This window comes from Macaca mulatta, chromosome 11, assembly GCF_049350105.2.
Source record: "Macaca mulatta isolate MMU2019108-1 chromosome 11, T2T-MMU8v2.0, whole genome shotgun sequence".
Lineage (NCBI taxonomy): Eukaryota > Metazoa > Chordata > Mammalia > Primates > Cercopithecidae > Macaca > Macaca mulatta.
The window spans coordinates 83,178,339-83,322,517 of NC_133416.1; the positions used below are offsets into that span (position 1 = coordinate 83,178,339).

The 144,179-nt window shown below is 40.3% G+C and overlaps 2 protein-coding genes across 11 annotated transcripts; both read right to left on the minus strand.

The window, feature by feature from the left end:
- Positions 1 to 21,955: 21,955 nt before the first annotated feature.
- On the minus strand, positions 21,956 to 30,805 carry PHLDA1 (pleckstrin homology like domain family A member 1). The gene is made up of 2 exons (XM_015152337.3): positions 27,044 to 30,805; positions 21,956 to 26,634 (listed from the first exon to the last, which is right to left on the minus strand). Exon 1 carries the CDS (start codon positions 28,312 to 28,314, stop codon positions 27,070 to 27,072), a length of 1,245 nt encoding a protein of 414 aa, XP_015007823.3. The 5' UTR covers positions 28,315 to 30,805; the 3' UTR covers positions 21,956 to 26,634; positions 27,044 to 27,069.
- Positions 30,806 to 39,168: 8,363 nt separating this feature from the next.
- NAP1L1 (nucleosome assembly protein 1 like 1) lies at positions 39,169 to 78,831 on the minus strand. 10 transcript variants are annotated; one of them, XM_077954736.1, is made up of 16 exons: positions 78,487 to 78,831; positions 67,839 to 67,875; positions 62,537 to 62,622; positions 60,976 to 61,078; positions 53,734 to 53,875; positions 53,395 to 53,475; positions 50,378 to 50,506; positions 49,349 to 49,420; positions 48,072 to 48,211; positions 47,503 to 47,648; positions 47,389 to 47,408; positions 44,784 to 44,906; positions 44,021 to 44,050; positions 43,465 to 43,515; positions 42,691 to 42,734; positions 39,169 to 41,983 (listed from the first exon to the last, which is right to left on the minus strand). In XM_077954736.1, exons 1-15 carry the CDS (start codon positions 78,551 to 78,553, stop codon positions 42,699 to 42,701), a joined length of 1,263 nt encoding a protein of 420 aa, XP_077810862.1. In that variant the 5' UTR covers positions 78,554 to 78,831; the 3' UTR covers positions 39,169 to 41,983; positions 42,691 to 42,698. The 10 variants fall into 10 exon arrangements, with proteins under 10 accessions (XP_077810862.1, XP_015007816.3, XP_077810863.1 ...); XM_015152330.3 differs by having other exon boundaries at positions 42,663 to 42,734; XM_077954737.1 differs by having other exon boundaries at positions 78,395 to 78,831.
- Positions 78,832 to 144,179: the final 65,348 nt, after the last annotated feature.

A 144,179-nucleotide genomic window follows, 5' to 3' on the forward strand; every position in this document is an offset into this window, starting at 1 on the left:
CTAACACCTGAGTTGTGAAGAACAATTAGTAAATTCATCAATCAGAATTTTGCTGAGCTCAGCTGGGCACGGTGGTTCACACCTGTAATCCCAGCACTTTGGGAGGCCAAGGCAGGTGGATCACAAGGTCAGGAATTCAAGACCAGCCTGGCCAATATGGTGAAATCCCGTCTCTACTAAAAATACAAAAATTAGCTGGGTGTGGTGGCGGGCACCTGTAGTCCCAGCTACTCAGGAGGTTGAGGCAGGAGAATCGCTTGAACTTGGGAGGCAGAGGTTGCAGAGAGCCAAGATCGCGCCACTGCACTCCAGCCTGGGTGACAGAGCAGGACTCCGTCTCAAAAAAAAAAAAAAAAAAAAAAAGAATTTTGCTGAGCTCATGTTCAGTGAATCTCATGTATCAATGGTGTCCTCCATACCATGTAAGAATCTTCAAGAGACCCAAAAAACTACAGACATACATTGAATAACAGACATTTTGGTCAATGACAGAAAGATGATAATACCATGTTTTTATTATACCTTTTTGTTTGTTTAGAGACACCAGTACATACCATTGTGTTCCAATTGCCTGTACTATTCAGTGCAGTCACATGCTGTACAGGTTTGCAGCCTGGGAGCAATAGGCTATACCATCTAGCCTAAGTGTGTAGTAGGCCATGCCATCTAGGTTTGTGTAAGTACATTCTGTGATGTTTGCATGATGAAATCTCCCAATGGAGCATTTCTCAGAACATATCTCCATCATTAAGTGATGCATAACTCTCTATATAAAGGCTCTATGCTTGACCTAGAAGCTTTAACTCTATTGTTGTTGAGGAGGTAGGACATATTCTTACAAAACCATGGAGGACTGAGTACTAACTGATTTGGTAAAGATTCTAAGTGCTATGGAATTGGAAGATAGAGGAGAGTAGCGGGCAAGTTATGACTGTAAGTAAATTCCTTAACCTCTCTGAGTTCAGATTCCTCATCCATAAGATGGGTATTACGATGCACACCTCACAGATTGTTGTGAAGATTACATGGGATTATGGAAGTGGCTGGCACATAGTAGGCCTGCAAATTTTAGCTGACTCTGAATCTGAAGCAAATGTCTGGAGAATCCAGCAGGGGAAAACATGAGTCTGTGAACATGGCATTTTTATTTGACAGCAAGGAGACTGGGCCAATAGGAGCAAAGGATTTGTGTTGGCCTGTACCATGAGGTCCAAGGGCAGCAGCAGTTGTACAGCCAGGTATAGCGATAGACTGTTGATCATGAAGGCAGGAGAACTTACTGCTGGTGTGTGACTTAATAAGGCAGAGGCTGCCAGCTTTTCTCCAAACGTCATGGTCTCGTCGTGTACCTGGGCATGGGTGGATCATGTGCTGAGACTTCCTTGCAGTTAAGCATGGTCATGTGATTGTGAACCAGGCAACAAACATGGGTAGAAATAATGTGTTCCAGCCAGGCACAGTGGCTCACGCCTGTAATCTCAGCAATTTGGGAGTCTGAGGTGGGCAGATCACCTGAGGTCAGGAGTTTGAGACCAGCCTGGCCAACATGGTGAGACACCCGTCTCTACTAAAAATACAAAATTAGCTGGTGTTGGTGGTGCATGCCAGTAATCCCAGCTACTCAGGAAGCTGAGGCAGAAGAATTGCTTGAACCCAGGAGACAGAGGTTGCAGTGAGCCAAGATCACGCCATTGTACTCCAGCCTGGGCAAAAAGAGTGAGCCTCCATCTCAAAAGAAAAAAAAAGAAAGAGAAAGAAAGAAAAGAAAAGAAATAATGTGTTCTGCTTCAGGACTAAGCCCATAATAGCCTCTTCTACAGGTTCTCCCTCCCACTTTTCCTCTTCCAGCTGACATAGAACTTCCAGCAGGACCTCGAATGTTAACATGTTACAGATACCAGAACCTCTGTCTACCTAAGGCCCTCAGTGACTTTGTGAATCAGAGTCTCACCTCCAACCTGGAAGCATCCTGGACTGTTACATGAACAGGAAATAAACTTCGTTGTGCTGCTACTTGTAGTAGTCTTATTATTACTGCGATGTAACATAACAATTCTAGCTGATGGAGCCAGGGATCTGCGTGACGGAAACAGTGCTTTAACAAAATGGCGTACCTGGGATTAAAGAAGGAATAATAAAATCACTGACATTTATCGAGTGCCTATTGAATGCTTTAAATAATAATAACTTACATAATTCTTACTATGTGCCAGCAACTGTTGCATGCACTTTACGAACATTAACTTATGTTCTCTGAATTCTATTAGGTGGGTACTATCGTTGTTCACATTTCACAGATGGATAAAGAGAGGTATAAAGTGTTGAAATAACTTGCCCAGGATCACATAGCTATATATAAAACCTTGTTTGGTTCTTCCAACCACTAACTCTATGAAGTAGAAGTTACCATCCCTATTCTGAAGATGAGAAAACCAAGACTAAGAAGTCTTGAGTACACTTAAGGACATACCGCAAAGAAGTTGCAGTCACTGTGCTTGGGTCCCAGGAACTCCAGAGCCTGCGTCCTCTCACCCTGCCACGCTCCCTCAGGGTCCGCAGGTCAGGAGTTCAACCTGGAGGCTTCTTGGGAACTACAGAGGCAGAGGGAAAATGTTATTTACCCTTTATTGGCAGAGCTAATTATTCAGTGGGTTAATCTACCTCCCCATCTTTCATTAGATTTATTGCCGCTTTCCAGCAGAATAAATAACAGGCTTGAATTTCACCAATCTGTGAGAACATCTTACGTTTCCTGGGGGGATTCAAGGCTTTTTTTCAGCGTTCTCCTATGAGAGTGGCTCAAACTGAGACAGGGGGCCTCCGAAGGCATAGAATTAATAGAGTGATGGGTTCATTAACAAATCTTTTAGAAGCTACTTTATAATAAATTGCCTTTTCTTCTATTTTAAAAAAAATCAGCAGCAATAACACAGAAAGACACTGCAGGCAGGCCCCCAACAGCTGTCCTTTGTTGAGGGTAGAAGAGCGGTTACTGGGTGCAGCTGGCAGGCTTGTCTTCTGTTCTGGCCTTGTCTCCACACCTGTGCCTCCTCCCTGGCAGCTGTCACTCTCCACCTGGTCCCCGCCTCTGGTCCCATCCAAATCAGGATGGATTTAAATAAGTAATTTTCAGCCACACTGTTTGATTATACAGTAACATGAATGCATTTTAATCCATTACTTCAACCGTATTTGTATTTTAAGGCTTTTATCTATGTCTGATTTGGGGGCAAAATCCATAATTCCCTATTAACTGAAATTTATGTAGTCCCCTGACAGGTAGAGAGCTAACTATCTGAAAAGCCTGTACTAGACCTGTCAAATCACATTGATTGATTGATTGATTGATTGATTGATTGATTTGCTGGTAATTTCATTCAGAGCAGAGATTGTATCTTACTCAAGTTTTATCATAGACCTTATCAAAGTTCCTGGCAAGGAAATATGCAATAAATGTTTATCAAAGGAAATTAATAAAAGAGTGAGTGATGATGAACTAGAATGACACAACAGTGGTTTTCTGCCCCTCAAATACTCTCTCACACACACATGCACACACACACAAGTACGTGCACATACAGGCATTACACACACATACATATCACACACAACACACACATGAACACACAAGTGCATACATACACACAGATACCATACACATCACACCATTGACATACAAGTGCATGCATATACAGCCACCACACATACACACATACACATCACAAATACACAAGTCAATATATACAGCCACCACACATACACACATACACATCACAAATACACAAGTCCATATATACAGGCACCACGCATACACATCACAAACACACAAGTGCATACATACAGGCATCACACACAAACACACATGCACACACATGTGAACACACATACGAGTACACACATACACACAGACACTACATTTACATACACATCACACAGACATCACACACATACCATAAATGTATGCTACACACAGACGCCATATACATCACATACACATATACAGAACACACATCACCAAGACTCACATATGCCCACACACAAGTGCACGCAAACACAGACATCACACACACATGCATATCACCCACACATATACACACATGCACACAACACACACACATGGTTTTCTAAGGACTGGCTCAGGAATAGCTGCAAGGGACCCCTGCTTGGAATAGGAGGTAACAAACGATGCTAGCCCTTGTCACAAAATTCCTTCAGAATAGGAATCCTCCACTCTCCTCCCCTTCACGGGCAGGAGTACCGCAGGGCTCCGTCCTACATCTCCCCGAACAACAGGTCAGTCCAACCCTCCTGTTGCTCAAGACACTCAGGTATATATTTTGTGCTTCTACAGCACGTAAATTCCTTCCAGTCAGTACGGAGTGTTTTGCTAGCCCTTACTCTGTCATTCTCAGTTAAATACTGTTACCTGCTCTCTTATCTTCACCTCTGGTAATGGAGTCTCTAACAAGATGTTGTGAAAAATCACTGTGTAATTAACAGAGGCATTATGATATCCTTGACCATAAATCTAGCGATGTATCAGGTAAATAAAAGTAGAATGGCAACAGCTGATATATTTTAAGCCTTTACTATGCCAGTACGCTACCCTCACTTCCTTGTTTAATCCTCCCAACAATGCATTAAGGTATGTGTTATTATTGTTGTTCTTTTCTATAGATGAGTCTTGGAGATATTAAATTGCCCACACTCACACAATGGGCAAGCTGGAACTAAAATTCATAAAACCTGACAACAAAGTAAATGTTCTTACTACCAGTATATCAGCTATTCTGAATATACCAGTTATTATCTAGTACAGAGGAGACAATATTGGCTTGGAGTCCAAAGACCATGCTTTAAATCCTGATTTTGCCACAGGCTATTTTGAGCAAGTTCCTTAACCTCTTTATTTCCTCATCTATAAAGTTCAGATAACAATAATTAATTTATAGGTTTATTGTAGGAATTACAAGAGGTAACACATGAGCTGGGTGTAGTGGCATGCACCTATAGTCAGCTTCTTGGGAGGCTGAGGGGGGGAAGATCACTTGAGCCCAGGAGTTCAAGTCAAGCCTGGGCAACCCAGCAACACCCTGTCTCTTAAAACAAAACAAAACAAAAAAAGAGATTCAAGCACTTTGGGAGGCTGAGGTGGGCAGATCACTTGAGGTTGGGAGTCCAAGTCCAGCCTGGTCAACATGGCAAAACCCCATCTCTACTAAAAATACAAAAAATTAGCCAGGCATTGTGGCATATTCCTATAATCCCAGCTGCTTGGGAGGCTGAGGCACAAGAATCACTTGAATCCGGGAGGCGGAGATTGCGGTGAGCCAAAATTGTGCCATTGCATTCCAGCCTGGGTAACAGAGTGAGGCGCTGTCTCAAAATAAAAAAAAAAAAAACCACACACACACACAAAAACAAGAGGTAACATACACAAAGCATCTTATTACCATAGTGTCTGACACCAGGAAGGGGGTAGTTACAGTTAAAGTCTCCTTCATTTTTCCCACCCCACTGTTTGTAGCTCTCATCCATTGACCAGATGTCAGAGAAAAATGTATTCAGTTTTCTGTGTCCCCAAAATACTGGATCACCTCAACCTGTTGGCCAAGTTGAACCATTTTAAAACAAAAGCAGTATTTCTATCTCACAGGAAACACAGGGCAGATAGTCTTCACCAGACACTGCAGGAAAGCAGGGATAGAGAGGTGGTATTTGTCCTGCACAGACCTACCCCTCCTTACTGGCTGGTGACACCTCATCTAGAGAATTTCATGCAGCCAGTCACTTTTCTTCTTCTCAGTTAGATTTGAGGCACTCTTCATGAGAATCATCAAAGCTACTAATTCCTCCAGTTATTGGCACATGATGTATTGAAAGCTAATGATTCTTGACTTCTTACAGATATGGTCGAGAACAGCAAATGTTTCCTTTCTGCTTATTAAGAGCGCAGAAATTTTGGATAAATGTAAAGCAGCATAAGAAAGTTGCATCTATACAGAAGCAGAGACAAGAATGATTGTATCATATGGTAAAATAATTAAAACAGTTGATACCTATACATGGGTTTCAATTACCTGAGTATTTACTTAAACGCAGGTTTTTCGTCTAGCTGATAGAGCTAACTGTCCCAATTCTTAATATTCATTTAGAATTTAGACACAGTCAGGATTAACACCTGCTGAAATATGATATTGTATCTTGGCTCAAGAAGAGATTGCTTGTGAAATATAATGACTGGATTTCAGGTAAGCAAATGCAAACAGAAATGTTGGTCTATTCAAACTTCCTTTCCCTGGCTTGAGATTTGTTAATTTAATTGATATAAAGCAATACTCTGTTGTATTAAAAATCATGTTTTTATAAAAAACAAAATAGTTTTATAATAGAAGTAGAGACCATAAAATGTGTTTATGCATAGTGTTTCAACCAATACCCAACATACAGTAAGCAGTCACTAGCCAGAAGCTATTTACAATACTTGCAGAAGTACTAGAAATGATAACAGTTGTATCTATCACTTATGTGCCAGGCACTAAATATATTTATTTATACACATTTATAATTTCAAAGGCCTATCCACAGATCAAGATTATCATTACCATTTTACAAATGAGAAAACAGGTTCAATAAAATATTAAGTCCACTAAGCAGTAGAACTGAGACGTGGAGTTTAGGACTAATTCCACAGCTTGCCCAGGCCTTGCTCTGCAACACCAGGCTATGCTGAACAGGATTAACTGGTCAATGAGCAAGGTTGTCTCAGGACCTTACCCACCGGAAACCCACCCTGTTTGGACATCAAAGGAGACCCAGTACCCTGGCCATCTTGGCCTCTCCATCCCCTTTCCTCACGTCCCTGCCACCTCTCTTCTTTTCCACCCTGGGAAAATCGGGCTGAGAGATGGAGAACACTGGGGCTGAGGAGAGGGGGCTTGGGAGGCTGGAGGTGGGTTCGGACATGGCTCTGGGTAAAAGCACATGTGTGTTTCTTGGTTAAAGTTAGAATGCTCTGGCAGAAGGGGTGCTGTGAGTTGCCAAAAGCCAGGAGGGTATTTTCCTCTCTGCTGAGTGGCTGATGCTCGTAGACAGATCGCTATTCTTTGAAGCTGGTCTGCTTTGTTTACAATTATGCCCTAGTCATTAGCCAACGGGGACTTTGGGAGTAGCTTGTTCTGGGAATACTTCCTGTCAGGTTTTTCCCAGCCTGTCTTTGGAATGCCTCTTCAATCCACTTCATGACTCCAGGGGTGGTCCAATGTGCCCAAAGGGACTCTGCCTTTGTGCTTAAAAGGATTCCCAGCACTCAACTTCAAAAATAGCTTGGGGCTTACTAAAACCTCATTGAAAGAGTCCCTGCTTTTGCTTAAAAACACAAGTCTGGCCTGGTCTCTACAAGTGACTCATAAAGAATTATTTTGCTACTTGCTTTTTAAATTATATGGCACTGTCGGGTACTAATCTGTATGCTTATTTTGGAAACCCTGAGAAATGGCTACTAGGGTTCCTCTGTCTGTGTGAGGAACCCTCAAGCTTCCAAGGAGAAACAGCAACGGGACTTTGGTCTTGACAGTCAGACACCCAGGAGACTGGGCTTAGCACTCCTGAGCTAAGAGGAGACTCAAGGCTGCCCTGCTTTCCTGAAAGAGCAGAGGAGGAGGAAAGAAAGAAGACACACTGGTTATCAGGAACCACCCTGAGGGAAAGGCAGCCAAGGACAGGGCCTGCAGGGGGATCCAAACTGATGGACACTTGTGAATAAATATCACACACGATGGAGCCTCAAATGGCACCTGGCCCAGGCCCAAGGAAGCCTTTCTAAATTCCTCAGGGGACGACACTGTAAACTGGAAAAGCCAGACTCACCTACGATGGAGGCCACAGCAGCAGCCACGGTTGATAGTAGCTTGTTACATTAAGGGTTAACACCAGGTATTCAATGAGCTGCCTAGACCCTGTGGGGAAGGAGACGAGGAGATAACACTGAGAGGGTGGGGACATCAAACGAAATACTATTGTCACTGTTGCCCAAGCCACAGTGATTTCCATGGTCAAGGGCTGGGATCTGGGACATTCCAATTTCTTACTATGCTATCAGTGAGGACTAGGTCAGCTCCTTTTCCCTTCCTGCCACCGGTGCTTACCCCTGCTGAGCTCCCCATGAGGCCTCCATCTTTTCTCAGCCGTGAGTCTGACTCTCCACTGAACTCCATTTTCATCTCCAAGTTCATTCCTTTGCTGGTGATGTGACATCACATGCTCCAACTGTACTTGCCACCAGAGAGATTGGAGCTGCCCCATTCCTGGAGTCTTAGTGCTCTTAAGCCCCAGGCATTCCATGAGAGAAGCCTCCTTCTGCAAAGTCCCATGAGCACCGCATGCTGGGTGGTCAGATGTGCACCAAGAGCTGATTGTGTGAAGTGGTGTGGGCGGGGGAGGCACAGACCCTGGGCAGGAATCAAAAATAAAGGTTCTATCCACATAACAGGCAGATTGTCCAGATGTCCCATGCAAGGGCCTCGAAGAGATGAGGTTGCAGGCAGACCAAGGAGAAGGTGGAGGAGGGGAGGGGAGGAAGTACTGAAACAGAGCTCTTAGAAAGATGCTCGCTGCTAGGCAACAACCATCACCTCCTCTAAAAGGCATGGACAGAACCAAGTAAAAGTGTGAGAGCTTTGCCATTACCCTTCCAGGTGATTTGCTTTTAGTGTCTTTGTAACACTTGGAGTTCGCATCTTACTCAAAATCTCTCCCGTGTCTGCTTCCCTGGCGAAGTCTGTCTTGCTTTTTGCATCTGTGCCCCCTCTATAACTCCTACATCCCTTAGGAACCTGGTCTTCCTGGGAAAGTGTCTTTCACACATACCCCCACCTCCACCTGCCATCTCACCCACTGCACACACTCAAAAATTCCCCAGCCCCCCAAACAGTGGGTAAGAGGAATCCCTTAGGACAAAAAGGTGCCTCACCTACCTGAAGAGCAACCTGGATTCTGCAGACTGAGGGAGGCAGCTCTGCTTCAGGGCTCTGCAGTCCCTGAAGTAAGATGAGATGCAAAGCTGGGAGGAGAAGGGTCAGGGTCAGCTGCCCCTTCCACACTCCCACGCTGAGCCTCAGCATCTCTCCTGCCTGAGTGGTAGCCCTATCTGAATGCCTAGGGCCTGGGTCCTTGAGGATTAGGCCCAAACCCAATAATCACCAAGGAGCTGCAGAAAGCCGACTTGGTGAGTCTCCTGGTGATATCATTGCAGCCAGAGAGCACACACAGGGTGCAGGCAGTCAGATGAGAGAGCCAGGACAGGAGGGGCTGCAGCACTTCCACAACACCACAAAGACCCTCACATGCTCATTTTGGCAGGGCACAGTGGCTCACACATGTAACCCCAACACTTTGGGTGGCTGAGGTGGAGGATCACTTGAGCCTGGGAGTTTGAGACCAGCCTGGGCAACATAGTGAGACCCCATCTTTACAAAATATAAAGTTAAAAACATTCTCTGGGCATGGTGGCATGCTCCTGTAGTTCCAGCTACTTGAGAGGCTAAGGTGAGAGAATCGTTTGAGCCCAGGAGTTTGAGGCTGCAGTGAGCTATGATCGCGTCACTGCACCACTCCAGCATGAGCAACTGAGTGAGATCTTGTCTAATAACAAAGCAAAACAAAAAGCTCATTTTTTAATTGTTTTGTTTTTTGTTTTAAATAGAGATGAGTTGCCCATGCTGGCCTTGAACTCTTGAGTGCGAGTGATCCTCCTGCCTTGGCCTCTCAAAGTGCTAGGATTACAGATGTGAGCCACCACATTCAGCCAGAAAGTTCTTTTTAAAAGGGGAGAAACAACAGCTCCAGAAGGGGCTTTGATAAATTATTTTATTTTAAAAAAAAATCAGATTAAAGCAAGGAACGTCAAGAGCTGGGTGAAAGCGAGCTGGATGAAGAGCTTGCGTGTCCATCCCCTTGCTGAGATGTGGTAAGCCTGCCCTCATCCCATCAGCTGGACACCTCTCCACTGAGCCTACCCATTCTCCACGATTCTTGCTTTTCCTCAGCTAAGGCCCTGGGTGCAGGCCTAGCACTCTGGGGGGCCTCTGGGACGATGACATGTTCTCATTAATTCCTCAGGAAGCAGTGTTTGCAGTTGGGAGACATGACTTCCATCCCGCTCCTTATAAAGTCATATGTTTTTCTTGAATAAATGCTAAATCAAACTAGTCTTTCTGTTTTTTTCCCCTCAATTCATAACCTCATCATTCCACAAATAAAATGATGCCTTCAAAGCCTACAGACTGCTTTGCAGGGTGGTCTGGGAGAGATGCTGCCTGAGCTGGCCTGTGGCTCCAAACTCATCGCTGGAAAATCACAGCTGCCCTCTCCCCGGCCACTCTCTTCTCATGAGGAAAGGTAAGGCCCGCTGCCCTTCGTCTCCCTCAGGCCTGCTTACATTAAAGGGTTGGGAGTCAGCCTCCTGCCGTGAAAGGAATAGGGGTTCTGGAGTATCTCAGATCCGTATCAAATCACAGCTTTGCCGCATAATTGCCCTCTGCTCTTGGGAACTTTCTCAACTTCTGTAAGCTTCTGTTTTCTTATCAGTAAAAGGGAGATAACAATACCTATCTCGAGGCACTGTTATGATAAAAGACCTGTCATAAAATAAATGCTTAGAAAATGGGAACTATTATTGTTCAAGTTTTATTGTATTTCCTCAAACGTTATTCTCTCCATTTACATAATTGTTTACCTAATTGAAGTAAAACACCGCTCATTACAGTGTGCAGGTAATAGAGGATTTGGCTTAAATAAATTTTCTGCCTAAATTAAGTCTTTTAGAACCACCGATTTTCACTTTCAGGTCATGCTGTAGAAAATAATTCTAGATCAAGTTAGAATACGTTCCGACCTTAGCAAGCAACCATGTACTTTCATTATTTAGCATCCTTCATTATTCTAAGTAGTTCTTATTATATAAGTGGGTTGAAGGCACACTGTGTGTCAAAAGAACCAAAACCAAAACAAAATCTTATAAAATAGCAGGTCTTATAGTTTCCTTCTTTTTCCTAAAGGAAGGAAGGGGAAAATCACAGGTAAAACCAGATGCTTTTGTAAATTGATGAAGATGTTTGCTGCATGTGACTCCGAGAGATTGAAATTAAAAGGGCAGGCTGGGTGCAGTGGCTCACGCCTGTAATCCCAGCACTTTGGGTGGCCGAGGCAGGTGGATCACAAGGTCAGTAGTTCAAGACCAGCCTGGCCAATATGGTAAAACCCCATCTCTACTAAAAATATAAAAAAAAAATTAGCCGGGCGTGGTGGCAAGCGCCTGTAATCCCAGTTACTTGGGAGGCTGAAGCAGAGAATTGCTTGAACCCGGGAGGCAGAGGTTGCAGTGAGCCGAGATTGCGCCATTGCACTCCAGCCTGGGTGACAGAACGAGACTCCGTCTCAAAACAAAACAAAACAAACAAACAAAAACAAAAAACAAAACAAAAACAAAAAACAAAACAAAAAAAAAGAAAGAAAAAGAAATTAAAAGGGCAGGGTGAGGTGTCTTATGTCTGTAATCCCAGCACTTTGGATAGCCGAAGCAAGATGATTACTTGAGTCCAAGAGTTTGAGACCAGCCTAGGCAACATAGACCTCATCTCTACAAAACATTTAAACAATTAGCTGGGCATGTTAGTACATGCCTGTTATCCCAGCTACTAGGGAGGCTGAGGCAGGAGAATCACTTGAGCCCAGGAAGTTAAGGTTGCAGTGAGCCATGTTCGTGCCACTGTACCCCAGTAAGAACCTGAAGAAAGAAGAAAGAAAGAGAGAGAGAGAGAGAGAGAGAGAAAGAAAAAGAAAGAAAGAAAGAAAGAAAGAAAGAAAGAAAGAAAGAAAGAAAGAAAGAAAGAAAGAAAGAAAGAAAGAAAGAAAGAAAGAGGGAGGGAGGGAGGGAGGGAGGGAGGGAGGGAGGGAGGGAGGGAGGGAGGGAAGGAAGGAAGGAAGGAAGGAAGGAAGGAAGGAAGGAAGGAAGGAAGGGTGGGTCATGAAATGCAGATGCTCTTTAGAGACAGTGGGGACAAGCATTTTCTAGATGTTTTGCCTGAATGGAGACAAGCAAAAGCTTCCCAGAAGGGAAAGAGGTCTTTAGTGCTGTCTCTAAACTCACTAGATGAACTGAAGAGACTGTTTTTTGATTTATGGGGAAAAGTTACTATTGTAAACCCATTCTTTTCTCATCTCTCCCAGTGCAAAGAGAGATTACAAAAACAAAACAAACAAACAAAAAAACAAACAAACAAAAAATCCTCTCTTATTTGGGTATAAAGTAGATACTAAGCATTAAGTACTAAAAAAGAAAGTGCTAGAATGGGTTAATAGCATATTTATTGCTCACCTATACTATACAAAGTGCTCTCACATCTCATTATTTATTTTAATCCTCACACTAGCTCTATGAGACAGGATTTATTATTCCTATTTTACAGGTAAGAAAACTAAGATTCAAAAATGTTAGGTGACTTGTGCAAAGTTACACAGCTTATGAGAGTCCGCGCTAAGATTCACATCCAGGTCCTTCAAATTCAAAGTCGTAGTCTTTCCAAAGAAAGGCAAATGAGTACAGAAATAACTAATTAGTAAACTATTACAATTGAAATGGGGCAAGTGAAGAATATCTTACTCTAAAGACAAAGAAACTAAAGTCCAGAGATGCAAAATCATGTGCTTAGGGTCACACAACTTGTTAACGGCAAAGCCAAGTTTAGAATCTAGGACTCTTTTTACTACTCTTTGTTGACCCTTGAGGAATCTCCGGGGACAGTGTAAAAGCATGCTTCTCTTGTTGAGCATGAATGAAAAGACTGGGTTTCTTCTCCTGTTTTCTTGACTTGGATCTTGTGATAGAGTCTGTGACTGGTGCTGGACGTGAGGTCTCTAAGGGAGCTAACTTCTGTAAAACCAGCAAGCACCACTGATGGTGTCTTTGGCTTTATTGTTCCAGTTTCCACTAAGAACCTTCGATCTTTCTTATATCTTTACCATGTCAATATGACTCTGACAGGAAGGCACTGAAAGCAACTACTATTTCTGTTTTGAAATTTAGTTTTGTTCTATTTAAATTGTTCAGATGTAATGAAGGACCAACTGAAAATCATTACAACCGTACCATATTAGAAAGGAACGTGTAAACCTTAGTAAGAATTATAAGAATACCTAAAACAGCCGGGCGTGGTAGCTCATGCCTGTAATCCCAGCACTTTTGGGAGGCCGAGGTGAGCGGATCACGAGGTCAGGAGATCGAGACCATCCTGGCTAACACGGTGAAACCCCATCTATACTAAAAATACAAAAAAATAAATAAATAACCAGGCGTGGTGGCGGGCACCTGGAGTCCCAGCTACTCGGGAGGCTGAGGCAGGAGAATGGCGTGAACCCGGGAGGCAGAGCTTGCAGTGAGCGGAGATCGCGCCACTGCACTCCATCCTTGGCAACTGAGCAAGACTCCATCTCAAAAAAAAATAAAATAAAAAAGATTACCTAAACGAGTCTAAATTAATGTCTTTAAGAGCACTCCCATCTCTGAGAGAGGTCTGCATCGTATTTTAGTGCTAGCACACAGCCACAGTTTGCATAGTTTTTAAGCAGAAAGGCAGTGGAATTAAATGCCCAGATAACAATTCTCATCCTGCCGTTCGTTTGGCAAGTTTCTTCAGTTCCCTAATCCTCAATTTCTTATCTATTAAGTAGAGGCTAATAAGAACTATAATAGAGGCTGCTAGTTTCCTTTCCAATAACCATTCTCCCCTCCTTCTTTGCTAACAGAACCCTAATTTTATTTGGGATGGCAATTTGTCCAGTACATTTCTTGCCCTCCCTTGCAACTCTGGATAGCAAATGAGGTGTTAAGTGGAAGTCGCCATATTGGGATTCCAAAATTTTTCTAGGCTGAATGTGGTGGCTCAAACCTGTAAAAAAAACCTCCCAGCACTATGGGAGGCCAAGTTGAGAGAATCACTTAAGTCCACGAGTTCAAGACAAGTCTGGGCAACATAGGGAGACCCTGTCTCTACAAATAATTTAAAAATTAGTTGAGTGTGGTGGTGAGTGCCTGTGATCCCAGCTACTCAGGAGGCTGAGGAAGGGGGATCACCTGAGCCCAGGAGGTTGAGGCTGCCGTGAGCTGCTGTTTCCCTAATTTTCTTTCTTCCTGTCTAGAACTCGAATATGGTAGTTGAAACTCCAGCAGCCTTCTTGAATCATGAGGCTAGAAGTCCTGTACCAAGGGCGGTAGAAGAGAAAAGAAAGAAGGAACCCGGATCTGTGACAAACTGAAGTCACTGTACCCGCCCTGGGCCACCCACATCTAGATTTCTTTTACATAAAAGAGAAGTAAATCTTTATCTTAATACACTTATTTTGATTTATCTGTAACAACAAGTTTTTTTTGTTTGTTTATTTGTTTGTTTGTTTTTGAGACAGAGTCTCACTCTCATTGCCCAGGCTAGAGTGCAATGGCGTGATCTCGGCTCACTGCAATCTCTGCCTCCCGGGTTCAAGCAATTCTCCTGCCTCAGCCGCCCGAGTAGCTGGGATTACGGGCACACGCCACCACACCCAGCTAATTTTTTGTATTTTTAGTAGAGAAGGGGTTTCACCGTGTTGGTCAGGCTGGTCTCGAACTCCTCACTTCAGGTGATCCGCCCGCCTTGGCCTCTCAAAGTGCTGGGATTACAGGCATGAGCCACTGCTCCTGGCCCTCCCTGTGGTCCTATTTTACACAGTCATTTGGTTCAGCTGAATATCATTTTTTAAAGCCACATTGAAATCAAAGTGTTTTCCCAGGCTCTTAGAGTGCCCGGGTCAAGAATGCTGACAATCTGCTGTCAGAGAGAGAGGCTGTCCACGTTACCCCCTATCAGCCCTCCCAGTCATCACTTGCATAAGAACCAGCAGGCAATCCGCTGCCTTGTGACAAGCACTGTGACTCCGGGAGGGAGCCAAGTGCTATGAATGAAACCCCGTAAAAGGTCACTTTATATGAGAGGAAATGTTGGCGTCACCCAGAGCACATACACAATTTTGAATTAAAAGCCGGATTGCTGGATGCAGAAGTACATCTACTTATTAGAGATCCCACTCTTTCTTCTCCCCATCCTTTCATTAAAAGTTATTACAAGTTCTGAAATCTTCTCCAAGTTAAATCCTTAAGTAAAAGAAGCACACAAGAAAACATTGTGTGGTTTGAAGTTCTTAATATCTTAGGTAGGTCAAAAACTGTTATTTATGGTTTAATTTGGAGCTATGTGAATTGCATTCACCTAGTTCCCCAGGAGAGCAGCAACAAATGTTATCACCCCATGTATTAGGATCTCACCAGTGCCCGTAGATCCACTACCCTCAACAAACCTTTTTCAGAAAATATTTCTCCCAACACCTTACACAGGCTACAAAAGCTAGGCAGCTACCTCCTCAAGTAACTGTATAAACATTCAAATCACTTCAACATTTTTCAACTCCACAGATAATTTCAGTACCTGAGGGTGACTAGCAACAGGAAACATTCCATGAATATTTTAGGAGTCATAAGATAAAATCAATTCCAAATGGCTTTTTAAAAAGAATATATTCTAATAATCACATTTTAAAATAAGTCTATTTCAAAATATACTTCTGGAGGAGAAGGAGGAAGAAGAGAAAAAAAAAAAAGAAAAAAGAAAATGTGTGTGTCTATATATATGTACCCACACACACATACACATACTCTGCTTTCTGTTGTGAATGTGCCTATTTCCTGAAGTTTCGTTAATCCATGTGGATTCTATTTGAAAAGGCTAAAACGTGATTAACTTTGGGTTTTGTGTTTTTTTTTTTTTTTCCCCGAGACAAGGTCTCACTCTGTTTTCTAGGCTGGAGTGTAGTGGTGCAATCAGAGCTCACTGCGTCCTCAAACTCCTGGACTCAAGCGGTCCTCCTGCCTCAGCCTCCCAGGTAGCTGGGACCATAGGTATGTGCCATCACATCGGACTATGTTTTTTATATTTTGTAGAGAAGGGTTCTCACTTTGTTGCCCAGGCAGGTCTTAAACTCCTGACCTCAAGTGATCCTCCTGCCTCTGTCTCCCAAAGGGCTGATATTACAGGCATGAGCCATTGAGCCTGGCCATGATTCCGTTTTTAAAACTATAGAATTAAACAGTTTACTTTCAATCTCATTTATACCAATTTTCAATCTCATTTCAATCTAATGTTTCTGGGGAAAAGATGTGATGAATCTTTTCATCTAAATGCTGAAAAGACTATAAATGATGTCCGAATGCTTTGAGGGATTATTTGCAAGAATAACACCACCTTGGATTTATGTAAACTGTCTTTCAGGCTTTACAAAGCAGTGGTACAGTATTGAAAGAGCATTAATTAAGAATCATGGAAACTGGAATTGGGTTCTAATCATGTCTTTAACTGCCTGTGTGACCTTGGGTGGCTAACTGACACCTCCTCACTTCATTTTTTTTCACTGTAAAATGGGGAAGAATGGATGCTACATCATCTAAACTTCCAAAATGCCATGATCAACTCTGATTTCAAACTCAGTATTTCTGCAGGTAGGAGACAGATGATTGCCTAACATTTTTTAGAACACAAACTCAAACCAGGGTCCACCAGCTGTTAAGACAGCCATGAAGCTCAGGTCTTCCAGCAGCTACCTGGCGCTACTTACAGGCATCAGGGATTTTGTTTGAACCTCTGGCAATAATTACAATTATTCCGTAGTGAGCCAGCACATCGTGGCAAGGATTACATGCTTTCTCACGCCTGCAAATGCAACCCATATACAAATGCAATCCACCTGAGGAGTCTCCTTTTCTGTTAGAAACTAAAAAAGTAAGTCACTGAATTGTTCTCCCACTGAGACCAGAGTCATCCCCTCCAGCGGTGGTGTTGAAATGTAGCAACAGGAAATTACAAAGGGACCTGGCACTATCACAGACCACTGCTTTGTCATAGGTGTTCGGGCAGGACAGGCCTCACCCTCAAAGCAGGGCGCTCAAAGCTCTAAGGAAGCCACTCTGCCCAGGGCTGCTTCAAACTCTTAGAGATCAGGTTCCGCACCAAAAAACTGACAAGCCCGCCTTCACATGCCATGAAAAGTTACCAGCAAGAAGAGTAAAAACAGTAATTATAATACACACACATACACACACACAGTGTATATATTTGGGAGTTCCTTGGAAGGATCATTAAAGGCAGGTGTTTACCAACTACAGCCAACCAACTGCAGCCAAGCTTTGTAGAAATGAACATTTCTTTAACAACTAAAAACCAAAAAAAAAAAAAAAAAAAAAAGAGAGAGAGAATATGCCTAAAATTGCTACAAGTTTGGCTTCTTTGGCTGTGATTAGTCACAAAGCTGGTCTGCAGTTTTGAGGTCGTGAGTCAGCCCTGACGGGGTAAGCCACACTACTGGTTAGAATTTGCTACGGCAAAGTTCAAAATACTTGCAAAATAAGTCAACTGTATGAACTATCAGCTTCTGGAGAAAGCCAGTTGAGGATAGTAACATAATTAAAACTGAAACTCCCCAAGGGTCATTTCCTGTTTCTTTCTCTCCCATACTTGAATACTCATTTATCAGTTGCTTTGGAAGCACAGGATGTCTGGTCTTAAAAGACGGCAGTATGTGTTTGCTCACTCCATTATAAACGACTTTGGCAGGCCTTAAGAGTATACAACATAACCGCATTGACTACTTTTTCAAGTTTTCATTTCCGGAGCCTAACTAAATATCAAATGCTTCAGGTGAATGGTCTGGCAAAAAGCAAGCCATTCTCACATCGACTGTATCTCCGAAGCAGCTAATTCTGACTCTGTGTCTAGGAGTAACAAAGTGGACCTCTTTATCCCCAGGTCCTTCAAGATAAAATCAGAATCTGAACAATCCTCAAACCAATTGGATTTGCCCACAGCAACAGTCTATCCCATATCATCTAAATTTCCAGTGTTCTGGCCCCCACTGCTGCCATCTTTGATAAACAGACCTACTTTGTAGGCAAGTAAGGCTAGAGCTCTGGAACACTCGCACCATGACATCTGATTATGGCCTTTCTATGTAGCTGGTGAGGGCTTCCCACCAGGTCTTTGAGAGAAAAGCAAGTAAGAATATTTTGCTGAATAGATTCATATGGTCAATGAGTTCATTATTCACGTTTTCCTCCGTCAATAAGTTGACATGATTCCTTCCACTTTACCATAAATATAAATTTGGGTCAAATTCTATAAAAAACTAGAAATTACTTGATACTATTTTTTTAGTTACAGTAACATCCTGTTTCCTTTTCTTTTTAAAATTTTTATTTCTCTTTTTTTGAATGGTTTGCATTTTTTAATAACCCTTTGTCAGAATCTTAAAAAAGAAAATTAGAGATGGAGTTCTTGCTATGCTGCCCACGCTGGTCTTGAACTCCTGGCCTCAAATGATCCTCTTGCCTTGGCCTCCCAAAGTGCTGGGATTACAGTCATGAGCCACCATGCCCAGCCCATCCTATTTCTTAAAACCAGATTATTTTGATTGAAATATACATATGTATATGAACATATAATATCTAATTCCTCTTAAAATGGAATCCAGATAATAATGTTTGCATTTTTCATGATGCTTTACTGTAAGTAAAGTGGCTAAGTGGTGCCTCTGGGACTTGAACTCATGCAGATTTTACTGCCACTTCATAGTATCTTCATAATAGCTTCTCTCAGGCAGGGCTATTATTCCCACTTACAAATGAGCAGACTAAGGCTCATAGAGATTTAATGAGCTGCTAATGTCAGAAGACTAAGAGTCAGAACTAGAATCCCAGTTCATGCTTTTTATTCAATATAATGTATGCATGATGATGTTTATTGCAGCTGTATTGTGAACAGCATAACAACAGAAAATCACCAGATGGCAACAGGCAAATAAGTGAAATAATACACCAACTAAATGGCATATTATGCTGTCATTAACATTATGACTTTAAACAATAATAATAAGGATGATAGTTACCACTTATTGAATGCTTACTTTGTGACAGGAACAGCCACAGTCCTTTATGTGAACTAACTAATTTTGGTTTCACAACTCCATGAGACAGGTACTATCATTTTCTGCATTACACATGCTGAAAACGGAGGCTAAAATAAATTAAATTACTTGCCCAAAGCAACTCAGCTAATAAGAATGAGATTATCTGATTCCAAAGCAGGGTTTCTCAACCTTGGTATGGTTGACATTTTGGGCGGGGTAATTCTTTGTTGTAGGTGGGGCTCTCCTGTGCATAGTAGGATATTTAGCAGCATCCTTGGCCTCTGCTCACCACTTGTGATAACCAAAAATCACTCCAAACGTTGCTAAATGTCTTCTGAGGGACAAAATTGCTCTAGGTTGAGAGCCACTACCCTAAAACCTATGCTTCACCATTATGCTGTTTATTCCCCTCCCGACACCACCAGCCTTCCTCTAGAACCTGGTGGTGGGAACATACATATATTCACATACAGAAACAGACATGGTCATAGACAGGATTCCCTGAGATACAGGTTCTGAGACTCTGAGATTTGATGGCGGGAGGTTGGGGGAGAGCGAGTGTTCCCACCCCAAGGAGTGTTTTTGGGAACCTCACCTGTGAGGAAGCAAGGGAAACAGAATTGAGCAGAGTGAGAGTTGGAATACAATGCACACTGGTTGTGATAGGCCTCTGGCAATTCCACAGGCAGCTCTGCAGCTGGGATGATCCTTTACAGTTGGCCTGACCTTCATCCACTCCCCATAGACCCATCACTGGATGTGGGCTACCCCCAAGGAGGGGGTATGTTCTAGGACAAGGTGGGTCCCCAGGGAAAGGACTTGCTGCGAACATGATAGTCACCAACACTTCCACATATGGTGACTGAATGCCCTCTCTGTCCTGAAGTGGCAACCTGGGCAGAGCACCACAGCTACATATATGACTTTTTTGATAGACTAATTTATAAGTAACTTAAAATACATGAGCATGTGGACCAAGACTGGAAAGTAATAAGCATATGAAAATTGTCATTAAAATGGTAGTGTTTGCAGGCATGGTGGCTGATGCCTGTAATCCTGGGACTTTGGGAGGTTGAGGTGGGAGGATGCTTGAGCCCAGGAGTTCCAGGCTGCAGTGAGCTATGATCACACCACTGAACTCCAGTCTGGGCAATAGAGCAAGATCATGTCTCTAAATAATAATAAAAATTGGCCAGGTGTGGTGGTTCACACTTGTAAAACCAGCATTTTGGGAGGCTGAGGCAGGCGGATCACCTGAGGTCAGGAGATCAAGATCAGCCTGGCCAATATGGTGAAACCCCGTCTCTTCTAAAAATATAAAACTTAGCCAGGCATAGTGGTGCATGCCTGTAATTCCAACTACTCAGGAGGCTGAGGCAGGAGAACAGCTTGAACCCGGGAGGCGGAGGTTGCAGTGAGTCGAGATTGTGCCACTGCATCTCAGAGTCTGGGCTACAGAGAGAAACTCCGTTTCCAAAGAAACAATAATAATAATAATAACAAAATTTTAAATAGTATTTCTATAATGTATTTTTCTCTTTTTTCAAAGTTGAATACAAGGATGTGGTCAACCATACTGTTCTTACCGTTGAAAAAGAAGTGCTGAGGCCAGGCATGGTGGCTCACGCCTGTAATCCCAGCACTTTGGGATGCCAAGGCAGCTGGATCACTTGTGGTCAGGAGTTCAAGACCAGATTGGGCGACATGGTGAAACCCTGTCTCTACTATAAATACAAAAATTAGCCATTGTGGTGGCACACGCCTGTAATCCCAGCTACTCAGGAGGCTGATGTGGGAGAATTGAACCCTGGAGGTGGAGACTGCAGTGAGCCAAGATGGCGCTACTGTACTCCAGCCTGGGCAACAAAGCAAGACTCTGTTTTAAATAAATAAATAAATAAGTGCTGAGATCTCAGAAAATACAATGCCTAGCTTCAGAATACCACATATTATATATTCATATGGCTATAATGATTCCCCACCTGTTTATCTGCCCTAATGCAAGGAGCTTCCTTTCACAGTGATGCCAGGCACTGCTCTAAGTACTTTTATGTATCCTAACTTATTAAATCTCCTCAACCACCCTAAAATAAGCACCTTTATAAACTTCATTTTACAGAAAAGGAAATTGAGTTTCCAAGAGTTTAAGTAATTCAAGATCTACACAGCTAATAATTGTGAAACTGGGACTTGAACCAGTGTACTATGACTCTCAAATCCTGGCTCTTACCAATCCTGGGCTACCACCTACTATATATATTTATTTTGCACAGTGTCCCTGAAGTCCCCTTAGCATGACAGTAATTTCTCTTCTCACATTTTTTCTTTAAAAATACAAACAATAAAACTAGAGTAGTAAAGCTGTCAGTGCAAGACTATGCTAAGGGATTAAAAAAAAAAAAAGACTTCAAGTTTCCTACTTTAAAGTCTTTTGAGATTTAAAGGCCTTTAGATGCCAGTGGAGATTGTAAGAATAAAGTTATGCTGTTTTTCTTTAAAGAATCAAGTCCTTCTGCTTTCAACACAAAATAGGAAGGTTTATGAATACCTGTTTGAAGGATGACTCAGAGACAAAGCTTTACCCTCCCAAGAGACATAAGAGAACTAGACTACCTCTGGGACTCAAGAGGGAATTGCTGTTGAGCTGATTCACTAGGGACTGTTTCTGGTCCTCTGGGAAACTATGGAAAATTCCACTAAGGTTCATTAGCATTCTGAAAGCTAATTTTTTCACCAACAGACCTGAGAGAATTTTCATATTCCAAATTCCCAGTGAATTTTTTAAAAATTGAATTCCCAACCTCAAAAATTGTCTTTTTTTCCCCCCAGAATGCCCAAGCAATTCAGAATCTCTGTTTCACAGGAACACACAGTGCATGTGCCAGTTGAATAAGGCCTTCAAAAGGTCCACAGGTCGGTTGTCTCAATAGATACTTTATTTGAAATGGAATGCATTTTGAAAATATGAAAAATAAATCACATCTCCCCAAAATCATCTAAGAGACATATTTACACAAGTTCTGACCATGCTAAAAAATTCACGAATGTGATGGTGTATAAAGCATCTGGTACATGATGACACTTGCTTTCCAGAAGCTGGCGTTTGTATACTATAAAACGTTAAGAAGAAGGCTGACCTCAGAATGTGACACAAAATAGTTTTATGTTTCTTCTCAATATACAGTGACCTGGAAGGACTACCTATTGTTAAAACCTGCTTCCCCACTGCTCAGCCTGCCATCGGCTGACCAGCTGCAGAGCAGTGGAGAGTAGGTCTCACCAGCTTTTGTGCAGATGCTTCTAACCCAAAGTCCTTCTGCTTCCTTCATTGGACAATATTGCCCTTTCTAAGAAAACCCTGTTAGATCCTGTACTCCATTTAGCAAATGCCCTGCCAGCAAACTCACAGATCACTTTTTTACCCAATCTTAGGTAAATCTGGATTATCTGCCCAACCATGCAAGTCAAAAAGCCACCCTTGAAAACTGTGTCAAGAATTGAGGAAACAGGTCTTAAGAACCTATCCAACACGTAATTCCATAACTAACACATCTTATGTTGTTTTAGGCAAATAGGTGTATCTCTTGAATCACTGATGGATTCAATACCAAGATCTATAATTTTCACATTTAAAATTTATTCTGTTGAGGACATTTTATTGCTAAAGCAAAAGCCAATTAGTTTGACACACAAAAAAAGAAAACAAATGCTCACAGTCCTATCTTCATAGGATTCTGTGCTATAAAACTGCTCCAGGTTCAAGTCTTAGACCACTCTTCTAAGCCTGCTACTGAATATAATATTAACACAGGAGCCAAGCTAACACCAGATGACTTTTCCCCTAGGGACAGAAAACAAGGGATGTGTTTGAACTCATACACTTGCAGCAAACTTTACTGTCAGATTTAAAATTAGGGCTTTCTCTTACAGAACTTCTTTAAGAGAAATACAGAGTATTTGGTATATGAGAGAAAAAAATAGTTAAAACAAGACTTTCAACTTAATCCAGACTTCCTAACAGTGTTTACATGTGAAGGAAACTCCTTTAAGTAATGTGTGTTTTTTATTTTTACCATCATTGGAGACAAAAACACAAAACCAAAAACATCTGAAGTGAAATTATAAAGATAGTTTGATTTCTACATGATTAGAGAATCCCAATGAGGAAAATGTTCATTTTAAAAGGGCCCCTTATAGACGTTTACTCTCTGACGTCAGCACTCCCCATAGAGCATACACAGATCTAAATGGATTTCCACTCAGAAAGTCTGTTTAAGAAATTTCGTCATGATGTTTAGCCTGTCCCAGAATTCATTGTTCTCAGGGAATGACATGAGAGCAAATAAAAGGAACACTCAGCGAGGCAAGAGACAGCATCTCCCAGATGCTGGGGAGTTACACATTTTGTCCTTCCTTCCTTCGTCCCAACAGACAGTTATTGAGCTCACTGTGTATGAGGCTTGGTGCCAACACAAGTTCAAGGATAAAAAGTTCAGTTTCCAGATGCAACATTACTCCTAATTTTCCAACTTTTTACATTTTATGTTTATTTAAGGAGTGGGTCTTCTATTGGATCTGCCCTTTCGGTCATCTTTTCTTTGGGTTGAAAAATGCATTTTTTACCTTTTTCCATGAAGTTGATTTGTCAGGCTTCAAAATACCTTAGGTGGTTTGTATCATTTTCTTACAGGTAGATAGAGCCACTGAGACATTAAATGATGTACATTTATATTTTGTTTTGGTTAGACTTATTGAGCGTGTTTGCTTTTTTGCTCTGGAAAAATTATTAATAATAATTTCAAAGGTGTCAAAACAATAAAAGCCATTCTACTTCTCTCTGATTTCTTAGATTTCACATTAAATGTTAAGAGGGGTTCAGAATAGAAAGTGATAAAGGTCAACATAAATATCACAAAAGACTAAGGAACAAGGGCTATGGAAACTCAAGAAACCGTTATTCTGGGGCCGGGCATGGTGGCTCATGCCTGTAATCCTAGCACTTTGGGAGGCCAAGGCAGGTGGATCACCTGAGGTCAGGAGTTCGAGACCAGCCTGACCAATATGGTGAAGCCCCGTCTCTACTAAAAATACAAAAATTAGCCGGACATAGTGGCATACGCCTGTAGTCCCAGCTACTCAGAAGGCTGAGACAGGAGAATTGCTTGAACCCAGGAGGCAGAGGTTGCAGTGAGCCGAGATCATGTCACCGCACTCTAGCCTGCACAACAGAGTGAGACTCCATCTCAAAAAAAAAAAAAAAAAGAAAAGAAAAGAAACCATGATTCTCGTGGCCCTATTAAGAACCATGGCCACCATGGGGGGAAAAAAAGGAAATCCAGCCACCAAGAGGGAGCCTGGGCATATTTTTTTAAGCAATGAAATTACCTAGCCCCATATGTAAGCTAACAACATACAAATGCCTTTTTTAAAACCTACACCAATCTTAATTTGTAAAGTATTTGGTATGGATTTTTTAATTTTTAGTACAAGAATTTAAAAGAAAAATCCTCCATTGGGAAAAAAATTGTGGTTCATTTGGAGTTATCATGATTTGCATGCATTAAAAGTATAGTACTATGAGGCACTCCTCAAAAAGTACAGCCGTACTTGTAAGGAAGCTGAACCAAACTTGATTTAAGAAATCTTTAGATCCGGCTCTCATTTCATATACATATATACACACATATACATACATACATATTCATATATGTACATATATGTGTACATACATGTTCTCATATATGTATATGTACATGCATATTCATATATGTATATACATATATACATATGAAATGAGTTTTTAAATGTTGGCAGCATATTTTCACAACTGCAACCTAAATAACCACTGGAAGTGGGGGTCCACTTAAGTTTTGTTTGCCATTTGCTTAATAGGGGAAAACTATTTAATTTTCCCTGCAACTTTTTGGATAAGAGTTATGATCTCAAAATGTCATTTAACTATTGCACTAAAAAGTACTTTGACCTTGGAACTCCTTTCTAGATGGAAGGAGAATAAAGACATCTGTAGCATGTAATTCTATTTTTATTTCTTGACTACATAACCTAGCAGTGGTCTGATACTGACCGTTTCAATTTAAATGCTGGAAAAATACTGACCAAGACTTTCTGTGAAAAAGATAATGGAAAACAGAAACCAGTTAGTAAAGCCATGCAGATAGGAAGTGATTTTCAGCCCCAAGAGGACTTTGTATCATCTATGGCTCCATTTAAACTTAAGTAGCATCTGCCCTGGTGGATTTTGAACATCCTTTTGATTTAACACAGAAGAAGGTTTGTTCTACCTTTAAAAGCACATCCTCTTTTTTCCCCCCACAGACTCCTCAACAAGTGGCTTCTAAGACAAGACTGGGGTTGTTTTCTTACTGAAAATCCTGTGTTTATCCAGTCTTTTCCTTTTCAATTTCTGATTTAGCTAACCTAACAACAAAACAGAATCCTCAGATTTCTCACAGAGCAATGAAAAGCAAAACAGTTGGTTTCTCTGATCAACATCATTTTCAGTATGAAAACAAAAAGTTATGACGCCTAGACCTTTGAAATATTTACAAATTGTACTTTAAACAACGAGATTTTTCAGTGTGCTTCTAAAACAAAGTAAAGGGATCAGAAAATGTGGTTCAAGTGTGCAAAGCTCTCGGAGAAAGGTCCTGCAGCCTGGACAGGAGCACAAATATTCTCTTATACAAGTTAAATATACTATTTTCCTCCACAACATTTTTGAAATGAAACAGCAAATGCATTTATACTCATAAATCAATCAAAAGACCTCTTCTCCTTGTTAAGCCCTTTACACACAGATGATAAGAGGTTTTCCTACAGTAGATGTGGCCCTACCACATATTCAAGATACAATCATCCTACCATCATCAGTTAGGTTATGTTTTAAATATTTTGAAATCAGGTATCCCTACTACTGATTTCCTTTTAGAAACTATCTTGAGCATTAGATATTCATAATTACACCATTTTGAACTTTTAGCTTTTTTAAACTTCTAGACAAACTATATGTCTAAGCAAAAACAAAAACAAAAATCCTCAAAAATAGTAGTATCGGAGTTTTAATTTCAATCACTTGGCATAACAATGAAAGTGTCATACCTTCTGAAAGTACTCCAGGAATAATGACTAGATTCTTAATGTTTTCCCCTCCACCGCCCTTTTTTATTTTCCAAGACTAGGACTTACTATGGAATAGGTTTTTGAAAATAAAGTTTCCTTTTTGGAAAATGGCCTACATTCAGAAATGTCTTAGAACAAGCATTTAAAAAAAAAAACTAATAAATAATCATAAATCAAAATACATTAGAATAAAATTACAGTACATCATCGCTCCTAGAAAATTCACCATACTAGACGATCCTTTCAAAGGTTCATAAATAAAAGTCTTCTTGAGTCGAAATCGTTTCCTGCATCGTGATGAAAAGTATGCAGAAAACTAAGACGAATCACAAGTTTTCAGTAGGGTGATGTCCAAACTACTTGATCTGGTGCGGCGCGGAGAGACTGTTTTGCTTTTGATCCAAGTGAAGACAATAGAAATGTGCTCGTCCCACTTCCTCAAGTCCTCAAAACCTGGAAAGAAATGACACCGAGTGAAGTAGGTGGCTAGGAACCCACCCAGACCAGTTCTGTTCGGGCCAGTTCGGCTGACAAAGCGGGCTCAGAAAGGCACCGCGGTGTTTCCCTCAAGTGCCCAAACACACAGTCAAGTGTGGCTGGGGGGCGCACCACCGGACAGGGACGGTCATGATAGGCGCGGGCGCGGTCTGCGAGGCCCCCTGCCTGGCCCGGGCCTCCCCAGCCTTCCCTCTCTGCCCAGGGCCTCCTGGCTCCAGTTTGTTTCTCTTCCTTCCATCGCCCCAGAAACTCGGAATGAGTTCTGATTTCTCCATACGGGAGCCGAACCTGTGAGCGAGCTTCCTACTCCTCCCAACACACTCCTGAGACCCACTCCTCTGGAGCGCGAGGGCCGGGACCTTACCTTGTCTGGCCCGGGAGCTGCCCCCTTCAGGCAGAGTTGGAGGTGCTGCGGAGAAGCCGGTGTCCGTGCGGCTGCGAGTGCGGCTGTGGGTGCGGGTGTGGTATTTGGTGCGGGTGCGGGTGCGGGTGCGGGTGAGGGTGTGGGTGCGAGTGCGGATGAGAGTGTGGATGTGGATGTGGATGTGGATGCGGATACGGGTGGAGCTGCTGGGGCTGAGGCTTGGGTTGGGGCTGAGGCTGGGGTTGTGACTGGGGCTGGGGTTGCGGCTGAGGCTGAGGCTGAGGCTGGGGTTGGGGTTGGGGTTGGGGCTGGAGCTGCGGCTGCGGCTGCGGCTGCGGCTGCGAGGGGGGCTGCTGCTGGACCAGGTGCTGCTGCTTCTGCCGCGTGGACTTGACCGCCAGGATGGCCTGACGATTCTTGTACTGCACCATCTGCAGCGTGATCTCGGCGTTCCAGCCCTGGTCTTGCGGGCACCGAAAGTCGATTTCCTTGCCCTCTGCCATCACCACAGTGAAGTACATGTACTTGCCCTTGCGCTCTACACAGTCCACGGTCTTCATGTTGGAGAAGTGCAGTTCCTTGAGCTTGACCGGCGGCTCGAGGCTGGCGACAGCGGGGCCACTGGGTAGGGACGGCTCGGCCGGCCCCTGCCCGGGCTGTTGTTGCTGCTGCTGCTGCTGCTGCTGCTGCTGTTGCTGCTGCTGGTGTTGCAGCTGCTTGGGGGGGATGAGCAGCAGCCCCTCCTCGGTGAGGATGCAGCACTTTTTCTTCCAGAGCTGCAACAACCCGTCGCTGCGCTTCTCCAGCACGCCCTCCTTCAGCGCTTTGCAGCCGCTGCTCTCCAGCATCCTCCCAGCATAAGAGGTGCCGCCGCTTGGCTCGGCCTCTCCGTTTCCAGCCACGCGGGCCGGGGGCAGCAGCAGCAGCCGCGCGCCGTCCTCGCCCCAGCGGCTCCCACGGCCGCCTGCCCGGAGCGCGCAGAGGAGGCTAACACGCAGGAGGCAGAGCGGCGGCGGCGGCTGTGGGTCCCGGCAGAGGGACAGCCGCGTCCTGATGCGCCACAAGGTCCCGGAGCCGCGAGCTGCCGGGCCTCTGCCGTCCTCTTGCGAGCGCTCACTGAAGGGCACTGGCCGGGCCCCCTCGCGGCGCTTTTGAATGGGCCATCTTCCCCACCCCCGAGTGACACCCAGCGGAAAAGGCGGCTCCTGGCGCCCGCACCACTGGGGAAAGCCCAGCTCCGAAAGGCGCTCGGCAGCGGGCGCACGCCTCATTAACTTGGGGCCTTTCCAAAGCCGGCTGCGTCCACGCCCCCCGCGTCCCTCGCTCCGCCTCTCGCCGCCCACTTGCTTCCGCGCTTGTTCCCCTGGAAGGCGACCCGGACCCGAGCCCCGGAAACTCCTCTCCTCCACCCAGGGCGATCGCCCAAGGAGTCCTGGCTGCCTGACGACTAATGCCGACGCTCACAGGGCTCTGCGAAGCCATCCCCCGCGTCCCGCCTCTCCCCGGCCCGCGGGGCTTTCTGCTAACAGCCTCAGAAAGTGAGGACTGGGGCGCGGAGGCGGGGGCAGCCTCCAGGCTGTGCTCTCTCTCCGTTCTTGGGAATTAGCCCTGGGGATTCGCGCTTGGCTCCGAGAGCCGGCAGAACCAGCGTCGTAGCCTGGGTGAGCCGGGAGGCCGGGGCCGAGGCTCGCGAGTCCCGCGAGTGTGCCTCCCCCGGACGCCTAGGTAAACAAGTGAGCGCACAGAGGCCGAGAGGACATCGTGTCTTCCCAGGCATATTCGCTCACGGTCACTAATTAGCTCTTCTTGGAAAGAGGGCGACTGTTAAAGCAATGGTGCGACCGTCGGGTTTGCCACGGGTGGAGAAAGGCGGACCCACGTCAGGTCGCATTTCGCCTGCCTTTTCTCTACCCCGACCGGAGGCGCTAACCCGTCTTCCGCTTTCTTCTTGACCCGTCCTTACGGTGTTCATCGTCTCTTAAACAGTAACTCTCTACAAACCGGGGTAATATCCGGTACTGAGATCCCACACTGCAAGGCACAGTTCTAAACGCCTGGTCGACCTCGCGGGTCCCTCTTTCCAAGCGCCTAGCCAGATGTTGGTTTTGGAATCTCATTTATCTGTGACCTGGGGAATGCAATACCCCCAGCTCCCTCCTAGTCCTTACATTTAAACAATGCCTATAGAAGTCGCTTCCTGGGAATTAAAGCATAACGGAGACCTAGCCTCCCGGTAGGGAAATTCATCCGTTTAGTAAACAGCCCCAACTATGTGCGGACCCTTACGAAGACTTAAACCAGGGCTGGACAAGTCAGAGTGGGCCAAGGTAAGAGGAAGGGCTGCTACTGTGCCCACATTGGAACAGATAGATTAGCTCATCTGCTAGTTGTGTGGCAAGAGCAAAGAATTCAAGAGGGGAAGAGAAAGTGAGAGGAGCTTAGACAGCTAAGCAAGAGTCGAATCCTTTGTGTGTCATGGTAAGAAATTCGAACTTAATACCAACCTAATCAGAAGAAAGGATAACTTTTATACACGAGGGCGTCCTGAATCTTCATCTAAGAAACATGGTCTGATCAAACGGGACAATCCAGCCAGCAATCCTGAATCCCACTAAATTATGCTTGGCCAGCTTTCTAACCTTCACATTGTTAACTGATTAGCCATCTTTCCAGGAGAAAGGCAATTATTAAAATTATGTGGATTTCTAGTAAAATTATGTCTCAAAGATTTACAATTATGTATACCAATAACAAAAAAACTACAAACATGCTTTCTGCCCCCTGCCTTTGTAGGACAAGTGAGCATTCCAGAGAATTTCTACATGACCAGCTGTTCATTCTTTTAAGAGGATGACATTCTTCAGCTCATCTGGAAAGGATACTTCCTTTAAGTCTGTTATTCACGGTCTCCAAGGGCAGGTGTAGTTGGAAAAGACATTTCATATGGAAAAACAAACTTGATAGGGTAAAAAAAAATGAGATGTAATCTGGAGGCCCAAATCATTTTCTAAGGAGAAACCCAAATGTATTTGGTGTTATCTAACCTTCTGCAGCTTATCAGTCTGAAACAAATGCGTTCTAGTCTTATTTGAAAATGTCTGAACAGCCACCACAATTTTCAAAATCACCCATTTAATTATAACTGGAGACTTTAAAGCCCAGAATTTCCAGTTACGTATTTCACAATGCTTTAGTAATTTTGTGAGCAGCTCAGTGGTTAAGTCTACAACGTCTGACTATGGGGCATTATTGAAAATAACAATAGTGTAAGGATCCAGTAGTGTAAGGATTGGTGACAGCTGTGCTCTTGTTATTTTAACAGTCATCACCAACAGTTGGTGACTTAACAAATTAAGAGCATAGTTGCCATATGCTAATATTTGGCAAATATGTCAAAATGGCCATATTTGCCAATTTTTTAAGACAATAAATTCACAGAAAATGCATTACAGAACTTAAAAAAATAAAAAAGCTTTGGGCCAGGCATGGTGGCACATACCTGTAATACACACTCTAGGAGGCTGAGGCAAGAGGATCCCTTGAGCCCAGGAGTTTGAAACCAACCTGGGCTACATGGCAAGGCCTCCCTCTGCAAAAGTAAACAAAAATTAGCCAGGTGTGGTGGCATGCGCCTGTAGTCCCAACTACTTGGGAGGCTGAGGTGGAGGACTGTTTGAGCCCAGAAGTTCAAGGTTGCAGGAACTAGGATCGCACCACTATAACAAGCCTGGGCGACAGCAAGACCCTGTTTAAAAAAAAAAAAAAAAATTCAGCTGTATATGCAATGAAAACCTACAAGTCACTTAAAAGTTACTAAAGTTTAGAAAACTAGCCAACAAAATCATTGCTTTGGTAAACAAATTCGAAATGGCTAATTCAAAGTACATTTTACAGTTGGCAATATCAAGTTGTCTATCAGCAACATTGGACAGTTCATTTTCTTCTCTTGGATAAAGTTTATCACTTGGCTTCAAGGACATCACTCAGTTTTCCTTTACATCTCTGGTATCTCCTCTACGAGGTTCTTTCTCTTCTCTCCAACCTTTTAATGTTGGGATGCCCCAAGTCTTAGTCTTTGGCTCTCTTCTTTATCTACACTCATTCCCTTGTTGATATCCAGTCTCATCACTTTTAATAACATTCATATGCCAGAGTCCCAAATTTATACCCCCAACTTATATCCAACTGCTTACTGCTGAAGAATAAACCACTGAAGTTAAAAAATAATAGACATACCAGGCAAGGGAACACTTACTAGTAAAGCCATTTACTGAGTAGTTCACTAGAGGCTTAAGTCTGAGGGGATTTTAGGTCATAGGAAAAAAAACAAAACAAAACTGAAAAACAACACTCCGGATAGGTCAGAGTCGTCTATAATTCATACACAGTAAGTTATAACAAATTCCTACATGGAACTGCTCCAGTTTATAGGTTAGAATTAACTACAGTGAAAAACAGCCCTCGGTTTTTATATATTCTAGGCCAGTGAGTGCTACTATAAGTTGAAAATTCTCCATTTACACTTCTCTACAGTACTGCCTGTGTAATCTAAGATAAAACATGTGAATGAGCTCCCAAACTATCTTCCTCACCCTAACCTATTCTATCTGCAGCCCCCTTTCTCAGTTGACAGCAATCCTCTGTACAGATGCTCAAACTAAAAACCCTAAATCAGTACTGCCCTTACACCAGGCCAGGAAAGGCCCTTACCAAGGCCCTGAGCTTTAGGATTGAGCGCTTTAGAGTCAAAATGACATGTCATCTAAAGGGCATACTCATTCTGCACTACACTCTAGGTACTCAGGACCCCAAATACCCTGCCCAGAATAGCCCCGGCTGTTCCAGGAAATGCATTACATCATCATTGCATGCACTGATGTGTTAGGGGGATGGCACGGTTTGAATATACTTGTTATGGCATCCAAGTAAATATGCAGGAGGCCCCTTGCCATACAGTTCAGAGCCGGAGTGGGAAGAAAAGTAAGGTGGGACATGGGCTGAGGGTCAGCTCTGTCCCCAAGTTATGTTCTGGCATAAATAAAACCTGGCTTCCCAGTTCTAATGAAAGTTTGTCAAGACAGGCACATTGGGCATATTTTCATTAAACAGAACTTTTAAATATTTAAACATATGGTATCTCCATCGTACTCTTGCCCCAGGCCTTCAAGGGCATAGAAGCATGCCTGCCTTCTGATTTTTTTCTTTCCCAATATTTAATCTACACATTTAGGCAGGAAATCCCATTGGTTATGCCTTCAACTACATCTGGATTCTGTCTACTTCCTTAATTACCACCCTGATCCAAATCATCATCATATCCCCCCGCTGGATTACTACAATGGCCTCCTAACTTGTCTCCCTGATTCTATCCTTATTATCTATTTTCAGCATAGCACCCAGGGTCATCACTTTCTTCAAGTCTTGGCTCAGCAGGCCTATCCTGATCACTCTCAAATGGTAGCCACCCAATTCCCCTTAATTTTTCCCATAGCATATATTCTAACATGCTACTCAATAATTTATTGTACCTATTGCTTATTTCTGTTCCCCTTCCTACTAGAATAGTACGCAAGCTATTCAAGAGGGCAAGGACCATTATTTCTGATGTGTCCCAATCACCTAGAAAAAGTACTGATACAAAGTAGATGCTCAACATAGGTAGAAATCTTGACTTGAGTCAGAAGTCCATACCCATCATTAAAAGAATATCAATTTTTTCAAATGCTTCTGACAGATTTTTCATGATGCATCCTAAAATTTGAAATGTAAGGACTTGAAATGTGCCCTACAAATATATCTCTGCTATAATTTTTAAATGGATAACTACATGCTAGGCCTCTCTGAATCTTAAATGCTTTCATAGTCCAGACATCATATAAAATAAATCCCACAAATCTTTTCCCAAGCAACATGCAATTTAATATTGTGAGAGGTGTTTATATAAACTAGCATCCTACTGTTTTCTAGTAAGAGTATTTAGAAGCACGAGAAACACAGTAATGGAACTGAGTTGGTAAGTTTCTTACTTGGCAGTTACATAGTCAAACACTTGATTAAAAGTCCATTAATCAATACTAGCTTAAAGACATGTAACAGAACTTGGAAAGTTATGAAGTGTTTAATTCATAATGATTACAAAATTCTGATATGTAAACTAATTTGCAATATACAGTAGAAACTCCTGACAATGATCATTATTAAAGATTTGGATAGTCCAAAAGTCATCTTTCAAAAAATAGTTAAAACCCAGTAAATTATGAACATGTCACATTGCCCTCATCAGTGTATAAAAGATAACCAAGGCTGGGCGTAGTGGCTCACGCCTGCAATCCCAGCACTTCAGGAGGCTGAGGCAGGCAGATTGCCTGAGGTCAGATGTTCGAGACAAGTCTGGCCAACATAGTGAAACCCCGTCTCTGCTAAAAACGCAAAAAAATGCGCCCGTAATCCCAGCTACTCGGGAGGCTGAGGCAAGGGAATTGCTTGAATCAGGGAGGTGAAGGTTACAGTGAGCCAAGATAGTGCCACTGCACTCCAGCCTGGGCAACAGAGTGAGACTCTGTCTCAAAATAAATAATCAAATAGTCCCACATTCAGAGTGCAGTTTAGACTTCTTGGCCTTATTTAATCTTTGAAGTACTATTCAGAAGAAATATTCTAGATTCTGGTTTTCAGAAGTCCTTGAGTTGAAAAGGTTAAACATTAACACGGAACTATCCAGACTTCTTAGGTGGGTGTCCAGAGCTGCCTTCCTTTTCGCCTTACTAGTTGATGAACGGATGCCTCCTAGTGATCAATCTGTGTAACAGCTTAAAGTGCTTTATAAGAGTGCTTTGTGCTGTTTTTTTTAACCGTAGTACAACCTCCTTGTGGATCCAAGCACCGTCCATCAGCTGTCTCCATCCTTTCTGTTCTACCAGCAGCCTAATTCAGTTCTCATTTCTCATCTAAGTTTTTGGGTGGCCCAACCACCTGATCCATACTCTCATACACATGGTCTTCAGTTTTACTCCTAAAATATGACAGAAAACTTCTATTCACCTCCCATTGTATATAACATTCCAATTCCTTACCCTTGCATGGCAAGTCCTCCACAGAATGGGTCCTGCTTGCCTTATTTCGACTCTCTTTCGGCTCAACCTTGAGTGAGTGCCATGCATATATCTACTTGTCCTCACTGCCTCCAATTTGCTTTCCCAAATCCTCTGTAAGCTTTCATTCTTCAAAGCCCAGTTCAACTCCTACCTCTTAGATTTCTTCTGGCTGAGTTAATTCCTTTCTAATCACTTCAAACTCTGATGAGTAGTTACCAGATTTTCACATCTTTTTTTTTTTTTTTTTTGAGACTGAGTCTCGCTCTGTCGCCCAGGCTGGAGTGCAGTGGTACCATCTTGGCTCACTGCAAGCTCTGCCTCCCGGGTTCACGCCATTCTCCGGCCTCAGCCAGAGTAGCTAGGACTACAGGCACCCACCACCACACCCAGCTAATTTTTTTGTATTTTTACAAAAATTACAAAACGGGGTTTCACCGTGTTAGCCAGGATGGTCTTGATCTCCTAACCTTGTGATCCACCCGCCTCGGCCTCCCAAAGCACATGTCTACTTCCCTAAGTATCTAAGATCCTGGATAAGTGTTTTCACCATTGTACCTAACGGAGAGCTGATTGACAGCACTTATGAGGGGAAATGACTAATGTTTTGTCTGGAAATGTTATTATTCGAAACGGGCAAGCAGGCTATCTTATTGAATATTATTAACAAGTAACCAGGGAGTCTGATGATTTGTAAACTTGTTATGGTAATATTAGCTTTGAAATGACAAACGAAAATATGGAACTGAATGAAGTGGAGCAGAGAGGAAGGAAATCCAATGAAGGAGGCTGAGACCCAGTATTACACTGTCACAAAACTGCAATCACTCAAAAGTGTTGATATTCTGGCTCTGGGTCTTTGGGGTGACAAGATACCCCAGTAACTAACAGTGGAAGCATTGCTCTGGCTGAATAGCAATCCTCGGTCCCCTCTTAAGAGCCCAAGAACACCTATCCCCTTTCCTAAGTGTGTTTCTACTCTGAAACCAGGTAAATGCACCCGTTGTTTGCAACTCAAATATCTAATTGATGGTCACTTGGGCAAATACTTCCATTTAAGGAACTAGATTCCAAGGATATTTCCCTCTTTTGCTATCATTTTTCCATTGCCACAGAACACACAGCCTGAGGTCATAGGCTGTTCAATTTGATCACTATTATCTCTGTAAGAAAAAATATATATATATATCCAGTAATGGGCAAATACCTTTCTTAGGTGATAGAGGACATATAGCAGTGAGTGTAGACAATTCTCCCAAAAAATATGAGAATAAAGAAAGAAGGTGGTAGTGGTGTTACCTTAGAAGAGGAACTCAGGCTTCAGAGAGGGTAGGTTTCATTACAGACAAGGTAATCTAAGAGTAAAAGTGATAAAAGAATTCTGTGGGGTAGCCAGACTCAGAAAGGTGGAGTAACACTTTTATAAAAGATAAAACCCAGGAAACGTTTATGGCAAGCTTGTACGTTGCCACTAAACCTACCAGAAAAAGCAAATCCCATTAGAAACCCCCATCACAATTTATAACTATCTGATTTAAGTAAATCACTGTTGAGTAACAATGAGCACCCCTTAAACAGGTCAGAAACCAGAAAACACATAATAGTTTTTATTTCTAATGAGATTTCATTTACTATTAAGGCATTGTCTCAACCTCATTTGTGCATGCATGGTTCTGAGAAAGGTTATCATGCAAAATGAAATAATAAGCCTTGGGCAAAGTAGGACTCCAATCATAATTAATCCTTTTGGGCCGTATTTAAAGAAAATTACTTTTCTCAGCCCTGTTCACTTATTTCTGAAATGCAGTCATTTGCCTTATGTTCCAGGATATCCTTGATCAAATAATCCTTTTCTAAATCAACTTATTTCAACATATGTGGCCAATGTGGCTGTCATCCTAACCTCTCCTGGCATTCACACCCAGCTCTCCTTTATTTACTACCCTACTTTTGGCACTGTGAGCATAAACCATAGGTTCTTCTTTTTACAGGAGAGGTTGGATGCCAGTAGCCTTTAGCCTCCTTCAGCCCATCTTGTACCTTGAACCTGGACAAGATGTATAGAGCCCCAGCAGTCACTTGATAATAAACCAACTTGCAACAAAAATAATGAAAGTCAGTCTGAGAACCATGAAGCTCCCATATCAGTCCCAGAGTCTATGTCTAAGCCTAGACTCAGAAAAACCTATATAAGCCACATTGTATTGGGGCTGTGTTATACATTATAATAAATACAAACTCTTCAGGGCAGGGGAGAGAAAAAGGAAAAAATATCTGAATGTTGTTTAAATGTAGATTAACTCGGGTCTCTAAAATATTTCATATTCTGAAAGCTCTAGCCTAAAGAACATGCTTATTTAACCACTAGTTGTGTGATAGAAATATCTACAAGGCAGTGCAGTGTTCATCCAAATGCTGGCTCCAACACAAATCAATTGTGTCCTTGTTAAAGTTACTTAACTTCTATCCTTACGCATAAAAAGGGAATATCCTCAATCAAGTATGATTAAGGCATTATTTTTATTATCTTAATGTTAAATGAACATTTAGTTCTCCCAAAATTGCTGATTAATACTGTCAACTGAAATCTCACTAGTTTAAACTATACATGGAATAGCAATGAAGTTTTTTTTCTCAAAACCTCTCAGTCTAGTTACATTATACCCAACTTTTGTAAACACGTGTACTTAATGGTCACCTTATACATACCACTTGAGGTTCCTTTACCAATCAAGCTTGACATTTTTGTCTGAGTGAGTTCACTATGTATTTATCTGGAAATCTCAATCGTCCAGCTATAATTCAAGTAAAATATTCCAAAATGATGGAAAAAAGTTTATGTTTTTTTCCCTAAAGGAGGCATACAATATGTAATTTATTACAATATATAATGTTTTGGAGGTTTTGTTATGCAGTACTAGGTAACTGCAACTATTGATATGCCTTCCCCTGAACAGCTGACTCTTGAATATCAAACTTGAACTAAAAGGGTCCACTTACACACAGGTTTACTTCTGTCTCTACCACCCCTCAGACAGCAAGACTCCCCTCCTCAGCTACTCATGAAGGCAATGAGGATTGAGACCTTTATAATCCAGTTCCACCTGAGAGTAAATACACACACACACACACACACACACACACACACACACACACACACACACACAGATACAGATTCTGTTGCCCAGGCTAGAGTGCAGTGGCACCATCTCAGCTCACTGCAACCTCCAACCTCCCAAGTTCAGTCAATTCTTGTGCCTCAACCTCCCAAGTATCTCAGACTACAGGCGCGCACCACCACCACGTACAGCTGAGTTTTGTATTTTTAGTAGAGACAGGGTTTCGTCATGTTGGTCAGGCTGGTCTCGAACTCCTAACCTCAAGTGACTGGCACGCCTCAGCCTCCCTAAGTGTTGGGATTACAGGCATGAGCCACCGCACCTGGCCATGATAACATATTTTCGATTCCTTAACATTTTCTCTAGCTAACTTTTTACAGTATATAATACACGTAACATACAAAGTGTGTGTTAAATGTCTTATTGGTAAGGTTTCCACAGTAGGCTATCAATCAAGTTTTTGGGGAAACAGTTTATACACAGATTCAATTGAGGGAAGCTGGGGCCCCTAGTCCCTGCATTATTAAAGGGCCAACTGTATACACAATCCAGCTTTGTTTCATTGGTTTTCTCAATCTGCACGAATGTAACAACTACAAAAGACCTTAGGAGACTGAACTACTGAGAACCAATCATTTGACTTGCTACACAGTCCCATACGGGATTATGGTTGGTACATTGAATAGGTCTAGATAAATCCTAACAGACCTACACATACAAAACTTTACTGTACACTTACCATGTTCCAAGCCCAGTGCTGGAAATTAGGAAACTCATTAATGAGCAAGTATTTCTAGAGTACATTTTGAACTGGTATGGAACAGTTCAGACTTATAGAAACAGAGTAGGTATGAATGAAAAGGAGATTCTATGCTGAACTAGTAAAACACATGCACAAAAAAGTCCAGTGGCAGAAGTAAAAGAAAAGGTAGCCAAGCAGAGCTGAAACAGTACAAATGCAGGTTAAATACGCTGGGCTGTTGATCTCCAAGTTGCTGTCGAACTTCTGGCACTCACATGTTTATCACACATTCCCAGTTCCTTCTTTTTGGCTTTAAATTTAAAACATGTAAGAAACTGGCTGGGCATGGTGGCTCACGCTTATAATCCCAGCACTTTGAGAGGCTGAGGTGGGAAGATCACAGGAGGTCAGGAGTTCGAGACCAGCCTGGCCAAAGTGGTGAAACCCCATCTCTACTAAAAATACAAAAATCAGCTGGGCTCAGTGGCGCACGCCTGTAATCCCAACTACTTGGGAGGCTTGAACCCGGGAGGCAGCGGCTGCAGTGAGCCGAGATCATGCCACTGCACTGCAGCCTGGGCAACAGAGCGAGACTCTTATCTCAAAAATAAAAATAAATAAAACATGTAAGAAACTAAAAAGCAATGCTTTTATTTTATGCAATATTTTATCCTGAGTTTCAAAATAATAAAACTCAATTTGTTCTAGGATCCACAAAACTTAAAACGCCCAATTTCCCATACAAAAATTAAACAACCAGACTGACTTATTTCCCGTCAGCAATCTATTATTTCTAAATACCCATTTATTCTTTTATTCAGACTGTTGAGGATGATGTGGTCAGGCCTCAATATACCCACTGTAAGTCAAAAATATCATGAGTCGAAGATGCGTTTAATATAAAGTCTTAAGTCAAACCATTTTAAGTCAGGGACTGTCTGTACTAAGATTTTAGTGAATAGCTTAATTTTTGTAAACTGGAAAACCTGACAATATGAGGTCAAAAGGAAGAAACACAAGATACAAAGCACACTGTATTTTTGAAAATGTAATACATCAATCAAAATTTCTTATGAATAAACACTTATCCTTGAGTAAAATAATATCATATACCAACAAGGATGTTTCCATTTATGTAAAGTAATGTAAGTGATCCTCAATCAGTCCAATAACTTTTTTATCCAGGTTATATTTTAATATCTGGAGTTTTAATCCAGCATACAAAAATCAGCAGTATACATCTATTAAGTTAATTGCAGTATTATTTCACCATCACCATTTACATTTACTTTTCAGGTATCAGAGACTTAGTGCTTTAAGTAGCAAATTACCTAAATTATCAACACTATTTCCAAAAACAAAATTGAGCTCATAATTACCAAGTGTATATGTACAGTGCAGAAGATTAAAAAAAAAACTGAATTGGCATATACTTCTCTTTTCTAAAGCTCCTATGAAGAACTTACGCTCTTCTGCACTATCAATCTATTCTGTACATTTAAAATAACATTTGTTTTGATTTAAAGTCAAAAATATAAAGGCTTAAATTTTTATAAGACTAACCCATGAAAAAGGACGCAAATTTTAAACCAATCCCTGAAACCAAAGCATTCAACTATTTGAATATTAGTTCAATGTTTCTACATAGCACGATAAGATTTTCACAGTTTATCAAAGTTTTGTCTTTATTTTTAATAATGGGAATGGCCTACAATTACAATAAACAGTTAATTCAGTTATCTTAGGGGCCTTACCATATCATTAACCTATTCACACAACAAAAATATTTCTATGAAAGTTAATATATCCTTTCATGTTTAAGTGTGCCAAAACAGAAATAGAGGTAGAATCCCATTTTTCTTAAGTACCACTCTATTAGCCAATTCCACACAAAGTATTTTTGCAACCTAAAATAGTGATGCTAATACTGCTTCAGTAAGCTAGATTTGCTAATTTAAGAATCCTAAGAAATTATATATGTGGCTTTCAGATATCCATGTTAAACTATCAACTAATCAATTTGTGGAATATGTGGAACACTTACCATATTTGAGTGACCATAAAGCAAACAACGCTAAAATTTTTTCTAATCAGTGTTCTTTGTTAAGTGACTATATGACACTTCACCATTTCTAACAGGAAAAAAAATGAGACTTACTTGGCAGTCTGCATGGGCTGCTGGAAACTAGTGTAAAGACAAATCTTCAAGTGTCTCAAAAATGTCTGTAGATAACTCAGAATAGTAACTCAGAATATAATCTATCGGGAACTATGGAATTCCATTTTAGTCTTCAAATAATAAACTCCACTTAGCAGGGATTGTGAGATTGCTCTTAAAATTATGGATTTACAGAACACAGTGGCCTCAGCACAAAATAGCTCACTCTAGACATCACTACTCTCCACTCTTCAAAAAAAAGTATATATATTCATTTAAAAAAAAAACACCCAAAATATCACCAGTACATTTTATAAAATTAAATCCAAATTTTATTAAGGATTTCAAGTTACATACTTCAAATTTCTAGAATGGAATGGAATCATTTTGGAACTGGAAAAATGGCATAAACACTGACATCCCTTAAGAAAATTCTTCTGCAAACCACATCCCCATTATGTAACAAGACTAGGTATTATCTACACCTTCACTTTGGCAATAGCTATTTCCTAAAGAATGAAAAAGATGATTTTGCTACTTCAGTTCATTAAAAATGGGATTCTATCTTTAAAGTTCAGAAAAAGCTGCATTTCGATGAACTATAGGTTAAAAAAAAAAAAAAAACAAAAAGCACATAGTGTCTAATCAAAGCAAAGGAAATAATTTTGAAAATAAAGAGAAAAAAGCTATTACAATTGGTTAAGGATTTCCAGTAGTGAGTTAAAATCTCAGGAGAGGAATGGATAGCACTACAAATAATGTGTTCACATTCCAAGACCTTAACACTAACATCTCAAAAAGGAAGTTTTCACTACCTCTAAAAATGAATTCAATGTAATTTTATTAAGAGCAGGAAATCTAGACCTTCCTCTAATGACAATCCAATAATCCACCCTCGCTGTCATCAAAAGTTCAACCCCCAAATTAACAGTAATTAGCCTGAGGTATTATAAATGTGGCTCTACAGTCTGAAATTTAATGGCATCTTTTGTCAAAAATAGTCTTATTTCCACTTTAAGTCTCATGACAATACTATAGTGCTATCCCTGTAGTATTTACTACAATACAGTCATCAAAAATATCTGAAAAAAAATCTTGGACCTTGTGAAATAGTGCATCCATCCACTTCTATAAAAATAGGAGCCACGCAAAGATCTAAAAGAGTGCTGACTGCCCAGATCCAGAACAGAGGTACTTAACCTTTGTTTTCCAGTTTAGTTATCAAAGCGTGGTGTGAACAAAATGCTGAGTGTCACACTGGCGTTACAAATAGGCCCAAAATTTTGAGCTTTTAACAAGATTGAGAAACATTATATGAGATTTAACTCAATATGCCTTAACACATCCATGAGGTAGTTAGGTAAACAGTACTACCCATTTTAATACACAGTAAACAGAAGCATGGGTTTAAGTGACATATTCATACTTTAAGCAGTAAGAATTAGAAGAAACCACAGAAGCTTGGGGCCTTCTCTCTAGCTCTAACCCAAAGAAAATGAATTTAAAAAAAAAAAATGCATCAAATCACTTAAGATTTTCTTTTTTCTCTTTTTACACTTGCTTATTAGTATAGTATCTCATGCCAAAGCTGTTACCCTTTTCTTCAATAATGTGGTAAAAACTGAGTATAACCCTTAATTCAAGGAAGGTCTCTGCTTCTACCTGAATTGGTACAAAATTAAGACATTATCTTGTAAGAACTAAAATTGTATTTGAAATTTTTATTTTAGGCTGCAAAAACAGAAACAAGCAAACAAACAACAAATAACTTGAAAATAGGCTTGTCAAATGATGTAAATTCATCCTTTCCAGGGAAGCAGAAGGTAGACCCTACCACAAAGAAAAGATGCTTAGTTAATAGAGGTTAAATTTAAAAGTACAGGTAAATTCAGGCTAACTTCTGAAAATCCCGTTTTATTCACCTCACTGTGGTACCAGTAACTACACTGAGCCAGGTTACTTTACAGTTAACTATGTCACCTAAAACACAATAATCCACTAACAATCTAATACAGTTATTGGGTGTGGTCATACTGGAAATTCTTAACCATATCGTTGTCTTGCCAATTTTTTTTTTAACGATACATTATCTTAGTATAAGTCACTGCATTTCTGTAACAAAGTAATGAAAGGCACAGCTAATCCAAGCGGACTTAACCCTATTCAACAACCAGCTGAAAAAATACTTTGGTTCTTCAAGGAAAAAATCATGAAAAAAAAAAAAAAAAAAAAGGTATTTCCTTTAACAGTTGTTAATTTTCATAGCTGTACTCCAAGAGCTACATAAAAATATTCCAGAAGAACCAAATTATGTAGCAATGAATGAACATGCGTGACAGAATTTGTGCATTCAACATATCTGGCAGAAAAACTAGCTAAAATGCTAGGTAGAACAAATTGGTCTTTAAAATATCAGTTTCCTGTCCTTTAAAAAAAAATTACCTAGTCTACCAAGAAAATACAAAAACATAAGGCTGTAAGTAAATAAGAGTTGTGTTTAGGCTATTACAGTGCAGGTTATCCTCAAGGCCACATACATCCTGCTTCACTGCTGCTTGCACTCTGCTGGGTTTTGATCCTTCTGTTAAAGGAAAACAAGAAGTCAATCTATCTTCTTCTACCTGCTTCAGTGAATTTCTCAATAGTAATTACTGCCTTAATTATAACAGTAGCTCACTGTTGTCAAAAGAAATGGTATAGGACAATGATGGTAAATTATTTTATTAGCAAGTCACTGAAATGCTAAAATCAAGCTCAAACTTTACACTGTAGAATTAATTCCATAAAATGACACACTAAACCATAATCTTAAAAAATAAAGTTACCAAGCAATTTATGTTAGTTATATTACCAATCAGCTTTGCTTTTGCTAATCCTAATATAACAAATTTTAAGGAATAATAGACAAGGACTCTCAGTGACTGAGTAAGAGTAGTTGGAAGGATCTAACAAACTGCACTGCTCCCCAGTTCCCGAACACTCCTACCACCAGATCTTTTAAAAACCTTTGTTTATTTTCTAATGCTTAAGAACTGTTATAATTTATCCCATTAAAATAGAATCCTAGGGTGCACTGTACCTGAAACTATAAAAAGTACAAAGTCCAAACAAAAAACAACGTTTCTTAGAAAAAGGTCCACTGAAATTATGTGTACTGTTCAAAATGCCAGTGGGACTGAAAAAAGAAAGTTATCCAGTCAGTAGGCTTTACTGATTAAAGACTTTAACGGAGAGAAACTTGATATTCAGAAACACCAACTCTTACTTTAGCTGTCTTAAATTTAATAGAAAGCAGCACTAATTTTGCTCACCTTTGGGTCATAGTCTGGATCATTTTCCTCATCTCCTTCTTCTTCCCCTTCCTATATTAAAGTTCAAAATGCATCCATGAAGTATGTACATAGTAGGTAAATTGGCTCATAATGTAGGGAAAATTTAATACAAGTTACTCTATGGGTCAACAGATTTTCATGATTACAGAGTTTGACGATAATACAATTTAATCTGAAAGCTTCTAATATGAAAAATTTCCCAACACAACTTGAGACATCCAGACAGCTTTTATTGAAAATAGTTACTGCAGCCAACGTTGGAAAAGTTTACTGCAGCTTTTGACTTCTTCAAAGAGCTGATAACCCTGCAGCAGAACAAAATTATTTGAAATAAAAAAATGTTGCTGAGTTTTGCAATTTATTTATTGAAACCTTATACATACATTGTTTGGCTGTAGAATTCTAAAATCATGTTTTCCAAAATGTTTTTATCCCAAATCACAGAATGATTATAGCAAAGGAATACATAAGTCATTCAATTTGCTTCTCAATGTGTTAACCACAGAGAATTATTTGCTCATTTGGTAAACATTACCTCATCCGCTTCTTCACCTTCTTCATCATACTGAAAAGGAAAAACAGCATATGTGTTGAGTGAATGTAACACACATTTCAGAGTAGCATTAGTAACATTCATCACTGTAAAACTAGTGTCTTAAAAGAGAAAACCTACTTTCCTATCAAGAGGCTGATTATAAATTAACACATAGTGGCTGCAATAATCACTCAGCTCACTGCCAATTTATAATAAAGAACAGAGTACAATCATGTGGATAAAATGGGTGATCAGACAAGTATTACTGTAAATATTACTCACCCACACTTAAGTGTGGAATGCACTGTACGAAAAGGACCTAAAGCCTACTCTAACAATGGCCGTTTAGCAATAAACATATCCAAAACATCTATATGCAGCCTAATCTTAACCTAATCATCACTCAATACTACCTTGAATAGAAATTCTATGCCTCCCAGTAAATGTTTTCTTGTGCACTAAGAAAAGTCCTAGTTCTGTGAAGTCAAGGCAAGGGCATAATACATCTATAGCACTAACCAAACATAAAAAAGTTTCACAAACTCAGAACAATCTTATTAGCAGAGAATCAAAAGCTAAATGAATCCAAAAATCCTAAGGAGACATACTGAAAACCCAGAAAAGCTATATCCAGAACATCAGTAATTAGCCTAATTTTGAATTATATTATGTCCTGTTTCTTAAAAACTAAACTCATCTATTACCAATTCTGACCACCATACCCTCACCCAATTATTTCTTTGCAGGATTCAAATTCACTTACATCATCATCATCATCTTCAATAGCTTCTCCAGTAAAATATAACACTGATCTCGGGATTATACGCTCACGTAAAAAGTGACCAATTTCGAAGTCTGCAGCAAGGATAGCTTCAGCATCATCATCCTATTTTTAAAGGAAAACAAAAGCAGAAAATTTAGGAATAACTGTGTTACTTAACGTGGCAATGTAAGACTCTTAGAGGCTGGGTGTTATGGCTCACACCGGTAGTCCCAACACTTCAGGAGGCCAAAGTAGGAGGATCACTTGAGCCCAGAAGTTCGAGAGCAGCCTAGGCAACACAGTGAGACCCCCACGTCTCTACAAAAAATAAACAATTAGCTGGGCAGGGTGGCACATGCCTGTAGTCTCAGCTACTTGAGAGGCTGAGGTGGGAGGATTGCTGGAGCCCAGCAGCTTGAGGCCGAAATGAGCTGTGATCGCACCACTGCACTCTAGCCTGGGCAACCGGGAAAAAAAACAAAAAACAAAACAAAACAAAAAAAACCTCTTCAGTTTAAATTACATGATGAAGGAAAGAAATGCTCAACTTTACTCTTTACTTTCCATGATTTTTCTCACACCATATTAACAAACAATTTGTCATTTTTAAATTTCCTTAATAACTTTTCCAAGTTTTTAACAAAAAGAAAAGCTAGCAGGCCAGTATGCATACTAAGAAATTGTGAAGAATAAAAAATTAGAACTGTTTACTTAGTTTTTGCTGGTTTAAACAGAAATACACAAAAGCAATTGTTACATATGTCTGCAATTTTCCTTTGCCCCTAGCACTTTGCTTTTTTAGAGACAGGGTCTCGCTATGTTGCCCAGGCTGGTCTCATGTGATCCTTCCACCTCCGCCACCAGAGCCGCTGGGACTACAGGTGCCTGAAGCTGTACCTGGCTTAGGATTTCTATTTAATGGCAAAGCACAGGGTAAAAGTGGGTCTGGCATTATTTACAATTAAAATAATTCTACTTCGGCAGGGCGTGGTGGCTAGCGCCTGTAATCCTAGCACTTTGGGAGGCCAAGGCAGGCGGATTACCTGAGGTCAGGAGTTCAAGACTAGCCTGGCCAACATAGTGAAACCCCATCTCTACTAAAAATACAAAAAATTAGCAGGTTCAGTGGTGCGCGCCTGTAATCCCAGCTACTTGGGAGGCTGAGACAGGAGAACTGCCTGAACCCAGGACACAGAGGTTCCGGTGAGTGGAGATTGCGCCACTGCACTCCAGCCTGGACAACAGAGCCATATTCCATCTCAATAATAGTAATAATAAAAAAATAATCTCACTTTAAGTTCTATGATACTAAACAATGAGCACGCCCTCTGTGAATTCCATGATGTTTGAGTCAACAACATAATCTAATAAATAAAAAAGTCCAAAAAGGGGGTGGGGAGGAATTCAAACCACAGGTGGAGGTTTTCTATCCTTAACTAGACTGTTTTGTCATCATCAATATTTAGTAACAAAAAAAAAAATAGAACTTGAATACAAACTCCAACACATCCACTGATACGAAAACAGTGTGATGCTCTATCTTACTAAAGTAGTTTTTCTCACCTGAAACTCAACACTGCTTTATGTTCTCTTTTTTTGTCCTATAAGCCAAGCCAGAAATACTTACTTTTGCCTTTTACAGATTTGTTCTAAGCCTTAGCCAAGAGTATTCCAATTCAAAAGTATTCAGTTAAGGTTAATTTCTAATTCCATATATGGACAAACTATTTAAACTATCTCAGTTAATTTAAATTCAAAAACATGCCCAAAAGAAAACCAAATTCAAAACATACCTGCCATACCTTGCGTGTATAGACTTTCTTTAAGGTTGTTCCTCAGTTCAGGCTATATGGCAGGAACATTTCATGGTTCTCTGCCATATGCCATATATATGAACATACATAGTCACAATATGAAATCATATTTACATTGGGGTAACAAATTCAGGAATGCATTCTAACCATAATGTAGTTAGGAATATAACAGTATAAATGACTTAATACATTCTGGTTTTACTAAGGAAGACAATAGTTTTGAAAAGTTAAATCTCAGCCGGGCGCGGTGACTCAAGCCTGTAGTCCCAGCACTTTGGGAGGCCGAGACGGGCGGATCACGAGGTTAGGAGATCGAGACCATCCTGGCTAACACGGTGAAACCCCATCCCTACTAAAAAATACAAAAAACTAGCCGGGCGAGGTGGCGGGCGCCTGTAGTCCCAGCTACTTGGGAGACTGAGGCAGGAGAATGGTGTAAACTCGGGAGGCGGAGCTTGCAGTGAGCTGAGATCCGGCCACTGCACTCCAGCCTGGGCGACAGAGCGAGACTCCGTCTCAAAAAAAAAAAAAAAAAAAAAGAAAAGTTAAATCTCTCACAGCTTTGTAAGTTTCAAAAGAAAAGAAAACCTTAAGCTTTTTATCTCAGTGTTTCTCAGTAGAGGCACTGATATCATTCTGAATGGAATTACTTTTCAGATCCAAAATGTCTGCCCCATGCATTGTAGGCCTCAGAACTCAATGTAACAACCATCCCACTCTCCACTTGAAATTCGGTGCTTTAATTTCAAATATAGTTAACAATTCAATAAATAAATAACAATTCAACTTACCAGATCTCCACTCTCAGGAACTGCAAAATTCAGAAAAGAAATTACAATGAATAAGAAGCTAAACAACGCTTATTATAAAATAACCACTAATACTCACACTAAAACATTATTTACCTTCAGGAGGGGCAAAAAAATTAAAGAAAGAGTCATTGGAAACTGTTTTAGTCACAGTACGAACTGTCCCACGTCCCTTGTGTTTCTGCTTCTTCTTAATGGTTTTCAAAGTGACATTCTTTCCTTTTTTCCAATCTATCTGGCACCTTGCAAAACAAAGAAGAAAAATCTATTACAATTGACAATCTTTCAACTGCTGAACTTCTAGAAGTAAATGTTCTATTTAGATTTCAAATTTTAGAAGGGTGAATTGCTTCAAATGTTTTCTATAGCAGTATAAAGGGAAAAATTTTATTTCTAATCAAATATTTAAAATAAACATATTTACAACTAGCATAAACACATAGTATAATTTAAAGAAGCATTCCTTTGCAGAAATATATGTGAGACAGTCGTGGGCCCAAGGAGAATTACAGGAAAATTGATAAGCACTTTTCAGAAAACATATTACCAAAATGTTCAGAGACAGACTATGTACATATATGAAACTGAAAATAACCGAGTATACAAATCAAGTATAACAAAAACAGAAAAAAACCATTTTGTTAAGGTAGTAAAATTAAACTCACCCTGTACAACCCATAATTTCTGGTCCATCAAAAGAAAAGGGATCAGAATCATCTGGTTCTGACCTCATCCTATATGTCTTTGTCAGCACTTCATTTGTAAAATATTCATTGGGTTCAAAGTGAAATTCTAAGACAAAACTCTGAGGAGAGGAAGCATAAAAATCAGTTAAATACCTACCTCATACATTTCAATACTTTAGTAAATACAGCTTAATCTGTGTTTTTTAATAAACATGTATAATATTCTAAATAGTAATTTTTTTTCTACTCTGAAATACAATCTTTTTCTTTTTGAGAAAGAGTCTTGCATTGTTGCCCAGGCCGGAGTGCAGTGGCACAATTTCAGCTCACTGCAACCTGTGCCTTCTAGATTCAAGTAATTCTTGTGCCCCATCCTCCCAATTATCTGGGATTACAGGTGTGTGCCACCACACCCAGTTAATTTTTGTATTTTTAGTACAGACAGGGTTTCACCAGGTTGGACAGGCTGGTCTTGAACTCCTGACCTCAAGTGATCCACCTGCCTTGGCCTCCCAAAGTGCTGGGATTACAGGCGTGAGCCACCGCGCCCAGCCCTGAAATATTTAAGAATGGGACAGACTGTCAGATAAGCCCCAAATTATGCTAAAATCAAAAAAACTATGTTAAAATCAAAATGAGGTACAAATTGAACTGAATAAAGCTTAGTTTCAATTTACAACTACTAAATAATTAACATGTTTACACAACAGGCTAGGCACACCTGAATAAAGTGACCATGTTGTCTCCCTTACTCCCCAACTACCGGAGGAATCAGGCTTTTAAATAGCATACTAAACGTGAACTTGACACAGAAAAAGCCCAACCTTAAGCATCTACAGCCTATATTCTTAGTAGTTTTGCCCATAGTTGACATTAACACTGGTGGTTTGGTGGACAGGTTGTTCGCTGATTTTTCCTTATTAAGGGGTGGGTGTCCTCTAACATCAGTTTCATGTAATTCCCAATTTCATTAATGCAGAAAAAGTACTTATTCACGTTCCCTTGGCATTATTTTTATCCACTTATCCAAGAATAAGGATTATCTGTGTTTCAAACACAGTTTATGTTCAGAAGGAGGAAAAGGAAAAAATACTGCCTCACAATTAGCAGCATCCAAATATTTATTCACTACAACCAAGAGCACCAACCTTACCCTTGAATGTTATCTTTTTAAAAGTTTCTATTTATCTACCTGTTAAGTTTCTATCTATCTGTAAGCATGTTACAAAATTATAAATATTTCAAAGTTCTCTTACCATAGGCTGGCCAGCATCTGAGAACTTCACTTTAATATCTTTCAAGTGTTTCAGAATAGGTTCATCATGTTCCTTCAAATTAAAAAATAATAATAAAAATGAGTAACATGGCATTTGAGGATTGTCTTCTATTACTACACAGACACTAGCTGACTGAGACATAATATATTTTAAAGTAGTTTTGTACAGCAATTACGAACCTTAAGACTTACTCTCCAGGTTATGGCTTATACACTAAAGCTAATTTATACTGTAGTTCTACTGCCACTGGTAGAGAAAAAGTGTCCAAGTAGACAACTAAATCATTATATAGGCTGAAAAATTCAAAATCAAGTCTAAATAAGGCATATCTGCTTTAAAAATGTTTCCTGATTATAACTGCTGCCTTTTCCAGCTGCTTGTCTCCTTCCTCCTGGTTGTTCCTTTTCCACTTTGCTAAAGTAGAATTGTAATTAAGTAGTAATTATGTGGAAATCATTTCTTTTTCTCCATGTAACTTCCAACGACGACAAGACAGGGCAACATGTACTACTACAATGTAGACGGTAGGGGTAGGGGCTCACTCAAGAAATGCTTGAAGCAAAGTTTCCCAAAGGTGACAACTATTATGGTTTGCCAGACAATGTAACCACTGTGAATGAGTTTAACATCTTTATAGCATTCTTTTAAAATGCAAATTTCTCCTGGAAGAGTTAAGGGAATTGTATAATTGCAGCTGTAAGAATAACTTTCCCATCATACTTCCATACTAAGTATGTAAAGACAGAAGGCACAGGGTAATGAGAAAACACCAGTCGATAATGAGCAATTATCAATGGGACCACTTCATCATCTCATTTTTTAAAATAAACTGTAATTTATTTGATGACATTAATCAAAGCTATAATTTCCCTTCTACAGATATTAACTGTTTAAAAAGTAAGCAATCATTCTAGAAAGATCAACACTGAAGAGAACAGTCATCACAGCCATTTAAACTTCAAAAGTTTACCCTTCAAAGTAAACTGGCACGTTTATGAATAAAATTACCTGAACCATATCACTGAGCAAGTCAACATTCTTAAAAACAGTTAACCAAAATTCAGGAATTCCTTTGGGGTCTTCTTTTTCTTCATCCTTTTTCTCATCTTCGATCTTGGCCTTTTCTTTCAACTCCTCCTTGATAAGTGACAGCAAACATTACGTAATACATAGATTAGACCTCTTGATTAAGTAACAAAGGTATAAAAACCAAAACGCACAGTCACCAGATATTACCTTCAAAGTTCTAGTCTATCTGTGTAAACACTGCCGTTGTCCGTAACAAACCTTAATTAATCCCTTCAAAATTACTGCTACCACACCCCTCCAAAGAGAGCCACTAAAGTGACCAAGATCTGTAGGAAAAACCATTTTAGTTTAAAAAAAAAAAAAAAAATTTTTTAACTAATTAAAAATGAAGACTTAAGCATAGTAAACAAGAAAAGCAACAGAAATACTAACTTGGTCCAATGCCTCACCCCATGGTGTTATTAATCAAAACATTATATTCTCTTTACCAAACAACATAAAATAGCAATGCTAGAGAGTTGGATCACTTAACACAGCACTGAATGTGTGTCACAGCTCTGCCATTATTCACTGTGGGCAGGTCACTTAGAAGCCTCCATGTCTTCACTTGAAAATGGCAACAATCCTCAGCCTATCATGAAGTTAAAAAAAAAAGTATATAATGAATCTACAAACTAAAAACTGTTAGCCAGGCATGGTGGCTCACACCTGTAATCCCAGCACTCTGGGAGGCTGAGGCATGTGGATCACTTAACATTAGGAGTTGGAGACCAGTCTAGCCAACATGGCCAAACCCCACCTCTACTAAAAGTACAAAAAATTAGTCAGGCATGGTGGCGCATGCCTGTCATCCAGTTACTGGGAGGAGGAGGCAGGAGAATTGCTTGAACCCAGGAGGTGATGTTGCTAAATGTAGACAATGATTAGAGAAGAATTTTCCAAATGAATTTGCAAAACTTACTGTAGAAAATTCACCCAAACAAGAAGCTGGAATTAGTCAGGGTCAAGGAACAGCAGGGGAAGAAGAGGAGAAAAAAAAACAGAAGAGAGGTGGAAGGGGTCAAATAAAACAAAAAACAAAGACCATACCACAAAAGATTACTATAGCCAAAATTCCCAGAGCAAAGAAATATGTGACAAGTGTGTGTAGCCTTGTAACTTTTGAAATTGATCTTAAAACACAAAAAGATTTATTGCTCAAAAATTCTCCTGTGGTGCCTCAGTAACAGGGGAGGATGAAATTATCATTCAAGGAGACTTTACAGATGACACAACTGATGTCATTCAGGAAAAATGGCCAGAAGTACATGATGACAGCATCGAAGATCTTGGAGAAGTGAATTTGAAAATTTGTCTGTAGTTAATGGCCTGAACTTAGAGTTGATATGGCCAAAGGGAGAGAGGCCTTTATAAACATATATATATATTTTCTACAGTAAAACTGTAGACTGCCCTCCCTCATCCTTGGCATTTTCACTGTTCTGTACAAGGCTGCTTGTTTTTATTGCCAAAGTCAAATAAACAGGGGAGACTATCATGTTCATGCATGAATACAATTTAGTCAAATAAAAAATTTTGGTCATTTGGTACTGACTTTTTTTTTTTTTGAGATGGAGTCTCGCACTGTTGCCTGGGCCGTAGTGCAGTGGCGTGATCTTGGCTCACTGCAACCTCTGCCTCCCGGGTTCAAGTGATTCTCCTGCCTCAGCCTCCTGAGTAGGTGGGATTACAGGCGCCTGCCTCCACGCCCAGCTAATAATTTGTATTTTTAGTAGAGACAGGGTTTCACCGTGTTCGCCAGGCTGGTCTCAAACTCCTGACCTCATGATTGGCCCCCTCGGCCTCCCAAAGTGCTGGGATTACAGGTATGAGCCACTGTGCCTAGCCTTTCTCTTTCTCTTTTTATTTTTTGAAAAAACCCAGCAGACTTTTTGTGGGGAGCATTTTTGTTGATTATTTTATTGACCTAAAGCTGAGTGATTTTTTAAAAGAAATTGAATTTGGCTCCCTCACCAATAATATGTCTCCTTTCTTCTTTGATGTGATAGTTTTGAGATGGGTGAGAATCTAATAGATTTGTGGCAGAATCTGCTTCGTTGTTATGAAGTCCACCCTATGGGCACAATAACATACTGTTGGTAGGAGGTGTTCGAGCTATTCTGGAGATTATTTGGTAAAGTATACTAAAAGCCCTAAAACCATGTATGTGCACTGTTTGAACCAATAAGCTACTTCTTTGACATTAGAAGACATTAGAGGAAACAATAAGCCTTGCAATAAAACTTATGGATGAAAGTATTCTTCACAATATGATTTATAATAAAAAATTGCAAATGTTATAAATGAACAATTGGAAAATGGTTAAGGAACTGATGGTGCACACTGTGTGGTATGTTTATGTTTAAAGATGTGGTTTGCATATATGTTTAAAGAATCATATTTTCTAAGATTATTTGGAAACATGTTTGGTAATGCCAAGTGGGGGCACACCAGATACATCTTAGACATTTATCATCATCATTCTGAGTGGAAGGCCATTCAGAGATGCTAGAGGTTCTTATTCTGGCCATAAATCACATGAGTAAAATTCTGCTAACCAATTAAAAATAATGTACACCCACGCTCAATATATAGTCCTGGAAATAGCAATTGAAATATGTCTTCTCACAAGAGAAAATGACAGTTTTAATGATGCATTAGATGAATTTAAACTTTAAGTCAGGTGCTGCAAATTGGATAGAAGACTTGTAGTTTTAATGCTGTGGACACTTTTAAGAAAGAATCCATGAAACCACTGCTTATTGCCATGCAAATTACAATCTTGAATGACTGTTTTTTAATATAAAGTATTAGAAAAATGTAAGATGTAAAATTAAAAAATGAAAAAAATACAACTAGTTATATAATATTGTACTCCATCATTAAATGCTAACATTTCTGACAAGTCCTAAGATTTTACCATCTATAAAACATACTAAAATAAAGTTGGTACTAACCGAAATCTCATCTTCTTCATCTGGTTTCCATTCACATTCTTCTTCCGTAGGTTCATAAATTGCATTAATAATCTCAAATCGCTAAAATGATTAAAAAAAAAAAAAAAAGGCTGTATAAAATCACTGGCATCCAAGGTAAAACCAGTGGTTTCTCACTAAGAAGTCTTATAAATTTAACAAATGCATACCACAACTTTAACTATTATTGATAGTTCCTCCAAGTGCCTCTAATAACAATTTCAATGAGAGTTCTAAAGACTAACCTCTTCCAAGTCTGCTTATATTTCCACACTTCATCTTCTAGAATGTTAAATTAAACAAAGTAGGAGAAAGCATTACCTTATCAAACAGAGGCTGATAGAGAACAGCATACTTCCTTTCAAGATCGTGAACTTCCTCATAGAATTTGGCTTCTATCTGTGCACATTTAACTTGCAGGTTTTTGAGAGCATTCACTCGTCTTTTAACTACCCTAGGCAGGCTGAAAGGTTAGAAATCAGTTACATAGCATCACACTAAAACGGAAGTCACACTTCTTTTGTCATACTGAAACTGAAGCATTGGAGTTAGTGAATGATAGGTTTTTTATCTGAAGCAAAAGGTAGAGTCAAAGTAAATAAAAATCAAATAGATATAAATATACTGACCCACTGGCTATATTTCAAAAGTAGAAATGTAACTAGGTAAATTGATAAAATGTACATCATATTGTCAACCCTAAATCTTTACCCAAGTTAAGTGCTGGACTTGTCATTGCTGAAGTCATGGACTAATCATTTTAATTCTGAGAATAATGATTACTTAGATTTTTCTTTTACATATATCTCACCTATACTAGTTATTAGGAAAAGGAGGGGAGCATATGTATATCAGGAAAAAGGACAAGATTCCACACACCATTATTTTATTTTAGTCTCCATATTTAATTAGGAATTAGTAATCACATTATTAAATAAGAGTGTAACATACTATAAAGAGCAGACATGTATTTTTAAAATAACAGCTTTAGGCCAGGTGCTATGGCTCACAACTGTAGTCCCAGCACCTTGGGAAGCCAAGGTGGGTGGACTGTTTGAGCCCAAAAGTTCAAGACCAGCCTGGGCAACACGGCAAAACCCTGTCTCTACAAAAAATACAAAAATTAGCTGGGTGTGGTGGTGCATGCCTGTGGTCCCAGCTACTTGGAAGGCTAAGATGAGAGGATCACCTGAGCCTGGGACGTCGAGGCCGAATTGAACAAGATTGCACCACCACTGCACTCCAGCCTGGCTGACAGAATGAGACCCTGTCTCAAAAATAAATAACAGCTTTGATGAGATAAAATACATACACCATACAATGCACTGTGAAGCACTATTTTAATTTTTATTTTAGGTCAATCTAAAATGTATGTGTATACCCTATATATATGTATACCCTAAAATATGGGTATATGTGAAGGTCTGCTGTACAGATTATTTTATCACCCAGGTATTAAGCCCAGTACCCAATACTTAATTTTCTGCTCCTCTCCCTCCTCCCACACTCCACCCTCAAGTAACCCCAGTGTCTGTTGTTTCCTTCTTTGTGTTCATGAGTTCTCATCATTTAGCTCCTACTTATAAGTAAGAATGTGTGGTATTTGGTTCTCTGTTCATGTGTGAGTTTGCTAAGGATAATAGCCTCTAGCTCCATCCATGTTCTCACAAAAGACATGATCTCGTTCTTTGTATGGCTGCATAGTATTATGTGATGTATACATTTTCTGTATCAGATCTGTCATTGATGAGCATTTAGGTTGATTCCATGTCTGCTACTGTGAATGGGGGCACTGATTTTTAACAGGTTATACACACTAGGTTTTGAGTCTCCTAAAGAATGATTAAACCTCTCTAATAATAAATGTTCACACTTAAAATGTACCTAACTTCAGGGAATCTATGCAACAGATACAAAATCCAGGTTAAAATTTCCTGCCACAAACTTTTGTGAATCAAATAATTCACTTAGTCACTAGTTTATTTAATATTATTAGAAATAAAAAACAACCCCTTGAAGATACCAACTTTCTATTTCTGCTAATTTTAAGTAAAAAGCACTACTCTGCCAAGGTGGTGAACCAGCATGGGCTTCTGGCTTTTCTTGCTCCCCCAAAAAGCTAATCCCAGAAACTTTAGAACAAGAATGAAGCAACTACTGAGGCACACACACACCATAAGCAATTTCAGGTAAGACTGGAGGTTGTGTTTAACTGGTACAGGGTGACCAACAACTTCGGGAGAGAATGGCCACAGTAGGTAGCCATGCGGACAGGCTGGAAGATAGCAATTCCGCAAGAAAACTTTTTAAGTTCTGCTCCTGCCTTGCAACAATCATTGTCTGTCATCTTCACCCTTCACAAGAGCCGAACGCCAGGGTTGATGAAAGCTGCACTGGTTCAAAGCCCTCAAACATGTATTTGCTCCAATCTAGGAATAATGAATTGACAACCAAAGAAGACTAGTCCCCCACCCCTACAAAGCACACCATAAAAATTGCCTGGACTGGCAGCAAACTTTCAGTCTAAGGCAACTAGTGCTGCACTACTTAGGCTCACCCTGTGCCCTTCTCCTTGTCACAAACCTTCATTTCTCCCCAAATATTCATTATTAGGGTAACTGGTATTGCCTAATGTGCCAGAGCTTGAAGAATAACTAGACACTTCAAGGGTACAATTTCTATGAAAGAGTGAAATGATTATCATCTGAAGCAGCATAATTAGAGAATTTAAACAAGAATGTAAATATACTTAGAGATGAGGAAGATTAACAACATGCAACAAGACCAAGAAATCTAAAACAGAGAGGGAATGTTAAGTATGAAAAATACAATAACTAAAATAGGCAACAAATAAGAGAAACAGGATAGATTAAACTGAAGATAAAGTCCATGATGTTGAAAAGTTCTACCAGAAGGCAGCATGAAAGACAGATGGAAAATAGAAAAGCTCTGAGATATGGATGACAAAAGTAGCAACAGCTGACAAACAGAGAAGGGGTACAAAATCTTAACATGAGAATGATACATTTCTCAGAATTAAAGCAATATAAAAATCCTTACTCTGCTTCCTAGACATGTTAATGAGATTTATGAATATCAAAGACAAGAAATTTCTAAAGGTATCCAATGAAAAAGAATAACCTACAAAGAAAAAGGAATCAGACTAACAACAGGCATTAAAAGAAACGCTGAAATAAAGAAAAAATAAATTGTAGTTTTTAAGAACTCTGAATTTACTACTTCATAGCCAAACTATTATTCAGATATAAAAGCAAGACAAAAATTGTATCAGGTATACCAGGCTTCAGGTTTGCCACAGATACTCACTATATATTACTAAAAGCAACTTTGGAGGAAATTAAAAAAAAAATCCAGCAGATTCTATGTAAGGTATGGGTGCAGTCAAATATCTTGGTAAATTTCTTGCCTTGAAGGGAAAAATAGAGGGCCAGAGAAAGCATGTTTATAAACAATATAAATATTGGTAAATTTAAGATATCAATAGGGGTAAATAAACTTAGATACTAGGTTATAAGCCACTACCATAGTAACAAAAATCAATGCATTAACTTTGGAACCAGCAGAAGACGACTTGATTTATCCAATGGGAAGCCGATAAGAAGAAAGACCCAAAGTAAAATAAATTTAAAAAGACAAAGATGGCAGCAATAAATCCAAAAACAATATAACTTTTAAGAAATGCAAAGTCAGCCTTACTAATAATAAAGAAGCAAACATTGAGGCCGAGTGTGGTGGCTCATGCCTGTAATCCCAGCACTCTGGGAAGCCCAGGTGGCTGAATCGCTTTAACTCAGAAGTTTGAGACCAGCTTGGCAACATGGTGAAACCCCATCTCTACAAAAATAAAAAAATTAGCCAGGCATGGTGGTGCGTGCCTATAGTCTCAGCTACTTGGGAGGCTGAGGCAGAAGAATCGCTTGAGCCCAAGGCTAAGGCTGCAGTGAGCCGTCATTGTGCTATGGCACTCCAGCCTGGAGACAAAGCGAGACACTATATCCAAAAAATAAAAGAAGCAAACATTGATCTACAGGAAGAAACAAAGATGAAAAGATGAAAAAGACATACTAGGTTAAAAGTCTAAAAAAAAAAAAAAAAAAAAAAAAGAGGCTGTGGGTGATGGCTTATGCCTGTATTCCCAGGACTTTGGAACACCAAACTGAACCCAAGAGTTCGAGACCAGTCTGGGCAACACAGGGAGACCCCATCTCTACAAAAATAATAGCCAGGCACGATGGTATGTACCTGTGGGTCCCAGCTACTTGTGAGGTTGGGGTGGGAGGATCACAGTGAGCCATGAGTGTGCCACTGCACTCCAGTGTGGATCACTGAGTGAGGCCTTGTCATAAAAGCTGGGGGTCGTTATCGTAATATCAGACAAATAAAAATTATGGCCCCCCCAAAAAAATTATAAAATACAAAGGAAGACACATATCAGTAAAATGAAACAAGAGAAGAAATGTTTATCACAAATATTATACACCTAATATGGCTTCAAAATATTTCAATCTACAAATGACAGAAAAAACTGTCAAGTCAAACAGACAACCAATAAGCAGAAATAAAGAGAAGCTGTGAACAATACAATAAGCTTGAGCTATTAATTTCAGCATACAGATCTTCACAGTCAACATTTACAAAAGTAAGAGTATTAAGGCCATAAAAAACACAAATTAAAAAATAAAATCAAATGAATTAAGCATTCAATTTAAAAAACTGGAAAGAGAGAGTACCATAAAGCAAACCTAAAAAAGAAATAACATTAATGCCAGAAATCAGACAGCCACAATAACGAAAGACAGTCTGGAAAAAAGGAAAATCAAAAGCCAAATTAATATTCTAAAAAATTAATAAGATCAAGACAACTAGCAGAATTAAGATGCAAAATACAGAATATGAAAACCAGATTTTTAAAACTATTGTCAACTATGTACTAATCAATTTTAAACCTAAATGTGTACATGTTTAAAATATGAAACTCCAAAACTGATGAGAGAACTTGAATAAATTAGTATGTCAAACCAAAAAAAAAAAAAAATTCTCCAAAACTCCCCAGGACCTCTACCTCCCAAACTCCAAAGGTACAAACTAAATTTTTAGAAGAGTTCTACCCTAAGAACAGCTAATTCCTATCTTATACAAGTTGTTTCAGGAAATAGTAAAAATAAAAAAAAGCAGCCATTCATTAGAGTAGGCAATTGAAATTTGACTCCAAAAACCAGTTAAGTATTACCACTTCCTGAAAGTTTCTTTATGCACATACCTACATGCATGCACACAACACAAGCTCATTTCACTAACAAGTAAGAACTGTAAAATTCAATTACTCAACAATGTATCAATAACACATCATGATTCAATTTACTACAGGAATGCAAGGCTAGTTTGATATCCAAAATAAGTATTTCCAAAACATGTATTTACTATATACTTAATATATTGAAGGAAAAAGTTCAATAGAGCATCTTAATTGATAGAAAAAAACAAAGGTCAGATTAAAAAACAGTAAATAGGCCTGAATTTAATAGAGATTTTATATTCATTCCCAGTATGAACAGAAATAAGACAAAGATGTCCTTTTTTAATACTAATGTTTAACACAGTAGTGAAAGTCCTGGTAATGTTGTAAAGAAAAATACGTGGTATAACGTAATGTGGAAGAACAGAGCTAAAACTGCCATTATTTGCAGATAAAAATCTTGTGTTAAACTAAGGGGGCAAAACAGAACACATTACTACAATAAATTTAGCAAAGTTACCAGATACAAGGGCAACTTAAAAAAAAACAACAGCAATCCTCTGTAAATCAAGAACAGCCAAACAGAAAATACAATAAAAAAAATGCTATTCACGCCACACAAAATACACAGAAATTAACTTAACCAACAGACTCTATGAAGATAACTTTGAAACTAAAGACACAGAATGTGACCTGAATAATTAGAAGTATGTGGATGAGACAATATTAAAAGATATAATTCTGTAAATCTATAAATGCAATACAATTCCTATCAGAGTTTTAATATTTTTTTTTGCTTGTTGACAACCCTGATAAACATAACTGTCAAAAATGTGGATGATTGTGTTTGGGGGAAAAGTGTGAAAGGATGCAACCTGCCCTGCCAAATATTAAGACAACTATAAAGTCATAGTAATTAAGTGTTACAATGACAAGAGACAAAGACCAATAAAACAGAAGAGTGCTGCTCAAAGACAAACACAGGTGTTTACAACTTGATATGCAATGAAGGTAGGTGGTACAGCTAAATGGGGGAAGAATGGATTGATGAGTGAATAGTGAAAAAAAAAACTAGCTCATGTCACTGGAGGAAGACCCAAAATAAACAAATAAATAAACCTTGCTCATTAAAAAATGAGGCAGAAAAAAAAGGAACTGGAAGTTTACATACACCAAATAGAAAGGTAGACTCCAGAGGGATTTAAGACCTAAATGTAAAAGGTAAAACTATTCAATAGGAAACGTAGCAGAATCCAGGAGGGACTTCTTAAACAGTTTCAAAAGCACAAGCCCTAGGGCAAAATATTTTACTAAAATAAAACTTAACTGTTTACCAGAGGACTCCATGGCTAAATTAGTAGAAATGACACATTATTTAGAATGTCTAAAAACTGATAAGGGAATAATATTTGGAATACAAAGACTTTTGCAAAGCATTAAAAAAAAAAATTGCAATCCCAACATGGATTCAAAAAGGTTCAAGCATTATGAAGAAAAGCTAAAAACTCATTTGAAATCATAAAACACAAATAAGACAAAATGAGTCTGTACCTCTTAGACTGATTTAAAAATATAAACAAAAACCCTACAAAGCTGGATGGTGCCAATTGTTGGCAGACATGAAGATGAATCCATCTTCTTGCACTGGGTACAGTATTTCTGGAAATCATGCTAGAAGCATAATGCTTAAAGGCTTGCATACTCTATGTAAGTGGCACTCCCACTGCTGAGTACACATCTCAAAGAAATTCTCACACAGTTCCTTTACAGGCTATGTAATTGAATTTGTGTTGATAAAGGAGTCCATTGTAGGAAAAGCAGATAATAAATAAAACACAGCGAACACACACCACACAGAACTAGGCAACATTCAGAAGCTACTAGCTATAATTAACATATAGATAGTAACCTGAATGGATCTTAAAATCACAAAAAAGTTTTTTTAATGTGTAAGCTGCATAAGATATTCATGCTATTAGTAATGATTTATGTCACCAGTGAAATAAGAAATCTGTATTTCTTCTAATTCTGTGCATTTCTAACATACCTCTAAACAAATCTCTGAAATGCTTAAGATCAGTATACTTCCTATAAACTTGAACCACAATGAACTTTAAAAGACCAATGTAAACAGGTGGTACTAAGCACAATTTTAAACTTCCAATAATCCTATACTGGATACTAACAGACAACAGGTTTCCACTACTGCATACCTAAATCCTAGATGGTCTTAAAAACAGATACGCCTGCAACGTTGATTGATTATAGAAAGATAAATAAGGACCATGGAAAAGGAGAACTTGTACCTTTCAATGTATCCTGTTGGTGTTTCTACCAGACCATCAAGTCTTTCTTGAAGGGCTGCAAGAATCTGAGGATTTTGCATCATCTGAACAGTTAGCTGACGTGCTTTAAAAAAAAAAAAAAGGGCATCGAAAGAAGGATTTTATGAAAATGTATTATGCTTTTTTAATAGGACAATCCAATCTCATGAAGTTTTCCTAACTGGCCCATAAATTGCTGGTGTATCTAATGAGTAAAGACGGGCAGGGCAAGCTAAAGAGAATATACTCTAGGAAAACCCAATGTTCAGGAATAATTCAGATTCCTAATCTATCCCTAGTCAAGGCATTTCAAGGTCATTGCCACAACTACTATGAACAATATCCTTCCTCTTCCTGGTATCTTGTGTTTCACCCACCTTGCATTTTAGGAAGCTTAAAGCTTCATTCAGATGCCTATCTATGACTCTTGACAGTCCTTTGAATGCAGACAACACATATCAGAAAAACTGCAAATATATTGACAGTTTTAAGCCCAGGAGAAAGGTGAAGTGAGTGATCTGAATGTTTATGTTTGATGCTTGTGTAATGTATTTCTATGTGTATGAATAAAGTTAATAGTTGAGACAGTCAACAGTTGCAACTGAAGCCAAACAAAATGTGGTTATAAATGGCTTTTTAAAAACATAATCCAAATATACACTAGATTTTTACAAAACAAATTACGCTACTAATCTTCTCTTCATCATCAATACAGTTATTACACAAAGTGCCATAAACTTAATTTTCCCAATTATGTTTTTGGAGGTCAATTTACTTCTGATAATAATTCAATTATTGGATGATGTACAGCCAGGATAACCAATATAGATTTTTAAATATCAATATTGGTCAATGAGGATACAGTTCTATATCTGTTAAGAAAATGTTACAAAATGAAAGCTGAAGCTATTAATACAAGTTCTGAAGTCTTTTCACAATTAACTTCCATCTGGCTTAAAAATGAAAAGCTGAGTCATCAGGTACCTTAATATTCTTGGCCCAGATCTACAGGACATACCATAAGCAGTACAAGCCCCCACCACCACTCCTTTTAAAAAGTATCTGCTAAAATAAATTGTGAATATTACCTACATTTAATAAATGGCTTTTCTGCTTGAAGGAGTGGATTTTTAAGAAGACACACACTACATGTTCTCTACAAAATTAAACACTAAACATACTGTTATAAGCACCACATCACAACCTGTAACATTTTTAAATTCAGACAGAACTCATGGGCAGCTGTTTGACACAGGTACACCAAGTCGCTCCAACAGTGCAGGATGCAAACAATGACTTTTGAGTCACTGTATCTATACCTAACCTCTCCTTTCTCTCTCTCGAACAAATACACACACATACACACACACACACACACACACACACACACACACACACACACACACAAAGTTTCTAGAGGTATGGACCAGTAGATAAAATGGGACAATGAGAAGGGTCCAAAAAAACAGACTGGTACTTATAACTACCCTCTAGTGGACATGTGCCAGCAATCATTGGCTCCTGAAGTAATTTAAAGTAATACCTTTGATTTTTGTTTCTTCACCAGTTTCCTCTTCTTCTACTTCTTCAACATCATCCAAATCTTGATCAAGTTCAGACTGTTCTTTGCTATAATATCATAGTATCACACCAAGGTTCAAATGTACCAATTACCAAAAAAAATTACAGAAAAACTTAAAATTCATTTTCAAAATTAGTATCTCTTTCAAAGACATGAAATAGGAAATTCAAAAGGTAATTCCATTTTCTAACTTCAGATGTAAACAAGTACAAACTGGAAGTGTTTAAACTTTCATTAAAAGCATCTGGTCAAATGTGAAGTTTATACTTTTCAAGCTTTATGAAATTGGTTTTGTAGGTTTTTGTGGAATGTGATGTCAACAAGTATGTGCATTCAACCCAGTATCTACTGATTTTACTTTTTCTTTTTAGTAACAACATCCTCATTTTATATGAGATGGCAACACACCAACCTAAAAGTCTACATTTCCTAGCCTACCTTCAGCTAGACTATTTTGGCAGCAAGATAGAAAAACAGAAGTGCTGCATTTCTTTGAGGAAGTATCCTTAACAGGAAAGCAGACAGCTGGGAAGCCTTTATCTTAATCCCTTCTCCCCCTCCCACTTAGAGTATTAATGTGGTGGCTCGAGCTCCAGCAGCCACACTGGACTAGGAGGCATCCTAGGGAATGAAAGCCACCAGCTAAAGAAAAAGGAGTAAGGAAAAACAGAAGAATCCTGGATCCCTTATGGATGTGGAGCAACTATACCAGCCTATACTATCTTTGGACTTTCCTTTTCTTTACTTCATAGTGGAGGTTAAGAAAGAATAAAGTGAAGACTTCAGAGTCTAGCTCTTGTTTAGAACAAAGCCAAGATGACAGCACCATTCAAAGAGAAAGTTAAAAAGCAGTTAGATAGCATCCTTCTCATTTCATCTTAAAAAAAAAAAAAAAATCACCAAAAATCAAATTTTTGAAAATGAGATTACATCTAGCATTAGAAAGGAAAATAAGGATTCCAAAGTCAATATAAAAGGTCATCGTACAATTCCTGTGTGAATTTTTTTTTAACATTTGGATTAGAAATACAGTTGCTTTTGTGTTTAAACAGCATTTGAAAAATTAATTTTCCATAGGGACAAATGATGACTTAATTTTCATACAACTACAGAAAAAAATCAACTGTACTCTGCCAGCATAATTTAAGTTCCTGTCAACTGAGGGAAAGAATTCAGTCTTCAGAAATGATACATATTATTTCTGAAAGCTTTTTTTTTCTTTTTTGAGACAGAGTCTCTCTCCACCCAGGCTGGATGGAGCGCAGTGGCACAATCTCGGCTCACCACAACCTCTGTCCCCCAAACTCAAGCAATTCTTGCGCCTCAACTTCCTGAATAGCTGGGACTACAGGAGTGCGCCACTGCACATGGCTAATTTTTGTATTTTTAGTAGAGACACGGTTACACCACGTTGGCTGGGCTGGCCTCAGGTGATCCTCCCACGTCGACCTTCCAAAATCCTGGGATTACAGGCATGAGCTACCACGCCCAGCCTATTTCTGGAAGAACTTTGATTTAGTATAAACTTTAAGTGTTTCATAAGTATACACACTTAAGGGCCACTGGTTACAGATAATTGGAGCAACTCCTCCTCTAGTGTCTTTAATCATTTATTGAACATCTATATGCAAAGGCTTTAAAACAGCTGTCCACAAACTATGTCCATGTGGCCAAACCCAGCCCACCCTACTATTGTAGATAAAATTTTATTGGAACACAGATGTACTACATGTATGTATTATCTGCTTTCACACTACATCAGCAGAGTTGAGTACAGTCATCCCTCAGATTCTATGGTAGACTGATTCCAGGAAACTTCCCTACCAAAATCCTGGGATGTTCAAGTCCCTTATATAAAATGGCACAGTAACTGCAACTAACCTATGCACATCCTCCTGCATACTTTAAATCACCTCTAGATTACTTGTAATAATACTACATACAATGTAAACATTATGTAAATAGTTGTATTATGCTGGGCCAGACAAAGTGGCTCATGCCTACAATCCCAACATTCTGGGAGCCAAAGCAAGAGGATCACTGGAGGCCAGGAGTTCAAGACCAGCCTGAACAACACAGTGAGAATTCTCTATTAAAAAAAAAACAAACAACAGTTGTTATGTTCTACTGTTTATTTGCATTTATTATTGTGCTATTATATTTTATTGTTTTTTACCCTAATATTTTCTATCTGCAGTTGGTTGAATTCATAGATGCAAACTGAAACCACAGACACAGAGGGCCAACTGCAGTTAAGAGAATCATGTGGCCCAAAATGCTGAAAATGTTTACCACCAAGTCTTTGACAGAGGAAGGTTTACTGACTCTGGTTTTCAAGAACAAGAATCCCTTCTGACTTCCACCCTCCCAGGACTAACAAGCATCCAAAATTAAATAATAAGGAAGAGGGAAATCAAGCTGTCACAACCAATTTGCTCTTTTTAAAGTTTAAAATGAGAATTTCGAAGTTAAGATGGCAGATACCACAAACTCATCTGATCTTAATCCCTAAAATCTACACTAAAATTATGATAAAGGGTTTTTTTGTTTTGTTTTGTTAGCAGACTAACACTGAAATCAAAGAAACAAGGGCAGCAACATTTTGGAAGCTGGAAACCAGACAGGTGATAATTTCATTGAGAGAACTGAAATCTAAGATTAGCAGTGGGGAAAGCTGAGAAGCAGCCCAATCACAGTCTTCAAAAGGATAAGAACTGGTGGTACCAGGTACATTTCTAGAACTAGGGCAAGAGGTGGGGCAGGAGAGAAGGTGGCTAAAACAAGAAAGTAAAAACTGATAAGCAGTTAAATCATTACATCTTCTCTTCTACACTAGCAGACATATTCAGTTTTCTCTCGGAAAGGGTAAAATTCAGAACTTGGACTGGAAGACAACAGACACAGTTAACAGTATCAAAGATATAGGACTATGTACACATTAGAATGCTAAATGTAGAGCCTCCTCTACATTTCAAGAAACACCAGAGGCCAGATCTTTACCCAGACACTGTTCAATGATTAATCTGACTAGCCCAGAGGAAAAAAAAAAAACAAAAACAAAAAAAAAAACATTCTAACACTGGGGTTTCTAACAAATGCCCACTCTGGTGACCCTACACTGAAATCCCAAATTAACGAGCCTCCCCTTTCAACACTCAAATTTTCCAATCAATTTTCTTTTTTAATCATCTCTGAATTGTCCCTGCACCCCACCCAACCCAATCTTAATGAGCAGCCAACCAAGTATTGATTTATATTTTAGGAAAGCGTCTTAGATTGAGACCAAATGAGGGAAAGAAAATGTAAGAGCAAATGGACTATAAAGATGGAAGAAATATCCAGACAAACGAGATTATCATCAGTGAAACAAGGACAGGATGCTATTTTAAAAAACAAAACAACAACAACAAAAAAACAGGAAGAATAAAGCAGGTCTTGGAAACTAAAACAACAGAAATCTTAAAACTCAACACGAGCTGAAAGTCTTCAGTTCTGCCCAGAAAGAAGAGCAAAGAGACAAAGATGGAAAATAGGACAAAAGATCATGAGAAGACCAATCCAACACACAACACCTAATAGTAGCTCCAGAATGAGAAAAAATAAATAAAGCAATCACAAAGTTAAATCAAGAATATCACTGAAACTAAAAGCCCCTGAATTGCTGCACTGAAAGGGTCCACCACTGAACATGTAATGTTAAAAGAAAAAAAACAATAATGTGAAAATTTCAGAACTCTGAAGCCATAGTAGCTTCCAGAAAGAAATGTATATAAACTGTAACTGTATCTATTTCTTAATTATCATACACAAATAGTTAATTACAATGACTCTGAACTTCAACACAGCAACACTGGAAGCAAGGTGACAATGGAGCAATGCCTTCAAAATTCTGAAGAAAAATGATTCCCACCTTACTATCCTACACCCAAACTATCCGGCATAAAGGTAGAATAGTCATTTTGTGTCATGACATGTCTTAAAATAATTTACCTCCCTTGTACTATTCCAAGAAGGTACTAACACACCAAGAAAGCAATGGGAGATTTGGCAAACAACAAACCCAAGAGGAGAAACAAGGTGAAAACTCAGGAAGATAGTAAAATAGATCCAATGACAGCTATGTCACCAAGGTTAAGCAATCCAAATTAGAAGTGTGACACAGGAGACGATCATTTTGAGAACTACTATCACTAAAAATGCTGTTTCCACTCTTCTGGTTTGTTTAATGCTGAAGACAGAATGCATAAGAATGGCCCAAATTCTTATTTGTACTTCTATGTGTTGATCTTGTACTGAAGTTTCCAGCCCTCCCACTATCATTCGCTGATGCCTACAACAGCTATGGAAAATCATTTAGCAACCCCTCACTCCCAAGTGCTCTATTTTAACACGGGCTACTGTAAAATTACACACAACAAATCCTGTGCACCTCATCCCATTCTTCCTGACCCTGTTTCTGTAAAACATCCATCCACATTAGAATTCTGCCACATGCCAAACTGATTAAACCTATGCTTCCCAGGACACATGACCTTGCCCGATACTTCTCCATAAGTCTTTATAAAGCCTCAGAACACTTGAGGCCAGACTATGACCCAGATAGTCTTTTTTTCCTTGTTATCCTATCTTAGAGCCTTCAATTAACAGTGGCAAAGTGGCAATGTTGCTTTACACAGCTAATTTGGTGATCACTATTCAGATTTTCAAAATTAAACACTGGTTGAGAATTTATAGGTGGTAAAGCTCTAAAGGAAAGCAAAGAAAGGAATTAGCAAAAGCCTGGATAGCACTTATATGTCTGCAAGGGAAAGGTGCAAATGAGAAGGGGCACACAAGGCTTCTGATAGTAATGTTCTATTTTTAACTTGTCTTAATATTCCTTAAGCTCTACATATAAATACATTTTATACATATTTTGGGTGTTTGGTACATTACAATGCAAGCAGTAAAATCTTTGGGAAATATATACAATAAAAATGAATTCTGCAAGTATTTATAATCCATTATCATGCTCTGCACTTTCTTAAAAACAGTGACAAATGGTTCAGTATATATGATGGTTTTGAATATATGATCATAAATATACTAATGATCATATATTCTATATTTTATCTTGAATACACTGCACTACCCTTTTGTAAAAGTAGGTAGTAAGCATTAGTAACTACATTTTCATGATATATAATTCATGCTACTTGCTGTTAGTAACAGAGTACAAAGTGATGCCAAATCTCGGAAAAAGAACCAACTTTCTGCCACTTACTTGTCAATGTCTGCCATGTTGTAAGAACTCCAAATATCTATGGAGAGAAACATTAATGTTAAAAAAAAAAGTATATGATTTATTTAAAAAGAAAAAAAAAAGAAACCAAAACCCTTTAAATCAATACCATGCTGAAAACTATCCCAAGAAATGTCTATTTCCTTTAAAATACCATCGGTGTTAAGAAGAAAAACTCACGGAACATGCAAATTCTTCCTTACTAGTACCAAAAGTAATTTTTCAAAGGATATTATTTAAAACAAGAAAAGTTACCACTAAGCTTTTAGAATCTGTTGTATATAGACTATGATAATAGCACCATTGGTTTAAAAAAAAAAAAAAACTAACATTTGCTAGACTCATAAGAAAGGAACAGTACAAAGGATCTTCATTCAAATTCTTTCAACAACCAAGAAAGGTCAATTTCTGCTTAAATTTTTAGACTACTTAGCATCTTAAACAAATCCATTTTGTATTTAGCAATATTCATTTTTATGTAATTCATGTTTAAGAAAACCAAAACCTGACGGCTGCTGTACTCACTATGCCCCCTAGATCTCTTTTTAAAGAAGATTTAATCCTTGGATCAAATAGCCATTTAGACTATTTCAAAAGCTGTGGGTCCCAATCTTAATGTCAGGTAAGCCTTCCCTATCTCTTCAAACGTACATGTACCTCATGTTAGATAACTGATAACCACCAACCTCCAGCTTCCCCTAGATATGCTGGGGACATTGTCAAGACTTGTGGTTACCAGACCTGAGTAAGTTTACTGTTAAGACTGACCAGAGGGCATCCTAAGTTCCTTCTCACTAAAAGATTAGTATGAACCTGGAGAATACTGCTTTTAGAAAAATCTTAAAAGTAGATGTGCTATATTCAGGCAGCAAACAATGGTAGAATGCCACAGGTAATCTACAAATTACAAAAAAAACTAAACCAAGTTTTGATAGAATCCACATTAAAATCAAGTTTATCTTCTTAGCCAGGCACAGTGGCACGAGCCTGTAGTCCCAGCAGCCCAAGAGGCAAGATCATTTGAGCACAGGAGTTCAAGGCCTGCCTGGGAAACACAGCAAGACCCTATCTCTAAAAAAGTGATAATAAATAAATAGAATCAAGCTATCTGGTAAAAAAAAAATCTTAGTACATATTTAATCCACAAAATCCTGCATGTGTTTACTTTCACAGCAACGTATTATGCCTATGAACAAAGAGTTGCAAATGGAAAAGATCCTGATTTTAGCACTTAAGTGCTAATATTTGGGGGAAACAGTATTACTGACCTAGTACTTATCCTTTAGAGTAATTATAAAGAAAATTTTTCTTCCTAATGTATTTAACTTTGTAAATATTTTGTATTTGTTGTAAATAATTCCTAATAGTACTGATGAATTTTTCTAGTGATGCTGGGTAATGATTCAGCATTTACAAAGTGTTTAGCAATTATGAATACTAATCAAAAATAAGAAAAACATTGAATCTCTGACATCAAAGAAATGCAAGTAGGATTCCAGTTTGTCTATCACATCATCAGTAATTTCCTTTTAATACCAAGAAACTTGTGGTGCACATGTATCCTTATTTCTGGCTATTGTTCTTTCTGGAGAGCAATCTGACAATAGGAATATCAAAAGTCTTGAACATGTCCATCTCAGCCAGGCACCGTGGCTCACACCTGCAATCCCAGTACTTTGGGAGACCAAGGTAGAAGGACCGCTTGAGGACAGGAGTTCAAGCCAAGCCTTGGCAACACAATGAGACGCTATCTCTTAAAAAATAAAAATTAAAAAAACAAAGTATGTCCATCTCCAGATTTATTCACTTATGAGATCTACCATGAAAAAATTACAAAGAATCTAATGCCTTTGCTTTCCATGTTCACCTAGAAGGTTCTTCCACAGCTCTGAACAAGTCTTGCACATCCTTTGGCTCTCAGTTCAAAGTTTCACTCCCCAGAGATGCTTTCTCCAACCTGCAGATTCTGGTTAAGTAAGATTTCTTGGTTGTACACACACTCCTGTAAAGCTTTCTTTCCACCATAAGATGTCTCAGTTTGTAATTATAAATTAGGGTGACCTATGGTCTGTCTCTTCCAACTGACAAGATTCATGATTACAAGAATTAAATCTGATCTTGCCAATCACAGTGTTGTCTTCTTTGGGGTAGCACACAAAGCTTATTATAAACTTAGTAGTATAATGGAATGTGCATAAATGGAATGCTTTGTAGTCACAAATGAAACATATCTGAGTTGATATGAAGGAACACCAAAGCAAGGTAGAGAATGTATGCCAAAATCCCATTTGGATATGGGGGGGGGGGAAATATATATATATATATATATATATATATATATATATATATATATATATATATAAAATCTCCACTCATATATGCACATGCTTTAATATAAATAAAACCTTTTTAAAAACATACACCAAAAACCCAACCAGAGTAACCTAACGAGAAAGAAGGGACTGGGGGTAATGAGAACTAATTTCCCATTCACTATTACGGTCATGTGTGGATTATATGTTCTGAGAAATGTGTCTTTAAGTGATTTTATTGTTGTTCAAACATCAGAGTATACTTACACAAACCGAGATGGTATAGCCTACTACACACCTAGGCTATGATACAGACTATTGCTCCCAGGCTACAAACCTATACAGCATGTGACTGTACTGAACACAGTAGGCAACTTTAATGTAATGGCTAAGTATTTATGTGGTGCATGACTGCATTTGGTTTTCCAATACACAGATTTATATAATAATTTCCAATACACAAATGTATTCTGAAATTTTCTGGGTTTAATATATAGTGTCTAGTAAACCCAGCAATTGTCAAAAATAGAAACAAAACCCAAAACTTCCAAATTTAATTTTTATAACATTCTAATGTGCTCACAGAAGAATGGCTACACTGTTAACCTCAATGTCCATTTGCAGCATTATATTTATAGTTTAAATTCTTAAAATGAAACTTTATCTTTAGTAAAGAGGATCCAAGACAGAACATTTAAAGAACATTAACAGGAGGCATTTACTCCTCCAGAGAAGGCTGCTCTAACCTGCCCATTCTGGCTACATTGTATTTCTTGGTTGTAAGATAGACCTAATTTTCTAGTCAGTTGTAGTCAGATCATTTGGGCTGACATCAACTTTGTAGCAATCCACAAACTAAGGCAAACAACTTCTGGCTCTATTTCATCACCTATATAAAGTAGAAAAATATCTGAGGGAGTAGGACCCAAAAATCTGCAGTCTAAACAAAAAACTCAGCTTCTGAGAGGTGGTTCTCAGTTAGACCACACTGACAAACACAAGTTTAGGTTAATACCTGTGTTAATTTTTTTCTGTAGTTGACATTAAATAAAATCAGTGAGAATCTTAGTTGTTAGACATTAAATTGCATTCCAAGATCTCTGTGAAAAACTTTCATTCCTGAAAGCAACAAACTAGATTATGCAGATCAATTCTACCAATGAAAAATACGGCTGGACGCAGTGGCTCATACCTGTAATCCTAGCACTTTGAAAGGCCAAGGCAGGCAAATTGCCTGAGCTTAAGAGTTCAAGACCAGCCTGGGCAACATGGTGAAACCCAGCCTCTACTAAAACACAAAAAATTAGCCAGGCATGATTGCGCACACCTGTAGTCCCAGCTACTTGGGAGGCTGAGGCAGGAGAATTGCTTAAACCCAGGAGGAGGAGGCTTCAGTGAGCCGAGATCACACCACTGCACCCCAGCCTGGGTGAGAGCGAGACCCTGTCTCAAATAAAAAAAAAAAAAAAAAAGAAAGAAAGAAAAATAATTAAAAGTAGAGACTTTTTTAACAAAAACATTTTGTTAAAAATCTTAAAAGCACCGAAATACTAACAAGATAGTAAGGAATTACCAGTCCAAAACTGAAGGCAAAACAGGAAGCAGAAGGAAGGCACTTGCACACTAAGGTCAACTGCCAATTATCAGCAATGTGAACTTTGGTTTTAACCCGTTAAAATTCTGGGCCTGTCCAAGATGGGTATCTTTATGGCAACTCTCCCAAATTAAGCAGGAACCCCAAAATGCTATATCCTCAAGAATAAATTCATTCTAATGGACAAACAGCGCCAATTTACCTCATCTGTATTGCCCTCCAAACCCCAACCTATGTACTTAAAATGACCTGTCCCTGGTATATTTAGACACCTGCACATCCAAATATAAATGAAAGCTTCCTTCTAGACCTTAAAAAATTCATACAAGTAATTTTCACAGCCAACAGGAGAAACAAAACAGAAATCAATCCTACACAAAGACTTAAATACTGTCATACAGACTACAAACAAATATATACCTATAGGCATAGTAAGCCTGGCTATCTTTGATCTAAGTTTGAAAATACACTGTCTGCAAGGAAGTCATCTATTAAAGGTGATATAACAAATTTGTAAAACTAGAACTTCCAGAAATAAAAATAACTGGAATCAAACTAAATGGGCTGGCTTAAGAGTAAGATAAACAGCTGAAGAATTAAGTGACCTGAAATGAAGCTTAGAAGAAAACTTTCAAAATATGGTAGAGCCACAGAATCTGAAGGACTGAAAATACTGAAAAGAAAAGACATTTTAGGATCCAAAAAAGCCTAAAAGACTTCATACAAGTTCCAAGAGCAGAAGGATGGAATATTTGAAGACGTTAATATGCAAGAATTTTCCATTTCTTTAAGTGATGAAAGACACTAATCCACAGATTCAGGTAGCCCTACAAATCAAAACCATAAAATAAAGAACCCATATATATATATATACACACATATATATATATATATATATGGGGTTTTTTTTTATATATATATATATGGGTTTATTTATCCAGCTCAGGATATATCAGTAAAAAGGCAAGATAGCAAAAACAAATTCATCTCAAAAGCACACACAGAAAACGGAGATTAACTTCAAAGCCACAAAAAGACTGACAGCTGTCTTCTCTTCAATAAGACACCAAAAGACAACAGAATCCTCTATATGTTGAAAATAACTAAGGCTCTTAGAATACTATCCCCAACCAAAACATCTTTTAAGAACGAAGGTGAGGCCATGTGCAGTAGCTCACATCTATAGTCTCAGCACTTTGGAAGGCTGGGTCAGGAGGATCGCTTGAGGCCAGGAGTTCAAGGCCAGCCTGGGCAATATAGATCATCTCTACAAAAAATTAAAATGCCTGTTGTAGTCCTAGCTACTTGGAAGACTGAGGCAGGAAGATCACTTGAACCCAGGAGTTTGAGGTTACAGTGAGCTATGATCATGCTGCTGCACTTCAACATATCTCCTTAAAAAAAAAAAGTAAAAGACAGTTTCAGAATAAAACACTAACCAAGGTAGCATGTATTGTCAGGAAAAAATAGACTTCAAGGAAAAACATTAAGAGATAAAAAGGTCACTTTATAATAAAAGGTTCATACATATATGGTGTATATAAGATCTCAAAAGACATAACTGACCCTAAAAACATGCTTGAAGGCATTTTTTCTTTTTTTCTTTTTTTTTTTTTTTGGAGACAAGGCCTTGCTCTGTTGCCTAGGCGTGATACAGCTCACTGCAGCCTTGACCTCACAGGCTCAAGTGATCCTCTCACTCTCTCACCTCAGCCTCCTGAGTAGCTGGGACTACAGGTATGCATGCACCACCACACTCAGCTAATGTTTAAAAATTTTTTTTGTAAAGACAGAGTGTCTCACTATGTTGCCTAGACTGGTCTGGAAATCCTGTGCTCCCGCCTTGGCCTCCCAAAGTGCTGTGATTACAGGTGTGAGCCACCACGCCTGGCCTCCCGAAAGCAAATCTTCCTTCCTAAACTGAACCAAAAACAAAGAAAATCTTCCACCGAAGCGGGGAGGCAACTGACTGAACTAGATACATAGAGCTGACATAAGGCTAAGAAACCATTACCCAACTGCAGTCACATAACATTTTAGTCAACCCAGGACTGCATATACAACGGTGGTCCCATAAGATTATAATGGAGCTGATTCATATAAAAGTATGGCACTTACAATTATGTACAGTACATAATACTTGATAAGGGCAATAAATGACTTATTGGTTTATGTATTTACTATGCTTTTGGTGGTTAGAGTACACTCTAACTTATTTTTTAAAAAGTTAAAACTGTCTATGGTATTCAACACAGCAACATGCTACACAGGTTTGTAGCCTAGGAACAACAAACAGGCTATACCATATAGCCTAGGTGTGTAGTAGGCTGTACCATCTAGGTTTGTGTAAATACATTCTATGACATTCATAAAAGGATGAAACGGCCTAATGATGCATTTCTCCAGAACATATCCCCATTATTAACCATGCATGACTGTATATGTAAACAAATTCTATGTTAGAAGACTTAATGACCATAACTGCTATACAGCTTTTCCCTAGAGCACAGCGAGATACACGGTGGAGTGCTTTTGAATTCCATGCTGCTATGGTTTGAGTATCTGTCCCCTCTAAAACTCATATTGAAATTTAATCCCCTATGTGGCAGCACTGAGAGGTGGGGTCTTTAAGAAGTGATTGGATCATGAGGGTTCCACCCTCACAAATGAATTAATCCATTAGTGGATTAAGGTATTTCTTTATAAATTACACAGTTTCCCATCAGGGGAACTGGAGATCCGAGCTACCCAGTTAGCACACTCAGCCCCCTCCCCATGTGATACCCTGCACTGCCTTGGGAACCTTCAGAGTCCCCACAAGTAAGGTGCTCACCACATGGGGCCCCTCGATCTTGGATTTCTCAGCCTCTATAACTTCAAGAAATAAATTCTTTATTCATGCTGATTTACAGTAGAACAGTGTAAGTCAATATTCTTTCAAAACCAGGACAAAAATTATCTCATCATAAGTTATCACTGCTCACGTACATAACCATGGACGGGTTATTTAACCACTCCATACCTATTTCCTTGTTAAAATGTTGATGCTACCTATCTCTAAGTGCATTAAATGAGCTAATAATACACACAGAATTTAAAACAATGCCTGAATAATCAATCAGTAAGTGTTGCCTACCACATTATTTTTACCCCTGTTATGCCCTTCTGTACCCTTTTCAGGAAGTAATTCCAAGACCAAAATTATAACTCTAGACAGGTGTGGTGGCTCACACCTGTAAACTCAGCACTTTGGGAAGCCAAGACAAGATCACTTGACTTGAGGCATTTAAGACCAGTCAGGGCAACACAGCAAAAGCCTGTCTCCACAAGGAAAAAATATATATAACCCTGTTTCCCAATAAAAATCAAAATGTACAAAACTTCTGAATAAGTAAAAATGTATACAAATATGCAGGAAGTAAAAGGCAGAGTTGGTAACCAAAGGTATAGAAGCCAATTTCTATGGCAAGCCCAGTAATGTACTCTAATGTTCTGCAGTCATTGAGCTAAACAACTTACATATGGATAGGTGCAAAGTAACAAGTCTCCTTCTAACCCCTATACTGCCCAAAAACTTATTTAGATGAAACCAGTTTGAAACGGAATTTAAAATCATCAATTATAACAGGTTCCTTCGTGCAAACGTTGTATTACCCTATGCCCCCTTTACCTTTTTCTTCCTTCACAGCTCTCATCACAATTTGACATTTCACATCTAAGCAACCAATTTGCCTCTTTTGCTCATGAGATACATGTCCATACAGGTGCCAGATAGTTACCCAAAGAATAAACTGAGAACACAAGTAATTACAGGTTTGATTAAACTTGAAGATCTGAATACACTGATCATTAATATTTTGATATTGATGAGGTTTCACTCTAATCCTTCGTTTCAAATTTACAACCAAGAAGTAAACAAATAAAATACTGTATTTTGACATCTTCAGACCTTTTAAGTCCAACAGATACTGCTTCTGTAGCCCCTTCTACAAAAAGACCCTTAGTTTTTAACATATTTTCAGCAACTTAGAATCAACTCAGTTACCAGGAGCCAACAGGAGCAAGCTGAATAAAAAGAGATGGCACTTTGGATTACACTCGTCATGGTACAGGTATTCTTTTCAAAAATCTCATTAAAGGCCAAGTGCAGTAATTTACCATATTCGGTATTAGCTTTATAATTCTGCAAATCAATGGGCCTAATATGAAAATAGGTACTTTCTAGCAGATAAAATTTAGAAAAATATTCAAATCGGTGTACTGAAAACTTTTAAATTTCTATTTATTAATATAATGTTGACTTGGAAGGAGAATCTATGAAAGTCAGGTTTTATGATAGAAGATGTCCAAGTCCACCTACTAGGGTTTAGTTCCACATATTCTCCAAAGGATAGTATTCTTAGAACTAAACTATAGATTTAGGCCATTTATTTAAACTTGGGCAATTCGAACAAGCTTGAAACACAAGAGTGCCTTGAAAATAACTGTAAATGTCATTTATTTCCCTTTGATTTTTAAATGGTAACCCATACGTAAAAGGTTTTTCCCTTATTCAATCACAGGTCATGTGTATTACTTCCAAAGTAAATATTAATTTAAGTGAGTTAATTCCATTAACTCCAAAGTGAGTATTAATTTAAGCTGACCAAAAAAAGAGGACCCAGATACCCGTTTCCAAAGATGTTTTGAATCCACCTATTTTCAAAAGGCCAAATTTCATTTTACAGCTCTTCTGAAACCAGGGAAGCAGTGTGAATTTTTAATTGCAGCAGTGAGATACCTTAAAATGTTAGCAGTGATATTTTTAAAATGTAGTTGTTTCAGAACTGATCAGTGACCGTCTAAAATAGGGGCTCCTTGAGGACATCCTGTGCCTGGTTCATCCTTTTTGTACTCTCAAAGTCTAGCCTTCCAAGATAGGACCTCAGTCCCAGCCTCCCTACACCGCCATCCCCGAGATCTTTAGGGGAGTGGGGTTCATTGACAAGGTTGCAGGCTACAAACTTGGCTAAGTTTATACTAACACCTCATTCCATCCTACCTCCTATCTTAAAAAGGAAACAGTTTAAGTATCTTATTCTAGTGATTTAAATAAACGAACTAATTTATAAGAAAGCCAAGAACAATTAAAGTCACAAAGGGCCAAACTTTTTATTTTCATCTAAGAACCGTTTGCAGGGGTGGTCCGATCTTTTGGCTTCCCTGTGCCACATTAGAGCTGTCTTGGGCCACACGTAAAATACATTAACTAGTTGATGAGCTTTTTCAAAATAATAATAATAAAGCTTATGAATTTGTGTTGGGCCACATTTAAAGCCGTCCTGGGCCGCGGGTTGGACAAGCTTGGTTTAGGGGTTTAGATCGATTAGGGTCAATACTCCCCAAATAAAAAATCCTGATCAAGACACCCATCTAACTGTACCTGGGAAACACAACAACAACCTTTTGCTAATAACAGTTAACATAAGCGCTATATACGCGTTAACTTTTTAAAATACTAGCAGTGGAGGCCCTTCCTCATCAGCTAACATCCACAATCTCCGGTACCAATAAAAAGATTAAGACCAAAGAGAAGCAGGGAAGAGTTTGAAACCCAGGGACAGGGCTTACTAGCTTACTCTCCCTTTTCACGTTCCACGGTCTCTACAACTTTCAAAGTAAGGATAGCCCGAGGGCAAGGGTCTCCAACCAGGCCCAGCTGGTGGCCACGAAGCCCATTACCACGTGTGGAGGGAAGCCGCCGGGGGGTTTCCCCTCCCCGCGCGGCCGCCCCCAATGGGCGGAGAGCCAGGGAGCGTCGCAGTCTCCCCCGCCCCCTCCCCGCCTCGGGGCCTCGTCCCTCCACAGCCCCTCCCTCCCGTCGGAATTCGCAGCCTCCGCCGTTCTTTCATCTCCCAGCGGCCTCCCTCCTGGTATTATTTTTGGGGGAAAAGCAGGGGGGTGTCGAAAAGGCGGCCGGCTCTGCACTTGGCCCGGCCCGTACGCCGGGGGCCTCCCGGTCCCCGCGGCGCAGTCGACTCTCAGGGCACCCGGGCGTCACCGCGGCCTCGCTCCGGTACACGCGGAGAAGACGGTGGAGCTCAGAGAACCTCACGCCGCCAGGCCGCGCCAACCCCTAAGTCGCCTCAGCCGTCCCAGATAAAAGCGCTGGTCGGCCCTAGGGCCCCTCTCAGACTCCGGGGTCCAGACTCCGCGGTCCTGTCCGACCTCACAGGACGACCCCGGAGGCCCTGGGCGGCCAGCGGCCCCGACTCCCCGCTCCCAGTCCCTCTATCCCTCCGGCCCTCCCATCTGCGCAGGCCGCCCAGCGAAAACTACGTTCCCCCTTCCCTTCCAGGCCCCCATCCGTTACCGGCGGCTAGTATGGGGAGCCAGGCGGCCGGAGCTGCGCAGGCAGTGACTCAGGGCGGCAGCGGCGGCGGGAGGAGCAGGAGGCGGCGCCGCGAGCAGATGGCGCTAAAAAAGACCCAAGAGCCCGCCGCTCGCGCTCATATACAATTAGCGTCAGCACGTAGGGCCCTCTCGCCGCCCTCCCCCCGGCCTTGTAGTCTCCCAGCAACGCGAGCGAGAGGCGGGTCCAGGCCGGGTTGCCTAGCAACTGAACCGTCCTTCTTCCCCGGCGACCTCCATACCGCAGCCGAGGACTCCTGCAGACCCTAGGACTCCTGCAGCCCCGAGGCCCAGCGCCGCGCTTGGGCTCCTCTGGTTCCCGCCGGTGTCTAACCTTCTCTGTTAAGCACCCCACCATCTCTTTTCTCCCCGCTGAGCCGGAAAGGAAATCTCAACCCCATCAGTTGTGGGGAAGGCCTGGCCCGCGTGCCCGGCGCCCGGCCCGCTCCGCCCCCTTCGGCGTTGTGCTGGGAATGCTGAGGGCGGGCGCTAGTCGCCTGGTCCCTCTCTCGCCGCAGCCTAGACGGCGGGCGCTCCCTGTCAGGGCCTAATTCCTGCAACTCGCCGGCCCCCGGTAACTATTTTCCCTCCCCGTCTAAGAAAAACAGTTTTTTCCTCTAGACCACTTCGGCGGCCTCTTCTGCCTGTTTTGCTTCGAACTATGCCAGCGGGTCTCCGTGCCTTTAGGGGGTGCTCGTCATCCTTAGCTCCCCATCCCCCCGCCACATACTTGTACCTGATGTACAGTCCCTTCAGTTCTTTTGACGGATGAAAATGGCATATTTGTGCATTCTCTGGATGCGTTGTAATGAGGACATTCAGTATGTCTGTTGTTTCATCTTTCTGAAAAAGTAAATCGCATTAAATCCTCAGGCTTGTAAAACCTCATAACTAATTTTCAAGTGATGATGAATTGACTAACATTAACTCAAAAAGTTGTTCTCAGAATATGGTCTGAGGGTCCCCAGACCCTTTCAAAAGGAAGGTCAAAACTATTTCCATATTAATGTCAAGACTGTCTTTTGCATTCTCATTCTCTCACAAGTGTACAGTGGGGTTTTCCGGAGGCTATGTGACATGTGATAAGGAAACAGACTGAAAATAGAAGCAGATAGGAGAATCCAGTCATCTGCGGTTAAACCAGACGTTAAAGAGATTTGCAAAAACTCGATTTGGGGGCAAGAGGGAGTAGTTATTTTTCTTTTTTCTTTTTTTTTTTTTTTTTTTTTTTTTTTTTGAGAGGGAGTCTCGCTCTGTCGCCCAGGCTGGAGTGCAGTAGCACGATCACGGCTCGCTGCAAGCTCCGCCTCCTGGGTTCAAGCCATTCTCCTGCCTCAGCCTCCCAAGTAGCTGGGACTACAGGCACCCGCCACCACGCCTGGCTAATTTTTCGTATTTTTAGTAGAAACAGGGTTTCACCGTGTTAGCCACGATGGTCTCGCCTGACCTCGTGATCCGCCCGGCTCAGCCTCCCAAAGTGCTGAGATTACAGGTGTGAGCCACCTCACCGGGCCTATTTTTCATATAAAAAATTATTTTTGTTAATATTTGATTGCTTTATTGTTTTTAAATGAAATACTCTTAAAATTTCTCACTTTTAATTTCTGACATAAGTATCAGTATCAATAATGCACATAAAAGTTCTTTGGGGTCCTCAACTTTTAAAGGAGTGTAAAGGAATCCTAAGACTACAAAGTTTGAGAACCTGTTCTCTAAATCTTACATTTCTTGAAACTTCAAACTGCCTAGAATCCCCTGTTGTAATCCACACATTTAACAGCTGTATCTTCCATTTGAGGGGATACGATGTTTTCCTTGGCGCTCCAGAACCTCATTGAAATTAATTGCCTTTCCCACTCTACACTGCAGATGCCTCTGTTTATTCATTCATTTTAGTTTTTCATATACAATTCCTTTGTTGTTCTCAGAGCCTGTTCCTATACACCCTTCTCAACACTGATGTAATGCTAACAAGGAGCGTAATAGCATCAATAATGGATCTTCAGGAAGAACCCACTATACATAAACAATGTAGATCAGTGCTCAGTTTGAACATAAATTTGACACGTTAATTTCAATGAGAACTTCAGGAATGTTGCATTTTAATCAAAGCTTTGCACAATGCAAGGTAATTAGCATATTAAAATGAACTAAATAACTTTCACTTTCCATAAATCTTTATGGTAGCAGAATTTCTGAGACAAAATTGAGAAGTTAGCTTTTGTGATGGTTTTTATCCTACACCAGAGAACCTCACCAATTTTTGGCACTTCACCCATGAAGGCTCTTGATTTTTTAGGTTTCACCGCCACTCCCTGCCAACCCCTATAACTTAGGTGTTATCATTACCAGTGGATATGCTCTTTCCCCCTTTTCTCCAGCTTCCTCTTCTTTTTTCAGTGTATCCTAGCCAATCTAAGAAACTAAAACAATAAAATATTTCTAATAATGCGTGCCTTTTTTATATAGTCTTTTGAATTAAAGTCCAGGGAAGGGCAGACATTTATGCATTCATTCAACAAATATTTATGTCAGGCACAACTTTGGACTGTAGAAATACAGCATTTAGTAAGAAAGACAAGGTTCTTGATTTTATTGAAGTTATGGTCTAGTGAGGTGAGGCAAATGATTAGCAATAAAATAATTTTACTAATAAAATATTTTATTAGTAATAAAACAATTTCACTTATCAATAATAAATAATTGATAAGTAAAAGCTATAAAGAAAATATAATGAGAAAAGGGATAGAAAGTGACTGACTTGAAGATACCTTTGAGCTTTTTTATTTTTTTTTAGACGGAGTCTCTTTCTGTTGCCCAGGCTGGAGTGCAGTGGCACCGATCTCGGCTCACTGCAACCTCTGCCTCCGGGTTTCAAGCGATTGTCCTGCCTCAGCCTCCTGATTAGCTGTGACTACAGGCATGCACAACCACGCCCAGCTATTTTTTTTGTATTTTTAGTAGAAATGGGGTTTCACCATGTTGGTCAGGCTAGTTTCGAGCTCCTGACCTCAAATGATCCGCCTGCCTCAGCCTCCCAAAGTGCTGAGATTACAGGTGTGAGCCACTGCACCTGGCCACCTTTGAGCTTTTTACATTGGCCCCTCTTATACCCCCAAATCACACAATGTAGTTAACTCATCTAATTTAATTGCAATAAATGGTGACCCTGGTCACTGATCTGGGGCAATGCCAAATTTTCTGTTATGGTTCCTTTTCTCATGCTCTCTTTGGCAGCGTATATACTAAAATAAAGTTTCTTTTTTCTCTATCTCCCATGATTTTCATTTGGTAGATTTTTATAGCATTGTAGCCTAGAGGCTTAGAGGTGTGGCTCTGGAGTCAAACAGCCTGTTTTGTCCCTATTTTTCTACCACTTAATAGCTGTGTAACGTTGGCTAAGTCACTTAGCCATCCCAGGTTTCACTTTCCACATCTGTAAAATGAGGAAAATAAGCATGTATTTCTCACAAGGTTGTTGTGAAACTTAAAAAAAAAGAAAAAAAAATTTTTTTTTTTAATCAGGAGTGGTCTTGGTGTATTACCCAGGCTGGTCTTGAACTCCTGAACTCAAGAGATCCTCCCACTTCAGCCTCCCAAAGTGCTGGGATTACAGGCCTGAGCCACCTTGCCCAGTTGTGAAACTTTTGGAGACAGAGTCTCACTGTGTCATCCAGGCTGAGGTGCAGTGGCACAATCTTGGTTTACTGCAACCTCTGCCTCCCATATTCAAGCAATTCTTGTGCCTCAGCCTCCCAAGTAGCTGAGACTGCAGGTGTGTGCCACCACATTCTGCTAATTTTTTGTATTTTAGTAGAGATGGGGTTTCACAATGCCCAGGCTGGTCTCAAACTCCTGAGCTTAGACAATCCACCTGCCTCGGCCTCCCAAAGTGCTAGGATTACAGGTGTGAGCTGCTGTGCCTGGCTTAGCTGTGAAACTTTAAATAACACATTTAAGTTGCTTAACATAATGCCTGACATATATAGTGAATGCTCAATAAAAGGTAACCATTTTCAACCTCTTACCAAAGTTTTGTTTTTATTTTTGTTTTATTTAAAGGTTTAAGGAAGTACCCCAAAGTCTTCTGATAGTATCTGACACTTTTTGTGAAATATTTTATTAAAAGCTATCTAGTCACAACTTTTAAAAGACATTTTCCTGAGCTGCAATAATCCACACCAATTACAATAAAAATATTATAGTCAACGTTTCTCAATATTGGATAAGAACTATAGAGATCAACAAGAAAGTTGATGACAAAGATGGTATTTCACCTGTGCTTGTGTCTGTATTTCAGCCCCTATGTAGTAGGAAAAAAGCATAGGCCTTAACATCAGACAGGTATAGGCTCCCTCCAACACTTTGTGACCTTGTGAAAGTACTTACCCACTCTGATCTTCAAGCTTCCCTATCTGAAAAATGCATTAATAATTATAATAAAACCTGTCTCTTTATTAGCATAAAATAAAGAAATGTCTGTAAGTTCCCAGAGAAATGACTTGCCCTTTAAGTACTCAATATTTATTTTCTTCCCTCTCAATTAATCTGTAGGTAAAACATCCAAAGGAACTAATAATAATTATCATCTAAAAACTGCACAAGATACATTTAAATAACAGTTACCTTGGTTAGATCTGGATTTTTTTATTTTTTCCTACTTTTCCCCAAATTAATTTATAGCTGCAATGTAATCAAATTCCAAGTGGAAAATTAGGAACAAGATGCCTTAAATTTTTCTCTCTACATCCAAAAAAAAAAAAAAAAAAAAAAAAAAAAAAAAAAAAGGATTAATAGTTTTTTTGTTTAAAAAAATCTTTTTTTTTCTTTGAGACATAGTTTTGCTCTTGCTGCCCAGGCTGGAGTGCAATGGCACGATCTCGGCTCACTGCAACCTCCACCTCCGGGGTTCAAGCAATTCTCCTGCCTCAGCCTCCCAAATAGCTGGGATTACAGGCATGCGCCACCACGCCTGGCTAATTTTGTATTTTTAGTAGAGACGGGATTTCTCCACGTTGGTCAGGCTAGTCTCAAACTCCTGACCTCAGGTGATCCTCCCTCCTTTGCCTCCCAAAGTGCTGGGATTACAGGAGTGAGCCACGGCACCTGTATTTTGTTTTTTGGTTTTTTTTTTTTTTTTGGAGACAAGGTCTCACTCTGTCACGCAGGCTGGCGTGCAGTGGTGCAACTACAGCTTAACCTCCCTGGCTCAAGTAATCCTCCCACTTCAGCCTCCCACGTAGCTGGGACTACAGATGTACACTACCATGCCTGACTATTTTTTTTTTATTTTGGGGCTCTCACTATGTTGCCCAGGCAGTCCTCCCACCTTAGCCTCCCAAAATGTTGGGATTACAGGCATGAGCCACTGTGCCTGCCTTGTTTAAGAATATTTTTATTTTGCTGTCATTACTTAACTGAACTTTTTATTGAAATGATTATAGATTCACATGAAGTTTTGAGAAATAACTACAGAGAGATCCATGAAAACTTTCCCCAGTTTACCACAATGGTAACAATCCACAATCTTATTCAGATTTTCCCAGTTTCACTTGTATCCATTTGTGTGTTTATGGATTTAGTTCTATACAATATTACCATTTGTGGGTTTGTGTATCTATCACCAAGAAGATACAGATCAGCTATATCACCCCAAGGATCCTTTATGTTGCCCTTTTATTCATTCATTTATTTTTAAATTTTAGTTCTTTTTTTTCCTGGACAGGATTATTGCAGTGTATGTTGACCTTTTGTGACGGTCAGGGTTTTTTGTTTTTTTGTTTTTTTATATGCCACACAATGTTCTGCATTCCTAGATTTTATTTTGTTTCTCACACATAGACCACTTAGGTAGAAAATATGCCATTGTTAGGCTGGGCGCAGTGGCTCATGCCTGTAATCCCAGCACTTTGGGAGGCCGAGGCAGGGGGCGGGGATCACCTGTGGTCGGGAGTTCGAGACCAGCCTGACCAACATGGAGAAACCCTGTCTCTACTAAAAATACAGAAGTAGCTGGGCGTGGTGGCACATGCCTGTAATCCCAGCTACTTGAGAAGCTGAGGCAGGAGAATTGATTGAACCTGGGAGGCGGAGATTGCAGTAAGTCAAGATCGCGCCATTGCACGCCAGCCTGGGCAACAACAGCAAAACTCCATCTCAAAAAAAAAAAAAAAATATGCCATTGTTTTGTGCGGGCCTTCAATATTTCTGCCCTAAACCATTTGCAATAGCCTCACAGTTGGTCTCCCTAATACCAATCTGTTATTCCACTTCAATCTACCAAAGTTACTGCTCTAAAATGTAAGTCTAATCAAGTCAGAGAAGGTTCTCTGACTCGTCAAGACAAAGCTGGCTGCAAACCCTTCTGTTTGTGGACAACACTTGTATGTGGGTATTTATGTAGATATGTATTCATTCATTCCTGAGCCCATGTTTCCTTCTCCCACAACATGCACTACTCTAGACTGTTAACTGCTGCAGGGCAGTGTTATTGTTTTTTACATACCCTTGGTTTAAACAGTGACTGGCTGTGAAGGGCTTTCAGTAAATATTTATTTGCTTGAAAAAATGAAATGAAAGGAAAGATTCAAGGAAGAAAGGAAGGGAAGGATGGAGAAAGGAAATAAAGAACCTATTGAAAACAATCAGGAAGTCACAATATTTTATGTAAATAATCCTTTTTTGAAGTCAATTACATCAATTCTACATTTATCATAGAGTCTATAGTAGACAAATTTGACTAATCTGCACAAGAAGATTTTGGATATGGTTTGGACATTGTCTGGGTTTTCATTTGAATATTATTTGGGTATTTGTTAGGATATTATTTTCCCTCATCCATTTGCTGGTAAAAAGAAAGTAAAGAAATGTTGATATATTTTAGATCATAATGAATAAATAAAACAAATTACATGGTATAATTTGGAGACGATCAGAGTCCATTACTGGGACAATTGAGAGTGAAATGTCCTATACGCACAACATGGAGTATTATGTAGCAGAACATTGAATGTAATATGGCAATATTGAATCTTTAAAATGTAGCGGTTGCAAAATAAAGCCACAATGAGATACTCTTACACACCTATTACAATTGCTTAAATTTTAAAAAATATAACAGTACAAAATGCTGACAAAGACATAAAACAACAGGAACTCTTAACTCTGCTGGTGGGAATGCAAAATGGTTCAATCGTTTCAGAAGACTGGCAGTTTCTTTAGTGGCTTACGCCTGTAATCCTAGCACTGTGGGAGGCTGAGGTGGGAGGCTGAGGTGGGAGTTTCGCTTGAGCTTAGGAGTTTCAGACCAGCCTGGGCAACACAGCAACATCTTGTCTCTACAAAAAATTTAAAAATTAGCCGGGCATGGTGGTGCATGCCGGTAGTCCCAGCTACTCAGGAGACTGAGATGGGATGTTCACTTGAGCCGGGGGGAGGAGGTGTGTGTATGCGGGGGGGGGTCGAGGCTGCAGTGAGCAGTCGTGCCACTGTTCTACAGCCTGGGTGACAGAGCATGACCCTGTCTCAAAAAAATTTAAAAATAGGCTGGCAGGCACAGTGGCTCACGCCTGTAATCCCAGCACTTTGGGAGGCTAAGGCAGGTAGATCACCTGAGGTCAGGAGTTCCAGATCAGCTTGGCCAACATGGCAAAACCCCATCTCTACTAAAAATAGAAAATTAGCCTGGCGTGGTGACCCGCACCTGTAATCCCAGCTACTCAGGAGGCTGAGAGGCAAGAGAATCACTTGAACTTGGGAGGTGGAAGTCACACTGAGCTGAGATGACGCAATTGCACTCCAGCCTGGGTGACAGAGCAAGACTCCGTCTCAAAACAAAACAAAACAACAACAAAAATGAACAAAAAATTTTAATAAATAATAAATGAAATAAAGTTGAATATACATTTACTATATGACACAGTAATCTTTCTACTGAGTAGTTATCCAAATGAATTGAAAATTTATGTACACACACAAACACACACACATATACAACTTTATTTCTAATTGGCAAAACCAGGAAACAGCCAAGATCTCCCTCTGCAGGTGAGTGAATAAGCAAACTGGCGCATTCATATGATGGAAATGAAAAGAAAAAAGCTACTGATTCTGAGGTAGGAGGCAGGACTTGGCTCCAAAGGTAGGGCTTGGACATTAGGATCAAATTGAGGACTAGCTAAAACAAGTCTAAGGTGGAAGCGCCTCTCCATAAGACATGCCCACCAGTGTGCTTGTCAGTTTACCATTGCCATGGCAACACCTGAAAGTTACCACCCCTTTCCATGGCAATGACCTGAAAGTTACCACCCTCATTCTAGAAACTTCTGCATAACCACCTCTTAATTTACATATAATTAAAAGTGGGTATAAATAGGACTGTAGAAGTGCCTCTGTGCTGCTACTCTGGCACACTGCCTATGGGGTAACTCTGCTCTGGCAGGAGGAGTACATTTGCTGCTGCTGTGCACTGCCACTTCAATAAAAGTTGCTATTTAACACTGCCACTCACCCTTGAATTCTTTCCTGGGCAAAGCCAAGAACCCTCCAGGGCTAAGCCTCAATTCTGGAGCTCACCTGTCCTGCATTAATTCACTCAACAACATGGATGAAACTCAAATGCATTTTTGCTAAGTGAAAGAAGTCAGACTCAAAACTCTATATATTACAATTCCATTTTCTACAGCATATGTAAAAGGCAAAACTATGAAGAGAGAAAACATCAGTGATTGCCAAGGGTTGGGTGAGAGGTGCAGAGTTGACTCCAAAGGGGTTGTAGGGGTATTTTTTAAAGATTATGGAATTGTTCTATATTCTATAGGTAGTGCATATATGACTACATACATTGAGCAAAATCCATTTGCTATATTCAGTTTCTCAGAAAGTCAACCAGATGTTGGGGAAATACTAGGATAAAACACAGACTGTGACAAATTCATCTAACTGAGTTATAAACATATAATCTCACAAGGGGGTGAGTGAAAAAGGAGTTGACTTTTGAAAACAGTATTTTGACTGGACACTATAAAGCTAAAGGCAAAAAGAGCTACACATAAGCATTGCACTATAGTTGATAAATTTATTTATCAAAGGGATAATAAGCATTAGCAATTTGGAAACTAATTTCCCTGTATCCTAAGATACCTCTATTCGTTTGCTAGGGCTACCATAACAAACTGGGTGGCTTAAGCAATATGATGTATTTTCTCATAGTCCTGGAGGATGGAAATCCAAAATCAAGTTGTTGGCAGAGTGGGTCCCTTCTGAGGGCTGTGGAGGAAGGATCTGTTCCAGATCTCTCTCACTGGCTTGTAAATAGCTGTCCTCTCCCTGTGCCTCCCTCTATGTGTGTGTCTGTTTGAATTTTCCTTTTGTATAAGGACGTCAGTCAGATTAGGGCCCATCCTAATTACCTCATTTTAACTTGATTATCTCTGTAAAGATGCTATCTCCAAATAAGGTCACATTATGAGGTACTGGGGGTTAGAATTTCAATGTATGAATTTTAGGATAACAATTCAACTCCTAACACTAGGGTCTGGCAAATGACTAAATAATTGTAGATAATGGGAGCCAGGTCTCTTGCTACCAGGGAACAAGTCACAAATAAGCAAGGAGAGAAGGCTAGAATGAACCATGTGGTGCTAGATTAGGGTCAGAGATAGAAGTATGAATGAAGTCATGTTTATAGATAGATAGATGATAGATGGATGATAAATAGATGGACAATAAAGATGTACATATACATAGGCTAATATATTTCCTAGCTTTGCCCACTGAGGAAGCCTAGAGGCAGTGTGATATAGTTTGGATATTTGTCCCTGCTCAAATCTCATGTTGAAATATAATTCCCAGTGTTGGAGGCGGGGCCTGGTGGAAAATGTTTGGGTCATGGGATAGAATCCTTTGTGGCTTGAGGCCGTCCTCACCATAGTGAGTGAGGAATGATTTCTCATGAGATCTGGTTGTTATAAACTGTGGTACCTCCCCCACTCCACTCTGCCAACATTATGCTTCCTGTACAGCCTGCAGAACCATGTGTACAATTAAACCTCTTTTCTTTATAAAACCAGCCTCAGGTGGTTTTTTTTTTTTCTTTATTTTTGAGATGGAGTCTCACTCTGTCGCCAAGCTGGAGTGCAGTGACACAATCTCAGCTCACTGCAACCTCCGCCTCTGGGGTGCAAGCGATTCTCCTGCCTCAGCCTCCCGAGTAGCTGGGACTACAGCGCGCACCACCGTGCCTGGCTAATTTTTGTATGTTTGGATTTTTAGTAGAGATAGGGTTTCACCATGTTGGCCAGGATGATCTTGATCTCTTGACCTCATGATCTGCCTGCTTTGGCCTCCCAAAGTGCTGGTATTACAGGCATGAGACACGGCACCTGGCCAGGTTTTTCTTTATAGCAATACAAGAACAGCTACCATTAACTATCTGTTGAGCACTGTTCTAAATTGCCTGTATGCTTTATCTCATTTAACTCTCATAACAACCCTGTGAAGTAACTACTACAGTAATCCCCCCTTGTCTGCGGGGGAAATCTTCCAAGACCTTCAGTGAATGCCTAAAACCAATGAATAGTACCGAACCCTATATATACTGTTTTTTCCTATGTGTACATACCTCTGATAAATTAATTTATACATTAGAGTAAGGGATTAACAATAATAACAGCCGGGCACGGAGGCTCACACCTGTAATCCCAGCACTTTGGGAGACCAAGGTGGGAGGATCACAAGGTCAGGAGTTCGAGATCAGCCTGACCAACATGATGAAACCCCGTCTCAACTAAAAATACAAAAATCAGCCAGTTGTGTTGGTGCGCACCTATAATCCCAGCTACTCAGGAGTCTGCAGCAGGAGAATGGCTTGAACCCAGGAGGCAGAGGTTGCAATGAGCCGAGACAGCGCCACTGCACTCCAGCCTGGGCGACAGAGCGAGACTGTCTAAAAAACAAACAAACAAACAAACAAAAACACTATGCATTACTTATAGTAAATGGCTAAATGTCACTTGCTTCAGGGGATCCCATGCTGAAGTCTTTATACAGCCTCAAAACTTTCTGGCACAACATGTTTTCTATTCATGTTTTCAACTCCATACATTTAATGCCTTCTCCATCTTAACTAAGCAGTTATGCATTGTGATAAACTTTTGTAGTTTGAGGTGCGACAGCAAAACAAGCACAAATTCTTTTTTCCTTCTTCAGAATTTCACGTTTAGATTCATTCTTACTATAACAAACATTTTTTTAACATACGATTCTTTTACTCATTAATTTGAAAACTTTCACCTTTTCATTTTACAACTTCTCTTTGGCATATCTGAATTGCATCACTATTCTTGCACTTTGGGGCCATATTTAAGTCAAATAGGGATACTAGAACAAAAGCACTGCAATACCGCAACAATCTACTACAATTAAGCTACAGCCTAGTGGGGAGGGCAGACTCCACAGTGGGGATATGCTGGACAAAGGGATGATTTACATCTTGGGTGGGACAGGGTGGGGAAGCATGAGATTTCATCATCCTATTCAGAATGATGCACAATTTAAAATTTATGAGTTGTTTCTTTCTGGAATTTTCTTTTCTTTTTTTTCTTTTTTTTTGAGATTGAGTCTCGCTCTGTTGCCTAGGTGCAGTCGTGGCTCACTGCAACTTCAGCCTCCTGGGTTCAAGCTATTCTCCTGCCTCAGCCTCCTTAGTAGCTGGGATTACAGGCGCGTGCCAACCATGCTGGCTAATTTTGTATTTTTAGTAGAGACAGGGTTTCACCACATTGGTCAGGCTGGTCTTGAGCTCCTGACCTCGTGATCTGCCCACCTTGGACTCCCAAAGTGCTAGGATTATAGGCCTGAGCCACCGCACCCAGCCAGGAATTTTCTATTTAGTATTTTCCGACTGCAGTTGACCACAAGTAACTGAAATCACAGATAAAGGGAGACTACTGTATTGTTCTATTTTATAGATGAGGCAACTGAGGTACAGAGAGGTTGAGTAACTTACACAAAGTTGCAATCAGTTTAGCAACTGCCGGATCCAGGGTTCAATGACATCAGGGAACTCCAGTTTTCTTTTCTGTGTTCTTTGATACAGGGTGTCACCCAGGGTGGTCACCTAGGGTGGAGGGCAGTGGTGCAATCTCAGCTCACTGCAACCTCTGCCTCCTGAGTTCATGCGATTCTCCTGCCTCAGCCTCCCCAGTAGCTGGAAAACAGGCACCCACCACCATGCCTGACTAATTTTGTATTTTTAGTAGAGATGGGGTTTCACCATATTGGCCAGTCTGGTCCTCAGACTCCTGACCTCAGGTGATCTACCCGCCTTGGCCTCCCGAAGTGTTGGGATTACAGGTGTGAGCCACCGCGCCTGGCCAAATTCCAGCTTTCACAGAAAAGATGCTATTTGTACTTTAATTAATTTATTAATTCAACAGATGGTCTAGTATGGCCTAGATCGGTGATTACAGACGCAAATACCTATAGGGGCCATTCCAGAAACGTATTGTGTGAAGTCAGCCAAGTGTAAGACAGTGGGGAGCAATAAGAATTATGAATAACAGGAGACCACAGGCTTTGTTTAAAGAGGGAAGCTGGGCAGGGCACAGTGGTGGACGCCTGTAATCCCAGCTATGATCTCACCACTGTACTCTAGCCTGAGAGAGCAAGACCCTGGCTCTAAAAAAATAATAAATGAATAAATAAATAAATAAAGGGGGCAGCTACCAACCTTAGTTGTTGTTACATGGGGACAGTATTCTCACATTTTCCAATTTTTCAAGAGATACTGGAAAAATATATTTTTATATGAAATCTTCCAATTTGGGAGAAAGAGTGTATAAAATGAGCTCTGTTCTGGACATGCTACATTTTCGCTAGCTGTAGAATGTCCAGCAGTTAGAAATTTGACTGTATGGTTCAAGAAAATTACTTGTGGGGCAAGCACAGATTCAGAAATCTTTAGTGTGCATGCAGAAAGGAGAGCTATTCATGGAAAAGGTGTAAATTAAGAAGAAAATAAGAGGGCTGGGTGCGGTGGTTCACGCCTATAATCCTAGCACTTTGGGAGGCTAAGGCAGACGGATCACCTGAGGTTGGGAGTTCAAGACCAGCCTGGCCAACATGGTGAAAACCCGTCTCTACTAAAAATACAGAAAAATTAGCCAAGTGTGTGGCAGGTGCCTGTAGTCCCAGCTACTCGGAGACTGAGGCAGGAGCATCACTTGTGGAGGTTGCAGTGAGCCGAGATCACACCATTGCACTCCAGCCTGGGCTACAGAGCAAGACTTTGTCTCAGAAGCAAACAAGCAAAAAGAAGTGTTTTAATTCCATTTTTCCAACTTCAGTGGTATTTTATTACCATTATAATTATTATGTTATCTCTTCAGGTGTTCTTTTTTGGTATCGTTTGCTCTTAGGATGTTTTGAAACTTCTGGGATAGTTAACAAATTTCATCAGAATCACCAATAACAAAAACTATAATTTTATGGAAAAGCAATAATTAGGTTCATAATTATATACAAAGCAGAATTCTTCATATCTACAAGGTAAAACTTGGTTCACATATCAAAAATGATTTAGGTGGCATGTGCCTATAGTCCCAGCTTCTCAGGAGGTTGAGGCATGAGGATCCCTTAAGCCCAAGAGTTAAAAGAGCAGCCTCGGCAACATAGTCAGACCTCATCTCAAATAATAATAATAATTTATAGCTTAGCTCAGACACAATTTGTTTTTCTTTTTTTTTTTTTTTTTTTTTTTTTTTTTTTTTTTTGATACCAAGCCTCACTGTCACCCAGGCTGGAGTGCAGTGGCACAATCTCGGCTCACTGCAACATCCGCCTCCTGGGTTCAAGCATTTCTCCTGCCTCAGCTTCCCAAGTAGCTGGGATTATAGGCACCTGCCACCATGCCCAGCTAATTTTTGTATCTTTGCTAGAGATGGGGTTTCACCATGTTGGCCAGGCTGGTCTTGGACCTTAGGTGATCCACCCGCCTCAGCCTCCCAAAGTGCTGGGATTACAGGTGTGAGCCACTGCCTCAGCCTTGTTTTTCTTTTTTTGAGCAGAGTCTCACTCTGTAACCTAGGCTTCAGTGCAATGGCATGATCAGGGCTCACTGCATCCTGGACCCCCAGGATCAAGCGATCCTTCCACCTCAGCCTCCCAAGTAGCTGGGACTACAGGCTTGAGCCACCAAGCCTGGCTAATATTTTAAATTTTTTGTAGAGATGGATTTTGCCATGTTGCCCAGGCTAGTCTCAAACTCCCAGCCTCAAGCGACCCTTACATGTCAGCTTCCCAAAATGATGGGATTGTTGGCATGAGCCACCTCACCTGGTTCAGACACAGTTTTACAATGAGTGTAGGATACTTTCATGAGCAAAGAAGGTGAAGGATTCTATTTACTTGTTGGGTTCCAGGGAACTGGTAAATAAAACCTATTTTTCCTGCCTGAGTTTGAAACCAATTGGAGAAGAGATTCAGGGGACAGACATATGGAATATCACCTTTCTCACAGATAAGAAAGGTTGGAGAACTTGTCTTTGTATCTGCAGTGAACTTCACCTCTGACTAACAAAGCCCTCCTGGGCAGGCACATGCCTCTCCCTCCCCTACAGCAAATCAGAATGCAGACCTGGACCGGCAAGTTTGAAGAAAAGGAAATCCAAGAAGGGACTGGGCTTTCTTGCCCATTTTTTCCCCCAAACTCCCCAAGCAGATATATCATTCCTTCTGCCCTAGGGATAAAGCCCAGTCAGTCCAGGAAGGAGAATACCCCTTGGCAGAGACTATTATTTACCCACCAAAATTCATTATCTTCTCCTTCCTGGGCACGTGGCTGCCTTCCTGCAATACGGTCCCCAGTCTTCTGAACATTGAGCTGTGGCTGTATTACTAAGCTCTTGCCAACAGAGCATGAGTAGAAATGATGTGTATGCTCCTAAGCTTGGGTTTTAACAGTTGATAATGCCTTCTCCATGTCCTCACTGCTTTTCCCACTATATAGCCTGGCTTTGTGGCTAACAGTCTTCAAAAGTGCGGATGAGGACATGCCCCAGGGAGTGATGTAATTCCAGCACTTTAGGAGATTGAGGAGGGAGGATAACCTGAGCTCAGGAGTCCAAGACCAGCCTGGGCAACATGATGAGACCCCATGTATTTTTAAAAACAAGAAAAGGAAAAAGAATTTTTAAAAAAGAAAAAAATATATATATTCAATCAGGTTGTGTAATAATAAATGGTTCCTTTGCTATTGGCTGATGTTTTTGATCCTGTCTTCCTGTACTCCTGTCTGTGACATCTTGATCTGCAGAAGGAATAGAATAATGAAGACTAGTCCTCCATGAAAATGAAATGTTACTTTAGATTTGCCAAAAGATTCCAACTTTCTGAAATTCTCCCCTCCACTAATGGTCTACTGTGATAGGCTATTCCATTTCTGATGGGTCTGAGACCTGCCCCTCACCCCACCGCCATTCAAATTCGAAACCACTGTCCAAGCCTCTGTGGTTTCTTATAATAAATGTTGTCCTAAGAAACAATCAGACCCATTGAAGAGTTGCTGACAAATGTCTTGCTGGTCATTACTCCCAAACTTGAAGAGTTGTACTCTGTAGGTAGTTTGCAACATTTTTTTTTTTTTTTTCCTGAGACAGGGTTTCACTCCTGTTGCCCAGGCTGGAGTGCAGTGGCACAATCTCAGCTCACTGTAACCTCCGCCTCCTAGGTTCAGGCGATTCTCCTGCCTCAGCCTCTTGAGTAGCTGAGACTACAGGTGCGTACCACCATGCCTGGCTAATTTTGTATTTTTAGTAGAGATGGGGTTTCACCATGTTGGCCAGGTTGGTCTCGAACTCCTGACCTCAGGTGATTCGCCTACCTCAGCCTCCCAAAGTGCTGGGATTACCATGCACGCCTGGCCATTTTTTTTTTTTTTTTTTTTTTGAGATGGAGTTTTGCTCTTGTTGCCCAGGCTAGAGTGCAATGGAGTGATCTTGACTCACTGCAACCTCCATCTCCAGGGTTCAAGTGATTCTCCTGCCTCAGCCTCCCAAATAGCTGGGACAACAGACACGCACCATCATGCCCAATGTTGTGTTTTAGTAGAGACAGGGTTTCACCATGTTGGTCAGGCTGGTCTCGAACCCCTGACTTCAGGTGATTCACCCACCTTGGCCTCCCAAAGTGCTGGGATTACAGGCATGAGCCACTGTATCTAGCCAAGTTTGCAACATTTTAACAGAGCCCTTAAGCAGATCTAAAAGGCACCTCAATTTATTCACCACCTTGGGAGATGCATTTTTTTTACTTGACTCATCTGGCAGTCCATCAGGATGACATAGTTTTCATAGTTTTCTGCTGCTCTTTCTTGTTAGGTGGCATTTGGAACGTCAATCAAGTAGTTATTTAAGGTTTTTTTTTTCTTTTTTTTCTGAGATAGTCTTGCTCTGTTGCCCATGCTAGAGTGCAATGGCGAGATCTCAGCTATTGCAATCTCTGCCTCCCAGGTTCAAGCAGTTCTGCCTCAGCATCCCAAGTAGCTGGGATTACAGGTGCGCACCACCACACCCTGCTAATTTTTGTAATTTTAGTAGAGATGGGGTTTCACCGTGTTGGCCAGGCTCATCTCAAACTGGCTGGTCTTGAACTGGCTGGCTCCTCACCTCGTGATCCAACTACCTCGGCCTCCCAAAGTGCTGGGATTACAGGCGTAAGCAACTGCTCCCAGCCTTGTTTAAGTTTTGATAAAAGGGTTTGATTATATCCCCAAGCACTCTTGCTGCCTGTACTTCTGATTGAATGAAAATCCTGTTTGGATCAAAAGATAAGTCTGGATATTTTTCTTTCCTAGTAGAACAAATTTGCTCCCTACTACGTGGTATCTAAAACATACTCTCTCCTTAGCTATCAACATAAAATTTCTTCATTTCCCATACTGACCAGAAAAATTTAGTTAAGAATTGACTGAGAGATACCACTCACATAATGCTTATTTAAGGACTTGAGATTGGAAAAAACTGATTTATCATTATGGTTATTATTGATCCTTTCAAATTCCTCTAGTTTTGTTTCCATATTGCTGGCGAATAATACTTGAGCATTTACTTATTGTTAGGAGGATAACACAAATTATCTCGTTAATTCATACATTTATGATTAGGGATTAGTGTCACAGTTGACAGACATGGAAACAGGCTCAGAGGGAGTGAGTCAATTGCCCATATCACACAGCTTCTAAATGGTACAGCCAGGATGCAAACCCAGATCTTTCTTACTCAAAGCTTAAGCAATTAAACACTAAATGGTCTTGGTTAACTGCTATCAACGCACCTGGGCCACATAATTTGTTATCTGCGACAACATTCTTATTAGTTAAATGTAACAAACTTTTACAGAGGGTCTATAAAATAATTCATTTGAATAGCCATTTGGTTGTCCTGCAAAACCACAGATGTGGTCATTTCTGTTACTCAATGTCTTTGAGTTTAGTTCAAGAAAAACCGTCTCTACGCACATGCTGTTTTTAGTTAGAAGAAAAGTTACATAAACCAATATGTTTTTCCTTAATCCTTAACTGCCTAGAAACCTTGCCAAATTCATTGTTCAGCTATCGCAGTGAACTTATCTCAGGTGCTTAGTGGTATCATTTGTTTACTCAACATACGATTATTATATTTATGAGGTCTATTTTTTGCCAGGAGTATAAACTCTCTGGGGATATAGAATATGGTGAAACATAACAGAAATCTCCTCAGGTAGCCCACAGTCTAACAAGGGAGAGAAAAAGTACATAAATAACAGAAATGATTGATCATAATGTGACGAGCCACAAATGGTAAATAAATGTTAGCATGATCTGTGCAGGAAACAGGCCTGGTTTAATGAACTGGTTAATAAAAAGAACCTCTGGAAGCAAACTTTGTGATTCAGTCGGCAATTCTATTATATGCTTATATCTCATTGTATATAATTTCATAGTAAGTATATTAGAAAAAAATTAAAATAAATAAGAGGCATAAATATCCCTTTTACTTATAAGGGAGCACCTAATAAGTATTCTTGCTCTCATTTTTTTCTTTCAGTATGACTATAATTTTAAAAATTCATCTCTTAAATATATAAAGTAGTTTTGCTATAATAAAAATGAAAATTGAGTTAAAAAGATGTCTTTTCTTTTGGCATCTACATTATTAATTTGGAAAAGATAAAGACTAATAGAGTCTTAACCTGTGTAGAAGTTAAGATTGACAAGCAAAGATTTGTGAAATAATTAATTCTTACATCAGAAAGTTATACTCAAAAGATGATGAAGATAAACCAGCAGTTCCTGCCTTTGAAAGCTTTAGTCCATTGTCATCATTAAAAGCTGATATAAAAAAATACCATCAGGGACTAAGAATTTGTTGAAATTAATTTTAAGACTTTCTTTTCTGGCCAGGCATGGCGGCTCGCACCTGTAATCCCAGCACTTTGGGAGGCTGAGGCCGGTGTATCACTTGAGGCCAGGAGTTTGAGACCAGCCTAGCCAACATGGTGAAACTAAAAATAAAAAATTAGCTGGGCATGGTGGTGCACGCCTGTCATCCCAGCTACTCAGGAGGTTGAGGCAGGAGAATCGCTTGAACCCAGGAGGCAGAGGTTGCTGTGAGCCGACATTACACCATTGTAACCATTGTACTCCAGCCTGGGCGACAGAGTGAGACCCTATCTCAAAAAAAAAAAAAAAAAAAAAAAAAGACTTTATTTTCCCATAGGTCCCCTGAAATGGGGTAAATGTGAATTAATTTTCATATGGGTCAGTCAGTAATCAGCAGATACAGGTGTCAGCACATTAACAACAACAATAGGAAACTGGTCACAAAGACGACTCCATCTCCTTCACAACACTGTCTTCGCTGCCCCTGCCTTGCTGTGTTCTACAGAATTTGAGAAGCTGAGGGTGCTAATTTACCTTTGCTGGTACTTTCCCCCTGTGCTTCCTTTATGTTCAAAGTGGAGAAGGGAAGAGGCTATAAAAATAGAAATGGCTCTGAGGTGTGGCCTCCAAGGACTGACTGGTTTTTTATACAGATGAGGTCTTGCTCTGTCACCCAGGCTGGCATGCAGTGGTGCAATCATAGCTCACTGCAGCCTGGACCTTCCAGGCTCAAGCGATCCTCCCGCCTCAGCCTTCTGAGTAGCTGGAATTACAGGTCCATGTCATCACACCTGGCCAGGACTGACTCTTAAAAAGGATCAACCCTTCCACCCAGTAACCAGGACTCCCTTGCCAGTCCTTCACTGCCAGATCCATCTGCCTGAATGCCACCAGAAATGCATTTGATGCTGGGTGCAGTGGCTCTTGCCTATAATCCCAATACTCTGGGAGGCTGACGTGGGAGGATTGCTTGAGGTCAGGAGTTCAATATCAACCTGGGCAACATAGCGAGATCCCGTCTCTACAAAAAATTTTAAAAATAAAATTTAGCTGGGTATAGTGGCACATGCTTGTAGCTCCAGCTACTCGGGAGGCTGAGGCGAGAATATTGCTTGAGCTTAGGAGTTCAAGGCTATAGTGAGCTGTGATTGTGTCACTGCACTGTGCTACAGAGTGAGACCCTGTCTCAAAAAGGAAAAAAAAAAGAAATGCATTTGATTTCTGAGGTATCCTCTTTAAAAATAAAAGCATCTCAGCTGGGCACAGTGCCTGATGCTTGTAATCCCAGCACTTTGGAAGGCCGAGGCAGGTAGATCACCTGAGGTCAGGAGCTCAAGACCAGCCTGACCAGCATGGTGAAACCCATCTCTACTAAAAAATAAATACAAAAAAATTAGCCATGCATGGTGGCGGGTGCCTGGAATCCCAGCTACTCCGGAGGTTGAGGCAAGAGAATCACTTGAACCCAGGAGGCGGAGGTTGCAGTGAGCCGAGATCGTGCCATTGCACTCCAGCCTGGGCGACAGAGTGAGACTGCATCTCCAAATACATACATATATACATACATACATACATACATACATACATACATACATACATCTCTGGAAAGTTTCTTCCTAGCACCTGAGATTAGCTACACTGAGGAAATGGGGATTTTGATGAGCAGAGGTTGGAGAATAGGACATTGAGAGCATGGAACACTTTGGTGGGTAGAACTGGCCAGGGCAAGAGGCAGAGGGAGTGCCCAGGTCCACAGGTGTGCCCTGTACCTTACAGAGAGGCTCTCAAAGAGTAGAGAAGGGGTACAGAAGGAAGACGAATGACAACACAAACCAAAACATATGCTTAATATGTTTAAACAGCTGCTTATATAAAGCATTTAGAATAGCACCTAGATCCAAATAAGTATTTACTAATCAATGGTCCTAGGGCTAGTAAGTTGCCACAACAGGGAGAGAAAGTTCTATTCTTCTCCTTCTTCTCCCTCCTTTCTTATCACATAGTCTGCTGTTTCCAAGACTCAAAGATATTACTTGCCACCGGGGGTGGGAGGCAGAGTTGTCATGGGGGTTGGTGGTAGTGTGGTAGGAGCTCACACCTGTATTCCCAGCTACTCTGGAGGCTGAGGTAGGAGGACTACTTGAGCCCTGGAGGTTGATGCTGCAGTTAACTGTGATAGCACCACTGCATTCCAGACTGGGTGACAGAGCAAGACCTTGCTTCAATAAAATAATAAAATAAAATAAAATAAAAATATGAGTTGCACAATTTGTGGTATAGTTTAATTCCATGTTAGGTAAAACGGCTTTAATCAGCTGGCCCTGGAACCCAAATAATACTCATTCTATTGTTTTGATGGAAAAAGTGACTAGCACACATTAGGCTCTCAATAAATCTTTGTTTAAAGAAAAACGTGTTTAGCATTCTAAACAACCAATATATACGTGGGAATGGATCCTATTTATAGTTTGAGTGCTCCTTATATATTGAAGGCATTTTTATTTAGCTCTTCAGAATTGAACAAGGAAGGTTTGTGAGCCCTTGCAAGTGATAATTGTGTTAAAGTTTGTGATTTTATCTGACTTAATACGTTCTATTGAAAGTTAAAGAATTGGACACCCTCACCTCGGACAGGCTGGAGAAAAATACCCCTTGTATAAAAACTGAATTAGATGGACGTTTAGAGGCCTCACTGGGGTCCTGGAGCTGAATCTGGGAGCAGACTTGGAGACTTGAACGAGCTCAATGTTTGAGTGGAGGAAAATGAGAAGTACCTATGGGTTTTGTTGTTACTACTTTTGAGCAAGCAGAGAAGAGAGGGGGTAAGTAGGAAAGTATGAGCTGAGCAATAAGACTTGACTTTAAACTATAAAAAGGCCCTAACACCTTTTTATGATCCATCTAGGCAGAAAACAGGTGGTGTCATGAAGACTTGCGGTAATGAACAGGTTGAGCATGGTACGTGAGGTACAAATGACCAATACCTAGAGAGCCAGGGACAATTAAAAATCTCACTGGGCATGCCGGGCATGGTGGCTCATACCTGCAATCCCAGAACTTTGAGGGGCCAAGGTGGGCAGATCATGAGGTCAGGAGTTCGAGACCAGCCTAACCAACATGGTAAAACCCTGTCTCTACTAAAAATACAAAAATTAGCCAGGCATGGTGGCCCACGCCTATAATCCCAGCCACTCAGGAGTCTGAGGCAGAAGAATCACTTGAATCTGGGAGGCAGAGGTTGCAGTTAGCTGAGATTGCACCATACTGCACTCCAGTCTGGGTGACAAAGGGAGACTCCATCTCAAAAAAAAAAAAAAAAAAAAAAAAAGATCTCATTGGGCATGGTGGCTTGTGCCTATAATCCCAGCACTTTGGGAGGCCAAAGCTGGCAGTTCACTTGAGGACTTGAGGCCAGGAGGTTAAGATCAGCCTAGGCAACATGGCAAAACCCCATCTCTAAAAAAAAAAAAAAAAAAAAAAAAACCACAAAAGAGTTAATCAGGTGTGGTGGCATGTACATATAGTCCCTGTAGTCCCAGCTACTTGGGAGGCTGAGGTGGGAGGATCACTCAAGACTGGGAGGTTGAGTGTGCAGTGAGCTGTGTTTGTGCTGCTACACTCAGCCTGGGCAACACAGTGAGACCCTGTCTTAAAAGAAAAGAAAGGAAGGAAGGGAAAGAAGGGAAAGGAAGGGGAAGGAGGGAAGGAAGGAAGGAAGGAAGGAAGGGAGGGAGGGAGGGAAGGAGGGAGGGAGGGAAGAAGAGAGAGAGGAGACAGAAAGAAAGAAAGAAAGAGAAAGAAAGAAAAGAAAGAGAGAGAGAGAAAGAGAAAAGGAAAGGAGAAAAGAAAAGAGAGAGAGAAAGAGAAATCTCATAGACGGAACATGTTCTTGGCTTTGTAATTGGTCACTGAGCCAAGATCATCAGAATGTGGTGAAAGTTGAACATCAGAAACAAAGGTAAAATCAATCTCATCTAAGAAAAATTCAGGAATTCTAATAATCTAATAATCACTAATTGATTAAACTGGAGGAGAGTTAGATGCCTGGGAAGGTTAACTAGTGAGTGCTTTTTTTTTTAGATGGAGTCTCACTCTGTCACCCAACCTGGAGTGCCGTGGCAGGATCTTGGTTCACTGCAGCCTCCGCCTCCCAGGTTCCAGTGATTCTCCCGCCTCAGCCTCCCAGGTAGCTGAGATTACAGGCACGCAGCACCACACCTGGGTAATTTTTCACCATGACAAGGTTTCGCCATGTTGGCCAGGCTGGTCTCAAACTCCTGACCTCAGGTGATCCACCCGCCTCAGCCTCCCAAAGTGCTGGGATTACAGGTGTGAGCCACCGTGCCTGGCCGAATGCTTCTATAATCTAAAATTAAGTCAGAGAAATGTGTTTTCAAGAATACTAGAAGCAAAAGTATGGTACCAACTGCTAAAAACATTTTATTTATTTATTATTCTTTCTTTTATTTATTTTTATTTATTTATTTATTATTTATTTATTCTTTTCTATTTTGAAGATAGCCAAAACTCTTTCATTAATCTGTGTTCTTGCTTTGCTTGCTTTGAAGCAAAAAGATTTCCAGCCATTATTTTCAAAGCACAGTCTGAATTAGTCACTGCTTTTCTCACAAGGTCAATTAATAACTTCTCACAGCATACCTATGGAGTGTTCACATTAAAGTAACTCCTGGCTGGGCACAGTGGCTCATGCCTGTAATCACAGCACTTTGGGAAGCTGAGGTGGGCAGATCACTTGAGCCCAGGAGTTCGAGACCAGCCTGGGCAACATAGGGAGATCCCATCTCTACAAAAACCATCTGGAAATGGTGATATGCACCTGTAGCCCCAGCTACTTGGGAGGTTGAGATAGGAGGATCACTCAAACCTGAGAAGTGGAGATTACAATGAACTGAGATCACACCACTGCACTTCAGCCTGGGTGATAGAGCAAGACTTTGTTTCATAAAAAAAAAAAAAAGTCAAGTACTTCCTGTGCCATTTGAGCATTGTCTACCAGAACCACTTCTCAATAGTTTCTCTTCTGTCTTCTTGAGAGGTGAGTCTATCCAATCATTCCCATTGCACTTATTTGCACATTTGGTTTTGGCTCATGTCTTTGTTTTTCTCATCAGCAACTCCCCCAGCCCCTACCTCCCAAGCTGGTTAAAAGAAAACGCCCTCAAAATGTGTAAATTCTGCAAAGAGTAACCAACTATGGCAAAAAACATCCAAGGAGCCTTAGACTTGGATGATAGACTGTTAACAGTGATTATACATTGGCATCACCTCAATGATAAAATTTACTGCTTACAACTGGTGTTTAATGTTTCTCTGTCTCTGAAATAATTCCTTCCTTATGCTTAGCCCAATAATTCAAGTCCTGCTCCTGCCAGAATTAGGGTTTTGTTCTCCTGTCTTCCTGGCTAAAACATCATTTTATTTAATGCTAACAAGATTCCACATAAGAAAGAGAAAAGAAATGATGCAATGCAAAGAACGAACAATTTGGAAACTTGGCTGCCATGAATTGCAGGTTCCCACAAAACACAATTGAACAACTCTTTTTTTTTTTTTTTTTTTTTTTTTTTTTGAGAAGGAGTCTTGCCCTGTCACCCAGGCTGGAATGTAGTGGCACAATCGTGGCTCACTGCAACCTCCACCTCCTGGATTCAAGGGGTTCTCCTGCCTCGGCCTCCTGAGTAGCTGGGACTATGGGCGCCCGTCGCCACACCAGGCTAATTTTTGTATTTTTAGTAGAGACGGGGTTTCACCACATTGGCCAGGCTGGTCTCGAACTTCTGACCTCAGGTGATCCACCCGCCTCAATCTCCCAAAGTGCTGGGATTACAGGCATGAGCCACGGCGTCTGGCCCAGACAACTCTTTAATAAGGGCACCAGCACTTAGACCAAGAATGAGAGACTTGCATATCTAAATGGGAGCAGCTATATCCAGCAGTGAAAACATCACCACCTAAAAAGGTTTTCAGTCAGAGAATCAACACTTCGCAATTTATGTTCCCCCCAAAATTCATCATGGCTACAAAGAGTTTTTTCCTTCAGATTCTGAATGGAACCAAAGAGAAATGATGACTTTGCCCACAAAATAAAAGCCCAAGGCACCACTAAACCATTTGTGTTGGTGGTTACGAGTTTGGTTCATGACACAGTTGATTCAACTGCAGCAATTTCCTTCAACCCTAAAGAGAGCAGAAATGAAGAGATCAGGGCCGGGCGCGGTGGCTCAAGCCTGTAATCCCAGCACTTTGGGAGGCCGAGACGGGCGGATCACGAGGTCAGGAGATCGAGACCATCCTGGTTAACACGGTGAAACCCCGTCTCTACTAAAAAATACAAAAAACTAGCCGGCCGAGGTGGCGGACGCCTCTAGTCCCAGCTACTCGGGAGGCGGAGGCAGGAGAATGGCGTGAACCCGGGAGGCGGAGCTTGTAGTGAGCTGAGATCCGGCCACTGCACTCCAGCCTGGGTGACAGCGCGAGACTCCGTCTCAAAAAAAAAAAAAAAAAAAAGAAATGAAGAGATCAATCATGCCCTAGGCTAGTGTGCTAGCCACAGGACTCTAAAAATAAATGTGTCCCTGTGGACAGCCTTAGAAATGTTATCTGCTGAAAAGGATACATTAGCCTGTGTGTTTTTCCAAAGTCATTACTGAGTGACTAGGTCAATTCATGTATCTCAAAACTGAACTATTTGTATTTTGAGACCTCAGCGATATTTTGCTTTAGTATTTTTTCTTAGAAGGGAGGGATAAGGGTATGAGGTGGTGGCTCACTTTTGTAATCCCAACACTTTGGGAGGCTGAGACCGAAGGATCACTTGAGTGCAGGAGTTCAATACCAGCCTGAGCAATATAAGGAGACTGTCCCAGCAAAAAAATTTTCAACATAGCCAGGTGTGGTGCATACCTGTAATCCTAGCTACTCAGGAGACTAAGGTTGTGGGGAATCCCTTGAGCCTGGGAGTTCAAGGTTACAATGAGCTATGATAGGGACAGAATAAGATACTGTCTTTAAAACAATAAAATAAAATAAAAGAAGGGAGGGACAGGAAGCATCCTGTTTCGGAGTTTCCCAAAGCATGCATGCTTATCAGCTGTATGCAAGAGGATGAGTATTACATTCCTGGAAGTAGGGCAGGGAGGGCCTCAGGCGAAACTTGCAGAGTCTGTCCTTCAAACTTACTTGATAAGCAGACTTCAGTTCTTAAAAGGATCTGGGCAGAGGGGGAAATGGGAGTTAACCACCAGAGACACAAAGAAAAGCCATTTAAATATCACATGGGGGCTGGGCACAGTGGCTCATGCCTGTAGTCCCAGCAGTTTGGGAGGCAGAGGTGAGAAGATCACTTGAGCCCTGACCTCAAGTGATCCACCTGCCTTGGCCTCCCAAAGTGCTGGGATTACAGGTGTGAGCCAATGCGCCTGGCCTTAATATTCTAATTTAAGGTTTATTATCTCTTTTTGTGCTCCACACATTAAATGTCAGTAAATGTTTTAAAAAGTGACTTAAAAAAACAAATACAAGTGGCCAACAAATAAAGGAAAGCATATCTAACCTCACTAATGACTGTCAAACATAGGTGAAAAATCAAGACACCAATATTCACCTAAAAAAAATGTTTTATTAGCTGAGCATGGTGGTGCATGCCTATAGTCCCAGCTACCTGGGAGGGCTGAGGTGGGAGGAGTTCCAGGTTACAGCGCACTATGATCGCACCATTGCACTCCAGTCTGGGTAACAGAGCAAGCCATTTCACATACACACACGCACACACAAAAGTGTTTCATATAACAACGCCCACTGTTAAAATGGATGTGGGTAAACACTTCTACCCTCCTAGCGGGAGTGTAAATGGGCACAACCTTGTGGAGGATAAGGTGTAGTGCTATTAAAAACTTGAAAACTGTATCCTTTGACCGCCTCTGGAGTCTTTATTTTATTTTATTTTTATTATACTTTAAGTTCTAGGGTACATGTGCACAACGTGCAGGTTTGTTACATATGTATACATGTGCCATGTCGGTGTGCTGCACCCATTAACTCGTCATTTACATTAGGTATATCTCCTAATGCTTTCCCTCCCCCCTCCCCCCACCCTCCAACAGGCCCTGGTGTGTGATGTTCCCCACCCTGTGTCCAAGTGTTCTCATTGTTCAATTCCCACCTATGAGTGAGAACACGCGGTGTTTGGTCTTCTGTCCTTGCGATAGTTTGCTCAGAATGATTGTTTCCAGCTTCATCCATGTCCCTACAAAGGACATGAACTCATCTTTTTTTATGGCTGCATAGTATTCCATGGTGTATATGTGCCACATTTTCTTAATCCAATCTATCACTGATGGACATTTGAGTTGGTTCCAAGTCTTTGCTATTGTGAATAGTGCTGCAATAAACATACCTGTGCATGTGTCTTCATAGCAGCATAATTTATAATCCTTTGGATATATACCCAGTAATGGGATGGCTGGGTCAAATGATATTTCTAGTTCCAGATCCTTGAGGAATCGCCACACTGTCTTCCGCAATGGTTGAACTAGTTTACAGTCCCACTAACAGTGTAAAAGTGTTCCTATTTCTCCACATCCTCTCCAGCACCTGCTGTTTCCTGACTTTTTCACGATCGCCATTCTAACTGGTGTGATATGGTATCTCATTGTGGTTTTGATTTGCATTTCTCTGATGGCCAGTGATGATGAGCATTTTTTCATATGTCTGTTGCCTGCACAAATGTCTTGTTTTGCAAAGTGTTTGTTCATATCCTTTGCCCACTTTTTGATGGGGTTCTTGATTTTTTCTTGTAAATTTGTTTAAGTTCTTTGTAGATTCTGGATATTAACCCTTTGTCAGATGGCTAGATTGTAAAAATTTTCTCCCATTCTATAGGTTGACTGTTCACTCTGATGGTAGTTTCTTTTGCTGTGCAGAAGCTCTTTAGTTTAAGTTCTTAGTTAAGTTGAAAGTTTAAGAACTTCCAACACTATGTTGAATAGGAGTGGTGAGAGAGGGCATCCCTGTCTTGTGCCAGTTTTCAAAGGGAATGCTTCCAGTTTTTGCCCATTCAGTATGATATTGGCTGTGGGTTTGTCATAAATAGCTCTTATTATTTTAAGATACGTCCCATCAATACCTAGGTTATTGAGAGTTTTTAGCATGAAGGGCTGTTGAATTTTGTTGAACGCCTTTTCTGCATCTATTGAGATAATCATGTGGTTTTTGTCTTTGGTTCTGTTTATATGATGGATTACTTTTATTGATTTGCATAGGTTGAACCAGCCTTGCATCCCAGGAACGAAGCCAACTTGATCGTGTTGGATAAGCTTTTTGATGTGCTGCTGGATTCAGTTTGCCAGTTTTTTATTGAGGATTTTTGCATCGATGTTCATCAGGGATATTGGTCTAAAATTCTTTGTGTGTGTGTGTGTCTCTGCCAGGCTTTGGTATCAGGATGATGCTGGCCTCAAAAAATGAGTTAGGGAGGATTCCCTCTTTTTCCATTGATTGGAATAATTTCAGAAGGAATGGTACCAGCTCCTCTTTGTACCTCTGGTAGAATTCAGCTGTGAATCCATCTGGTCCTGGACTTTTTTTGGTTGGTAGGCTATTAATTATTGCCTCAATTTCAGAGCCTGTTATTTGTCTATTCAGGGATTCTACTTCTTCCTGATTTAGTCTTGGGAGGGTGTATGTGTCCAGGAATTTATCCATTTCTTCTATATTTTCTAGTTTATTTGTGTAGAGGTGTTTATAGTATTCTCTGATGGTAGTTTGTATTTCTGTGGGATTGGTGGTTATATCCCCTTTATCATTTTGTATTGTGTCTATTTGATTCTTGTCTCTTTCCTTCTTTATTAGTCTTGCTAGCGGTCTATCAATTTTGTTGATCTTTTCAAAAAACCAGCTCCTGGATTCATTGATTTTTTGAAGGGTTTTTTGTGTCTCTATCTCCTTCAGTTCTGCTCTGATCTTAGTTATTTCTCACCTTCTGCTACCTTTTGAATGTGTTTGTTCTTGCTTCTCTAGTTCTTTTAATTGTGATGTGATGTTAGAGTGTCAATTTTAGATCATTCCTGCTTTCTCTTGTGGGCATTTAGTGCTGTAAATTACCCTCTACACACTTCTTCACATGTATCCCAGAGATTCTGGTATGTTGTGTCTTTGTTCTCATTAGTTTCAAGAACATCTTTATCTCTGCCTTCATTTCATTATGTACCCAGTAGTCATTCAGGAGCAGGTTGTTCAGTTTCCATGTAGTTGAGCAGTTTTGGGTAAGTTTCTTAATCCTGAGTTCTAGGTTGATTGCACTGTGGTCTGAGAGACAGTTTGTTATAATTTCTGTTCTTTTATATTTGCTGAGGAATGTTTTACTTCCAACTATGTGGTCAATTTTGGAGTAAGTGCAATGTGGTGCTGAGAAGAATGTATATTCTGTTTATTTGGGGTGGAGAGTTCTGTAGATGTCTATTAAGTTCGCTTGGTGCAGAGCTGAGTTCAAGTTCTGGATATCCTTGTTGACTTTCTGTCTCGTTGATCTGGCTAATGTTGACAGTGGGGTGTTAAAGTCTCCCATTATTATTGTGTGGGAGTCTAAGTCTCTTTGTAGGTCTCTAAGGGCTTGCTTTATGAATCTGGGTGCTCCTGTATTGGGTGCATATATATTTAGGATAGTTAGCTCTTCGTATTGAATTGATCCCTTTACCACTATGTAATGGCCTTCTTTGTCTCTTTTGATTTTTGTTGGTTAAAAGTCTGCTTTATCAGAGACTAGGATTGCAACCCCTGCTTTTTTTGTTTTCCATTTGCTTGGTAGATCTTCCTCCATCCCTTTATTTTGAGCCTATGTGTGTTTCTGCATGTAAGATGGGTCTCTTGAATACAGCACACTGATGAGTCTTGACTCTTTATCCAATTTGCCAGTCTGTGTCTTTTAATTGGAGCATTTAGCCCATTTACATTTAAGGTTAATATTGTTATGTATGAATTTGATCCTGTCATTATGATGTTAGCTGGTTATTTTGCTTGTTAGTTGCAGTTTCTTCCTAGCATCGATGGTCTTTACAATTTGGTATGTTTTTGCAGTGGCTGGTACCGGTTGTTCCTTTCCATGTTTAGTGCTTCCTTCAGGAGCTCTTGTAAGGCAGGCCTGTGATGACAAAATCTCTCAGCCTTGGTTTGTCTGTAAAGGATTTTATTTCTCCTTTGCTTATGAAGCTTAGTTTGTCTGGGTATTAAATTCTGGGTTGAAACTTCTTTTAAGAATGTTGAATATTGGCCCCCACTCTCTTCTGGCTTGTAGAGTTTCTGCCAAGAGATCCACTGTTAGTCTGATGGGTTTCCCTTTGTGGGTAACCCGACCTTTCTCTCTGGCTGCCCTTACATTTTTTCCTTCATTTCAGCTTTGGTGAATCTGACAATTATGTGTCTTGGAGTTGCTCTTCTCGAGGAATATCTTTGTGGTGTTTTCTGTATTTCCTGAATTTGAATGTTGGCCTGCCTCACTAGGTTGGGGAAGTTCTCCTGGATAATATCCTGAAGAGTGTTTTCCAACTTGGTTCCATTCTCCCCGTCACTTTCAGGTACACCAATCAGATGTAGATTTGGTCTTTTCACATAGTCCCATATTTCTTGGAGTCTTTGTTCATTTCTTTTTACTCTTTTTTCTCTAAACTTCTCTTCTTGCTTCATTTCATTCATCTGATCTTCAATAACTGATACCCTTTCTTCCACTTGATCAAATCGGCCACTGAAGCTTGTGCATGTGTCACATAGTTCTTGTGCCATAGTTTTCAGCTTCATCAGGTCATTTAAGGTCTTCTTTATGCTGTTTATTCTAGTTAGCCATTCATCTGATCTTTTTTCAAGGTTTTTAGCTTCTTTGCGATGGGCTCAAACATCCTCCTTTAGCCAGGAGAAGTTTGTTATTACCGTCTGAAGCCTTCTTCTCTTAACTCGTCAAAGTCATTCTCCATCCAGCTTTGTTCCATTGCTGGTGAGGAGCTGCATTCCTTTGGAGGAGAAGAGGTGCTCTGATCTTTAGAATTTTCAGGTTTTCTGCTCTGGTTTCTCCCCATCTTTGCGGTTTTACCTACCTTCAGTCTTTGATGATGGTGACGAACAGATGGTGTTTTGGTTTGGATGTCCTTTCTGTTTGTTAGTTTTCCTTCTAACAGTCAGGACCCTCAGCTGCAAGTCTGTTGGAGTTTGCTGGAGGTCCACTCCAAACCCTGTTTGCCTGGGTATCACCAGTGGAGGCTGCAGAACAGCAAATATTGCAGAACGGCAAATGTTGCTGCCTGATCCTTCCTCTGGAAGCGTCATCTCAGAGGGGCACCCGGCTGTGTGAGGTGTCAGTTGACCCCTACTGGGAGGGTGCTGGCCCCTGGTGCTTCCTGGTTGAGGTGATGCCCCACCATGCTCTGTGGGCTGCACGCACTATCCAACAAGCCCCAGTGAGATGAACCCGGTACCTCAATTGGAAATGCAGAAATCACCCATCTTCTGCATTGCTCACGCTGGGAGCTGTACACTGGAGCTGTTCCTATTTGGCCATCTTGGAACCTCACTTAGAGTTTTTATTTTAAGAAAATAATAGTTGTGCTCAAAACTGTATTAAGAAGGATGTTTACTGTATCATAATTAATGATAGCACAAAATAGCCTAAAAGTCCAAAAATAGCAAGATCCTAAAATCAAATATGATAGAACCATGTGATAAAAAGTGCCCCACTGTTTAAAATGATTGTGTTGAAAGAGAGAAAAATAAAGTGGTTTCAAATGGAAGAGAAGAAATAAATATTTATAGAATGAATTTTCCCAAAAATAATTGAGCACAGTCACAATGGATTTCAGTCACATTCACACAGAGCTATAAGAGCAGTCCTTACCAGCCTGCCCACAAAACGAGGTCATTCTTGATTTTGCCACTATACAGTGGCCTGAGCCCTTCTCCAACCATCTGTTCTCCCTTCTCATTGAAACTGCCTTTGCAAAATTATGACAGTAAGGGAAGTCTGACATAGTTGACTCCATCTTGCTCCTGACCTTCAAGCTCTCCTTATTCCTGGGCATAGGCCAAGCTAACTTTAGTAGTAATTTATAGTTTAGTTCGAAAGCAAGGATAATAGTCTCTCCCTAAAATTAACTCTTCTTGCTCAGGGACAAACACCCACCTTAGTTATACTAATGAAAGATCACAAGAATAGGATTATGTGAGGGACCTGAACTCTGCTAAAAAGTAGGTATATTTTCCATAATCTGTTACCGCTCAGGAATCATGTGGCCAGATATCGCAAGATTTGTGACTTTCTCTATTGCTCTTATTGATAACATCATTAGTGTAAAACCTAAGATTGGTTTTTGAGATATTTTTCAGACTGATCCCACCCAGACTCTTGACTCAACTGGTCCAGTGGCCCCACCCAGGGGTAGACTCAGTACACAGGGAGTGTTTTCCACATCACTGTGATTTCATCCCCAACCCATTAGCATCATCCATTCCCTAGCCCCCTGCCCACCAAATTGTCCATAAAAACCCTAACCTTTGAGACTTGGAGGTGGGGGAGACTGACTTGAGTGATAACTCCAGTTCTCTTGGATGGGCCAGCCTCTTCTTCTCTACTGCAGTGCCTTGGTCTCAGTGAATTGATTTTCTCTGTGCAGTGGGAAGAACTTGTTAGGTGATTACACCACATCCCTGCCCACCTGACCCAACAAGAAAGCAGTCCCACTCAGACTGTCCCCGAGATATTTCTGGGGGTCCCAAAGGCAGGTGGGGGCTGTTCACTGTGGTCACAGCACAGTGCCTGCCCATTCGGCCCCTCCTCCTCTGTCTCCCACTTGATGCCATGTGCAGAAGCCTCACCGCTGGTCCTCCTGACAGAGTGTGTAGTGAGAAAGCCAAGGTCAGTGTCTGGTGTGGCCTCCACCAATTTGTTACAGGCAGTTAGGCATGAGTGGGGCAGGAGAGGGCTCTCCCTGACTCACGAGGAATGTCAGGTGATGGTTTGGTAATTATCACATTGCCTCACTAAAAGTGATAAATTAGCAGCCAGTGCCAGGGAGAGGCCATTTCCTGATGGTCCACACCAGTTGCATTAAGTGTTCATTGAGGCTGGTGCAGTGGTTCACACCTGTAATCCAAACACTTTGGGAGGCCAACGCAGGTGGATCACCTGAAGTCAGGAGTTCAAGGCCAACATGAAGAAATTCCATCTCCACCAAAAATACAAAAATTAGCTGGGCATGGTGGTGGGTGTCTGTAATCCCAGCCACTTGAGAAGCCAAGGCAGGAGAATCACTTGAACCTGGGAGGCGGAGGTTGCAGTGAGCCAAGATCGTGTCACTGTACTCCAACATGGGTGACAGAGTGAGATGCCATCTCATAAATAAATAAATAAACAAATAAATAAATAAATAAATAAAGTGTTAATTGCATGTAGGCACCAGGGAGAAGCAACTTCCTGTGCATGTGCATTGAGACAAAATGGCAGAGCATGAGATTCCGGACGCACACCACTGGAAAAGGGAAGAACGCCTCAGATGGGCATTCTAAACACACTGAGCGTGCTCACCTCCCAAGGGTAAGGAGGGCACTGCTCATGTGGGCAGCCCACCCTAAGGGGAGAATCATGGGAAAGGGGCCCGCTTATAAAGTATTAGTTAGGTTAAACACCCCACTTGTTCTTCAAGTCACCCACTTGGGTCTCTTCCCAGAGTACTCTCTTTTCTTTCCTGTTCTAAAGCCATTTTAAATAAACTTCCACTCCTGCTTGGAAACTTGCCCATGTCTCTTTTTTCTGCCTTATGTCCCTTAGTCAAATTCTGTCTTCTGAGCTGGCAAGAATTGAGGTGGCTGCAGACTGATAACAGATTTGCTGCCAGTAACGTGGATATTTTCCAGCAATAACATGTTTGGTGCCCTGAGACTCACATATTTGCCACCCCTAACATATTGTCTTGGCATCCAAGGAGAAAGCAAAGGGCTAGGCCCAGTGTGGTCCTCACTGGTCCTCCTGGTACTGGGGCAGTGGCCTACTAACTCTATGCTTTACTTTGCCACTAAGAACCAAGCAGCTCTGTTTAGGCCAAAATCCCAAAGTTTCAAGAAATGTTAGTTCTATCAGTGTAGGCCCTTAGATCTTGCTGAGAATCTTACCAAATATTATGAAATCACTTTTATCAGCTTGTAGTTTTCTCTTCTTTTATCCCAACAACTCAAACACAGTTGAGAACAGACGTTAAGCCATCTCTGTTCATTGTCCTTCTGGTCTCTGAGCTAAAAATAAATAAACAAATAAATGCCCCAAACTCTCCAAAAGAAATCTAACCTATTCAGATGCAACTGTCATCCTTTTCTTCCTTCTCATCCCCAAATCTTCCCACTCACCTTCAATATTTTATATTTTATATATATATATATATATACACACACACACACACACACTTTCTTTTTTGAGACAAGGTCTTGCTATGTTGCCCAGGCTGGTCTTGAACTCTGGAGCTCAAGCAGTCCACTCACCCTTGCCTCCGAAAGTGCTGGGATTACAGGCATGAGCCACCATGCCTGGCCAGCCCTTGCATAATTTTAAAGCCAAAATTTTGGCAAATTTTATTCTTATTGTAGCCATCAACAATTTGCTTACAAAGGTATCTCTCCCAATCATGAGTCTAGGAAGAAAATAAGAATTTATAACCAAAAGTTATACTTTCTCCTCCATTCAGTTCCCAGAATCATTACTTCTACTTTAATATATTCAAAAGACCATGATTTTAATCACACCTACTCTGGGATTAACCAAATGGCCTTAACAAACATTTGTCCTTTCAAAATAAAAAAAAAATACATTAATTACGTATTTTTGCGTACAAATAATATCCATGGTGAGAATATACATTGATGTAACTATTTTGGAGAACAATTTAGCAATATTATCTATGAAAATAAAAAGAGCGGTAACTTCAGAGCTGAAAGTTTCACTGATTTTTATTTTCTTATTTTTGCTTACTTTTTTTTCCTATGTTGAGTAGGTATTGCTTGTGTAACTAAAAATATTGCAAAAATGTTTTTAGAAATATAGAAAAGAAAAAGATATCTATCCAAAACTCCCAGCTAGGGGAGGTTAAAGTCTTTTAAGTTACCATATAAGGTTACTTAACTTGTGTGATTAGATTTGCTATTACAAAGTGTTCCTGAATTTACAACTCACCCTTCACAGTGCTGGAAATCACACTGTGGGAACGTTTTACTCACGCTGGGAACAGCATCAACCCGTTTCCCTTTTAATCTGTGACTTTGTTACAACTGTTTCTTTGAAACTCAAACCAAGTCTCTCTCATCCATAAATCCAGCTTCCAGATCCTCTCTCCTCTGTGCCTTAGCCACCGGCTCACATGTCACTTAGGTGATACCACATCCATTGTTAACCATCTTTTTACCTGCCTGCCGTATCTTCCCCTGGATCTGAGCGCTTCTCTTGGACCTGGACTACACCTCCCATTTCTTTGCATCCTCAGTGAGGAACACAGTATAGCAGATGCTCAAACACTGTTTGAAGATAAAATAATCTCAGTTTTACTAATTTCTGTATATTAATGCTGCACACTGTATTTAAGCTCTTATTATAAAAGGTTTTAAGATTCTCCATAGGGTAGATTTAAGGTGACTGCATGGAGGGATGAAATAATGCCTATGAATATGATGAAACTGATCAATAATAATAATAAAAATGCTTGACTAGATAGTGGCATTTTAAGCTACTTAAAAGTTTGATGCTAAGCAATTTCCTTCTTAACATTTTTCTGGCAGGATTCATTTCCCTAAACAATCAGTCATCTCTGAGAATTCCTTTTTCCTCTGTTTAACAAAACTACAATGACTGGAAAATATGCTGATGTTGGAAAGTCAGGATAAATAGTTTTACAAAATATTTAAATCTGAAGTCTACAGTAACTTTTTATTTTTAATTTGTGAATTTGTGTGTTTATTATTTATGTACTATCTGTGGCTATTTCCTTATAAGTGATAACATTTTAGGGAGAAATAGTTACAAGTATAAATATTTTGAAAATATTATAGTAATTATTATCATACAGAGACTATTCAAACACTTCTTCACTTGATATTATCAAACTGTATTTACTTGTCCTTTTCTTTACAACCTCCCTCCCTCCCTCCTTACTTCCTTCCTTTCCTTCCTTTCTTTCCTTCTTTCCTTCTTTCTTCTCTTAGTTATTGAGACAGGGACTGGCTCTGTTGCTGAGGCTGGAGTGCATTGGCACAATCTTGACTCACTGCAACCTCCACCTCCTGGGCTCAAGTGATCACCCCACCTCAGCCTCCCAAGTAGTTGGGACAACATACACATGCACCACATTCAGCTAATTTTTTGTGTTTTTTGTAGAGTTGGGGTTTTGCCATGTTGCCTGGTCTGGTCTCAAACTCCCAAGCTCAAGTGATCTACCCACCTCAGCCTCCCAAAGTGCTGAGATTACAGGTTTGAGTCACTGTGCCTGGTCAATCTTTCATCTTTATCAAATTTTTTTCAACTTGAGGTCTTTTCTCTAAGAGTAAGAAAACTTTTTACTCCTATACATTTTTCCAATACCCCCAGTGTTGTGTACTGTCCAATTTGGACTCTATAATTTTGTTTTTTAGAGATGGGGCCTCACTATGCCAAGAATGAAGTGCAGTGGCTATTCACAAGGGTAGTCAACTACAGCCTTGAACTCCTGGGATCAAGTGATCCTCCCACTTTAGCCTGTTGAGTAGCTGGGATTACAGGCATGCACTACTACATCCAGTTTTTGCCTATTTTTAAAGAGTCATCTTTTTAATTAAAAAAAAACATTTCTTGTTCTTATGAAAATTACATAATGCATGAGCACTTTAGAAAAATTAGGAAATACACATAAATTAAGGCTGGGCGCAGTGGCTTATGCCTGTAATCCCAGCACTTTGGGAGGCCAAGGAGGGAGGATCACCTAAGGTCAGGAGTTCAAGAGCAGCCTGGCCAACATGGGGAAACCCCATCTCTACTTAAAACACAAAAATTAGCTGGGCATGGTGGCATGCGCCTGTAATCCTGGCTACTCTGGAGTCTGAGGCAGGAGAATTGCTTGAACGCAGGAGAATCGCTTGAACACAGGAGGCAGAGATTGCAGTGGGCAGAGATTGTGCATTGCACCCCAGCCTGGGTTACAAGAGCAAAAAACTCCATCTCAAAAAAAAAAAAAAAAAAAGAAAGAAAATACACATAAATTAAAATTTTAAATCATGAAATTTCACCATTCAGAAATAGTCAGTATTGACCAGGCGTGCTGGCTCACGTCTGTAATCCCAGCACTTTGGGAGGCTGAGGCGGGCGGATCACGAGGTCAGGAGATCGAGACCATCCTGGCTAACATGGTGAAACCCCGCCTCTGCTAAAAATACAAAACCAAAATTAGCCAGGCGTGATGGTGGATGCCTGTAGTCCCAGCTACTCGGGAGATTGAGGCGGGAGAATGGCGTGAATCTGGGAGGCGGAGCTTGCAGTGAGCTGAGATTGCGCCACTGAACTCCTGCATGTGCAGCAGAGCGAGACTCTGTCTCAAAAAAAAAGAAAAAGAAAAAGAAAAAAGAAAAAAAGAAGAAAGAAATAGCCAGTATTTTTAGTATTTTGGCGTATAGTCTTCCAAAGTCTTAGATACAGAGATCAATATATATATTTAAATGTATATCTATATATATTTAAATAAAAATAAGGCCATGCTGTATGGTCTTTGCTAATAACTATTTACAAGACAGTATATTCTGAACATCTTTTATGGCCATAGCTATATTTATACAAGATAATTTGTAAGGAATTCATGTAGACATTCAGATAACATACAGACAAGTTTGTAAAAATACAAAAACAAAAACAAGGAATAGTCAGAAAACTATTCTGTCTAGTTTTGGATCTGTTATCTTTTAGAGGTGTGACATTGTTTCACTCTGTTCCTCTTTACCCTGTCCAACAAAATGAGAAAATAGTACTGTTCAAATCTACCTCACATATTTGTCATCATTGGAAACACCTTTAAAGGTTTCAAGTGCTATTCAAAGGCAAGACCTTATGATCGCTAGACAAATTCATAGCCAGAATATGACATCTGCAGGGCCTAAATAATATCTTCTTGAAGGTAATAAACTTTGTTCATCATGCATGCCTGCAGTCATGCACTGGAAAAAGACTTATTGAGCATCTCCTATATGTCAATGTGAGCAATCAAAATCAAGTTTCTGTCCTTGTTAATCAAAAGCCAGATGTTAATCAAATAGTCAATTTTTAAATATTATATTATTTTTTATTTAGTTTATTATTCCAACCTCTAAAAATCAAGATTTTTCTTTTTTCTTTTTCTTTTTCTTTTTTTTTTTTTTGAGATGGAGTCTTGCTCTGTCACCCAGGCTGGAGTACAATGGAGATCTTGGCTCACTGCAACCCTGCAACCTCCGCCTCCAGGGTTCAAGCGATTCTCCTGCCTCAGCCTCCTGAGTAGCTGGGATTACAGGCACCTGCCACCATGCCCAGCTATTTTTTTTGTTATTTTTAGTAGAGATAGGGTTTTACCATGTTGGCCAGGCTGGTTTCGAACTCCTGACCTCAAGTGATCCACCTGCCTTGGCCTCCCAAAGTGCCAGGTGCTAGGATTACAGGTGAGAGCCACTGCGCCTGCCCCCCCTCCTTTTTTTTGGTAGAGGAGGGGGGTCTTGTTATGTTGCTCATGTTGGTCTTGAAATCTTGGCCTCAAGTGATACTCCTGCCTTGGCCTCCCAAAGTACTGGGATTACAGTTGTGAGTCACCACCTGAGGCCATGATTTTTAACTGTTTTTCAAATGCATTATGCTTACGAACTATATCTCTATTTTTAAAAATACAATGTAATGATTCTTTTAACTCGGAATCAATAAGAAAACAAAAAGCTTACTCTGGATCAGGGAAGCTACAAATTTACATGTGTATCTCATTTGCTGCTGGCAATAATGATTATAGATTCTGATATTCTCATTTTACATATTGAGGTTTAGAGAGGGTTCAGTATTTACATGTCACACAGGTAATAATACCTAAACCTGGTATTCCCAAACCATCTTCTTACCTCTACTTTTCAGTTTCTGCCCTTTCTCATGTCTACCTACCTGCTTTATTTATTTATTTATTTGAAACAGAGTCTTGCTCTGTCACCCAGGCTGGAGTGCAGTGGTGCAGTCTCAGCTCACTACAACCTTTGCCTCCTGGGCTCAAGCACTTCTCCTGTCTCAGCCTCCCAAGTAGCTGGGTTTACATGCCCGGCTAATTTTTGTATTTTCAGTAGAGATGAGGTTTCACCATGTTGGCCAGGCTGGTCTTGAACTCCGACCTCAGGTGATCCACCTGCCTAGGCCCCCCAAAGTGTTAGGATTACAAGCATGAACCACGACACCCAACCACCTTTAAAAATTGTAATTTGTGTTAGATGCAGTGGTGGTGTGCCTGTAGTCCCAGCTATTCAGAAGGCTGAGGTGGGAAGATGACTTCAGCCCAGGAATTCAAGACATCAGTGTACTACAATTGTGCCTGTGTATAGCCACTGTACTCCAGCCAGGGCAACATAGTGAGACCCCATGTCAAAAGAAAAAAATTGTAATTTGTTATCAATGTTGGGATGAATGTTGTTGTTTTGTTGTGTTTGTTTAAACAAAGTATTGTGACTATAAATTACAAAAAAAGAGACCATTGAAACAACTCAAATACATAGGAAAACTATGGGTGAAACAAAGCAGTAATGGATGTCAAAGCGAGCTATGTGACCAAAACAGTCCACTGTCTTCAAAGATTCAGCATATAATGGAAGGAAGATTTGGATGACCCATCCACGTTCAGCACTGGCTTCTATGTAAATTTCCAATGATGTACATTGGAATTGTAACTTTAGATTCTAATTTTTATTCTGAATAAAAGTTTTGCTTTAAATTGCATATATTATATGTAGTTTTTTGTTTAAATTATACAGGTTTGTTTCTTGCCTTTAGACTAATGTCCTTTTTTTAGATTGCACTTTGGAGCAACGAAGGATCATATTGCTTCAGCACTCACTCATCCATTAAAGATGTATTATGCTAGACATTTTGCTGGGCAGTAGTATGAGGGAATAGTAATAGAGATGAGAATATAAAGATGAATAAGGCACTGACATTATTTTCAAGAAGGTGACTATGATAATGCCATTGCTTTCACAGTCGCTGGGAAAGTCTCAGTCTAGGGAGAGACATATAGTTAAATACTGTACTGTGGAAGGAAAAAGATAGAAGCTGATCAACTAGGGCTCAGGAAGACTTTTTTTTTTTTTTTTGGATGGAGTTTTACTCTTGTTGCCCAGGCTGGAGTACAATGGCATGATCCTGGCTCACCGCAACCTCTGCATCCCGGGTTCAAGCAATTCTCCTGCCTCAGCCTCCCAAATAGCTGGGATTACAGGCACTCGCCACCATACCCGGCTAATTTTTGTATTTTTAGTAAAGACAGTGTTTCACCATGTTGGTTAGGCTGCTTCGAACTCCCGACCTCAGGTGATCCACCCACCTCAGTCTCCCAAAGTGCTGGGATTACAGGCATGAGCCACCGTGCCTGGCCAAGAAGACTTCTTATAGATATTAAGATTTGAGCTAGGTCTTGAAGGATGAGAAATAGCTTATCACTTTGAGAAATAGAAAAGGATTTAGGACAAAAGGAAAACCAGTGGACACATGACCAAACATCTAATGTTGGCATAAAAGAGGTTGAATAAGATGTACAAAGGAGAGTTATCAGGAGTGAAAATAGAGGATGGGCTGAGACCAGATCACCAAAGACTTCCCTGGAAGGTTTTCAAGTAGAATGTGATGCAATTATATTTGTGAACCAACTTTATTTGGTTCCTGTGCCAACCTGAAATAATTCAAAGCATTAAAATTTAGTTTTAAAGAGTTTATTTAAGCTAAAAGCTGGTAATTGCCATCTGGAAAACACAGACTCAAGAGAAATGGGGTCAGTGTTCTGAAATTAAAAGTTAAGTTTTTGAGGCTGGGTGCAGTGGCTCATGTCTGTAATCCCAGTGCTTTGGGAGGCTGAGGCAGGAGGATTGCTTGAGCCCAGGAGTTCAAGACCAGCTTGGGCAACATAGCACGACCCCAACTCTACAAAAAATAAATTTTATAAAATTTATTTTTTAATTTTATATATATATAATTTCATTAAGTCATAAATCAGGCAATCTTTTTTAAAACCATTATTGAAAATATGCTTGCCCTAGAGATTAAAAAGTTAAGGAAGGTACTTATACAATAGTAGCAGGCTGAAATTAAAAATAATTCAAAAATTGATATTCTTCTTTTTTAGCCAAATTCTCACCTACAGCAAGTCTAACCTGATTCCTTTTTTGCTTTGTCTGATTCATGTTAATTTCTGTGGTTGGTTTAAATTTTTATAATACAGTAAATTTGGGTCATGAAGGCAGGTTGCCATCTGTTTCCAAGAATAGTTTAATTTTTATTTTTAAACAGTTTTTCTTTCCAACTTTTAGGTTCAAGGGGTACGTGTGCAGACTTGTCCTATGGGCAAATTGTGTGTTGCAGGGGTTTGGAATACAGATGATTTGGTCACCCAAGTAATCAGCATGATACCCAATAGGTAGTTTTTCAGTCTTCACCCTCCTCTCACCCTCCACCCTCAAACAGGCCCCAGGGTCTATTCTTCCCTTCTTTGTGTCCATGTGGATTCAAGGGTTAGTTCCCAGTTATGGTATGAGAACATGTGGTATTTGGTTTTCTGTTTCCGCTTTAATTCGCTTAAGATAATGGCCTCCAGCTCCATCTATGTTTCTGCAAAGATCATGAGCTCATTTTTTATAGCTGTGCAGTATTCCATGGTGTATATGTACACCACATTTTCTTTAACCAGTCCACCACTGATGAACATCTAGGTTGACTTCATGTCTGTGCCATTGTGAATAGTGTGGCAATGAACATACACGTGCATGCGTCTTTATGGTAGAACGATTTATATTCCTTTGGGTATATACCCAGTAGTGGAATTGCTGGGTTGAATAGTAGTACTCTTTTAAGTTCTTTGAGAAATCTCCAGACTGCTTTCCACAGTGGCTGAACTAATTTACATTCCCACCAGCAGCATATAAGCATTCTCTTTTCTCCCTGTAACCTTGCCAACATCTGTTATTTTTTGACATTTTAATAGTAGCCATCAAAAATAGTTTTCAATTTAAAAAAACTAGCAATGTTCATTGTTTTCTTTGAAACATGGGGAACTTTCATTGGATATCTTTCATACTATTGTTTCTTCTCAGTTGAAAAATGCATTTTAGATGCTTCTGATTGATTCTGCCTTTCCAGGTTGGTTGGTGTTGCAATGACTATGCAGATGTCAATAAAAGTGTGGGCGGCCCACAAGACCTGGAACATGATATGAAGTTATTACTTGTTTTTTGTGTTGTTGTGTGTTTGTTTGTTTGTTTTTGAGAGGGAGTCTCGCTCTGTCACCCAGGCTGGAGTGCAGTGACGCAATCTCGGCTCACTGCAATCTCTGCCTCCCAGGTTCAAGCAATTCTACTGCTTCAGCCTCCCAAGTAGCTGGGACTATAAGCGCCTGCCACCATACCCAGCTAATTTTTGTATTTTTAGTAGAGACAGGGTTTCACCATGTTAGCCAGGTCTTGAACTCCTGACCACAGGTGATCCACCCACCTTGGCTTCCCAAAGTGCTAGAATTACGGGCCTGAGCCACTGCTCCTAGCCACATTACTTGTTTTTGATGCTTAGCTGTATTGCTTCCCACCTGAAAGGAAAACTCCTGTTTCCTCTATACTTTACTCTCAACACTCAACCCACTTCACTGCTGACATCAAAGGTACATTGCTGCTATTGTTGTTTTCGTTGTTTTCCCACACCAACTGATTCTCCAACTGTCTGGACACCAACTAGGTGTCCCACAATTCAAATAAATCTTACACTACTCGCTGAGCTTAGCCCAAACTCCTCAGAAGAAGGGCTCAGTCCTGCAAGACTGCCCCTACTTCATATGCCAACTCCAAGTCAGCTGTGCTTCTGATTGACCAGCTATTAATTGGAAGTTCCCACAACCCCCACCCCCCTGCCAACTTCAGTTTTAATAATTTGCTAGAACTGGTCAGGCACAGTGGCTCACGCCTGTAATCCCAGCACTTTGAAAAGCCAAGGTGGAGGATCACCTGAGGTCAGGAGTTCGAGAGCAGCCTGGCCAACATGGGGAAACCCAGTCTGTACTAAAAATATAAAAATTAGCCAGGCATGGTGGTGCTTACCTGTAATCCCAGCTACTTGGGAGGCTGAGGCATGAGAATTGCTTGAACCCAGGAAGCAGAGGTTGCAGTGAGCCAAGATCACGTCACTGCACTCCAGACTAGGTAACAGAGTGAGACGCTGTCTAAAAAAAAAAAAAAAAATTGCTACAACAGCTCAAAGAACTCAGGAAAAAGTTTACTTACTGGATTACCAGTTTACCATAAAAGGATACAACTCAGAAATAGCCAGATGGAAGAGACATATAGGGCCACATAGGGTGGATAGGGTATGCAGTTTCCATTCCCTCTTCAAGCACACCACCCTCCCAACACCTCCCTGGGTTCCACAACCTGCAAGCTCTCTCTGAACCCTGTCATTTCGGGGTTTTACTGAGGCCTCATTCTGTAGGCGTGATTCATGAAGTCATTGGCCATTGGTGGTTAAGTCAATCCTCAATCCCTCTCTCCTACTGGATGTAGGGGTTTGGGGGCTAAAAGTTCAAACCCTCTAACCACATGGTTAGTCCCCCTGGCAACCAGCCCCCATCCTGAGGCTATCCAGGAGCCCCCAGCTACCAGTCATTCATTAGCATGCACAAAGACATTTATCACTTCAGTGATCCCAGTGGTTTTAGGATTATGGATTTCTGTATTAGCTCGTTCTTGCATTGCTATAAAGAAATACCTGAGTCTTGGCAATTTATAAAGAAAAGAGATTTAGGCTGGGCTTGGTGGCTCATGCCTATAATCTGAGCACTTTAGGAGGCCGAGGTGGGTGGATTGCTGGAGCTCAGGAGTTTGAGATCAGCCTGCGCAGCATGGTGAAACCCCATCTCTACCAAAAATACAAAAATTAGATAAGCTTGGTGGCTCACATCTGTAGTCCCAGCTACTCAGGGGGCTGAGGTGTGAGGATTGCTTAAGCCTGGGAGGTTGAGGCTGCTGTGAGCTGTGATCACACTCCTGCATTCCCACCTGGGTGACAGAGTGAGACCCTGTCTCAAAAAAAAAAAAAAAAAAAGGAAAAGACAAGACTTTTAATTGGCTCATGATTCCATAGGCTGCATAGGAAGCATGATACTGGCATCTGCTCAGCTTCCAGGGAGACCTCAGAAAACTTACAACCATGGTGGAAGGAAAGCAGGAGCAGGCATGTCTTACATGACAGGGGCAGGAGCAAAAGAGAAGGGGGAGGTACCATACACTTTTAAACAACCAGATCTTGTGAGAACTCACTCACTATCTTGAGAACAGCACCAAGCAAATGGAACTAAACCATTCATTGATGAGAAATTAGTCCCATGATCCAATCACCTCCCACCAGGCTCACCTCCAACATTGAGAATTACAATTCGACATGATATTTGGTGGGAACACAGATCCAGAGCATATCAAGCTGTGTGCCAAGGGAATGAAAGGAAAGTGACCAAATATATATTTTTTCTTATTCTTTTTTTTTTAAAAAGTAGAGATGGGGTCTCATTATGTTACCCGGGCTGGTCTCGAACTGCTGGGCTCAAACAATCAACCTGCTTTGGCCTCCCAAAGTGCTAAAATTACAGGCATGAACCACCACGTCCATCCTATTTCTTTTTATTTTACACCATCCCATACTCATTAGATTACATGAGAAAGTCCAATATGAAAATAGTTAACAGTTTCTCCTCTCTCTTCCCAAGGAAAGTATCAAAACCACATTATTGCACAGGGAAATTCTACTAAATCTTTAAAATGCAGATAATTCCAGTTTCATTTAAATTATTCTGGAGCCAGTTTCCTAATTATTTTTATGAAGGGAATATAAAATACATAACCAACAAAGACTACAAAATTTACAAATGCTAAGGCCAGGTGTGGTGGTTCATGCCTCTTAGCACTTTGAGAGGCCGAGGTGGGAGGATCACTGAGCCCAGGAGTTCAAGACCAGCCTGGGCAATCTAGGCATACCTTGTTTTACAAAAAAATTTTTTTGATTAGCTGGGCACAGTTTTGTGTGCCTGTAATCCCAGCTACTTGGAAGACTGAGGCAGGATGCTTACATGAGCCCAGGAGCTGGAGGTTGCCATGAGCTATGATCACACTACTCTACTCCATCTGGACAACAGTGTGAGACTCTGTCTCAAAAAAACAAAAAAGATACAAAGCCATAGACTAGTCTTTCAATTAATATCAATACTAAATAAATTATTAATAAGCAGAATCCAATGGCAAGTTATGACTATGAAAGTTTTTTTTCTCCTATGCATATATGGATGGCTCAACTCTAGAAAAATCTAATAATATTTGTTGTCTATCAAATGATCATCTCCATGGATGCTGAAAAGGAATGTGACAAAATTCAACAACAATCCTAGATAATAAAACAAAGAAACTTTCAATAAAAGAAGTGTTGACCATAAAGCCAAACTTCATAAAATATTTAAAGAAGCCAATATGAATGACCATGGCACAGGTTACAGTTTGGTTTTATACACTGGGGCGTGGGGAATGCTTGAGTGAAGAAAGGTGTATTGTGGAAGCCAAGGTTCTTGTTTTGTCGACGGAGCTTCCCAGTAGCAGCCTTAGAGAGAATAGACGGTACATATCTCTTTTCAGAACATAACGGTGTCAGATTCTCATTTAATCTCTCCTAGATCTGGGAAAGACCTAGAAACAGAAGGAGATTCTTCACAGACACAAACTTCCCCACAAAAGACAGGTTTGCAGGGCCGTTTCAAAGTATGTTAAGAAAATATATTTTGGGGTAAAATATTTTTATTGCCTTCAGGATCTGCTATCTGTTATGTGATGCTATATCAGAGTTGGTTGGAATTTGCTATTTTATTGCCAAAGCATCTGTTTTATCAGTCTTATGCTCTGCATTTTAACAGTAATGCTGGTCAGTTAAACCCGAACTCCAAAAGAAAAGGGGGTATAATGAGGCATGTCCAACCTCCCTTCCCCTTCATAGCCTGAAATTTAGTTTAGTTTGTTGTTGTTGTTTTGAGACAAGGTCTCATTCTGTCACCCAGGCTGGAGTGCAGTGTTGGTCGTGGCTCACTTCAGCCTTGAACTCCCAGGCTCTAGTGATCCTCCGGCCTCAGCCTCTGGAGTAGCTGGGACTACATGCATGTGCCACCACACCCAGCTAATTTTTAAAATTTTTTGTAGAGATGGAGTCTTGCTCCGTTGTCCAGGCTGGTCTCAAACTCTTGGTCTCAAGCTATCCTCCCACTTTGGCCTCCCAAAGTGTTGGGATTATAGGTGTGAGCTACCCTGCCCAGACAAATATCTAAATTATTTGACAAAAAATTTGATTACTATAAAACCACAAAAATTCTAGAAGATCTGAGGGCAGAATTTGTTTGTAACTTTGGAGAAACAAAAACTTTCCACTAAAAACTTATAGAACATTTAACTATATGATAGGGTAAATTTCCTGAAGACTATAAAATACCAAATTGATTCAAGAAGAACTAGAATCTGACTAGAGCAATAATCATTAAATAATTGAAAAGGCACTGAGCACTTATGGGGGCCAGCCTACAAGATGCTCTCAAATAAACTTTTGCTTCCTGTAGTCCCCTGTCTGAATCAGGGCTAAATCTGAGCTAGCCCAGTGACCAATAGAATAAGAAAAAAAGTGACAGTGTGTGACTTCCAAGACTGGGTCATTCAAAGACATTGTGTCTTTTATCATGCTCTTTTTAACTGCTTTCTCTAGGGCAAGCTTGTTCAATCTGCAGCCTATGGGCGCATGTGGCCCAGAAAGGATTTGAATACGGCCAACCCAAATTCATAAACTTTCTTAAAACTTCATGAGTTTTTTGTTGTTGTTGTTGTTTTTAGTTATCGGCTATTATTAGTGCTAGTGTATTTTATGTATTGCCTAAGACAATTCTTCTCCAATGTGGCCCAGGGAAGCCAAAAGATGGCTTCCCTGCAGTCTAGAGGAAGCCAGGCACCATGCTGTGAGGACACTTAAGCAGTCCTGTGGCGAGATCCATGAGAAAAGGAACAGAGGTTCCTGGCCAATAGCCAGCACTGACTTGGCAGTCATGTTAGTGAGATATTTTGATCCATCAGCCCCAGTAAAGCTTTCTGATCGCTGTGGCCCCAGCCAATATCTAACTACAACCTCATGAGAAACTTTAAGCCAGAACCATATAACTGAGCTGCTCCCAACTTCCTGACTCACAGAATCAATGAGATAATGAATGGTTATTGTTGTTTTAGGCCATTGAATTTTGGGATAATTCCTAACACAGCAATAGATAAATAATAGAGAACTCTACCTCTAAAAAAGGCACTAAACCAATATACCTTTAATAATACCTTTAATAAACTTCTTTTGGGCCTTCAAGAAATTGACCATATTTATGTTACTTAAACTCTTCTAGGGCAAAAAAAACACGTTACGTTATTTCTGTGAAATAAACGTAACTCTGACATCAAAACCAGACCAGGCATAGTATCCAGACAAATAACCAAATAGAGAGATAGCCAGAAACCCAGAGAGACAAGCAATCAAACATTTAAGCTATCTCAGCTATGACCATAATGTACAGGTATCTTAATTAAAATATTTGTAAAGTTGATCCAGCAGTGTATTAAGATAACAAAACATTATAATTAGAGTTTGATTGAATTAGTTCATCACTCGAAAAATGTATCATTGTAATTCACTACATTAGCATATCAATAAAGTTTATAATAATCTCAATAGATGGTAAAAAAATCACTTGATAAAATTCAGCAGCAATTACATTGACCACATCTTAGTAAACTAAGATTAGAAATAAACCTGGAAAAGGGTGAAAGCAGAAACTTTCAATAAGTCCAATGCATAATGTAAATCATTCCAAGAATTCCCATTTAAATTAGAAGAAAATCAAATACTTCCTCTAACAATACTATTATTGTAAAATTGTACTTGAAATTTTAGCCAATTTAATTAACTCAGAAAAAGGGAAATATTAAGATGGAAGAAACAAAACTGATTTTGAGAGTATAGAGTTGAAACTACAGAACTAAGTCTATAGGTAAAATTAATCAAAAAAAGCAAATGAGAGAGAGGTTAGGGGAGTTCAATATGGTGTCTCAATAAAAGGCCAATGTACAAAAATTAAAGAAATAATAAATTTGGAAATAACACACAAAAAGTCTAATTTACAACAGCAGAAAAGTATAAAACACTTAGGAATAGAGATGGAATATCACTCTGTTGCCCTGGCTACAGTGCAATGGCACAAACTTGGCTCATTGCAACCTTCACCTCCCTGGTTCAAGCGATTCTCCTGCCTCAGCCTCCTGAATAGCTGGGATTACAGGCACTTGCGACCATACCCGGCTAATTTTTATATTTTTAGTAGAGCTAGTGTTTCACCATGTTGATCAGGTTGGTCTTGAACTCCCGACCTCAAGTGATCCACCCGCCTCAGCCTCCCAAAGTGCTGGGATTACAGGCGTGATCCACTGTGCCTGGCCTATATTTTTATATTATAAAAACATTAATAATAACAGCACACTGATGTTTAAAGGGAAAAATATAACTTAAAAGGTAAAGTCATTTCCATTACCTTTTTCTCCAAATTCCCTAAAACAGTGATTTCTCCCACATGACCAACTTCCTGTTTTGAGCAATGGAACCTTTCTTCAAACAAAAGTTTGTGCAGGATGTCTCTGTGAAATGCTGATGAGTGGCCAGGCTCCGTGGCTCACAGCTGTAATCCCAGCCCTTTGGGAGGCCGAGGCAGGTGAATCACCTGAGGTCAGGAGTTTGAGACCAGCCTGGCCAACATGGGGAAACCCCATCTCTACTAAAAATGCAAAAATTAGCTGGGTGTGGTAGCATGCACCTGTAATCCTAGTTACTGGGGAGGCTGAGGCAAGAGAATTGCTTGAACCCATGAGGTGGAGTTTGTAGTGAGCCAAGATCACACCATTGTACTCCAGCCTGGGCGACAGAGAGACTCCATCTCAAAAAAAGAAAAAAAGGAATGCTGATGAGCGAGGAGCTGATCTGGTTGAAGCAGGAAACCTTCCTACCTTACTGCCTTAAAACTCCTACAACTCAGCTAAACGTTTTTGCTAACCCCCACCAGAGAATTCCCTTGGTTCTTTCAACTACTGACACCTGGACTTGTAACAGATTTTCATTCAAGTTTAATTTAGAGGAGAACACACAATAATCCACCATCTGTTAATGTCAAGGTATTGGTATACAGTTGACCCTTGAACAACATGGGTTTGAGTTGCCCAGTTCCACTTAGATGCAGATTTTCTTCCCCACTGCTATCCCTGAGACAGCTAGACCAACCCTTTTTCTTCCTCCTCAGCCTACTCAAGGTGAAGACAACAAAGATGAAGAAGACCTTTACGATGATTCACTTCCATTTAATGAATAGTAAATGTATTTTCTCTTCCTTATGATTTTCTTAATAACATTTTCTCTAGCTTACTTTATTGTAAGATAACAGTACATAATCCATATAACATACAAAATATATGTTAACTGTATGTGTTATCAGTAAGGCTTCTGGTCAACAGTAGGCTATCAGTAGTTAAGTTTTGGGGGAGTTTAAAAGTTATGTTTGCTTTTTTTCCTTTTTTTTTTTTTTTTTTTTGAGATGGAGTCTCATTGTGTTGCCCAGGCTGTAGTGCAGTGGCTTGATCTTGGCTCACTGCAACTTTTGCCTCCTAGGTGCAAGCGATTCTCCCACCTCAGCCTCTCAAGTAGCTGGGGTTACAGGTGTGTGCCACCATGCCTGCCTAATTTTTATATATATATATATTTTTTTTTTTTAGTAGAGATGGGGTTTCACCATGTTGGGCAAGCTGGTCTGGAGCTCCTGGCCTCAAGTGATCAGCCCCTCACGGCCTCCCAAAGTGCTGGGATTACAGGTGTGAGCCACCGCACCTGGCTTAAAAGTTATATTTGAACTTTTGATTGTGTAGGGGGTTGGTGCCTACACAATCCCCTAGATACTTGATCGTGTACCATGTATCACAAGTATCTACTGTATTTTATAGGTATCAAAGCAACAATGCAATTTATTAATTTATCAAATACTTTGTGTCTTGTATAAACCAGGCTGTTACAAATACAATGGAAAACATAACTGGCAAGATCCCTGCTAATAAATAAATGAATAAACAAATTAGTAGCAGCAAATACGGTAAGAAATAACAAGGTAATTTCAAATCATAGGCTGGGTGCAGTGGAGCATGCCTGTAATGCCAGCACCTTGGGAGACAATGGTGGGAGGGTCACTTGAGCCCAGGAGTTCTTGACCAGCCTGGGCAATATAATGAGAACCCCCCCCCCATCTCAACTTTTTATTAAAAAAATTAAAAATAAAATAATAGTAAGTGCAATTAAAGAAATAAAGTTATATGATATTAGAGGTGTCCATGAAAAAAATGAAATAAAGTAAGCAATTAAAATAGGAAAGTAAGAAAATGACATTTGAAAAAAATAAACCATTAATTTATAAAAACATATATATGGGCAAAGAGCATGAACACACAATAAAGAAGAAATACAAAAGAACAGTATGAAGAGATTCTCCACTTCACCAGTGGCAGGGAAATGCAAACTAAAATATTACGAACTATTGCATGCTTACTTTAGAAGAAGCACAGAACAACTCAGAAGGCTGCTCTTGTTTCTGACACTAATTGCATTCTGACCCAAAACAATAATGGCCACGGTTTGGTTCACCTGGGTAGCACCTGCTACTCATAGAAGGATTTCTATCAATCACCCCTGCTGTCACTGTTTCAGTTTGTGAGGCATGTTGTGACCAGGGCCAGCTCTTTGGACAATCTGTTCCACACAATCACCGCAAATTCAGAGGCACTCGGCAATCAGAGACATGGGCTGAGATTTAATTATCACTGGTATTCAGGTGAGCTGGGACCTGCCCTGTTCAACTCTGCACTCTTTGTTCTTCAAACACAGAACAAGAGTGGTAGGAGAGTAGTTGGCGAAGCTCATTAGGATGTGTCACAAAACCTGAAGTATTGCCCTTTATCTTAAACTGGAAAACGTTATCTGGTCACAAGGCCAGCAATTAATGTCAATCTGCAGAAACAGACAAAAAAACAACAACATAACAACAAACAAAAACCAACAAAAAACAGAGGGAGAGAAACTGATAATCACACCTTCCCAAATTAATGTTGTCTACGTGCTCAATTTTTTCAACCAAATTTATCCTCTAATTCAAATTGACAATTAAAAGGTAAATCACCATTAGCCATTCTGCTGGTACACTCTGTTTAGTGTAGCACATTGTAATTCAAATACTATCTACAAACCAATGTTTAAAGAAAAAAAAAGTGACCTTTTATTTATTTATTTTAATTTTTATTTTTTCTTGAGACAGAGTTTCGCTCTGTCACCCAGGCTGGAGTGCAGTGGTGTGATCTCAGCTCACTGCAACCTCCGCCTCCCAGGTTCAAGCAATTCTCCTGCTTCAGCCTCCCAAGTAGCAGGGATTAAAGTGCACGCTGCCACACCTGGCTAATATTTGGTTATGTTTTAAAGCTCTCTTGAGAAGTGAGGAAACATATACTACTGACTTTTTTTTTTTTCTTTCAGAAGAAGGAAACAGGCTAAATGCATGACAGGATTCTATTTCTAGACTCTCCCATGTCCCTGCTCTCTTCTCCCAGAAATTCTTAAACATGCACAGAGGAGATACGTACAATGATGTTCACTAAAGCACTATTTGTAATAGTGAAAATGAGGAGATAACTGCCCATCAGAATGGAAAAAAGGTTAATCATATAGATTATTATTTAGTAGTTTTTCAGAATCACACAATTAAAAAGGGCTTGCCATGTGCCCTGCCCTGATTTGAGAACCTTATGTATATTCAATCATTTTTTGTTATCAGAGTTAATGAACTCAAAAGTATCAAATGCTTGAAACTGTGCCTGGTCCATAGTAAGCACTTAGAAAATTTCAGCTGGCAGTTTTTACCTTGTTTTTAATGCACTATTTTTTTTTTTGTACAATACCATCATTGTAATACCACCTGTATATTATTATCCCCATTGAGAGAAAAGAAAAGTAGGACACAAAGAGGTTAACCTACTTGCCCAAAGCATTTGCTTTCTTGGGGTTCAAAAGCAGACAATAAGGCTCCAGCCCAGAAGCTTCCTGCAGAAAGCTACAGGCCAGAAGGCAGCACCTCCTCCCAAAGCTCAAGAAAGGTCAAAAAGCTGCAACCCAGAAAGCGCCTGCTCCAAAGTCACGTGGCAAAAAAGCATAAGAGGTGATTATAAAAGTAAATGAAGGTTCTCTCTGGCGTGCTGGCAAAAAAAGAAAGAAACAAACAAACAACAACAAAGCCACGATGGATATCCTTGGCTTTGAGATTATCATTACCCTCTCCATGCATACTATCTCTTTACATTCTTCTTCCTTTCTTCAGCTTTCCCATGACCAATGATAAAGCACAGATTTTGGATACTAGTCAAATAAACTGGACTGAAAGTAATAAAGTTGTTTCGGCCATGGTCTCTCAGAAGAATGGAGAAGTGAGGAAAGCACAGTGAAACCTCATTATACAGCATCTTTCTACAGATATAGTGGGATCAATCCACTCCCCACACGCATAGCACCGCCTGTGACAGCACAGAGCAGAGATTCCCCCGGCATTCTATGAGAGTTCAGATGGACGTATTTTTCTGAAGGATGTCTAGGCAGTGTGACTTGGCATTCTGCCCAGGGAGTGAGCGGGGTGTGTGTGTGTGTGTGTGTGTGTGTGTGTGTGTGTGTACATGCATTTGAAGAAGTTTCCCCAGATGATCCTGACCTCCCTGCAATACACTATAGGATCAAGAAGCCATAGCTTTCAAAAAGAGTAAAATCACATTTACAGAAGCATCACACTCCGGGAAAGGAATGTCATTTCTGATTTGCAAAGCTTGCAGGAAGGGAGAGAAGACTTTCATCTGTCATTCCTTCAGATTCTGAGGCAACATAGTGAAACCCTGTCTCTACTAACAAAAAATAGAAAAGTTAGCTGGGTGTGGTGGCGGGCGCCTGGAATCTCCGCTACTCCGGAAGCTGAGGCAGGAGAATTGCTTGAACCCAGGAGGCAGAGGTTGCAGTAAGCTAAGATTGTGCCACTGCACTCCAGCCTGGGAGACAGAGCAAGACTCTGGCCAAAAAAAAAAATTAACAAATAAAAATAAAGATGCTGAAAAAAATTGAAGATAAGATACAAAAAAAAAAAAAAATGAATTCCTTTGGTCGGGTAAAGGCCTCTCACTCTTGAATGATTGATGATACCTAAAAATGCTTTTCTCTCCTGTGCCCAAAGCACTGGGCAGTTGAATTCCGGTTTCTCCTCAGGCTTCCCTGTTTTAATAGATAGGAGACACTATAGAGTGTCCATTTCCCACACGGGGAAATAAAGACACTTGTATGTATCACCTTTTTTGTCACCATTTGAACCCCTAAAATGCCGTTTGAAAATTTAGTGATGATCAGAATCTTTTCAAGGGAAACCTTACAAAATATGGATGCCCAGGTATCACCCATCATCTCCCAGCTATGTGTTCAGACGTGGTGGGAATGAAAACCCACAACCTATGAAGATGGAGTTAGGCTTATTCTTCACTCTTTGCGGATGTATCATGTCTAGATTTGCTCCAGTTTTCAGCACTCTTTGGGGCACTAACCTAAAAATCCCTTGGAAGTTTGGAGCGATTATAAGGTTGAACTCAGTGTAGCTGTCCTCCAAGTTACATACCCCAGAGGGAAATTTATGAAGGTATTAAGTCTATATAACAACATCAGAGAAAGAAGAAAGTTGGTCATGTGGTGAACACTCCATTAACAACCATTATAAACGTCTTACTCTATGTTCTAGATTGTAATAGGAACTGGGAAAAATGGAAGAAAACTCTCAGACCATTACTTAAACAAGTACAATTAGAAAGTAAGATATTAAAAAATCATCTCAAGTTTCTTCTTGAGTTCTGTATTGCTAAGGGTAGAAACCCACCAGAAGGATTACTTTGTTAAGAAAACAGTGTGGAGGCCAGGCACAGTGGCTTATGCCTATAAATCCCAGCACTTTGGAAGGGCAAGGCGGATGGATCACTTGAGGTCAGGATTTTGAGAACAGCCTGACCAACATGGTGAAACCCTGTCTCTACTAAATATAAAAAAAATAGCTGGGTGTGGTGGTAAGCGCCTGCAGTCACAGCTGCTCAGGAGACTGAGGCAGGAGAATCACTTGAACCTGGGAGGCAGAGAGGTTGCAGTGAGCCAAGATAGTGCCACTGCACTCGAGCCAGGGTGACAGAGCAGGACTTTGTCTCAAAAAAAAAAAAAAAAAAAAGGAAAAAAGAAAAGGAAAATATCATGGAATTTTTGATAAACCCATGAGTTACTCTTAATGGAAAAGACTGCAACAGGGGGTCTTAACTACACTGCATATTCAAATATTGGGAAGTTTTGATTTTCTCAGGATCACCTACAGGATGGGAGGCTTAGGAATCATGTGATTTAAAGAAGAATTGAGAAGACGGTTCCAGGGTGCTGGTATGTATGGCCCTGAAGCAAAATAACTAAAGAGAATTTCAGGAGCAGGAATGGCTGAAGAAATTCAAAAGCTGTGGTAGCTAAAATCCGTGTGCTGTGACATCCTGCTCTACAACAGGCCTGTGTGAGTGGTGCTTAGTACCGGATGGAAGGTGGACTGTGTCAGCAATGTTGAGAAGACAGCAGCTGGGTCAGGAACAGGAGAGGAAGGGCTAAGGTTTGAACTTATTTGATGTTAATATTAATATTCACTAGGACCGTGAATCCTTTTAAATATTTCTGCTTATGTTTCAGAGTGAATGACCTGAATTTTTTAAAAGGTTGCCATTAAACTGACACCTAACTATGCATGTTTCTAATATGAATTTTTATAATATCAGATTCTAGAATACAGCATAATATGTCCAGGAGGAGACGTAATTGAGGCCATGGACTCTAAACTGAAGCAGACTTGGGTTGAAATTCTGGCTCTTGGCCTTCATTTTCTCATCCATTCACTGTTGTGAGGATGGAATGAGAGGTTCTAAGTTTTAGCACTGAGCACGGCTGGCGCATGGTAAGCACTCAATAATGCGAATCATTATGATAACCTTAAATGGGTTCAGGAGAAATTTCCTTTGATGCAATTCTGAGACGTTGGAAGAATTCCTTTGTCAAGATGTTTATAACATCAGAAAGATAATTATTTTTTCTTAAAAATGTTGTTTTATATTAAAAACAGATAACTATTGTCAGGGCTTTTCTGATTGCAAGTAACAGACACCTCAACTTAAGCTTAAGGGAAAAGGGAATTTATTGATTTTAACAAACTGAAAACACCAAGGGCCTTCAATCTCATTGGATAAATGAGTTTGAAAATGTCAAGAATCCCTCCCTCCTTCTCTCTTTCTCTTTGTTTCTCTTTCTCCCTCTTTCTCTCTCAGTTCTACCATTTTCTTTTGGAGTTTGGCATCAGACTGACCCTCCCCATGTTGTGGTCACTGTCATTGTCAGACCTGGATTGCCCAAACCTGATATTTAGGAGAAAGAGACCTTCTCCCATTGGTTCTCACAAGAGTTTCATAATTGAGTCTCATTGACATTGAATGAGTCATGAACCCATCACTGAACCAACCCATAGGCTAGAATAGTGGGATACCCTGACTGAGTAGGCCTGGGACACGTGCCCACCCTTGGAGCTAAGGGGAAGTGACTTACTCATAACACATGGATGGAGAATGGGAAGGGAGTGGGAATGAAGGTAAAATTTTTTTACCTTAAAAAAATTCGAGTATTATCGCAAGAAAAATGAGAAATGGATGCTGTGCAGACAAAAACACAGACATTCACAAAAACCTTGAATGGCACTGGTCTTAGAGGAGAAGGACAACAACATTATGTACCACAAGCACATAATAAATAGGACTTGACAATGGACCAAATCTGTGTTGTAGAAGGCACTTAATAATGGCGTTTTTAGCCATCTATTTTATTGTAATTAATCTTTTAAAGAGAAGATGCATCAACATACCCTCAGTACATAGCCTATCATATCCACTGTATAATAAATATATTTTCTAGGTTTCTTAGTATTTCTCTTTTTTTTTTTGTTGGTGTTGTTGTTTTGTTTTGCTTTTTGCCTTAGTCCATTTTATGGTGCTATAACAGAATACCACAGACTGGGTAATTTATAAACAATGGAAGTTTATTTGGCTCCTAGTTCTGGAGGCTTGGAAGTCCAAGAACGAGAGGCTACATCTGGTGAGGGCCTTCTTGCTGCGTCATAACACAGTAACAGGTACCACATGGTGACGGAGCATGTGAGAGCAAGCAAGAGAGGGCCAAACTTTTATAACAACCCCCTTTTTATAACCCACGTTTGTAACAGATCCTCTCTTAAAGTAACAAACCCATTCCTGCGATAATGGCATTAATTTATTCATGAAGGCAGCATCCTCATGACCTAATCATCTCTTAAATGTTCCATCTCTCAACACTGATGTATTGGGGATTAAGTTTCTGATATATGAACTTTGGGGGACACATTCAAAGCTAGCAGTGTCTTACCTTTGTATTTATTTTTACTTATGCTATTCTAGTAGGAAGATTTTTTCGTGTGTCTCTCCATATGAAGGATAAATATTTTTAGAAGCAGCTAAAATAATTTTCTCCCCTTGAAGCACAGATTTCTTTCCTTTTTAACCTCTTTTTGACTTCACTTTTCATATCTCCATGTATTCTCTCAAGACTCATATATTCAACGTGTGGTAAGAAAGATACCACTAAGAAAAGATAAACTGCGTCTAGTTATTATGGCTGACGGATCTATGAAAATATAGACTGTTAAGCACATTAGAGTTGAGGAAGGCCACAGAATGTTGGTGGAATTCAAGACAGGAGCATATTGGTGTGTTTGGAATATATATTATTTTATTCTGTGATGGCATAGCTCTCTGTGCATTTGTTAACAATTTCTTTTTTTAAGCTCAGTGGCAAGAAGAGTTTCTTGTTATATGGCCATAAAGTTGAAAATTGTAATATATGCTGCAAGAAGGCAATTCCAGTACTGTGGAAAGAATTCCTCTTTCTTTTGAAGTTTTCAGGAATCAGAGTTCAAGAACAGAGAAAGGTGAATAAGGAAGCAAACCGAGCCGATATGATATTTCCTTCAGCTCAAGACTGACCAGCATCTTTACTTGGAACAAAGAACAGTGCCAGATGACAATCCTACAGAGGAATTTGAAAGAAAATCTCCAGCAGAGGGTGAGATTTGAAATGCAGAGTCAGTGAGCCAACTTCTGATAATCCAGGCGGCCAGGTCAACTACAATGCCTACAGGTGAGGTGGGGCTTCACTAATAATACCTAAGCCATCAAAATCACCTGGAAGAGCATGTAAAAGGTGGCCTCCTGGTTCTATCCCAGATGCATTGAATTCAAATGAGGATGAGGCAATGAGTCTGTGCCAAGCACTGTTTTAGGCACTTTTATTATTCTGGACACTATTATTATCATAGCCCCTATTTTTTTTATTAATTCAACCATTGCATTTGTCAGGTATTGGCCCCTTTTTACAGGTGAGGAAGCTGAGGCTCAGAGAGGTTAAGTAACTGGCATCGAGTCACAGAGCTGTGACTCCAATCAAAGTCTACTTCTAGCGCCTTTGTAACCCTTGCACTCTGCCAGAACTGGAAATGAGACAATGGAGACATACTCAAACTTGTAGTTGTGTTATTTTTAAAATAATAAATATTATTATTTAGTACCCAGAAACGTGTATTCTTTTTTATGATGCCATTTATTGCACATGTAATCTTTTTAGAAATAAACTTTATTTTTAGAGCAGTTTTAGATTTTCAAAAAATTGTACAGATTGCTAGGTCCCATACATACTGCACCCAACCCCCATTGTTAACAGCTAACATTAGTATATTTGTTGCCATTAATGAATCAATATTATTTACAGTCAGCAGAACTGTGTGCAAGACTCAGGGTCACCTCTTATGGCTTGAGTGGTCTTGGAAAAGAAACACAAGCTGTTGAATCTTAATTTACTCATCTCTAAAATAGAAGTAATAATAATAAAGCTTTTGTCCAGGTGTAGTGGCTCACACCTGTAATCCCAGCACTTTGGGAGGCCAAGGCAGACAGATCATCTGAGGTCAGGAGTTTGAGACCTGCCTGTCCAACATGGTAAATCCCGTCTCTACTAAAAATACAGCAAATTAACTGGATGTGGTGGCACGCACCTGTAATCCCAGCAACTGGGGAGGAGAAGCGCTTGAACCCAGGAGGCAGAGGTTGCAGTGAGCCAAGATCGTGCCGCTGCACTCCAGCCTGGGTGACAGAGAGAGACTCCACCTCAAATAATAATAATAATAATAATAGTAATAATGATTTCACAGGGATATGTTGGTATATTTGAGGAGAGTCCCATACCCACACTCTTCCCTTGCCTACCTCCTGTAAAGGCTGAAGTAGCTCCATGAGGATTCCTAAATCTGATCAAGAAAAATGTGGCTACCTGCAGGGAAGTGGTTTTATAATACCGAATTCCAACATGAAACGTATTGGCACGATGAGGCACACTGGCCAGACAATAACTGGGAGCACAGAGGAACAATGAGCATGTGCTTCAGCAGAAACTTTCTTTCTAGAAGAAGCAGCAAGGAAGGAGTGGGGCTGCACATGGCCAGTGTCCTCTTCGAAGCTCATCAATCTGTTAGAGTCACTCCCCTTTCCTAACGAGAGGAGCTGGATGGGGGGCAGAGGCTGGGAGCTCAATGTTAATGGTGATTGGACACCCCTAGTAGTTAGATTTACACTTAGGAATTGACCTACATGGGTGCACTCAAATGAATGTGACCGGTACGAGTATTCACCAGAAAGACACTTGCTCCAAATAACTCCTTCTGCGACAGGTACTGATTTTAATTTTTCATCAAAGACCGCTATATTTGTTTCAGAAATAGTCCAGTTGCTAACAGCGAGCAGGCATTTGTGTAAGGTTGGAAAAAAATGTTTTGAAATGAATCTCTATTATGACTGCAGAAAAGACAATCAGATAACTATGTTCATGGATGGCATTTTACTGACAGTGATTTCCAAAACTGGTTCATCAACAGAGTCACCTTTTTGAAAATACAGAGTCCTGGCCAGGTGTAGTGGCACACACCTGTAATCCTAGCACCTTGGGAGGCCGAGGCAGGTGTTCGAAACCAGCCTAATCAACATGTGAAACCCCATCTCTACTAAAAAAAAAAAAAAAAAAAAAAAAAAAAATTAGCCGGGCATGGTGGCAGGCACCTGTAATCCCAGCTACTCAGTAAGCTGAGGCAGAAGAATCGCTTGAACCTGGGAGGCGGAGGGAGGTTGGAGGTTGCAGTGAGCTGAGATTGCGCCAGTGCACTCCAGCTTGGGCAACAAGAGCGAAACTCTGTCTAAAAAAAGAAGAAAAGAAAAGAAAGAAAATACAGACTCCTATGTTCCACTGGATCAGAACATCCATAAGTGAGGCTGAGGTCGCTAGAGGAATTTTTGAAAAGAGCCTTAGGAATGCTGATAATCAGAGTTTGGGACTCATCAGTGCAGACTGCGTAGAGGGACATTTAACACTGAAATTTGATTTTGGGTGAAAAAAGTGTTTTTTTCCCCTAAAAACCATAGTCCTGAGTCATTAAAATGTACAAAAAGATTTTATTTATTTTATAAGCTTTTTTGACTTTGAAAGTCTTTTCAAATGAGTAAAATATTTTAATCTCAGCAAAACTATTATATTCTATACTTTGGCTATTAAGTATTAGCAGACAAGTTGCTGGAAAAGTTAAATCTTTAAAAAGTTTGCAATTTGTGCTGCAAATGCTATACCTACGTTTTTATCTTCCTTATTATGTATACACCGATGTTTTTATCCTCCTTCCTGAGAAGGTATACCGTTTGAACAGACAAAAATACAGATATTGCCTAGCCAACATTAAAAATAGGAACATGTCTGAAATTCACATACTCATATGCTTCCGTGCACTTCCTGTACCCACCTACTGCTTTCTCTAGTTTCCATCCCTGGCTGTGGAACCAGCCCATCCGTTTCCTAAAGAGGCTTCTCTGTTGCTACATATTGATGCAGAAACCATTGACGCTGCTTCTGTGTCAGCAATAATGCTCTGTCTTTCCTGTCTCATTCAAGGACCCCAGGATTCTTTTTGGGGTTTGTTAGTCCTCCCCACACTTGGATGGGGGAAAGAGTCAGTACTATTTTGAATGAGGCCCAGTATGAACTCAGCAGATTCATAGAACAGGTCAGAGTGGCAGGTGAATCAAAAGTTGAGTTACAGGCTGGGTGTGGTGGCTCATGCCTGTAATCCCAGCACTTTGGGAGGCTGAGGTGGGAGGATTGCTTGAGTCCAGGAGTTTGAGACCAGCCTGGGCAACATAGTGAAAAACTTGTGTCTACAACAACCACCACCCCCCCCCCCCCCCGCAAAAAAAAAAAAAATCAAAAAATTAGCTGAGCATGGTGGAACTTGCCTATAGTCTTAGCTACTCAGGAGGCTAAGGTGGGAGGATTTCTTGAGCCCAGGAGGTTGAGGCTGCAGTGAGCCATGCTCACACCACTGCAGAGTGAGATCCTGTCTCAAAAAAAATAAATAAATAAAAGTTGAGTTACAAATTTGTTTATATTGCTTTTTATATTTTATTTTTTGACACGGAGTTTCCCTCTTGTTGCCCAGGCTGGAGTGCAATGGCGCAGTCTTGGCTTGCCTCAACATCCGCCTCCCGGTTTCAAGAGATTCTCCTGCCTCAGAATCCCAAGTAGCTGGGATTACAGGCATGCACCACCATGCCCAGCTAATTGTATATTTTCAGTAGAGATGGGAATTCTCCATGTTGGTCAGGCTGGTCTCGAACTCCTGACCTCAGGTAATCTGCCCACATCGGCCTCCCAAAGTGCTGGGATTACAGGTGTGAGCCACTGTGCCCGGCCTCTATTGCTTTTTTATTTAAATTTTTTTTTAATTCAAGAAGAAAAATCAGCCGTATGTCTGCCAGTTTCTACTCTATTTAGCAGATTTCTCTTTGCTTTGTTCTAAATATACATAATTCCTTTTTCATTTTCATACTCTTCTGAGAAATCTGAATTAATATTATTTATTGAGTGCTATATCAGTTAGCTATTGCAACATAACAAATTTAGCTGGTTAAGACAGCAAGTACTTATTTCACTCATAATTCTGCAGGCTGGTGGTGTAGTTTTTCTCTAGGTTTGCTTTCCTGTTCTTTGCTGGGCTTGGTTACATTGTCTGTGGTCAGCTGGAGATTTGACTAGAAGCAGAATGGTCTAGGATGGCCTTGCTCACACGTCCAGCCATTGGCAGGTTGTTGGTTAGGAGCTGGCTGGCAAGGATACTTCATACTTTCTCCTTTTATCTTTCAGCATGCCAGTTTGGGCTCCTCCACGCGGAGATCTCAAGGTTCTAACCACAGCAAAAGAGAACAAGGCATAATGTGCAAATCTCTGCTTGTTTTGTATTTGCTAGTCTCACTTTCTAAATCAAGTCACACAGTCAAGCCCAGATGCAAGGTATGGTGAAATAGAATCTACCTCTTGGTGGGAGGAGCTTAAAATTCACATTGTAAAGAGGTATGCTTACAGAGATGGGAAAAAATTGTGGTCATTTTTGCAATCTACCACCAGGACGTAGTTTGTATGAAGCTTAACATTTTAGAAATATAGACAAAGCATCTGCCATTGTTTAGTGGCTGGATTTCTGGATTGTGTGTGTATGTGTGTGTGTATATATATATATATATATATATATATATATATATATATACTTTTTTTTTTTTTTAAGAGACACTGAGTCTCACTCTGTCACCAAGGCTGGAGTGCAGTGGTGCAATTTTGACTCACTGCAACCTCCACTTCCCAGGTTCCAGTGATTCTCCTGCCTCAGCCTTCTGAGTAGCTGGGATTACAGGCGCTCACCACTGTGCCCAGTTAATTTTTGTATTTTTAGTAGAGACGGGACTTCACCATATTGACCAGGCTGGTCTCAAACTCCTGACCTCAAGTGATCAGCCTCTCAAAGTGCTAGGATTGCAGGCGTGCACCACCATGCCTGGCCTGGGTTGTGTATTTTATTTTAGCCTTACCTGCTGATTGAGTTGCAAATCAGGCAAGTCGGAAAAAAATCCCATTTGACAACACAAACCCTACTTTTCTTTCATGATTTTAGTTTTCAGATTACCTGTAGAACATGATGCCACACAGAGCAGCTGCAGTTGGACCGAAGTGTGGTAATTATAGATGGAGTCGGGGTGAGGAAAGTCCGTGGGCTGTCAGAGTAGGCTTCTCAAACTTTAAGCTTCCATGATGCCACCATGGACTAAAAGGTGGCAGAAACAGAAGGAAAACAGCAAAAATGCTTTATTTTTCTATGAGAGCAAATAGATCTGGCCTCGCTGAGCAAAAAATATGTATGCATAATTTAGTGAATGGGCATCCTTGGTGACTGGTGGAAAAGGGATTTAGCTGAGACCCAATCTCTAGGTGAGAGACAGAGAGTAGTGAGTCAAAATTTCTAGAGAACCATCACAAAGTGAGCTCATTCTCCATGTAATAATGTCTGAGAATCCCTCAGTGTGAGGAAGGTAGTAATTATTTTTTATTTTTCTGAGATGGAGTCTATGTTGCCCAGGCTAGTCTCAAACTCCTGGCCTCAAGGGATCCTCCTGCCTCAGCCTCCTGAGTCTCTGGGACTACAGAAAGGTAGTAAGTCTACCACTGTGCCCAGAAAAGTAGTAAGTCTAACAAGCCTAGACATGAATGCAGCGTGACCCTGTTTTTTACTTTCCTCGTTTATAATAGGGGAGAATCAGGTTGTGCTAGGGATGTTTTCTCCCTACCTCGTCCCCTTCTCCTCACCCATGAACAGGTTCTGTGGATCATGATTCTTAGATAATATTCCTCACTTTCCCAAATGGCCTGCTCATGATTATCTCTTCCCATAAGGCAATGAAGTGAAAATAGACGTTCGCTGTCAGCTGTTAACCCTTTTTTATGAAGACCCACCAGATGAGCACTGAAGAAATACTCCTCTTTCTGAAATACAGTAATATTCAGCTTTGCTTGGTATCTTCTGAGCCAAAACATGGCTTAAGTGATGAATAAGTAACAGGGTGTTGCCTGAATTTTCCATATGCCTCACATTTTGGAAAAGCCTAGGAGAGAGGAAATAACTGTTAAAATATAAACATTGAGAGAGAACTTACAGTAATGTGGATCAGTGCCCTAAGCTTACAAAGCGGCCTTCGCAACTATTGATTCCAGGTGTAAAAGCAAGACCAAAAAGTTAGGCCCAGGCCAGGCACGGTGGCTCACTCCTGTAATCCCAGCGCTTTGGGAGGCCAAGGTGGGTAGATCACCTGAGGTTGAGAGTTCGAGACCAGCTTGGCCAACATGGAGAAACCCGATCTCTACTAAAAATACAAAAACTAGCTGGGCATGGTGGCATGTGCTTGTAATCCCAGCTACCCGGGAGGCCGAGGCAGGAGAATCACCTGAACAAAGGATGTGGAGGTTTCAGTGAGCCAAGATCACGCCACTGTACTCCAGCCTGGGCAACAAGCAAGACTCTGTCTTAAAAAAAAAAAAAAAAGTTAGGTCCTGGGCCCCTTGGCCCCTCTTCAGCCAGAGCTCTCTTATCTGTTATCTGTTTTACACATTGGGGTTTTGCAAAATGTTTCTTGTGATGAAAGTTTCCTGATGCTAAGACATCATTTTGTAGGTGAGGAACTGGAGGCCCAGCAAAATGTGGTGACTTGCTCAAGGTCACAGCAGTTGTCATTTGTGGAGCTGAGGGCGGCACTCAAATCTCAATCTCTAGTCCAATGTATTTCGTTCTATAGCATGCCATGTTCCACTTCTTCATATCTCAGCTGGGCAACTTCTTTTAAGTAGATTCTCACTCACAAGATACTAAGGATATTGCCAAAATGTATAGCACAAATCAGAAGATGAAAACTGTCATTTCTTTTTTTGATTGATTGCTACAATATGATCTATGTTCTGGCTTAGAGTTCTTACTTTGCCTTTCCCAAGCTGGGTGACATAATATTTCTCTGTTGCTCTTTCCTCCCTATAAAATAGAGACACTAAAGTTCGAGTGAGTTACTGCTCAGTCTTTTTGTAAGCAAGAAGATAATAAATATAGAACATTGCAGTGATGATTGATTTATTGCTTTAATTGTACACAAAAACCTCACTTAATATTCATGAATTGTAAAGGCCTTCACTGAAATGAGCACTTCTGGAAAAACTGAATACAATCATCAAAACAGTCAGCATTTATATGGTACATAGCTTGAGTTAATCAGACAATGATCAAAGGATTCGTGTTCTGTCTGCAAACCATGCACTCAGAGGTGCAATGAGAATTAAGGAATGAGCCTTAAGAAGTCATTCAACCGTTCCGAATCTTACAAAGCCTGCAGTACTAAAGGAGTACTAGAGAAGAATTCACTGGTTGTCTTTTAAGTGGTAAAGCAACACAAGCACCAAGAACTTCAGTTGGTCCTGAAATTCTCTGCTTCCATTTAGGAGCTGCTTCTAAATGTGGCAGCTCTCCCACTTGCCTAATTAAAATGCCTTCCCAGAACAGTTTCAAATCTGACAAGGGTGAATAGTTGCCAAATGGGCTTCTTTCTTTGCTGGGTCTGTAGGTAATTTGCCTGCAGCTAACAAGAATTGGCATTAAACAACAAAAGTCGGAAAATGAAGGCCTTTGGACACTGGGTAAGGACTGTTCTATGATGCTCAAGTGTGGAACGAGCACTGTAGTGTGAGCCCAGATTATTCTGTCCGTAAACTCAGCAACCGCATGTTGGGCAATTCTATGTTACAAGGTAGCCCGAATGTTATCCAGATGAACAGTACTCTCATGTGTGCAATGGTTTCTAGTTTATTTTGTGATGATGTACAACATCTGGATTATGTTTCTATTTGTAGATCAAGAAGAAAAAATAACCATGGGGCAAAGAACTAGTGTTGGGAGATTTGTGTTCAGGTTCTGGCCTAGTGATTGATTCTCTTTTCTGGATTAAACCTTGGGCTCCTCTTTCCTTGTCTGTGAAATAAATGATGGGAGACAAAGATAAATTAAGGATTTCTAAAGTACGTTTCCAGTTCCAACAGCTTCTTATTTTATAGCTAAAGCTAGTAAGAACCAACAACTTTCACTCTTTGGATTACTTAAAGTGCTCTATGTGTCAAATCCCAGTGGGTTTTAAAATTATACTGAATCTAGGCCAGGCACAGTGGCTCGTGTTTGTAATCCCAGCACTTAGGGAGGCCGAAGTGAGAGGATTGGTTGAGGCCAGGAGTTCTAGACAAGCCTGAGCAACAAAGTGAGATCCCATCTCTACAAAAAATTAAAAAGTTAGCCAGCCTGGTGGGCTCCCTTAGCCTCAGCTACTAGGGAGGCTGAGGTGGGAGGATCGCTTGAACCTGAGAGGCGGAGGCTGCAGTGAGCCAAGATCACATCACTGCACTCCAGCCTGGGTGACAGACTGAGACTCCATCACACACACACACACACACACACACAAAATCAGTAAACTGTGAGTAAAACAGATTCCCCCTCCATTCCCTCCATTATGTCAGTGGGCCTCATCTAATCAGTGGAAAGGCCTTAGCAGAAAAGGACTGTGGTCGCTTGAGGAAGAAGGGCATCTGCTTCTAGATTGCATTTAGACTCACAACTGCAACAACTCTTCCCTAGGTCTCCAGCCTGTCAGCCTACCCTGCAGATTTTGGATTTTCCAGCCTCCACAATTGTGTGAGCCAGTTTCTTAAAATAGATCTCTCTCCATCTCTCTCTCTCTCTCTATATATATATACACATATATATTTAATAATATAATATACAATATATAATATAATATGAGGAACCTGTCTAATAAATATATATTATATATATAGTTAAGGAGCTTGTTCATTAAATATATGTATTATATACTAGAGAGAGATTTATTTTAATGAATTGGCTCACACAATTATGGAGAAACCAACATGATGTGTGTGTATATATTTATATATAGGTTTTAGGTTGTGTACTATATATATCATATATAGTGTGTGTATGTATGTAATGTATATATATTATATATACTAAGTTGTGTATACCTACTCTATGTACTATATACCTTATATATATGTGCCATGTAAACCTGGATTCTCTTTTTCTCCCAACACAGCC

Bases quoted from the DNA above. Each gene is read 5' to 3' on its own strand.
- PHLDA1 (XM_015152337.3), bottom strand. From the start codon at position 28,314: ATGAGGCGTGCGCCCGCTGCCGAGCGCCTTTCGGAGCTGGGCTTTCCC.
- NAP1L1 (XM_077954736.1), bottom strand. From the start codon at position 78,553: ATGGGGTTGAGATTTCCTTTCCGGCTCAGCGGGGAGAAAAGAGATGGT. The intron at 62,623-67,838 runs GTAAGTGGCAGA...ATGATATTATAG, and splicing joins AACATGGCAGACATTGACAA to CAAAGAACAGTCTGAACTTG. The intron at 43,516-44,020 runs GTAATGTTTACC...ACTTTAATATAG, and splicing joins AAGGTGAAGAAGCGGATGAG to GAAGGGGAAGAAGAAGGAGA.